Here is a 132450-nt window from a genome sequence, read left to right on the forward strand (position 1 = left end):
ACAATATAGTAGTAAAGAAGATGGAGGAACAATATAGTAGTAAAGAAGATGTAGGGACAAAATAGTAGTAAAGAAGATGTAGGAACAATATAGTAGTAAAGAAGATGTAGGGGCAATATAGTAGTAAAGAAGATGGAGGGACAAAATAGTAGTAGTAAAAGAAGATGTAGAACAATATAGTAGTAAAGAAGATGGAGGAACAATATAGTAGTAAAAGAAGATGTAGGGACAATATAGTAGTAAAAGAAGATGGAGGGACAAAATAGTAGTAAAAAAAGAAGATGTAGGGACAATATAGTAGTAAAGAAGATGTAGGGACAAAATAGTAGTAAAGAAGAGAGGGAGACAAAATAGTAGTAAAGAAAGATGTAGGGACAAAATAGTAGTAAAGAAGATGTAGGGGCAATATAGTAGTAAAGAAGATGTAGGGACAATATAGTAGTAAAGAAGATGTAGATGTAGGGACAAAATAGTAGTAAAAAAGAAGATGTAGGGACAATATAGTAGTAAAGAAGATGTAGGGACAAAATAGTAGTAAAGAAGATGTAGGGACAATATAGTAGTAAAGAAGATGGAGGGACAATATAGTAGTAAAGAAGATGGAGGAACAATATAGTAGTAAAGAAGATGTAGAGGCAATATAGTAGTAAAGAAGATGTAGGGACAATATAGTAGTAAAGAAGATGTAGGGACAAAATAGTAGTAAAGAAGATGGAGGAACAATATAGTAGTAAAGAAGATGTAGGGGCAATATAGTAGTAAAGAAGATGGAGGGACAAAATAGTAGTAAAGAAGATGTAGGGACAATATAGTAGTAAAGAAGATGTAGGGACAAAATAGTAGTAAAGAAGATGTAGGGACAAAATAGTAGTAAAGAAGATAAAGGGGCAATATAGTAATAAAGAAGATGTAGGGAAAATATAGTAGTAAAAAAAGAAGATGTAGAGGACAATATAGTAGTAAAGAAGATGTAGGGACAAAATAGTAGTAAAAGAAGATGTAGGGACAAAATAGTAGTAAAAGAAGATGTAGGGACAATATAGTAGTAAAAGAAGATGGAGGAACAATATAGTAGTAAAAGAAAATGTAGTAGAGCAATATAGTAGTAAAAGAAGATGTAGGGACAATATAGTAGTAGCAAAAATGAAGATGTAGGGACAAAATAGTAGTAAAAAAGAAGATGTAGGGACAAAATAGTAGTAAAAAGAAGATGTAGGGACAAAATAGTAGTAAAAAGAAGATAAGATGGAGGAACATAGTAGTAGTAAAGAAGATGTAGGGGCAATATAGTAGTAAAGAAGATGGAGGGACAATGTAGTAGTAAAGAAGATATAGGGGCAATATAGTAGTAAAGAAGATAGAGGAACAATATAGTAGTAAAGGAAATGGAGGGACAATATAGTAGTAAAGAAGATGGAGGAACAATATAGTAGTAAAGAAGATGTAGGGGCAATATAGTAGTAAAGAAGATGTAGGGACAATATAGTAGTAAAGAAGATGTAGGGACAAAATAGTAGTAAAGAAGATGGAGGAACAATATAGTAGTAAAGAAGATTGTAGGGGCAATATAGTAGTAAAGAAGATGGAGGGACAAAATAGTAGTAAAGAAGATGTAGGGACAAAATAGTAGTAAAGAAGATGTAGAGGCAATATAGTGGTAAAGAAGATGTAGGGACAATATAGTAGTAAAGAAGATGTAGGGACAAAATAGTAGTAAAAGAAGATGGAGGAACAATATAGTAGTAAAAGAAGATGTAGGGACAATATAGTAGTAAAAGAAGATGTAGGGACAATATAGTAGTAAAGAACACGTAGGGACAAAATAGTAGTAAAGAAGATGGAGGAACAATATAGTAGTAAAGAAGATGTAGGGGCAATATAGTAGTAAAGAAGATGTAGGGACAATATAGTAGTAAAGAATATGTAGGGACAATATAGTAGTAAAGAAGATGTAGGGGCAATATAGTAATAAAGAAGATGGAGGAACAATATAGTAGTAAAGAAGATGTAGGGGCAATATAGTAGTAAAGAAGATGGAGGGACAAAATAGTAGTAAAAGAAGATGTAGGGACAATATAGTAGTAAAGAAGATGGAGGAACAATATAGTAGTAAAGAAGATGTAGGGACAATATAGTAGTAAAGAAGATGGAGGAACAATATAGTAGTAAAGAAGATGTAGGGACAATATAGTAGTAAAGAAGATGGAGGAACAATATAGTAGTAAAGAAGATGTAGGGACAATATAGTAGTAAAGAATATGTAGGGGCAATATAGTAGTAAAGAAGATGTAGGGGCAATATAGTAATAAAGAAGATGGAGGAACAATATAGTAGTAAAGAAGATGTAGGGGCAATATAGTAGTAAAGAAGATGGAGGGACAAAATAGTAGTAAAGAAGATGTAGGGACAATATAGTAGTAAAGAAGATGGAGGAACAATATAGTAGTAAAGAAGATGTAGGGGCAATATAGTAGTAAAGAAGATGGAGGAACAATATAGTAGTAAAGAAGATGTAGGGACAATATAGTAGTAAAGAAGATGTAGGGACAAAATAGTAGTAAAGAAGATGTAGGGACAATATAGTAGTAAAGAAGATGGAGGAACAATATAGTAGTAAAGAAGATGTAGGGACAAAATAGTAGTAAAGAAGATGTAGGAACAATATAGTAGTAAAGAAGATGTAGGGGCAATATAGTAGTAAAAAAGATGGAGGAACAATATAGTAGTAAAGAAGATGTAGGGACAATATAGTAGTAAAGAAGATGTAGGGACAAAATAGTAGTAAAGAAGATGTAGGGACAAAATAGTAGTAAAGAAGATGGAGGAACAATATAGTAATAAAGAAGATGTAGGGACAAAATAGTAGTAAAGAAGATAAAAGGACAATATAGTAATAAAGAAGATAAAAGGACAATATAGTAGTAAATAAGGAATCAGATGAACACGGTATGGTAAGAACAGGAAATACTGGTTTAACAGAGAGCTATATCCGACGAGTGATAACTGCAGCTTAGATAGATCGGAACAAGAACATTTGGCTTTACGCGAAATTCAAAAAACAAACAAACAATAACATTTTCAAAGTTGGACAACCATGGCCACTTTTTAATCGCAAAATCAACTGTAAAGTAACAGTTATGAGTTATACGCAATAATAAGTTGGTTGTTGATTAATGACAAAGCAACACAACGAGATACCCGCGCTCTCTCTACCGATCACGGGTATGGAAACCCGATATTTTGCGTCACAAGCCTGCAGATTTATGGTTGAGCCACTAAAGAGCAGTAATAATAGGAGGCATTTGATTATTGCGAGATATTTAGAATTACGAACTAATAAGTAGTTGCAGTTCTGTCTGTTAGGGCTTATTGTAACCCTTTTCTCATTTTGGTAGAAAGTTTCACATTTTTTTTATTTTGTTTGCTCAATTTCGCTCAAAACTACTCGAAGGCCACTTTTGTTAACATTATTTCTAACTTAGAAGTGACAGACTAGAAGGAAGGCACTTAGTCATCATAACCTTCGGCTACTCTTTTTACCAACGAAAAGTGGGATTGGCCGTCACTTCATAACCTCTCCACTGCTGAATGGACGAGCGTGTTTGAAGAAGGGATTCGAAGCCGCGATGGGCAGGTTGGAATTTATTACGCTAACCGCCAGAAGACCATATCAGGCCTTTGTATTTACTGGTAGTTTAGGCTGAATATTGCACGACGTTTTTCGTTAAGATGTAGAAAACTTAATACTTTATAGATTGTGAAATCAGTTTTTGTAAGAAGTCAGTACCTGTAGTTCCCTAGAGAGAACTTCATCACTCATGAAAATTAAGTAACATTCAAAACTTCCTCGTTCCTTTCACAATGATCTCACTATTAAAGCATGGTATGTTGCACGAATACCAACAACATTATTGAAACACTTAAAATTTGTACATAAAACTTTATTACGTAGTTTAACAGATAGGTGGCGTTGTAAACCCCTTGTGTTCTCCATCTTATTTTTAATAATGATATGTTTGTTGTCAAGTAAAAAGCTACTCAATGAGCTGTCTATATTGTGTCTACTACGAGTATCTAAACGTGATTTTTAGCGCTCATGATTTTCAAAATGATCACTGCCTTCGGTCATGGGAACAATCAGTAGATGTACAGGATTATTATAACGTTTGTTGGCCTATTCTACCGTCCATAACTCTAACAGTTATAACCAGCGTGCTGTAATAGTTGTAGGGTAATATAACAAGTTGATGTAAGAGTCGATTCAAGTGTTAAAAATAACTTTTGTCAGGAGTCGCAGGTGGGGCTGTATAAAACTGTTAAACCATGTTAAGACTTGTTCTATCATTACAAATGGTCCTAAAACATGGTGATGACGATAGTATAACAGTAAAATTTTATATGCTGATAAAATCATGAGAATTAATGCGAGTTTATAAAAAAATTTGGAAAGTGTTCGTATTTTTTTAATTTCGCGCAAGGCTACACGAGGACTATCTGCGCTAGCCGTCCCTAATTTAGCAGTGTAAGACTAGAGGGAAGGCAGCTAGTCATCACCACCCACCACCAACTCTTAGGCTTCTCTTTTTACCAACGAATATTGGGATTGACCATCACATTTTAAAGCCCTCACGGCTGAAAGGGCGAGCATGTTTGGTGTGACAAGGATTCGAACCTGCGATCCTCGGATTGCGAGTCGAACGCCTTGACACACTTTGCCATGCCGGGCCAAAAATGTTATTATCCCATGTAATTCCGCTTTATTATATTTTTTTATTTAAAATTATTATATATTACAATATTATATATTATAATATTATATATTACAATATTATACATTACAATATTATACATTATAATATTATACATTACAATATTATATATTACAATAAATGTTTCCTGAATGTTAGGTAACGTTTATAATCAAAAAATCAGTTTCGTTGTTTCCAGCTTTCAGTTAAAAAAAAAAAAAAATCCTCCGATGGGGCAACGGTAATTTTACGGACTTATAACGTTAAAATCCGGGGGTTCGATTCTCATGGATGGACATAGTACACAGCCAGCCTAAGGCTACTTTACTCTAAAACAAACAAAAACAAAGAGATGCGTTTTACATTATCGGTGTATTATTGTTCACTTACGCATATATTTTGGGCAAAAGTGTATTGGAGTCATTAACACGACAGCGCATGCTCCTAGGTGTCACATCAAGTAGAAGGATTGATTTGGCTAACACAAATGACATTTCAAACTTTTGGAGATACCAGTGAGTTTGCACGTGAATGAGCCATGCGTATCGAAAACGTTGCACTTAGTATATTGCGAAACGTCTTGGTCCTTACTATTTAATCTGCAGAATCAGGAAGACATATTTGAGCTCGTTACGATACTACAAATTGAAAAACCTTCAAGCATGGAAGAAAGCACAATAATTTCCTTGTTATGAGGAAGTAAAACCCTCATTTCCATAAAAAATTCCACACAAAGCATGGTAGTGGCCGAACGTGTTGCACAATACAATATCTCGTTCCTCAGCTCTATAAAACCGTTTTCCCCGTGTTTTCATTACTTATGTCAATAGAAGTGGTTGAGGAAAGGCAATGCAAAGTGACTAATTATGGTACCTGTCTAAATATGAATATTTCTACTATTTAGTACCAAAGGAACACAGTTCGCCCAATTTCCTAAACATATCTATTGTGGAATACCATTGAGAGATGAGTTGTTTTGGCAGTAAATTGTAGTCTCTTGAGGTTAACACATCAAGCCTATAATCGGAGTACTTTTTTTAATGGCTTTAACTTGAATACCAATCTCCCGAATTCATTGTCATCAACTCACAGACTTGGTGTTACATAAAGAAGTCAGACTATTTTTGTATGGTTTATAAGTTTCCACAAATTTTCAACTGAGAAGATGCTCATACATTTAAAGACGAACCGATCACACGAGGGTAAACTTCAATTATTTTCTGAGATAAAGAGCTTTTTGACTCAGCTGTTTGTTCAGGAGAAGTGTGTTTATTTATTTGTTGTTAAGGATAAAGCTGACAATGGACTATTTGGACTCTTTCCATCAGGGTTATATAAATCCAATTTTTAGTTTTATAATTCAAACTTATCGCTGATCCGTCAGGGTGCAATTAGACAAAGAGACGGAGGAACACATTTTTGAACAACTGTCAGGACAAGACAGCAAAAGAAAAAAAAAGGCAGAACGGAGAATTATTTAGTAACGTATCACGTAATAAAACTAAGGCCCTTAACACCACAACAAACTTTGAAGTTTGCACTTATAACACTATACTATCAAAAGAAACACGAGAACCTAATATAACATTGTCGTTTTGGTAACAAAAATGTTTTGATCTAGATGTATAAAGACGTTTTTTCGTATTCAACCCCCCTAGCGACCTAGAAGTTAGATAACAACAAACTGCCTTCACATTACATAAAAACTCTCAAAATTTTGACACCAAATGGGCCTCTTACGTCTTGTTGGTTAAGGTGTTCGATTCACAATCTGAGGGTCCAAGGTTTTAATCCCGTAATTGAATATACTCGCCATTTCAGCCGTGGGGGCTTTATAATGAAACAATCAATCCCCTATTTCTTGGTAAAGAATACCCCACCAGCTGGCGATGGTGGTGGGGAGGTTGCCTTCTGTCTCGTCCATCACTTCATTCAAAATTAGGGTTTGGTTTGTTTTGAATTTTGTGCATAGCTACACGAAGGCTATCTGCGCTAGCCATCCCTAATTTAGCAGTGGAAGACTAAAGAGAAGGCAGTAGTCATCACCACCCAACGCCAACTCTTGGGCTACTCTTTTGCCAAAGAATAGTGGGATTGACCGTCACATTATAACGCCCCCACGACTGAAAGGGTGAGCATGTTTTGTGCGACGGGGATTCGAACCCGCGACCCTCGGATTACGAGTCGAGTGACTTAACCACCTGGCCATGCCAGGCCTCAAAATTAGGAACAGCTAGCGCAGATAGTCTCGAGTAGCTTTATAAAAACTTGATAACTCAGGAAACTTAGGCATGCTCGAGTTCGAGAGCTGTACTTACACACCAATATTTCTAGTATGAAGGAAATCAATAAAGATTTTAAATTTAGTGTCTGTTACATTTAAGTATGAAATGTAGTAAAACCCGTGATAAACATGCCTTCAGGCCCGGTATGACCAGGTGGGTTAAGACGTTCGACTCGTAATCTGAGGTCGTGGGTTCGAATCCCCGTCGCACCGAACATGCTCACTCTTTCAGCCGTGGGGGGACGTTATAATGTTCTGGTCAATCACACTATTTGTTGGTAAAAGAGTAGCCCAAGAGTTGGCGGTGGGTGGTGATAACTAACTGCTTTCCCTCTAGTCTTACACTGCTAAATTAGGGACGGCTAGTGCAGATAGCCCTTGTGTAGCTTTGCGCGAAATTCAAAAACAAACATACATGCCTTCATGTTTCACGGTTCGGTATTTCGATGAAATTTTTTACAGCTTTGTTCTTATGATTTATAAGTAACGTTCGCCAATCTGTTATTAATCATAAAAGAAATTATATACATTGACGATAGATAATCACCGATAAAAATACGAGTGTACATTTAAATTAATGAAAATATTTCGAATTGTCGTTTCTTCTTTTGTCTATCTTTATTCTTTACAGTTGTAACTCGTTCTCACAGTTTTGTTAAATAAATATTAATTTTTGTTTTTCCCCAGTTTTATTTATCATCCCTTATTTTGTATACATTGCATCAACACATGATGTCCTGTGTTTACTTTTCGCACAAAAACGATACTTAATGGTACAACAAAGCTACGAATAAAAACCCGTATCCCAGAAAGCAAACTTACAGTTGAACCATTTTACGTATTAAATACACGAAGACTTAAATAGAATACGTCAACATCATGATGTCTTATGTTTACTATTTGTGCCAAAACTAGGCCTAATGGTACAAAGATTTTAATAAAAAAAACACCAGTACCCTGAAAGACAGGCCAACGATGGAAAGACGACTTGTATCGGAAACATCCACACCCAAAATACTAATCTAAACACCTCTCTCACGGATGCGAGTGGAACGTTCTAGTCATAACTGAGAAAACATTGATAACGAGTTATTTGGTTTAGAGGCTGTACAACTTTAGTGTAACCAGAAAAAAAATTAGTCTTAAGTGGTAATGAACATTTTTGGAGTTTGTTTATAGAAAAGTTTTCAGTTATATTTAAATCTTACATTTTCGCCTTTTCTTTTCTTTTTTTTTTTAACCCAGTAAGTACTATATCGTTGTTATGAAAGCAAACTGATAGCAGATGTAACTTTTAAAGTATTATACTGGCGCAATGTACATGACGTCACTTATGACATCGAGGGTTAACATGGCAGTGATGTTGTCAGAAGGCGTAAATAAAGTGAAAGGCAAGCGTTTGGACAGTACTGACGTCACAAATGTGAACATCTTGGTTTTTAATTTTACTTTTCTTCAGTAATATCATTTATGACAAGTTGAAGAGAGTGGTAACAGACAGTTTATAATTAAACCTCCTAAAAAGGAGCGTGTCGCCGTTACCACTGAAGGCCTGTATAAGGGTTTATTAGGAAATCGCTTCTTGCAGAGAACTCTAAAACTGTTGTATCACTTGAAATTTAAAAACTAATTTTCCCATGGTGTTGTAAATCTCACTATACTTAACCACCCGTTACTGTTTGGCGTAACAAGTTTTCTGTAGGTGGTAAAGAGCTCTATAACACACAGTTATATTGTGTTACTTTTACAGGGTAACAGTTATATTGTGTTATTTTAATTAAAAAGTAACATAGTTATATTGTGTTATTTTAATTAAAAAGTAACATAGTTATATTGTGGCATTTTATAGAGAACATAGTTATATTGTGTTATTTTATAGAGTAATATAGTTATATTGTGTTATTTTAATTAAAGGGTAACATAGTTATATTGTGTTACTTTTACAGGGTAACAGTTATATTGTGTTATTTTATAGAGTAATATAGTTATATTGTGTTATTTTAATTAAAGGGTAACATAATTATATTGCGTTACTTTTACAGGGTAAAATGGTTTTATTGTGTTATTTTTACAGGGGAACATAGTTATATTGTGTTATTTTAATTAAAGGGTAACATAGTTATATTGTGTTGTGTTAAAGAGTAAAATAATTACATTGAGTTACTTTTACCGTGTAAAATAATTACATTGAGTTACTTTTACCGTGTAAAATAATTACATTGAGTTACTTTTACCGTGTAAAATAATTACATTGATTTACTTTTACCGTGTAAAATAATTACATTGAGTTACTTTTACCGTGTAATATAATTACATTGAGTTACTTTTACCGTGTAAAATAATTACATTGAGTTACTTTTACCGTGTAACAGTTACACCACTGATTTTGCTATGTTGTTTTAAAATAGTTCGTTTTACAACCACCAAACAAAACTTACTATTATTTTAGCATAGAGCCAAATACATTTACTTAGAAACTAGTAAATAAAAAGTTCCGTACAACCCGTTTCGGTATTTCACAATCTATGACGCAACTTTTTAAAGAAACATCGTCACACGGGCAGTAACCGATTATTTCTTATTTTGAATTTCATTCAGTAAAGAAACTAGACTATTACAAAAGACTTAAGCTATTTTCATTTCTAGATATGTCTTGAAGCTAGGAAGGTTGATTATAATCATTTTCGGTGAAGAAAAAAAAAACATTTGCGGACGTTACGAATAATTCGTGAGAATGAACCACAGTAAAGTTAAGCCTATTTTTGTCATGTTCATAGACGACAGGAATTCTATTTTTCGCTAAATTTTAGTGGTATTACTTAATTTCGTATATAAAACTTATGATGTGCGTCTTGACATCAGATCTACGTCCATTCTTATATCAAACAAAATTAAAAATAAAAAAAGGAAATCATCGCTTTAAACATCTTGAAGAAACAGACCAGTAACATTTTATAATTTATTTAAAATATTCCAGTGAATTCGGCCGTTTTTCAACTAAACACAGCTACTCTGTCTCTGTATAATATTATTTTCTACGCTATTTTTTTCTTTTTTATGGATAAGCGAACTAACTTGGGAATACAGGTTGACCTTGTGTTAAAGCTATTTGTGTTATTAGTTGTGCTTGAATTTCGTGCCCCCCGCTAGTACAGCGGTATGTCTACGGATTTACAACGCTAAAATCAGGGGTTCGATTTCCCTCGGTGGACTCAGCAGATAGCTTCATGTGGCTTTACTATAAGAAAACGCGCACACATAGCTCGTGAAAACCTGCTAACCCCTCGCAGGTCGATATCATGCTCAGATCCGACTCGCTGACCCTTCACAGGTCGATATCATGCTCAGATCCGACTCGCTAACCCTTCACAGGTCGATATCATGCTCAGGTCCGATAACAGAAAGCACATTTAATTGTTATCACTTAACTCGAAAGTTAACAAACAAGCGTGGGTTTTCTGTTTTAATAAATAAAAGAAAAACACTTTTATAACAAGTAAACTCTCGTAAGTACAAAACGTATGACACTTTTTTAACAAGTAAACCCTAGTAAATACAAAACGTATGACATCGTTTTATAACAAGAACTCTAGTAAGTACAAAACGTATAACACTTTTTTTTTAACAAGTAAATCCTAGTAAGTACAAAACGTATGACATCGTTTTTTAACAAGTAAACTCTAGTAAGTACAAAACGTATGACATCGTTTTTTAACAAGTAAACTCTAGTAAGTGCAAAACGTATGACATCGTTTTTTAACAAGTAAACTCTAGTAAGTACAAAACGTATGACATCTTCTAGTTATATTAAGACCTCAATTATTTATCCTTGTTTCCTCATTCTTTAAGAACATTAGGTTCCTTGTTTGTTTTTTATGTATATATTTCGGCGAACTAGTGTTTAGTAGTATTATAATTCGTAAATTTATGTTACACCAACTGAGATGTCCCCCGCTAGTACAGCGGTAAGTCTACGGATTTGTAATGCTAAAATAAAGGGTTCGATTTTCCTCGTTGTACTCAGCAGGTAACCCGATGTGGCTTTGCTATTAGGAAACACACACACACAAATGAGATATCTACGATTATTTACTACCGAGAAGGAATGAAAATGAGTAAAGACGGGTCTTTCTTAAAACCATCAAATTAAAAATTTCTTTTTTTACCGTTTACTACTAATGGACTCGTTGTTTGTTTTTGAATTTCGCGCAAAGCTATACGAGGGCTATATGCGTTAGCCGTCCCTAATTTAGCAGTTTAACACTAGAGGGAAAGCAGTCATCACCACCCACTGCCAACTCCAGGACTACCGTTTTACCGAGAAACAGTGGGATTGATACATTATAAAGCTCCCACGGGTGAAAGGGTGAGCATCTTTTGGTGTGACGGGGATTCGAACTCGGATTACGAGTCAAGTGCCTTAACCACCAGTGGACTCGCATATTATATCTTATCGTATACCTTTTATGGTTTTGATATTTAGAACACTGAATTTAAATATGATAAAAAAAACTCGATGAAACTATTCATCTTCAATATAAAATACATAGGGACTGTTGTTAAGCGAAAATTAGACCAAGAACCGACTGTGCTAATTTTTATCGTTACAAGCCCTTAGCCTTATTGCCGCTTAGCCATCAGAGGACTATACACAGTGAAACAGAACGGTAATAAGTTGGACTGGTTTAATTATTAACAATAGTTTTATTTACATTTCTTACGCTACTCCTATGTTTTAAGAACGTTTGTAACTTGCAGTTACGGATCCAGACAGTTTAAAATATGAATGAGTTATATAGATCCATGAAAAAGCATGCCTTCCATCAGTAATACTGATATTAAGGTATGAGACACCTTTTTGATCTTCAAAAACATTTACATATAATTGAGGAAAATGAATAACGATCATAGTTAATAAATATGAAATTAAGAAAGAAAAATTTAACGTGAATAAGTATTAGTAGTAGCCAGTAATTTGTTTAGGGATTTTGTTTCATAATATTTAAAAAACAGGAGCTTATTAACCCATCAAGTAGTCCCTTCCAGCTTCCACCTATAACCCCTATTTACTCCTTCTGTATGCATCGAACCTTTTCTTGAACTCGGTTAATTTTTTTGCCTTCACCACTCCTGAAGGCAACTCGTTCCAAAAGCCAAGCACCCTATTTGAAAAGTAATACTGTCTGAAGTACAGACGACTCCTACGCTCCCAAATTGTAAATTTATGTCCCCTTGTCCTATTGTTTTCACTGAAAAACACTAAAAAAAGTTTGATGGATCTATATAATCAATACCTTAATAACCTTAAACACATCAATAAATACCCTCTGACCTTTCTCTTCTTCAAAGGAAACAATGTTAGAGATTTTAATCTCTCCTCATAGGATAATTGCACCATCCAAGCTATCATCTTACTGGCTTTTCTCTAAACCTTCTATAATAATTCAATGTCCTTCTTGAAGAAGGGAGCCCAAAACTGTACACATTACTCTAAATGAGACCTTACAAGAGATCTATGCAGTGAAACAATAATATCCCTTGTCTTGTATTAAATACTTCTACAGGTGTAACATGAAATCCTATTAGCAGTATTGATGGCTACAATAACTCTTTAGATGACTTAGGTGATATTTCGATCCCAACATTAAGATATTTTTCCAACCACAGTATTTAATGTATTTCCATTTAAGTTGTAACAATAATTTGAGCTGTGAAAACCTGCATACTTTACCTTATATTTTTACAACTTCATCTTCATGTATTGGCCCAATGCATCAAATGATATAAATCTCACTGTAAGTCTACAGCATCTTTCATACAGTTAACCACCCCAAATATCTTAATGCCATCTGCAAACTTCAAAATTTTGTTAGTCATTCCAGTTAATAAAAATAACAAACAGTGGATGTTCCAGTACAGAATCTTGAGATACACCACTTGTAACTGCGATACAGTGAAGGTTCCAGTACAGAATCTTGAGATACACCACTTGTAACTGTGATACAGTGGAGGTTCCACTACAGAATTTTAAAATACGCCACTTGTAAACGTGATACAGTGGAGGTTCAAGTACAGAATCTTGAGATACACCACTTGTAACTGTGGTACAGTGGAGGTTCCAGTATAGAATCTTGAAACACACCACTTGTAACTGTGATACAGTGGAGGTTCAAGTACAGAATCTTGAGATACACCACTTGTAACTGTGGTACAGTGGAGGTTCAAGTACAGAATCTTGAGATATGCCACTTGTATCTGTGATACAGTGAAGGTTCCAGTACAGAATCTTGAGATACACCACTTGTAACTGTGATATAGTCAGATCTAACTCCATTTATCTCTGCTCTCTGCTTTGTACTCTCTAGCCAATGTTCTGTCCAGCTTAATAACATTTCCTCCATATATTTAATTTTCATAGTAACAAGTCTTTTGTAAGGCACCTTATCAAACACTTTCTGAAAAAGATAAACCAAATCTGCAGTATTTTGTTCATCAACTTTTGCTATAACATACTTAAAAAATATCAGAAGATTTCTTAAACAAAATTTTCTTCAGTGAAACCATGCTGGCTCTTTGACACTACATCAAACTACTTTAAGTTACTCTGCAATGTATCTTTAACCATACTATTCTAAACCTTTCCAACTACTGATAAAAGACTCAGTGGCCTGCAATTGCCTGGACAATGTTTATTACCTCATTTAAGTATAGGACTAACATCAGCCACCTTCCAATCTTCTAACACTCTTCCACTACTCAATGACCTGTTAATAAAATCTTCAGGTTCCTTTAAAACTCAAGGACAAAAGTTGTCTGGGCCAGGGGTTTATCAATTTTTAGGTTTCCAAACTTTTCTCTTTCAATTTCAAAACTTAAAATGATATATTTCACATCTATTTTTGTTAGACTTTAAGCACTGTAGTTGAGGTATAATGTTTGTATTTCCTTCTCCAAAACTGAAAAGAACATGTAACTGAATAAGTTTACCTTCCGAAATCAGTTCCCACTATCATTTTTAAGAGGCCAAATCCACATATAACATTTTGCTTACCCAGCATATACTTAAAAAATTCCTTGTTGTTTAACTCTCTCAGCAAATCATCTTTTGTATACAGTTTATTCCCTTTTAACTTTCTTCTTAACCAGCTCTTTGATTTCCTCCAGTCTTCATTATTATCAGTAGGTTTAACTTTCTTATGTTCAAAGTGTAGATTAAACTGGACCTCCGTTGAACTAAAGATTTTGAAATTAAACAATTTTCGGAAGACTATGTTTATTTATTTTAGTCATTCTGTTTCAGAGAGCGTGTCAGATATATTGGTTGTATCTTAAAAACTGGTAAACAACTTAAGAGTTCTAATGGAGGGATTGGAAACAGGAAAATGTGGCCATTAAAAAACAAAGAAGGAAACAACCATGGCCACTTTTAATCGCAAAATCAACTGTAAAGTAACAGTTATGAGTTATACGCAATAATAAGTTGGTTGTTGATTAATGACAAAGCAACACAACGAGATACCCGCGCTCTCTCTACCGATCACGGGTATGGAAACCCGATATTTTGCGTCACAAGCCTGCAGATTTATGGTTGAGCCACTAAAGAGCAGTAATAATAGGAGGCATTTGATTATTGCGAGATATTTAGAATTACGAACTAATAAGTAGTTGCAGTTCTGTCTGTTAGGGCTTATTGTAACCCTTTTCTCATTTTGGTAGAAAGTTTCACATTTTTTTATTTTGTTTGCTCAATTTCGCTCAAAACTACTCGAAGGCCACTTTTGTTAACATTATTTCTAACTTAGAAGTGACAGACTAGAAGGAAGGCACTTAGTCATCATAACCTTCGGCTACTCTTTTACCAACGAAAAGTGGGATTGGCCGTCACTTCATAACCTCTCCACTGCTGAATGGACGAGCGTGTTTGAAGAAGGGATTCGAAGCCGCGATGGGCAGGTTGGAATTTATTACGCTAACCGCCAGAAGACCATATCAGGCCTTTGTATTTACTGGTAGTTTAGGCTGAATATTGCACGACGTTTTTCGTTAAGATGTAGAAAACTTAATACTTTATAGATTGTGAAATCAGTTTTTTGTAAGAAGTCAGTACCTGTAGTTCCCTAGAGAGAACTTCATCACTCATGAAAATTAAGTAACATTCAAAACTTCCTCGTTCCTTTCACAATGATCTCACTATTAAAGCATGGTATGTTGCACGAATACCAACAACATTATTGAAACACTTAAAATTTGTACATAAAACTTTATTACGTAGTTTAACAGATAGGTGGCGTTGTAAACCCCTTGTGTTCTCCATCTTATTTTTAATAATGATATGTTTGTTGTCAAGTAAAAAGCTACTCAATGAGCTGTCTATATTGTGTCTACTACGAGTATCTAAACGTGATTTTTAGCGCTCATGATTTTCAAAATGATCACTGCCTTCGGTCATGGGAACAATCAGTAGATGTACAGGATTATTATAACGTTTGTTGGCCTATTATACCGTCCATAACTCTAACAGTTATAACCAGCGTGCTGTAATAGTTGTAGGGTAATATAACAAGTTGATGTAAGAGTCGATTCAAGTGTTAAAAATAACTTTTGTCAGGAGTCGCAGGTGGGGCTGTATAAAAACTGTTAAACCATGTTAAGACTTGTTCTATCATTACAAATGGTCCTAAAACATGGTGATGACGATAGTATAACAGTAAAATTTTATATGCTGATAAAATCATGAGAATTAATGCGAGTTTATAAAAAAATTTGGAAAGTGTTCGTATTTTTTTAATTTCGCGCAAGGCTACACGAGGACTATCTGCGCTAGCCGTCCCTAATTTAGCAGTGTAAGACTAGAGGGAAGGCAGCTAGTCATCACCACCCACCACCAACTCTTAGGCTTCTCTTTTTTACCAACGAATATTGGGATTGACCATCACATTTTAAAGCCCTCACGGCTGAAAGGGCGAGCATGTTTGGTGTGACAAGGATTCGAACCTGCGATCCTCGGATTGCGAGTCGAACGCCTTGACACACTTTGCCATGCCGGGCCAAAAATGTTATTATCCCATGTAATTCCGCTTTATTATATTTTTTTATTTAAAATTATTATATATTACAATATTATATATTATAATATTATATATTTCAATTATATATATTATAATATTATATATTACAATATTATACATTACAATATTATACATTATAATATTATACATTACAATATTATATATTACAATAAATGTTTCCTGAATGTTAGGTAACGTTTATAATCAAAAAATCAGTTTCGTTGTTTCCAGCTTTCAGTTAAAAAAAAAAAAATCCTCCGATGGGGCAACGGTAATTTTACGGACTTATAACGTTAAAATCCGGGGGTTCGATTCTCATGGATGGACATAGTACACAGCCAGCCTAAGGCTACTTTACTCTAAAACAAACAAAAACAAAGAGATGCGTTTTACATTATCGGTGTATTATTGTTCACTTACGCATATATTTTGGGCAAAAGTGTATTGGAGTCATTAACACGACAGCGCATGCTCCTAGGTGTCACATCAAGTAGAAGGATTGATTTGGCTAACACAAATGACATTTCAAACTTTTGGAGATACCAGTGAGTTTGCACGTGAATGAGCCATGCGTATCGAAAACGTTGCACTTAGTATATTGCGAAACGTCTTGGTCCTTACTATTTAATCTGCAGAATCAGGAAGACATATTTGAGCTCGTTACGATACTACAAATTGAAAACCTTCAAGCATGGAAGAAAGCACAATAATTTCCTTGTTATGAGGAAGTAAAACCCTCATTTCCATAAAAAATTCCACACAAAGCATGGTAGTGGCCGAACGTGTTGCACAATACAATATCTCGTTCCTCAGCTCTATAAAACCGTTTTCCCGTGTTTTCATTACTTATGTCAATAGAAGTGGTTGAGGAAAGGCAATGCAAAGTGACTAATTATGGTACCTGTCTAAATATGAATATTTCTACTATTTAGTACCAAAGGAACACAGTTCGCCCAATTTCCTAAACATATCTATTGTGGAATACCATTGAGAGATGAGTTGTTTTGGCAGTAAATTGTAGTCTCTTGAGGTTAACACATCAAGCCTATAATCGAGTACTTTTTTTAATGGCTTTAACTTGAATACCAATCTCCCGAATTCATTGTCATCAACTCACAGACTTGGTGTTACATAAAGAAGTCAGACTATTTTTGTATGGTTTATAAGTTTCCACAAATTTTCAACTGAGAAGATGCTCATACATTTAAAGACGAACCGATCACACGAGGGTAAACTTCAATTATTTTCTGAGATAAAGAGCTTTTTGACTCAGCTGTTTGTTCAGGAGAAGTGTGTTTATTTATTTGTTGTTAAGGATAAAGCTGACAATGGACTATTTGGACTCTTTCCATCAGGGTTATATAAATCCAATTTTTAGTTTTATAATTCAAACTTATCGCTGATCCGTCAGGGTGCAATTAGACAAAGAGACGGAGGAACACATTTTTGAACAACTGTCAGGACAAGACAGCAAAAGAAAAAAAAAGGCAGAACGGAGAATTATTTAGTAACGTATCACGTAATAAAACTAAGGCCCTTAACACCACAACAAACTTTGAAGTTTGCACTTATAACACTATACTATCAAAAGAAACACGAGAACCTAATATAACATTGTCGTTTTGGTAACAAAAATGTTTTGATCTAGATGTATAAAGACGTTTTTTCGTATTCAACCCCCCTAGCGACCTAGAAGTTAGATAACAACAAACTGCCTTCACATTACATAAAAACTCTCAAAATTTTGACACCAAATGGGCCTCTTACGTCTTGTTGGTTAAGGTGTTCGATTCACAATCTGAGGGTCCAAGGTTTTAATCCCGTAATTGAATATACTCGCCATTTCAGCCGTGGGGGCTTTATAATGAAACAATCAATCCCCTATTTCTTGGTAAAGAATACCCCACCAGCTGGCGATGGTGGTGGGGAGGTTGCCTTCTGTCTCGTCCATCACTTCATTCAAAATTAGGGTTTGGTTTGTTTTGAATTTTGTGCATAGCTATACGAAGGCTATCTGCGCTAGCCATCCCTAATTTAGCAGTGGAAGACTAAAGAGAAGGCAGCTAGTCATCACCACCCAACGCCAACTCTTGGGCTACTCTTTTGCCAAAGAATAGTGGGATTGACCGTCACATTATAACGCCCCCACGACTGAAAGGGTGAGCATGTTTTGTGCGACGGGGATTCGAACCCGCGACCCTCGGATTACGAGTCGAGTGACTTAACCACCTGGCCATGCCAGGCCTCAAAATTAGGAACAGCTAGCGCAGATAGTCTCGAGTAGCTTTATAAGAACTTGATAACTCAGGAAACTTAGGCATGCTCGAGTTCGAGAGCTGTACTTACACACCAATATTTCTAGTATGAAGGAAATCAATAAAGATTTTAAATTTAGTGTCTGTTACATTTAAGTATGAAATGTAGTAAAACCCGTGATAAACATGCCTTCAGGCCCGGTATGACCAGGTGGGTTAAGACGTTCGACTCGTAATCTGAGGTCGTGGGTTCGAATCCCCGTCGCACCGAACATGCTCACACTTTCAGCCGTGGGGGACGTTATAATGTTCTGGTCAATCCCACTATTCGTTGGTAAAAGAGTAGCCCAAGAGTTGGCGGTGGGTGGTGATAACTAACTGCTTTCCCTCTAGTCTTACACTGCTAAATTGGGGACGGCTAGTGCAGATAGCCCTTGTGTAGCTTTGCGCGAAATTCAAAAACAAACATACATGCCTTCATGTTTCACGGTTCGGTATTTCGATGAAATTTTTACAGCTTTGTTCTTATGATTTATAAGTAACGTTCGCCAATCTGTTATTAATCATAAAATAAATTATATACATTGACGATAGATAATCACCGATAAAAATACGAGTGTACATTTAAATTAATGAAAATATTTCGAATCGTCGTTTCTTCTTTTGTCTATCTTTATTCTTTACAGTTGTAACTCGTTCTCACAGTTTTGTTAAATAAATATTAATTTTTGTTTTTTCCCCAGTTTTATTTATCATCCCTTATTTTGTATACATTGCATCAACACATGATGTCCTGTGTTTACTTTTCGCACAAAAACGATACTTAATGGTACAACAAAGCTACGAATAAAAACCCGTATCCCAGAAAGCAAACTTACAGTTGAACCATTTTACGTATTAAATACACGAAGACTTAAATAGAATACGTCAACATCATGATGTCTTATGTTTACTATTTGTGCCAAAACTAGGCCTAATGGTACAAAGATTTTAATAAAAAAACACCAGTACCCTGAAAGATAGGCCTACGATGGAAAGACGACTTGTATCGGAAACATCCACACCCAAAATACTAATCTAAACACCTCTCACGGATGCGAGTGGAACGTTCTAGTCATAACTGAGAAAACATTGATAACGAGTTATTTGGTTTAGAGGCTGTACAACTTTAGTGTAACCAGAAAAAAATTAGTCTTAAGTGGTAATGAACATTTTTGGAGTTTGTTTATAGAAAAGTTTCCAGTTATATTTAAATCTTACATTTTCGCCTTTTCTTTTCTTTTTTTTTTTTAACCCAGTAAGTACTATATCGTTGTTATGAAAGCAAACTGATAGCAGATGTAACTTTTAAAGTATTATACTGGCGCAATGTACATGACGTCACTTATGACATCGAGGGTTAACATGGCAGTGATGTTGTCAGAAGGCGTAAATAAAGTGAAAGGCAAGCGTTTGGACAGTACTGACGTCACAAATGTGAACATCTTGGTTTTTAATTTTACTTTTCTTCAGTAATATCATTTATGACAAGTTGAAGAGAGTGGTAACAGACAGTTTATAATTAAACCTCCTAAAAAGGAGCGTGTCGCCGTTACCACTGAAGGCCTGTATAAGGGTTTATTAGGAAATCGCTTCTTGCAGAGAACTCTAAAACTGTTGTATCACTTGAAATTTAAAAACTAATTTTCCCATGGTGTTGTAAATCTCACTATACTTAACCACCCGTTACTGTTTGGCGTAACAAGTTTTCTGTAGGAGGTAAAGAGCTCTATAACACACAGTTATATTGTGTTATTTTAATTAAAAAGTAACATAGTTATATTGTGGTATTTTATAGAGTAACATAGTTATATTGTGTTACTTTTACAGGGTAACAGTTATATTGTGTTATTTTATAGAGTAATATAGTTATATTGTGTTATTTTAATTAAAGGGTAACATAATTATATTGTGTTACTTTTACAGGATAACAGTTATATTGTGTTATTTTATAGAGTAATATAGTTATATTGTGTTATTTTAATTAAAGGGTAACATAATTATATTGCGTTACTTTTAGTGAGTAAAATGGTTTTATTGTGTTATTTTTACAGGGGAACATAGTTATATTGTGTTATTTTTACAGGGGAACATAGTTATATTGTGTTATTTTAATTAAAGGGTAACATAGTTATATTGTGTTGTGTTAAAGAGTAAAATAATTACATTGAGTTACTTTTACCGTGTAATATAATTACATTGAGTTACTTTTACCGTGTAAAATAATTACATTGAGTTACTTTTACCGTGTAAAATAATTACATTGAGTTACTTTTACCGTGTAATATAATTACATTGAGTTACTTTTACCGTGTAAAATAATTACATTGAGTTACGTGTAAAATAATTACATTGAGTTACTTTTACCGTGTAATATAATTACATTGAGTTACTTTTACCGTGTAATATAATTACATTGAGTTACTTTTACCGTGTAACAGTTACACCACTGATTTTGCTATGTTGTTTTAAAATAGTTCGTTTTACAACCACCAAACAAAACTTACTATTATTTTAGCATAGAGCCAAATACATTTACTTAGAAACTAGTAAATAAAAAGTTCCGTACAACCCGTTTCGGTATTTCACAATCTATGATGCAACTTTTTAAAGAAACATCGTCACACGGGCAGTAACCGATTATTTCTTATTTTGAATTTCATTCAGTAAAGAAACTAGACTATTACAAAAGACTTAAGCTATTTTCATTTCTAGATATGTCTTGAAGCTAGGAAGGTGATTTATAATCATTTTCGGTGAAGAAAAAAAACATTTGCGGACGTTACGAATAATTCGTGAGAATGAACCACAGTAAAGTTAAGCCTATTTTTGTCATGTTCATAGACGACAGGAATTCTATTTTTCGCTAAATTTTAGTGGTATTACTTAATTTCGTATATAAAACTTATGATGTGCGTCTTGACATCAGATCTACGTCCATTCTTATATCAAACAAAATTAAAAATAAAAAAAGGAAATCATCGCTTTAAACATCTTGAAGAAACAGACCAGTAACATTTTATAATTTATTTAAAATATTCCAGTGAATTCGGCCGTTTTTCAACTAAACACAGCTACTCTGTCTCTGTATAATATTATTTTCTACGCTATTTTTTTCTTTTTTATGGATAAGCGAACTAACTTGGGAATACAGGTTGACCTTGTGTTAAAGCTATTTGTGTTATTAGTTGTGCTTGAATTTCGTGCCCCCCGCTAGTACAGCGGTATGTCTACGGATTTACAACGCTAAAATCAGGGGTTCGATTTCCCTCGGTGGACTCAGCAGATAGCTTCATGTGGCTTTACTATAAGAAAACGCGCACACATAGCTCGTGAAAACCTGCTAACCCCGCAGGTCGATATCAGGATCCGATATCATCGCTCTCAGATCCGACTCGCTAACCCTTCACAGGTCGATATCATGCTCAGGTCCGATAACAGAAAGCACATTTAATTGTTATCACTTAACTCGAAAGTTAACAAACAAGCGTGGGTTTTCTGTTTTAATAAATAAAAGAAAAACACTTTTATAACAAGTAAACTCTCGTAAGTACAAAACGTATGACACTTTTTTAACAAGTAAACCCTAGTAAATACAAAACGTATGACATCGTTTTATAACAAGAACTCTAGTAAGTACAAAACGTATAACACTTTTTTTAACAAGTAAATCCTAGTAAGTACAAAACGTATGACATCGTTTTTTAACAAGTAAACTCTAGTAAGTACAAAACGTATGACATCGTTTTTTAACAAGTAAACTCTAGTAAGTGCAAAACGTATGACATCGTTTTTTAACAAGTAAACTCTAGTAAGTACAAAACGTATGACATCTTCTAGTTATATTAAGACCTCAATTATTTATCCTTGTTTCCTCATTCTTTAAGAACATTAGGTTCCTTGTTTGTTTTTTATGTATATATTTCGGCGAACTAGTGTTTAGTAGTATTATAATTCGTAAATTTATGTTACACCAACTGAGATGTCCCCCGCTAGTACAGCGGTAAGTCTACGGATTTGTAATGCTAAAATAAAGGGTTCGATTTTCCTCGTTGTACTCAGCAGGTAACCCGATGTGGCTTTGCTATTAGGAAACACACACACACAAATGAGATATCTACGATTATTTACTACCGAGAAGGAATGAAAATGAGTAAAGACGGGTCTTTCTTAAAACCATCAAATTAAGAATTTCTTTTTTTACCGTTTACTACTAATGGACTCGTTGTTTGTTTTTGAATTTCGAGGGCTATATGCGTTAGCCGTCCCTAATTTAGCAGTTTAACACTAGAGGGAAAGCAGTCATCACCACCCACTGCCAACTCCAGGACTACCGTTTTACCGAGAAACAGTGGGATTGATACATTATAAAGCTCCCACGGGTGAAAGGGTGAGCATCTTTTGGTGTGACGGGGATTCGAACTCGGATTACGAGTCAAGTGCCTTAACCACCAGTGGACTCGCATATTATATCTTATCGTATACCTTTTATGGTTTTGATATTTAGAACACTGAATTTAAATATGATAAAAAAAACTCGATGAAACTATTCATCTTCAATATAAAATACATAGGGACTGTTGTTAAGCGAAAATTAGACCAAGAACCGACTGTGCTAATTTTTATCGTTATAAGCCCTTAGCCTTATTGCCGCTTAGCCATCAGAGGGCTATACACAGTGAAACAGAACGGTAATAAGTTGGACTGGTTTAATTATTAACAATAGTTTTATTTACATTTCTTACGCTACTCCTATGTTTTAAGAACGTTTGTAACTTGCAGTTACGGATCCAGACAGTTTAAAATATGAATGAGTTATATAGATCCATGAAAAAGCATGCCTTCCATCAGTAATACTGATATTAAGGTATGAGACACCTTTTTGATCGTGAAAAACATTTACATATAATTGAGGAAAATGAATAACGATCATAGTTAATAAATATGAAATTAAGAAAGAAAAATTTAACATGAATAAGTATTAGTAGTAGCCAGTAATTTGTTTAGGGATTTTGTTTCATAATATTTAAAAAACAGGAGCTTATTAACCCATCAAGTAGTCCCTTCCAGCTTCCACCTATAACCCCTATTTACTCCTTCTGTATGCATCGAACCTTTTCTTGAACTCGATTAATTTTTTTGCCTTCACCACTCCTGAAGGCAACTCGTTCCAAAAGCCAAGCACCCTATTTGAAAAGTAATACTGTCTGAAGTACAGACGACTCCTACGCTCCCAAATTGTAAATTTATGTCCCCTTGTCCTATTGTTTTCACTGAAAAACACTAAAAAAGTTTGATGGATCTATATAATCAATACCTTAATAACCTTAAACACATCAATAAATACCCTCTGACCTTTCTCTTCTTCAAAGGAAACAATGTTAGAGATTTTAATCTCTCCTCATAGGATAATTGCACCATCCAAGCTATCATCTTAGTGGCTTTTCTCTAAACCTTCTATAATAATTCAATGTCCTTCTTGAAGAAGGGAGCCCAAAACTGTACACATTACTCTAAATGAGACCTTACAAGAGATCTATGCAGTGAAACAATAATATCCCTTGTCTTGTATTAAATACTTCTACAGGTGTAACATGAAATCCTATTAGCAGTATTGATGGCTACAATAACTGTTTAGATGACTTAGGTGATATTTCGATCCCAACATTAAGATATTTTTCCAACCACAGTATTTAATGTATTTCCATTTAAGTTGTAACAATAATTTGAGCTGTGAAAACCTGCATACTTTACCTTATATTTTTTACAACTTCATCTTCATGTATTGGCCCAATGCATCAAATGATATAAATCTCACTGTAAGTCTACAGCATCTTTCATACAGTTAACCACCCCAAATATCTTAATGCCATCTGCAAACTTCAAAATTTTGTTAGTCATTCCAGTTAATAAAAATAACAAACAGTGGATGTTCCAGTACAGAATCTTGAGATACACCACTTGTAACTGCGATGCAGTGAAGGTTCCAGTACAGAATCTTGAGATACACCACTTGTAACTGTGATACAGTGGAGGTTCCACTACAGAATTTTAAAATACGCCACTTGTAAACGTGATACAGTGGAGGTTCAAGTACAGAATCTTGAGATACACCACTTGTAACTGTGGTACAGTGGAGGTTCCAGTATAGAATCTTGAAACACACCACTTGTAACTGTGATACAGTGGAGGTTCAAGTACAGAATCTTGAGATACACCACTTGTAACTGTGGTACAGTGGAGGTTCAAGTACAGAATCTTGAGATATGCCACTTGTATCTGTGATACAGTGAAGGTTCCAGTACAGAATCTTGAGATACACCACTTGTAACTGTGATATAGTCAGATCTAACTCCATTTATCTCTGCTCTCTGCTTTGTACTCTCTAGCCAATGTTCTGTCCAGCTTAATAACATTTCCTCCATATATTTAATTTTCATAGTAACAAGTCTTTTGTAAGGCACCTTATCAAACACTTTCTGAAAAAGATAAACCAAATCTGCAGTATTTTGTTCATCAACTTTTGCTATAACATACTTAAAAAATATCAGAAGATTTCTTAAACAAAATTTTCTTCAGTGAAACCATGCTGGCTCTTTGACACTACATCAAACTACTTTAAGTTACTCTGCAATGTATCTTTAACCATACTATTCTAAACCTTTCCAACTACTGATAAAAGACTCAGTGGCCTGCAATTGCCTGGACAATGTTTATTACCTCATTTAAGTATAGGACTAACATCAGCCACCTTCCAATCTTCTAACACTCTTCCACTACTCAATGACCTGTTAATAAAATCTTCAGGTTCCTTTAAACTCAAGGACAAAAGTTGTCTGGGCCAGGGGTTTATCAATTTTTAGGTTTCCAAACTTTTCTCTTTCAATTTCAAAACTTAAAATGATATATTTCACATCTATTTTTGTTAGACTTTAAGCACTGTAGTTGAGGTATAATGTTTGTATTTCCTTCTCCAAAACTGAAAAGAACATGTAACTGAATAAGTTTACCTTCCGAAATCAGTTCCCACTATCATTTTTAAGAGGCCAAATCCACATATAACATTTTGCTTACCCAGCATATACTTAAAAAATTCCTTGTTGTTTAACTCTCTCAGCAAATCATCTTTTGTATACAGTTTATTCCCTTTTAACTTTCTTCTTAACCAGCTCTTTGATTTCCTCCAGTCTTCATTATTATCAGTAGGTTTAACTTTCTTATGTTCGTCCGTAAAAAGGCCAGGTGGTTAGACGCTCAACTCGTAATCCGAGGATTGAGGGTTCGAATCTCCATCACACCAAACATGCTCACCCTTTCAGCAATGGGGGCATTATAATGTGACAGTCAATCTCACTATTCGTTGATAAAAAAGTAGCCCCAGAGTTGGCAGAGGGTGATGATGACTAGCTGCCTTCCCTCTAGTCTTACACTGCTAAATTAGAGATGGCTAGCACAGATAGCCCTTGTGTAGCTTTGCACTAAATTCAAAAACAAACAAAATTGTCCCCAATATGATCTCTTAAATGTTTACTAAACCATACTGGTCACTTTTTATCCTAACTGGTTCCCATATCTGTTCATGATCCCTTCCCAATTCTTTAGCCAAACCTAGACAAGTCAGATCATGTCTCATTCCATCAAAATTGGTTTTCCACAAATTTAGAATCAGGGTACAATTCTAGTTCAATCCTAAACCTAACACTGCAATGGCCACTTGTACTTGAATGCTGTACAACCAAAACTTTTGTCTATCACATTCAAATCAGATGCTAATATCAAATATAATATAGTTTCCTCTCTTGTAGATTCTATCACAGTTGGTGTATAAAAGTATCTTGAACAATTTTCAGAAATATACCCCCTGACAGACTAGAAATTTTCCCAATCAATACTCCTGAAATTAATCTATCTTACATTAACATCCTTTTCAGCTAACTTTCTGATCTCATATGCATTTTCTCAATACGTTCCACATTCTGACCTGGTGGTCTATAACAAATCCCAGTTACAAGAGTTTCTTCTTTATATCCATTAACACTAATCCAAATTAACTCAGACTCAGTGCTCTTTTCTTTAATATGCTCTCTCTCAACAGGACAAAATTCACTCCTCACATATAAAGCTACTCCCCCCCCCATTTTGAACACTCTATATCTGGTAAATAATCTGTAGTCTGGTATTTCAAAACAATTTCTCTCATCAAAACTGTTAATATCCAACAAAGTCTCAGTTATACCCATAATATAAAAATCCTCAATTTCCTCAACTGCTTTGAACTTATCAGTTTTATTTTTAACACTCCTAACATTACAAGAGAAACAATCATAGATATTAAAATATGTTTATGCTTTATATCTGTTTTTCATATTTTTTTGTCAATTATGTTTCCAAATATCATAGTCCTTACCTCTGGCTAGCCCTAGTTTAAATCAACCACTGAAACTGAGTCAATACTCTTACCAACAAGCTAATACCCACCTTGTCTAAATGGAAGTCATCCATTCCATTTCATAAATTAAGAGGTCGTACTGTTACACTAATAACACACTATGATATATACAGATATAGATACATGCATACATACATATATATATATATTTTTCAATGGCGGTGGGGATCTGCCACTAACATTATAAGGGTAAGATTCATATGCTGTGACTAACAATGTCACGTTTGCAAAATTTCACTGCTTACAGTCAGGGTTTAATTTCTAGAGAGAGAAAGGTACCAATCACATACCTGTTTGTAGTGGGTAAGTAAGTTTTGGAGGTTAACTATTTTAGAGCTATTAAAGCTACTACACATATTTGGAATAGGACTGAAAAAATGGAGCAGGTTTGAACAAGACTGTCAAATATCAGTTGACAGAGCAATCAAAATAGTCTTTAAATTAATTATAACTTTCCTGTCTTTATATAAAAACAGAAAAAAATTGTACCTTTTTTTTCTTGTTAAATCAAACACCACATTGTGAACACTTCTGCAATTAAAGATCAGTTTTTAACACTAATGAACTATAATTTAACTTTAGAAACACAAATAATATAACAGAATATTTTTTTTAATTATATTCAATCCAATCCCTCATTTTTATCTGAAACTTTTTTGACAATAAAAGGGTTTGCATTTGAGTTTTTTTTTAAGGGTTTATTATGACATAATACAAAACAAGCATACATGTTTGTGTTGAGGGCAGTTTCCAATATTTTATCAAGATGAGAAGTGGCAATAACAAAAGTTGACATTAACTTGGCCCATCTAAACATGGAATCAATTGTACTAGCTCTTGTAAATACTATTGTGGACTTATTCACAAGAAATAACCAGTGTTAAAACTTAAACTACGTTTTAAAGGCACAATATTATTGTTTCAAAATACGTGGTCACGATAGTGTTTATATTTATTCACTTGCATGGATTGCTAATCCCAGTTGGGTGATATAGTTTTAATTTCGTGGTTAAAAATACGGTTTCTGTTTTTATGCATTTTTGTTTTATTCAGTAAAATAATAATGTATAATTTCCATTTCTTCAACCACAAGTCTTAAAATTCATACAAGTTTAAAGTAACCAACAATAGGCTTAACTTTGTATATAAATATCTCAATTACTTAATTTTCTAGTAAGTACAATCCTTCTCGTATGCGTATCATTTCATTAAAAACATAACCTCCAAATATACCATAAAACAAGTTTTATATCATTCTTCTAGTTTCCTTAACTTTATACAAAAGAAAAATGTTTTTAAGATAGGTGCTCAAAACACGACGTTAAATCTCCCTCTAGCCAGTGGTAAGTATTCGGATTTACAACACTAAAATCACGAGTTCAATTCCTTTCAGTGGACACAGCAGATAGCCCATTGTGGCTTTGCTATAACACACAAACATGCCCTCTAGGTAAAACACAGTATAAATATCTAAATTTTAATACACACAAACATGCCCTCTAGGTAAAACACAGTATAAATATCTAAATTTTAATAAACAACGTTAATTATATGTCACGTTAATTACACGTAATTCCCAAACTAATTATATGATGTATTAAGACTAGTTTAGTTCCCATACAAAGTACCAGGAGGTTGTGATGAACTTTTTCCTATACCTTTATGGAACATTATTAGTGTTGTCAATAGCTAACACATTTTGTAGTGTTTATCTTCAGGTTGGGAAAAATATGTCAGTTCAAAACGCCATCAAAAACAAGGAAAAAATACAACTTAAAACCCAATCACATTTAAATAAGGTGGTAAACACTGCCCAAAAATCTCCCAAGATAAAAAGGTTTCATGAAAAAAAAATATTTTACAGATGTTTTAACCTTTCTTACCACTAGGTGACTATTAACATTATTTACAGAGGCTTAAATAGGCTAATTTGAAATGCTTGCAGGTTTATTTAGTGAAAAGTGATCAAATACTGCAGTTCTTCATATTTTGTTTTATTTACCAACAATTAACGCATCCATAAAGCACCATCACAGAGGGTGTTATACAATATGAAAGTATGACAAATTGTTGCACACACTACATTTGGCAAGAAGAATAAATGAATTTCCCACAGGTTGTACACACAAACACATACATGTATCTCTTCGAAGACTACACTGAATGCAATGTCGTTTTCACAAGGAAATAATAAATATTGTGACAAACTAAAGGAAGGTACCATTCTACAAATAGGTTATATATATATATATATACTTGGATAGTTCACAAAATCATTAAATATGTACATGTGATTAAAATGAGCACATACAATTTAAAAATCAAAAGTAAACATTATAAACAAGTAGCTTGTAACACATCTGTGTTCATTAGTCTGGTTTGAAAAACCTATGGTCCATGCTGTCCTATTAAATTAATATATAGTACTTTAACACATTTTAAATGTTTTGTACATGGTATAAGGTCATACATACACTAGAACATTTTGATATAACATTTATTCTTTTGCTTAAATTCCATAAAAATATATAGACTTTGAATAATATCCATGCTTATAAGCTCATTCCAGCTTTTAAAATGAAGTTTTATAAATTAACTTCTCATGAACAAATAAAAATATGGTTAAAAATCACTGATGGGTTTACCTAAATTGAAAGATTCAAGAAAAAGTAAAAACAGAAACAGTTACATAATCAGCACATTGACAAACATAATAATAATTAACATAAATACATTAAAGTAAGGAAATGCACTGTTTACAAATACATACAACTTCCCATAAACAGCCAGAACAAAGGTTGATTGATCATGTTTGGGGTAGGTACACAAGTAGCACTTGAATTCTCTTAATGATAGTCAACTGTAATAGTTTTCTTGTCAAGTACAAATCCCAAGACATTATGCACTAATAAATAAAACATTTTATTCCTGTATCATATGGATAAATAATATATCAAACATTTATACTTGTAACTACAAGATCTTACAATAAAGTTTACCTAAATATTAAACATTCTTCAAGATTGTATAAATTAACTATTGGGTTATTCCATGCTAACTCACCCAGGACTTCCCAGTTCATGTCATAGATTTCCTTGAAAAACCTAAGTTTCAATTATTTAGTCATGTAATACGACTTTAGTAGGATTTTGCATGGCTGAATAAAACAAAATGAATTTTTTCAAGAAAATCTAAGACAAACTGGGAAAAGTTCTTTTTCCCTGGGTGAGGTTGCATGGAATAGTCATATTTTACTTAAGGAATAATAAAACAATGTCAAGTGATAAATTACATATTAAACTGAGCTGTATATACTTGTTAACAGTTTGTACTAACAGTTTTTAGAGGGGCCACATCTGTTTGTTCTTAAGCAAAAAGCTGCACAACGGACTATCTATGCTACACCCAGTACAAAGATTGATCCCTCAATTTTAGCATTATAAGCTTTCAAGTTTACCAATGAACCATCCAACATGAGTGAGGCAAAAAAAACTGAACTTACCCATGCATAGAAATATTATAATCTAAGTAACTGTCACTTGCATTTAAATATTAACACATGAAATTTCAGTACTTTGTGGCCACTGCCACAGAGAACATCTTTTACCTGATATTTCCAGGTTTTCCCAAGTTTACTTTAAATACAAGTTAACTTTGATTTCTAAATTAATCAAATACATTAATTTTAAATAAACAAACCCTGTTGAAGTCTAGTTTGTATTGTGAGACACACAGTTTACAAACAAGCTTACTATATAATTACTACTTCACAATCTTACAATTTTATAAATGTGTATTTTACTCTGGAGATCTTCCATCTTCTCTTGCATGTTAGGCAGTGAATTCAATAGCTTATAAGTTTTATTAGCAGTTTGGTTAAAAAAATATATTGGCACATCTGTTACCCTCTCTAGTGCAACCAAACCATTAGCTTATCAGTTAACATTTACAGCCTTTTCACAGGTACTTATTTCTTCAAAATGTATTTTGTTCTAAACCAACCACCCAGAGAAGAAATGTTCAAATTAAAACCAAAACCTACTTTTCTGCTCCAAAGTACCACAAGAAAAGACAAAACTTCAAGTCAAAAACCAATTTTTTTCTTCTGCTCGTGGGTTTACAAAGGTTTTCACTTACATATTAACATATACTTTCATTCACTCAAAGGGAAAATATTGGTGAAAAGTTATATTATAAAAATAAATTAACAAGAAATGTTAATAAAAAATTATAAATTAACTAATGAATAGATAAACTATAAACAATTAGACATAACTGGGTTAAGATGACAGCTCTCAGTCTGTGGTCACAGACTTTCTTCAGTGGGGGGAAATGGATGCACATTTACAAAAAGTGGTCAAACAGTGTTAGATCTCATAGTGAAATGGCAAGATAAAATATGAAATTCAGATATGCCCTAAACAAAAAATTTTGAGAATTACCAATTTGTTTAAGTTTCACTCAGTTACTCAAGGACTATTTGCACTAACTATTCCTGATTTAGTAGTGATACACTAGAAAACTAATTAACACCCATCCACTACCAGTCTTTGGACAACTCTTTTTATCATTGTTAAAATTGGGATTACCTCTCACATTATAATGCTCTCCACAGCTGATAAAGGATGCACAATGAAGGGGATTCAAACCTGCAACCCACAGATAGTGAGCTGAGCACCCTAAAAGTCAAACAAACAGAGTTATATGGAGAAAAAAAAATGTTTAATAGAAATTATCCATTTTTATTATAAAACATAAGTGCTAGGCATTAATTAAACAGACAAAAGTTGATTCACATAATTACAAAGATTTATCAGTTGTAACACAAGTAGCTGTGTACATGCTGCAGTGTTTCTACAGGCACAGAAGAAACAACTTGTATGCTATAAAAGATATTTTAGTATCTCCAATCAATCTCAAAATTCAAATTTAATTTCTGAACAAATAATAACAAAAGGCTTACATAACTAAAACCTTTCAACAAAAATGTTTGCAAAACCTTTCACTTAAAAAAAAATTGTGTGTCAACTTTACAAAGGTATGCTGAGCCTTAATGAGTATATGAAACAATACCATTGCCTTACATAAATATATAACAGTGCATATATAAATAACACTCAGTGACAAACAGTATATCCACACCTTACACTACATTTAGTTAAAGTTTTCAAACACAAGTCCATTGTCTAAATAATATTTATGATTCAGATTATGCAATTAATTTATTTACATAAAATACTATGAAGGTTTATATTTCTTTCCACCAATAGAACAACACATCACGTTAATAACACAGTAGCAAAAAATCAAACATGGTGTATACAAGGGAGAATTTTTTATCCTTCTATCAACAGAAAAACTTCATACAGAATCATTTGCATTAAGTACATGTAGATAAAGCCTTACACAAAAAAATCAACCAATCTTGCTAGGTTAGGGCCCTCGTTTTTGAATCAATTGTTACAGTAAGGAAGTGACAAAAATGTTAACACTTTTGACAGGAGAGACAATAACCTGAGAAATATATATCTGTCCAACATTGTTAGAAAAAAATATCAGATAGTTGGTTGATTTTCTATATAAATTACGTAATAATAACCGAAGAATTTAAAGTGAAATGAATGTAATGTATTGGATAATTTTTTTACTTACTAAATACCAAAGTTTATCTTATTATTCATACATGACCATTGAATAATTTCAGATGTTAATGTTTCTTAAAGAGCTAAAATGAAATTAATCACTTAAAAAAAACATTAGAAAATCCAAACAGTTTTTACTGGGGTTAATTCTGTTCTAAATTTTTATTGTAAAATTAGTATATTACTAGTGACCTTGTAATGAAAGCTCTAGGGACTTAAAAGTATTTATGCATATAATTAGTTTAGAAAAATGTATTTAAAAAGCCAATAAGGTTCGTATGTTTCCACCAGTAATTAGAGTTAAACAGTAGCATTCAATAATAAAAGAATGTTTTTTCCTTTCTGTCAAAAACAACACAAAATGATCCAGACTTTCCTTCACAGTTCACTCACATGATAATATGCACAAATTAAAATCTCCAATGCCACATTATCAGATAGTTTAATGACCACAGCATTTCAAATGTCCTTCAACCAGTTTTTGTTTTTTTTAAATAATCAGATTTTATTATATTCTTCCAGTTCACATCAAATGACAAAAAAAACTACAAGAGAATATGCTTGAAAGCTTAGCTACGTATCAAACACTGACATGTCAGAAATAAACTATTACACTTTCAAAGGAAAACTCAAAACAGCTACAAATACAATGCATTTAGGTGAAAAACACCAATTAATGTAAGCAGCTGCAAGAACTGTGAACTTATCTCCTATATATTTTATTTGATGTTTAACCATGGTAAATTATGTGGTTCTGCCATAATACAGCTAATCAGGTAGAACAGACCAAAGTACACATTTAGCTTCTTCATCTGTTTCGGTAAAGTCTGAAGCCGTCCGTTACGAAACTGTTTTTCCAAGTCAAATGCAGCAGGAAGTGTGATCAGAGGAAGTAAGAACCATTTAGTGAAATGAAAACCTAGGACAGTAAATGCAATATAAGGCACAAACAACAAAAAAGCAAACAAAATATGAGAACAGGTGTAGCCTATAAGAATGGCGACCGTAACAGCACCTGCTCTGCTGTCACTCTCCACGTCACGGGTGTTGTTGCTGTGAAGAATGGCTTCCGTGTTAAGGGCTAATGGCATGGCATAAAAAAGTGTGTTCAAGTCCCAGGTTCCAGTCTGAGTCATGTACGAGAAAAGTACTGTAACAGGACCGAATATAACCAACACTAAAACATCACCAAGAGCAATGTATTTCAACCCAATGCCACCTGTATAGAGAAAAGAGCTGGACAATCCCCCGAAATACACTAATGCAAGATGCTCCATTGATGCTGGAGAGAGGAGAACTAATCCGATAAACCCCACGCATCCCAGAACGTAGAGAAGAACTCCTAAATGGGCAAGGTCGTCAGGAGTTAAAATCTTGTCAACAAGAATTCTGTCATCACTACGCTTGCTATCGATACCTTTCAGAAAATCAAAGTAAGTGTTTACGACGTTTCCAGCTGCATGCACTGAGAGAGCTGACAAGCAGGTCACAAGAAATATACTGAAGTCAAAGTGTCCAGTACTTTTGTAGGCAAGAGCAGCACCAAGTCCGACAGGAGCTAACGATGTACTGAAAGACCACGGACGAAGGGAGAGAAGATACGCAGAAAACCTCGATGGATACTGAACTAGTTTTCCAGACATTTTTGGCTGATTTTCTCGTTTATTGTCGTTCTCTGACGGAGACTGTGGAGTGGTTGTATGATTCATGTTTACTGTATCTGACGCTTTTCTTAGAAACATACAATCTGTGAAAAAAATGAATTTATTATGTACCAGTACTAAGAATACTAACATTCATTGGAAACAGACATGTATCAAATCTCTCTCTACTTTCTCAACACTCATTCCTCAATATGTATTAATGAATAAAAATATATTACACATACAAGAATACCCACATGTAAAGCTTTTCTTTTTCTTTTAATTTGTATAATTTTAAACATGTGCTTCATAATGTTAAATATTTATAAAAGAATCCTTAACCAAGAGCAACTAAAACATAATATAAAGGGTGACCTCTTTATTAGAATTATTAAATAGCAAACATTAAACTATCACTACTCTTGAAACTTAAGTATTTTACAGAAAAAACAAGCATGAGAAAGTTTGTTTATCAATATTTACGATTATGATAAGGATAGTTCTTCCAACCCTGAACAAGTCAAACAGAAGTATTTATAAGTTTTAAGAAAGTTAAAAAATAACAAGGTTAGAAAAAAAACATTTCTGGTATATAATCTTTTAAAATAAGGCAATACTTTCTGATGTAACCATTCAAAGCACAGAGAAGACACCTAGTGGGATTATGGTTAAATACCAATCTTCCCAGCATTCACTAGGGGAACATTAAGGATGTTCTCAATTTTTTTTGCTAATTAATTTAGTTGTTTGCCAATTATGAGCAACTGTACAAATAGACTTCTGTTAAGTAATTGTTTTAGTTAAATAAATTATCACAGTACTAAACAAGATTCTATAAAACTAATTATGGAAGTGTGCAGGAGTTAATTATTAAAAACCATTATAAATAAGACATGCAGCCATGTCTGCTATTCTCAAAGTGAATTACAACATGATTTACCAATAAACTCTTTACAGTGTAATATTACTTTATAATCAAAACAGAGTTGGTTTGTACTTGTCTTCAACCAAGAACAATCCAAAAGTGTCCTAAAATAAACTAGTTTTAAGTTTGTTGGAAAGAACAGAAACATGTCAGTTACATCTATGCCAGTAAACAATATTAGTCCTAGAAACAATTAATTTATTTTATCTAGAACTCAAACAATTTTTTCTAATGTTTTATTTGTTTGTTTTTTGTTTTTGAATTTCATGCAAAGCTACTGGAGGGCTATCTGCATCTAATGTTTTTTAACAGGTCATTAAATTCAGACATTTGACTACTTCTAGATGCAATTAAAACATTACTCACATGTCATGTTAAACTGGTTAAAAATAGTATACATTTTTTTGCCAGGTTATCCACTAAAATATATTATGATTATGAAGTCAAACACAACAGCATTACAAAAAATCACCATAATATAAATTACATACTTAGTATTTGGTATCTCTTACTAGTGCAAGATAACTAATCAACTTCCAATTTCAAGGACTACACTAATTCTTAAATTTTACATAGTTTTAAAATTTTATATAGTGATAACTAAAATATTTTAGTACTATTATATATTTAACATGCATCACTTGGAAACAGTGTGATATGTATCATCGGACAATCAAAGAAATGTCTAATAATAATTTTAAGAGCTTAAACCAATTGAAACTAAATTCTAAAACAACTTGTTGATATTGTGTCCTCTCTTATATGCCTAAAATTACATTCAGTCAATATTATTTAAAAAAAATTAATTTAAGAAAAATACTCTCCCCCCAAAAATCAAAATTTTGTACTATAATTACCATGAAACTAAATAGTTATGTAAATGTTACACTCAGCATCTCAAAAAAATAGTAAAATAAGAAACAAGCTGAATAAAATAAGCCTAAAAATGCTAAAGTTCTTTAACTTTTGTGTTTAAACTAATTCTTAAGAATACGTTAAATGTATCATCTACACGTGTAACTAGGGGATCAAGTGTACTACCCACATCAGCTAACAGAAGTCTCAGTGGTAGTAATACCAGTACCATGATAACGGACACACAGCAACAAACATTTTCAAAGACTCAGTAACTCCTAATCCATAAGTACAAGCTCGGCAAAACCTTACGACCAACCTACATTTTATTGAAGAAACAATAACTTGAATATGTAATTAAATTTGAATTAACATCCAATTACACATTCACGAAATCTAAAAAGTTAACTTTAAATCCTATTTATTTCAAAATAAAAATATCTTGGACAAACCTAAAGCAACGAGTTACCTGTTTAAATCCTTCAAATTTCATGAATAAACTCCAGTAACCGACTGAACGAATCTGACGTTTACGGTTAGGCCCTAACGCTCAAGACAATTAGGCTTATGACTAAACCTATATTGAATAATTATCGACAGTAGTAGTTTTGCGCTAGTACTTCTAACTAGTATTAATAAGTTAGGCCTAGTAGTACTAACACTTGTTATTAAAATCAGATAGCGTGACAGCCAGAAAGAAAACTAATATATTACTTTTTAAGCCTTTCTGCGCTTCACTGAACGTTTACAAGTGCCGAAAAATTTACTTCGGATCATAAATTGTTAATTGGCAAAATTAATGTTAATACCATAATTTTCACATGAAAAACACTATGCGAAAGTTATAATCAATTTCCTGTTTCAAATCTAAATTTTAACCAACCGAGAACGCGTAACCCAACATCTAACTTAATATATTTTCGAAAATACAGCGATGATAAATTTATAACTTAATGACCCACTCAAAAACTTATCTCAATAACCACCAGAGGACTGAAGTAAACTAATTTCTTTACTTTTTGTTTTAAATAATAAAAATCTAATATATGAAAATAAGATAAACAATATTGAAAATGACAGGAACAACAACACAGAGAAAGAAACGTGTTCTTATCATTTGGCATTTGATATTTTAAACATAAATGCAACTCATTTGACATCCATAAATGTGTGTATATTCTTTAAAATAAAGACATTGGGCCTTATTCTGTTAAGGCGTGCGACTCGTAATCTGAGGGTCGCGGGTTCGCATCCCCGTCGCGCCAAACATGCTCGCCCTTTCAGCCGTAAGGGCGTTATAATGTGACGGTCAATCCCACTACTCGTTGGTAAAAGAGTAGCCCAAGAGTTGGCGGTGAGTGGTGATGACTAGCTGCCTTCCCTCTAGTCTTACGCTACTAAATTAGGAACGGCTAGCACAGATAGCCCTCGAGTAGCTTTGTGCAAAATTCAAAACAACAACCTTATTCTGTATTCACCAAGAAAAATCGAACTCCTGATTATAGCGTTCTAAATTCGTAGACTAACGGCTGTCCCAGCAGGAGACCATAAGCAAATGAAAAGATGAAAGACATAATTACAAATCCAACTTTAATTTTGAACTTCTTACCTGAGGGTGAACAACTAGTGGCAAGCTCCGCCACCTACGTAGTTAATTTTAATGTAATAGTTCAATTAACGCTGATGTGCTTGTAACCAAAGAAACGTAAAATGTGTTGAGTTGCATATTGCAACTCGAACCTTGGACTTCTGATCAACTTTTAAGTATGATAATCACCAGGCCAAGCCCAAGCCTGCTTTCACTTTTCAGTTATCAAATAATAGATTGCTGTCAAATAAAGAATACAATAATTTAGCCTTTCTGTTCTTATATTATGTAATTATGTTTTTGTACAAATTATTTAAGATTTTATCTGATATAATTTTAATTATTTTATTGATATTTAACGAAATCAAAGCTTTCAAGAAGAAAATAACTATTTATATCCATAATGATTATTTCTGTTTGGGAAATTCTTCCATATTTTCAGGGTCTCAATGGTAAGTTTGAAGGCATATAACACTAAAAGTAGGATTTCGATACTCGTTGTGTCGAGTCTCGCTGCGTAGGTATTTGGGGTCAGGTACATTAGACCTCTTCCTCCTACTTGTTGTGGCCACAGCATAGAGTTTGTTTTGAATTTCGCGCAAAGCTACACGAGGGCTATCTGTGTTAGCAGTTTAAGACTAAAGGGAAGGCAGCTAGTCATCACCACCCACCGCCAAAGGGGTTGTGTAATTGAGTGTCGGAATGTACAGGGCGTGCTTAGATGTTTGAATATATAATTTTATATTATTTATTTTATTATTATTATTTATTATATTATTTTTAATATAGGTATAAAGGTGTTCCTTTGTATTGGTTTATTTTAGGCTTAAGTTGTTGTATAAGTAAGGCTTCTTTAATTTTGCGTTTCTTTATATTTGTTTCTTTATTTAGTATTTGAGTGTTTTCTATGGTTTTGTTGTGTTTATTTGACTTAATTACAATCTTGGTAAATACATAGCATAGGTATTCTCCAAATATGTAACATCAGCCAGCTCATTCATCAAAGATTCTTTTAATTTCAAGTTTAATCTTAATCAGCTTAATCATAATGCCTTAATGGCCAGTTTCGATGTTATATCCCTCTTTACAGAAGTTCCAACTGCTGAAGCCTTCAAGATATCCTTAGAACTCTATATCCGAGACCCTAACCCATCTGTAGACATTCCCAGTAACCAATTAGCAACCCTCATCGAATTCGCCACGATGAAGACAAACTTCATGTTCAACAACCACAACTATATACAAACAAATGGCCTAAGCATGGGCAACCCAGTATCACCAGTTCTAGCCAATATTTTTATGACACAAGTTGAAACTCAAGCAATTAACACAGCATTACATCCACCACTATACTGGTACAGATATGTAGATAACACGGTTGCGGGATTCACATCTACAGAACACACACTTAATTTTTTCAATCGCATTAACTCTATACATCCCAACATTAACTTCACATGTGAACAAGAAGAAAACAATCAAATATTATTTCTTAACCTCAAAATTACAAGAACCGATACATAATTTATAACAGAAATCCAGTGATGACTGGGTGCCTTTCCTCTAGTCCTACACTGCTGAATTAGGACGGCTAGCGCAGATAGCCCTCGAGTAGCTTTGCGCGAAATTAAAAAAAACCAAAAACCTTATCTTCTATGTATTAATCCTGTTCTTGGTTATTGTACTTCCTGTTCTTCCATTTGGAAATATTTTGGAACTCAATGATTTGTCTCTCTTTTCATTTTATAATGTCCTCCTGAGATTTCTCAGCCTTTAGTGAAATTTTAATTAAGACTATACGGTTTCCTTCTTACCCTTTTAAACCTCATTAAAAGGTTCATATTCATAATTTCCGTCGTAAAATATAGTGAACTTTTGGCTCTTCACTGCCAAGCAGTTCGACGCCGGTTTAAATTATTTTGCTGAGTTAAAGTTGTAGACCTATAGAATCTGCTGTTTTAAAATCAAATGACATAGGAATACTTCCAAATGGTTAGTTGGGAAAATTTCCGGTCTATCGTCCAATAAGGACACTGTTTTTTTTATGGTTTTGGAACATATTTTGACAGTTTCATTATGTGAAAAGGATTGCTGCTTGGTTCATGAAAACAGGTTTATTATTTTCCCATCTGAAAATTCTGGTGTATATGTTTCATGTTAATATATTTATATGAACAAGTCTTGTCTGAAAGATTGCTGAATTCTAATGACACTTAACTTCAAAAGGAGTGGAAAAGGACTCTTTTGATCCCAGAAATGATTCATTCACAATGATTGAACGTTTGGAAGTTTTCCATCAATATACACTGCACCAACATGTTTACTTTATATAAGCCATTTTTTATGGTAGCTGAATAGTAGGAATATACCCACCTTTTTGGAATTTTCCATTAATGTTATCTATATATAAAGTCCTAATCTTTGCCCTTGGTGTTCTATATTTTTTCCTGTACAGAATTATTAAGATATCCAAATATATGATTAATTACTCACTTTTTGGACCCAATGAATATGCTAACAGACTTTTTCCATCATCTCTTGCTTCTACTTTGGAAGGAGTACAATATATTCTTTAATTGCTTCCTAGTAATATATTTGTATTGCCTTAGCTGGAAAGGGAATTACAGCCGCTTTCTTTCTTGAATTTGAAGCAACATTTGGCACTGTTTGAATGTATAGTTTTCTTCAGGAATCGCACAACTTTGGACCATGCTAAAGTCTTCTACTGGTTGCATAGTTTCTTGAAAGACTAAAGTTATTGTATTAAATGTTCAGCTCTATACCTTCTACTCACCAAAAACCAGTGACCCTCAGATCCACTTTGATGTCATGATGTCTGATTTGTAACATTTTTTATCTCAGGTATTTGTTTATTTGTATGCAGTTAAGCATAAAGCTACACAATGAACTAGATGTGCTAAATACACCAAGGGTATTGAAACCCGGTTTTTTAAGGTTAGAAGTCTGTAGACTTACCGCTAAGCCACTTGGGTACTTCAAGGAAACCTAAAGTGATATTGCTAAATACAGCGTTTCATTTTAGCGATATGTAGAAAGCTGAAATTTTATTTCTAGCCAACTCCAAGACAGCCTCTTAGTCTTCGGTTGATGAAGTTTTGATTGGGGTTTTAAAATGCTATGGTCCAGAAGACTTCTGATAGACTTGCCGAATAGGTTTGTTTCTCTCATGGAATTGAAACCTGCTTTGTTTTTGGACTATGGTCACTCTACGTATCAACATTTTTAACTTTCTCATTTATAAGGCCCTTATCCAAAAGAAAGAAAATTGGATTTCGTGTTTTTTCTTCTTAGATTAAGCACTTGTAGCCTACACTTTCTTACATTCATTAAATCTTAAGTTACAAAATATCCAGATAACAGTTTAGGGAAAAATTTCTCGTGCTCTTAGATGCCCTAATATGACAGTTCAAGTTTAAACCTATTACATAGGCGATTGATCTCCGCAATAACCGGACATTCGAGGACCTACTTTATAGAATGACAAATGTTTAATGATTTGTAGTAGTAGAATGAAAAAGACAAGACTTGATCTGAAACTGAAACAAAAAATCAAAGCTTCATTTTTTAATAAAATAGAAGAAACGAGGATCGTGCAAGTGGAAATGAATATTGCTCGTTGATAGGTTTAGTTGGAAAATGAAGTTAAATCTATTTAACTATGAAGTTTTTTTTTTGTTTAGAATTAAGCACAAAGCTGCACAATGGGATATTTGTGTTCTGCCCACCACAGGTATCGAAACTCAGTCCGCAGACAATCTGCTGTTCCACCTGGGGGCAAGAGGAAGTAAAGACTACTTATACCATGAGCGAAGGTAACAAATCACATTTTAAAACACAAGCAAGACTTTAACATTTAATCTTGATTCATTTAAAACAGAAACGAATCTAATCTCTCTCTTTCTCAAAACAAAAATGAATCATCCAGAAAATATTCATCCTCAATATGCATTCTCTCGATCTGTCTGTATCTGACCAATCAGAAATTGGGATCAAAAGCAGTCAAAATGATCTTTAATTCACGTAACTGTAGTGGGTTCTGAGTATATTCCAAAGGAGAACTTACGAAAATGTTAATATATATATATAACATCACGGGATATTCAGGTATGTAAAATTCACACATTAAACTAACCATATTATTCAAGTCTTTATCTACAAGTTCTACACGATATGAAGTTTTACTTTTCCTCAAGTGCCACCTTAGCAACTAATGAACGTTTAAACTACAGCCAAGGTCATTGACTTCTTACTGTGTTGAATTTTTTTCGGGTTACGTGCCTTTCTCTCTAGCTTTTCTACTGTTTAATATGTGATTTATTTTACTACCTAAAATAATTCAAAATTCCAGTTTTCAAATTTTATCTCAGTTTTTTTTTTAAGTGTTGCTTTAATTTTGATGTTTAAGTTATCACACACCATTACCTACTTGCAATTATGAAACGGTTAACTTCGCAAAGACTTCTGTCCTTACCAGTATTTGGAGGTTACGTGAAAAACAGCTGACAAGCATCAAACAGAACAAAAAAGCGTAATATGTGGTAAATACTTTTCATTTTTGTTTATGACCCATTTAACGAAGGAGTGCACCTTTTGGTTTTATATGAATTAACCATATACCTTGTTTATGCGGATTATATGAACATTTATATATATGTGTGTGTGTGACAACAACAACAAAAAAGCAATCGCGGATTTTTTTATATTTTTCTAATGCTCGGAAATATATTTTTTAGTTTGTATCCAATAGATGGGGCGACATTACAAACTTTTGTTGGTGATGTTGAACGCAGACTTTGTTATTTGTTCAGGGTTAATGTGCTTTTACAGTTCTGTTTTATGGTTTGAAAACGACGTGTCTGTTATGACTCATGTTTATGGAAGAAACAAAAACTAAGGTCAAAAATACATTTGGGGAACAGTTAAATCAGTCGCGTTTCCTGACAAAAATATTTAAAGTATGAGTCGCAGTGTGACTTGTTACGCCATATGATTAATCTTTAGTGCTAGACTGTATTTGTACGACGAAACAGTACTCCTACTACTACACTGTTAGTGTTAACCTACTGAGTACTACTGCTGGCACTAGTGAAATAGAACGAACGAACGAACGATTTAAAACCCTGGCGAATGACTTAATTTAGACTTTTTAATATCAGCAAGTCGTTTGTAACACAAGGTAGGCTGTTTTTTTTTGTATATTCATATGGTCTAATAAGTTAATATTCGAAACCATTAAAAGTTGCTGTCTACATTTTTCTCGGTATTAAATAGCAGTGGATACCCTTGACTTAGAAGTTAAACTTACGGTCACGTAAAATTAAAATTGTTTAAATGTTGCATTTCACACTTATCAATTTATTTAATATGTTATTACGTATTTTGGTATCCACAATTTAAATAAATCGAAAGTATTTTTGAAAAATCGTTCGCGTATATTAGTTGTCTCATTTGTGCTTGATGAATAAAATTATAAAATATGATAAAAAAAGATTGATTTTATGTGATACCAGTATTGAGTGTAATATTAATGAATTTTTTCGAATTTTCAAAATAAAAGTATTCATAAGGCTGTGTAATTTACACCGATATATAAGCGAGTTATAAATTATAGGTTTAGGCCTGTATCATTTGAGATTTGCTTTGTTTAGTTTAGTACCCCGTTCTGAAAATATTACATTATTATTAACTCTAGTTAGAGTTTGGAGAAAAAATGGCAGATAAGACTTTGATAATTGCGTTTCTGCTACGTGGTAAAACTAAAACACTTGGATAGGTTTGTTATATAATACGTTATTAAATCTTACTACTACGTGCTGTTCAGTGCACGGAGAAAATGTGTGGACTTCGAATGCCTACTTCCCTCTATGTCACTTCCTGGGGACCTTAATGGTGCATGACAGTTTTGGTGACAATTGGTTCAGCGTTTCGTTAGTTATAAGCGAATACAAGTACAGGGAAGAAAGCAGGCTGTGCGGCGACATAGAGAGGGGTAAAAATGAACTCGTACTTCCTTCCATATTACTTAGTGAGAGGGCAAAAGATTAAAACTAGATTTGGTGACAATCAGCCCAGCGGTTTGCCGTTTATAAGCGGATATGCAAATAAATTTTTGTCAAATCACGGTTTAAACTCGGTAGTATCGGAATTATCCACGCGTATTTTAACTATGTGTTTATGATATATGTTTACCATCATTTTTAAAAAGAATTTTACCATTCAGATAATGTTAGAAGGAATTGAATAACTTATTAATAAATAAATAAAAAACAAAAAACAGTAACCGTTCAGTTTTCACATATCAGATCAACTCTGATGCTTTTTAACGTTTTCGTGAATATATATAAAAAATATACATGGAGGAAACTTCACTTATTAATCGAAATAGTCCGTATAATACTGTATTTAACTAGGTACCTAAATAGAATAGCTCATTGCGTACGCTTGGACCAAATAGTCATTAATATGATTGCATTTTCCCCGAAATTTAAACTACAAAACCACAAACTAAGTAGTCGTAGTAAAAAAGAAACGAGGAAGGAAACAGTCAATTTACGTCTGAAGTTCAGATCAAGCTAGGAAACTGACATGTAGAACTACATGTTGGATATTGGAGCTCGATACCTCCAGTTATTCCACTGTACAGCCTATAACAATCCATTAGTTATTATTCTACTCTACAGCCAATAGCAATCCATTAGTTATTATTACACCAGAATCATTTCATGTGTAAAAAGGGTGGAGTGTACAACTGAGACATCTAACATTACTTCCTTTCTTCCAGGATCAGTCGATGCAGAGATAACATATTGACTTTATTAATCTATTTTTGTGTATTGACCTTGTGACCCTAAAACTATAAATGGGGTTCATGACCTCGTCGGTTAAAAGAAAAAAAAAACACGTTTTTATTTGCCATATTGCTTATGAGATCATGAATTTATTAGAACGTAAGAGTCACTCAAATTTAAATAAGAATTACGCCAAGGTTTATTTAATGCCACTAATCATTGTTAGGGGGCAACTATGTATTTTAAATAGAAAACGAGTGAATCATCCAACTTTAGGTTTCCGTTATTTATACCGAGTGTCGTATTAGGCAAACATACGCACACCAAATTCATTGTGATAATACAGTATCTAGACCTTCACCGGTTGTGTACGATATAAAAATCGAGTCGAAAGTTTGAGCATTAATGACTTGTTTTGTTGTGTACCTACAGAACCATGTATGTCTACAAAAGTTAAAAATGTGAACTTGTGTTATTTTTTATCTTGAACCTGGAATTGTTCCAATTTTATATGTATTGTAGACGCCCTCAAGTGTCAGAATGTTTATATTCTTATCATTTGAAATTATTTAAATTTAATACGAATAAATTACGACCGATTTAATTATGATTCTTGTTGGAGCAACTTCTCCCCACGCGGCTGTCACAGAAAGATTAAATTACGGTAAACTTTGGGGCATTTTAAAGTGTCTCATGGATGTAGAGAAAACAAGAGTACCATATATGGCGTTTAGACGATTAATAATTACTTTGTACGTACGAAGCGCCATATTGGTTATGCGTTCTTTTCGTAACACTTGTTTGCTATGCATTTTGCTAAGACTAACTATAAGACACGCTTTACACTAAAATTTGGATCCATTAAATAGGTAATTTTTTAAAGATACAATTAATTAAACTGTAACAGGAAGCAGTAGCATATTTCGATTAGAAATTGTTTTTTAATTTCGCGCGAAGCTACACGAGAGTTATCTGCGCTAGCCGTCCCTAATTTAGTAGTGTAAGACTAGAGGAAAGGCAGCTAGTCATCACCACCCACCGCCAACTCTTGGGTTACTCTTTTACCAACAACAGTGGGACTGATCACAACATATAACGCCCCCACGGCTGAAAGGGCGAGCATGTTTGGTGCGACCGGGATTCGAACAAATAATCTTTGTTAACCTGCAGATGACCTATGAAGGTCGGAACGTTGTTCTTTTCTTATCAATAAGTGTTAATACCCATAACAGCCGTTCTGAGATACACAGATATTGAAACTTTGACATGTGCTTTGGATGTACAACTTTAATGATATAAAGAAAATTCGCTTGTTAGGAGATAATGCTGCATTACCTTACAACGAAAGGCTGATTTAATGCGAAGCACTTTTTTTTTTTCTTCCCTCATATGAATTTCCAGTAAGAAGAGTATATATAATTAGTGTGATATGCCGTTGTCAACGAGACCTTTCGCTTAATACCAAGACTAATTAGGCTAGTTCGTCTACAACATACTATCTTAACCGAAACGTTGTATGCGTAAAAAGTTCCGAAGTCATTGATTGGTATATGGGACTATTTGTAAAATAAAACGCGAGTCTTGTGACGTATTGGCAAAATAGTTTTGAGGATGTATGGTCGGCCGGCATGGCCAGGTGGTTAAGGCGCTCGGCTCGTAATCTCAGGGTCGCGAGTTCGAAAACCCGTCACACCAAACGTGCTCTCCCTTTCAGCCGTGGGGGCGTTACATGTGGTGATCAGTCCCACTGTTGTTGGTAAAAGAGTAACCCAAGAGTTGGCGGTGGGTGGTGATGACTAGCTGCCTTCCCTCTAGTCTTACACTGCTAAATTAGGGACGGCTAGCACAGATAGCCCTCGTGTAGCTTTGCGCAAAATTGAAAAAAACAAACAACAAACAGGACATGAGGTAAGCATCCCCCCCCACCCAAATAATGGTTTGAACTTAAAAAAAAATGTCACTTGGTACTTTGGATATTTTTTCCCATCAGAGTTCCATCTGGAACACTGCTACTTTTATTACGCTGTTACACTTTTCCTGTTTCTCCTTGAGAGTGATGGTAATGAGTGACGGACGTTTACAGTTCTGCGAGTCTTCCAGTTCATAATTTCAAAGTGTGCGTGTGTTCATGTAGTGAGTTTATAACGATTTCATCGTCAAGTTATAAACGAACGCTCCAGTAATATAATCGTTCAACGTTCACTCGTGGTAATAAAAGATGGTCGTTCTTTCATCTACTTGTCAAAATTCCCCCTCCACCCCATCTTTTCACCCATCAGGTTGTAAACTCCCTCTATCCTGTGTGTACCGTACGCATTTTGCTTTATCATATTTGTTTGATTTATTGTTTGTCAAGGAACCATCCGTTCGTCGCGTTTACTGTCGACTCGAACTTGAGTTGTCAAAAATGTCTGTGTTATGGTTGACACGTTTCCTTGTCTTTCTGTTTCTGTCGTTATCAGTCGTACGTCACGATTAACGTTATTGGCGTCGAATACCGTACAGACTTATGGTATCAAAAAATTTAATTCGAGTGTGGACAAAAGGTTAAAATATGCTTTATCCCAGTAAAGGTTCGAGAGAAAAAAGGTTTATGGATTTCATTTTTCGTGTCGAACTCGGATTTACCAAATACTGTACATCTTACATCTGTTTGTCTTTCTCGCTGTTTCAATAAGCATGCGTGAAATTTTGTTCTTTCCACTTTGTTTTACCGGATTGGTTTGTTTTAAATTTCGCGCAAAGCCACACGAGGACTATTTGCGCTAGCCATTCCTAACTTAGCATTATAGGACAAGAGGGAAGGCAGCTAGTCATCACCACCCACCGCCAACTCTTGGGCTACCTTTTCACCAACGAATAGTGGGATTGACCGTACTTTATAACGCCCCCACGGCTGAAAGGGTGAGCATGTTTGGTGAGATTCCATTTTATCGGAATAAAACTTCAATTTTTTTTTTGTTTCAACTTAATAAACCGAAACTCTAGCTTTGCAGCATATACAAGTAAGTTTCTGTTTATAATATTTCTTGTTTAACTGGTACCACCTAACTGTTAGGTTCTGTGTGTGTACAAGCATATGATGGGGGTATTTAAACATCTCGCATAATCTGAATCTTTGACATAATGGGCCAATTGGAGCAAGTCTTGTACTTTTTCTTTAAGTCTCTGTGCAACAGTTACCTGTTTTGGGGGCTCGTGCTATCCAGATGCTCAAAAATCACGCGATTTCTTTATGAACAAAAACTCGCAACCCAACGAACAAACTTTTGTAAAATAAAAGCGTTACGTCATAAAATATGCATGTTATCAGTACCGCACTAGCGATGATAAAAGTGACTGGATATGCAGTGATATTTTAGTGACATGGTGCTGGTACATTGTGAAAGCTGGCAGAAATGAAAGCGCCTCCATGCTATAAGTTTGAAAAATAAGACTTAGTTATACAAAATTAGAAAAAAATCTGTCTTCAGTACCCGATGAAAGGTTTTGAAGTTTAAAATAATGTTTTTGTGTTTGTCACTTAATAGATCATAATGATAAATGTGTGCAACTTAAAAACTGCTTTAGTATGTTTTAATAAATATAAGATATAGTACATGGTTTGTTGATTAAATACCTGTGGTAATCCAGTGTTTTTTATATCATTGGCTCGGATATCGAACCCAAAACCTCTTGCTCACCAGGTGAATGTTGTACCAACTGATTTGCGGAGTTTAAACTGTACTTAGGGTTATCATATAATAAGGTTTATTTGAAAATCTCCCGGATGGACAACATGGAGATGTATCCGTCGGATCTGTATAATCAAAATTAAGACATGTTGTGGCCCATTCGTGGAAGGTCCGGCATGGCCAGATGGTTAAGGCACTCGATTCGTAATCTGAGAGTCATGGGTTGGAGTTCCCGACACATCTAACATGCTCGCCCCTTTCAGCCGTGGGAGCGTTATAAGGTTACAATCAATCCCATTATTCGTTGGTAAAAGAGTAACTCAAGGGTTGGCGGTGGGTGTGATGACTAGTTGCCTTCCCTCTAGTCTTACACTGTTAAATTAGGGACGGCTGGCGCAGATAGCCCTCGTGTAGCTTTGCGCGAAATTCAAACAAACCATTCGTGGAAAGCCTCTCAGCTATCTAGAATCATGAGTGTGGAATCGTCTTTGGCACTTACATGTACTATTCCATTTTTAGGAGCTTAATATTGTTATTAATAGTTGTCTGTTATTTACCTAAACCTTACTTTGTTGAATATTTAAACGGCTCGTTTAGGTTGAGAAAATATTTTACACAGAAGAGCGAACAACGTTTCGACCTTCTTCGGTCATCGTCAGGTTTACAAAGAAAGAGGTAACTGACCGGAAGCTGACCACATGTTTGAAAGGGGTTGTGTAACTGAGTGTCGGAATGTAAAGGACAGTGTTAGATGTTTGAATATAATTTTATTTAATATAGGTATAAAGGGGTTCCTTTATATTGGTTTATTGCATATATATTTCTCTACAAGTGGGTTTTCTCGACATCACTGTTTGTTGAATATTTATTATTTGTACGTAGGATGTTTCGTTTTGAAACTAAGAGTGTAGTTTCGTTTTGTGTTTACTTAGTAGTAATAAATAGTATTTTATTACACGTTACATATTTTATAATCAGGAAAATGTTTCTACATCACTAAGGTATAAATAAAATCAGACAATCTCACAGTAAACAAATACACCTCTCTCTCTGTTAACAAATACACCTCTCTCTCACAGTTAACAAATACACCTCTCTCTCACAGTTAACAAATACACCTCTCTCTCAATTACTTCCTCTGATTTAATGCAAATATTTCGTAATTTCTAAACTTTCATATTTATTCATATTTTTCTGTTCAGCCATAAATAAATAATCTATCGATTGACGCAGATTAATATGAATGTATATAATTAATAACTTTTAATTTTTAAATGTAAATACACCACTGGATTGTTGAATGTTGATTTGAATACTAAAATCTTCACTGTTAAAACTTAGTGTAGTTGAGAATTGTCACAATTCAAACACTCGAACCGAGTCTGTGATGAGTTAAATAAACAAAGCGTTCTTTAATACCAGACAACTTGACCCCAGTTATAGAACGAGTGGTATTTAATACTTCTAAAATCTCGAAAATAATTTTTTAAGTTTAATAGCAACGAAACCTGTCTTTAGTTTTGTCGTTATATTTTTTATTCATCTGAGCACGTGACTGATAACTGGTAAATATGAAATATTTTTGTTGTTTTTGAAGATATTTGTTGATCCAAATGTTTTACCTTTTTCAGTGTTGTTATTTGATGTTTATCAGTGACTGCCACAATACACAATATTTTATTTGTTGTTGTTTGGTTGAACTTAAAGTATGTCTGAGGCAGGCGTTTCGTGTACCTCAAGTTCCCTCCAGATCGTATTTGCAGTGAGGCAGACGTTTCGTTTACGTCATTATTTAATTGATCACAGAAGCCGTCTACAGCGAGGAAGTTTGATTTGAATTTCGAGGGCTATCTTGGCTGTCTGTCTCTAATTTACTAGTGTAAGACTAGAGGGAAGGCAGCCAGTCATCTCCACCCGCCGCCAAATCTTGAGCTGCATATTATAACGCCCCAACGACGGAAAGGGCGAGCATGTTTGATGTGACGGGGATTCGAACCCGTGACCCTCAGATTGTTAGCCGAGCACCCTAACCAGTTGGCCATGCCGGGCCTCGTTTTGGCCCTCGAAATAGTTGAACTAGTATGATTCCTGTTGCAATTTCAAATCTATTTTAAAACTGAATTGTACATACACACAGGCAGTCTGTATCTTGACCTCTTTGGTTTGTACCACTTACCCTTTGGAGATCTGTATATATAGGGTTTTTTTTTCTTATTTGCCTTGTAGCTTCCTCAGTTTTCTCTCTTAACACAAATTATAATAACAACGTATTATATCAGTCATATCGACGTTTTGATACGCTGTATGTAAGTTAAACATAAACACGTGTAGATACGTCGATACTCTTGTGTACAGTACTTGTATCTAAACTTTATTTGATAAATTTTTGACTTATCATTTGGAGTTTCTGGCGACGTTTTAGGCGGTGCATGCAAATGGTTGTGTCGCACTTTGTGCGTGAACAGTTGCGTGTAATGGATCCAGTTCAGTGATGGCGTCTTCGTGGTGCGGGAGTGCCGAGTCGCGAACTTTACTATAAGAAAAAAACAACAACAAAAAAACAAGTGATGTGTTCTGTGTATATGTATTCATACACACTCGTGTTTTCTGTCTAGACTAACATTCTGTGTACTGGCTCTATTAATTTTCAATAAATTTTCTCCATCTCTTCTCGGCTAATTGGCGTCATAATGAATCTCCTACGTAGTAGTGTTTCATCTGGTTTACCATTTGGTATAACCTATTTAATTAACGTCCACTTGTCTTATAAAGTTTTGAACTTTCTATTCTTTGAATGCCTTTTGTCTATTGTTAAAAACGAACCCGCTCAATGGGTTATCTGTGCTGTGCAAACCGTGAGTTTAAAATATGAATTTTTGTATTATAAATCCTCAAGATTACCTCTGAGCCGTCGAAGAATTATTAATATTTGTTGACGATCCTTAAGTGCCAGTCCTACGATGGGACGTTTTTACTCCTGATCAAAGTATCAAAATAATATGTGCACGGATTCATTCTGAACCAAAATGTTTGGGAGTACTGAAGAGAGGATGAGAAAGAAAATACATCCTGAACACGAGACGAATTACTGAAAACTGGTTCCATATACATCTTAAATAGGTGTTGAGCTACAGAAGATTGAATCTGTATTCATTCCGTAAGACTAGTTGAACTACAAGAGATTGATTCTGTATACATCCGAAAAATGAGGTGAGCCGTAAAAGATCGGTTCTGGATACGTCCTTAGTAAGAGGTGAGCCACAAACGATCGGTTCTCGATACGTCCTAAGTACGAGGTGAACCACAAAAGAATTGGGTCTCGATACATTCTAAATAAGAGGTGAGCCACAAAAGAATTGGGTCTCGATACATTCTAAATACGAGGTGAGCCACAAAAGATTAATTCGGAAGTAGAATACAATACTTTTTATAAGAATCAAGGGCCTTTTGTTTACATTAATTTTTATTAACTTACATTTTCTTGTGTTCTTCATGTCCAGTTACCAAACTCGTTGTTCTGTTCACCACAATATGGTGTTTTGTTGGACAAATTATAAACTTATTAAAATGTATTGGCGATGTTGATTCTCCCACCATCAGTTCCAACTCCAGTTTGTGAAATTCCTGTCCGAATGAGATTCTGTTTTAGTAAACTGTTAAAAACATTCAATTCTACTAACATTCTTGTGAATCTATACTATCTATGAACATCTGAACTGTTCCAGATGTGTGTATGTACGTACATCGTAAATGTGTTTTGTTTTTTTTATACGTGCAAACTATATATTTCATGTGATTATATATACACTTGTTTTAAAAGGATATAATTGGGTATATTATTTGAAATGTTATTTTCCCAGTAGTAAATGACCCTTAGAATATTGGAAACCATGTTCGGGATTATTTTTAACAGGCTAGGTGGTTAAGGTACTCGACTCGTAATTTGAGGGTCGCAGGTTTGAATCTTCATCACACAAAAACATGCTCGCCCCTTTCAGCCGTGGGGGCGTTATAATGTTACGATCAATCCCGCTATTCGTTGGTAAAAGAGTAACTCAAGGGTTGGCGGTGGGCTGTGATGACTAGCTGCCTTCCTTCTAGTCTTACACTGCTAAATTAGGGATCAAGCGTAGAGAGCCCTCTTGTAGCTTTGCGCGAAGTTCAAAAAACAAACAAACAATTAGTTTTAAACAACATAGTAATAATTCGTTTTTCATCCAATTCTTATTAAAGTAGATTATTGTAATATGTAGGAGTCTATCTGGTATGGTTGGTATGTTTGAGTATTTGTGAATGAACGGAGATGATATAATTCTTGGAACTCTGTATGCAGTTGTGAGGAGTGTGTTTTGGATTGTTTTTAGTTTGGTTTTAATTATTTTATTGCTTACAGTTATCCATGCTGGAGCTGCATAATCTATTACAGGTTTAATATATGTTTTATAGATTTTTAGTATGTTATCTGTAGGTGCTCCACTGTTTTTACCAATAAGACTCCTAGTATAGTTAGTTCTTCGTCAGACTTTATTTTTAATTTCGTTCACATGATTGATCCAAGTTAGTTTTGAATCATAGGTCAGACCTAAAAATTTTGCCAATGGGGCCATCTGGAGTAATGTGCCATTCAGATATATAATTATGGCTGTTGTTTTTTATGTTTTGTCAATTTCGTAAAGACTACGAGTTTTGTTTTTGCTGTGTTTATTTTTATTCTATATTTTTGACAGTATTCACTTGTTCTATTTAGTTGTATGTTAGTGGCTGCTATTGTTGATGTTGTGGCACTTTTCCAGACTGCCACATCATTTGCAAACTGTGAAGAGAATCCATGATTTGAATCCTTCAGTGGCATATTGTTTACATACATGATGAAGAGTATAGGGCTAACCACCCCTCCCTGAGGGACACCAGCTTCTGGAATAAAGTACTCACAAAGGTACCCTCTACATTCACTCTACACTTTGTTTTCCAAAATGTTAGATAGCCAGCGAATAATTCCTCGCGGTAGTTCCATTTCATTCATTCGGAACCTCAGACCATCGTGCCATACAGTGTCGAATGCTTTCTCGATATCAAGGAAACAAGCGACAGTACATTCTTTTTTATTGAAACTATCTATTATAGTTTCGGTTAATCTGATTAGGTGGTCTGTCGTTTGTCTAAATTTCCTGAATCCATTTTGTTCTTCTGGTAATTTTGATGTTATCTCCAAGAATGTGGAGAGTCTGTTACTGATTATTCTTTCAAGTATTTTGCCTACACAGCTGGTCAGGCTGATTGGTCGGTAGCTATTAGGTTTATTTGCTGGCTTTCCTTCCTTATGGAACATTAATATATTAGCAAGCTTCCAAGAAACTGAGATGTATCCTGAGGATAGAGATAGGTTAAAAAGTGTTTTTAGGTGGTCAAACAATTTCGGAGTGCCCTTTTTTAGAAGGATAGCTTGTATTTCATCTTCACCTTCAATTACTATGCGAACTAGACAGGTACCTCATACATGATGAAGCTAGTCCTAAATATCTCTCCCCAATTAACTTATATTTTAAATATAAAAATAAATAAAGAATATATATATTAAACAATAACAAAAATGCCACCAACAAAGTTGGCATTCTGCTGATAGAATAAAATAATCACTATATACGAGCCACAATACATGAACATTGCCCTGAAAAGAATCAAAATAATATTCAGTTCTACAATTATAAATACCAGTTCCTCAAGAGCATAAGTACGGGGAGGAGGAAGAGGTCATAGAGAACCTGACCCTCCAGGGTATGAACTTTTCTTACCCAAACACCGACAGAGATTCACATTCATTTAAACAACAATGCCCTTGTTCTATTGTTCTATCTGTTGGAAGGAAGACACCGTTTAATTATTATTAATTAATTAAATACTATCTTAATTGGCTTATAAATCTAATGAGAAAGCGAAAACTGAAATTTGTTTTAATCGGCCATTAGTTTATCAACACTTCATAGTTTAAGAATGGCCTAGCGGTTATGGTCTAACAATCTGTGGACTGTGGGTTTGAACTTCATCGCCGAACATGCTTGTCCGTTCAACAGTCAACCTTTATAATGTTATAATCCTATTTTGGATTAGGCTAGTCTATAAGTTTGTAGTTGTAATTTCTATTACTGTTTAATTATAAACGACTAACGCAGATAGCGGTCGTGTAGCTTTGAATGAAATTCAATGAACAAACCCTTCTAACTTACAAGTAGACGTAAAGAAAATAGAAAATTATTTTAACATATGAATAATAAAAAAACTAATGCTCAAAATAAAGAAAGAACATACTCAAAATCTATAAAATACACATTCAGTTCACCGATTGGTGTCTGCTCTGAATAGTTAAGAGTAGTAGTAACGCATATCTTAAGTACTGTCGATTTAAAACACGATAATCACTGGTGTCGAGAGTTCCAGGAACCACGAACACAAATTCTTACACTATTACGCAAACATCCTTATGTTGTCAGACGAATTCCTAGATAGATCGAGATAATAGATTACGAGAAAAAAAAAAACACCAGAAAGTTTTATCCCACTCGATGAACATAGATTTAAATACTTCTCACTATTGAACGTAATTAACTCGCTGTGTATGTATTGCGAATTTATTACCAGGCAAACCAACACTCAGTAGTTATATACACAGGCATTTGTATGTACAAACTATTAAACTGTGTGTGAGAAAAATACTTTGCATTCGAGCAGATAAAATTGTACAGTGAAGTACCAACAAGGGAAACATCTGCTTTTCTTAATGCACGGTTGGCCTGGCATGGCCAAGCGCGTAAGGCGTGCGACTCGTAATCCGAGGGTCGCGCTAAACATGCTCGCCCTCCCAGTCGTGGGGGCGTATAAAGTGACGGTCAATCCCACTATTCGTTGGTAAAAGAATAGCCCAAGAGTTGCGGTGGGTGGTGATGACTAGCTGCCTTCCCTCTAGTCTTGCACTGCAAAATTAGGGACGGCTAGCACAGATAGCTCTCGAGTAGCTTTGTGCGAAATTCCAAAAACAAACAAACTTAATGCACGGACATGGTGAGAAAAAAGGTAACTACAAATATTCGTACTGCGCATGTGCTGGCTGCAAGAATCCGAAACGGTGACAAAAACAAAACAGTATTTTAGTAACAGTGTTCTTGAACGTCTTTAAACCATGCCAAGGAGAAAAGAATAGGTCCAGTGAGCACTTGACCCTCCCAGGTTTATTGACCTTTTCACGACCACGATCGAATGGTTCAAGATTTACAAATCAAAGTCCAGTGATCAGAATGTTGGTAGACTAATAGTAAAGAGACTGGTTACTTAACTCTCTGTGCGGTTCTAGTCTCATGTCAGACTAAACTTTAGAATGAGGCCTCTTTTTAAATGCCTTAGTTCTCGTAACGTTCAAAATTTTAGTTCGTAGGATTCGTATCTGCTACAAAGTTGAGGTTGTTGACAGCCTTTGAAACGTGAAATTGCACGTGCGTTTTCAGAGGGCATTGTCTATTTTTAGATACATGATTCGTATCTCATCAGTACTAGTGTACTAATTCTACAACTACCCCCCCTCTCCCCAAAAAAAAAGTAAAAATATGGTCGTCTTAGACTATCGGTATTCGACTTATCTAGCTGTATAATACATATAAATACGTATTAGTTGGTAATACGTAATGTGTATAATTTCATTTAATTACTTAGACGTCTATGATTAATTCATAAAGCACGTACTTGTATATTATTCTTCATCGTATATGGTAATAAGTTAACACAGTATTACACTATTAATAATATCTTTGTAATTTTAAGGTTTCCTTTCGAATCGGTTTAAAAACAAAGTTTAAAAGAGAAACCGTAACAAACGTTTCTGTTCTATGAACCTCCAAGTTATTTTGCCTTAGAACACTTCTGTGTGTTGGTTCAGCAGTAAATATGAGAAGTTATGACGCTAAACAGTGGGTTACAAGACCTGCGGGTGTACACCATAGAGCCCGTTGTGCAGTTCTTCAATTGTAATAAAAGCATCTCTTATTATGTACATTCACACACGTCTGTTAATGCCAATCGTTTTTTTAAAAAAACCCATAAAAAAACAGATTTTATCTTATTGCATTTAATATTTTCTGTATTTTACCTATAAATGGCCGAGCATGGCCAGATAGTTGGGGCACTCGACTGGTAATCCGAGGGTCGCGTGTTCGAATCCCCACAACAAACATGCTCACATTCTCAGCTGTGGATGCGTTATAAAGTTACGGTCAATCCCACTATTAGCTGGTAAAATAGTATCCCAAGAGTTGGCGGTGGGTGGTGATGACTAGCTGCCTTCCCTCTAGTGTTATACTGCTAAATTAGGGATGATTGGTGCAGATAGACCTTGTGTAGTTTTGAGCGAAAATTAAAGACAAATATCTATAAATACAACTATATGAGTATTCATAAAAAGATAGTCAGTATTGTAATGTTTATATAAGGAAGTTTTTTTGTTTTTCTTTCCATCTTTCACTAAGCTGATAAAACTTAATTTCTTCAAAGAAGACGTGCGAGAAATAAATGTGGTGCTCTCTTCAGGAAAAACAACCCAACATTGGACGATACGACATTTCTGAAAATGTGTGGTAAAATGCACATGAAATTAGCACTTCCAGTAGGGACAAAAGAAATACAATAATTAGATTTGTAAGTGTGGCAAATTGTATGACTGGGAAAAACAAACAAACTTACACGGTTAGATCATGTGACGTGTATTGTATGGCTTGTGTGATCTCAGTTTTCATTTTATCATAAAAAGTAATGTTATGTCCCAACGTTTAACCTACTTGTATCTTTTTTTTTTTATCAGTGACGTCACTAACATACGTATATATATCGTATTCAATCTTAAGTGTTAGTTCATTTAGTCAGTGACGTCACTAACACGTCTTATTTATATCGTTTAGTGTTAGTTCACATAGTAGGGTCATTATTGACAGGATTTTGAATGTGGTTAAATGTACGTAAATTACCATAAAACCATTAAAACGTTACCAGACCAATTGTTTGAGTCATATTTATGGAATGGTCATTATTTATAGAGGTGGTGTTTGGGTGGTGCAAATAAGGGTGGGCCATGATTGTACATATATTGTATTTCGGAGGTGGGAAAACTTTTATTTCTAATTTGATGAACGGTACTTTTAAAAAAATTTTTTTTTACGTTTTATAGTGGAAGAAATTTTTTGGTTAACTTCTTTCGTTGTAAAAAAAACAAACTTCCATTTTTACCTCCGTACTGTACACCAGATCCCTGATACTCGTTCCTTGGCTATTGCGCCATCATGATGCATCAGTACTCCTCGCTGCAAGCATCGTCTTACATACCACGCATGCGCGTTTGCGTTGCCTCGCTGATCTTAGTAGTGTTTCCGTTAGCGAACACTTAAAATATCTGTAATTATGATTGGCTATCAGCAAACAAGTTACGTAATTATATTTGACCTTGTCTTGCAACTATAACTCAATACCCCTTACACGGCTCCTCTCCCCGGTGGTTTAAAGATTAGTTTTCAGACTTAGTGCTAAAAATCCGGGGGTCGATTCATTGTTCAACTACCAATTAAAGTATTTCTTGTGTAAGTATCGACTATTGATTTATGGTCCAAGTGGTTAGAGCACGTGCCTCGAAATCTGAGGCTCGTGGATTCAAATCCTCGTTACCCAAAATATTCTTGCCCTTTCAGCCGTGGGGTGCGTTATACTGTTTCAGTCAATCCCACTATCCATTGGTAACAGAGTGACCCCAAGTCTTTCACTGCTGGATTTGGGACGGCTAGTGCAGATAAGCGTCGTGTAGCTTTACGCGAAATTCAAACTAAACCATTTATTTACTTAGCGAGGAATTTGCAATACACACACAGATGACTTTGTTTCGCGAAAAATCACAATCTGGTTAATCGAACAATACTGAAATATTTCACCGAAAATGATCTGTTTGGGATTATGAAGTGCTAATCAAACAGAGTTGAAATGCACAGAAAAGACTTTGGGATTCTGGTAAATGCTTGGTTTTTCTTAGAAAACAAAATAAGAAAACCCTCAAATAGTTTCCGTGTGCCTCTCAGTGCTGACGTCATCGATGATTCAGATCGGTGACGTCATTTTTCACATGCTAACAATAGTGTACATAGCGATTAGTCTACCGTTTCGTAAGCACGAACTGGCCTGAATGATGATTTTCAAATAAGGGCGAAATGGGATTTAAGCTCTTAACTTCACAATTATCTTAAACTTTGTCAGTTTTCGTTAATTAAACATAACTTCTGATTCAGTTTCACTGTTTTCAATAGACTTGTTCTTAACTAACATAAGGAAGTAATCTGTAGTTTTTAAAACTGTCATATAGTATCTACAAAATTTAAAAGCATTTTGGGTATTTTTTTACAGTGTACACTTTTCTCTCACGCGTCCAGTTATGAAATCCAGTGGCTCTCAAATTTTTTAGGTCAGGGATCACTTCGCCAGGGAATATCTGGAATATTTATTTATTTTTGTGCTCTGTCCGCAGCATTCCTGTTTATTTTTGTGGTCAGAGTTGGGACTGTTGGCTGTATCGTTTTTGGTTAATCGTGTAATTCATTGTCGAAAATAATTTGTCTGACTTTTTCCCCTTCAAACTTCAGTTTCAGAACCGCAAGTCTAAACTTGAGAACTTGTGTATCCAGCTAGGTTTTAAATTGATTATTTAATGCTTGTATTGGAATCACTAAAATTGTAAACTTGCAGTTACATATTAGCTCAGCGAAGCCTAAACCAGACCGTTAAAAAAAAATTGTTTAATATAGCAACTCGTCGAATTAGTCCAGTGACACAGATAACGTGTTTATTTCACCAAAAGATGCACGTTCACTGATTTATCAGTTTTACAAAATTACAAGAATCTACGGAGCAATGGAAGGGACAATTAGGAGAAAAATATTTGTTCGTGTATACAGCTTGCAGTATGTTATTATCTTGTACTTTTTTTCTTTTACATAACAAATCGCGCGCTTAATATGAGATATTTTCCCCTTCGTTATCCCATCTGGGCTCCAGAAAAAATCACCGTTTAACTGTAAACTTACTTCATCAATTTAAAATCCCAATTTGTGGATGATTGAATTAAAATCTGTGACTTTCTTAAGTTCATAAAAGGGTAGAGATATGAATGGAAAATAAGTCAAAAGCTTATGTGGATTTTTTGCAAAATGAAAATCCACCGTATAATCTAGAAGGGTAAAAGTTATGTACTTTATTATTGGGGAAAAGAAAAAAAGATAGTTATAACTTTATACAGGTAATAATTTGATTTTTTAAACATACTCTGTTTAGTGGACGATTGATTTGCAATTTGCATTTCACGGGATCGAAACCCATTAATGAACATGCTTGGTCTTTCAGCCTTTGGGACGAGAGCGTTATTTATATGCAAAAACGGCTCGTTTGTGTTGAGAAAATATTTTACATAGAAGAGCGAACAACGTTTCGACCTTCTTCGGTCATCGTCAGGTTCACAAAGAAAAAGGTAACTGACCGGAAGCCGACAACATGTTTGAAAGGGGTTGTGTAACTGAGTGTCGGAATGTAGAGGGCGGTGTTAGATGTTTGAATATAATTTTATTTATTTTATTATATTAATATAGGTATAAGGGCGTTCCTTTATATTGGTTTATTTTGGGTTTAAGTTGTTGTATAAGTAAGGCTTCTTTAATTTTGCGTTTGTTTATGTTTGTTTCTTTATTTAGTATTTGAGTGTTTTCTATGGTTATGTTGTGTTTATTTGACTTGCAGTGTTCGAAAACGTGTGAAGGTGACTTTTTATGTTCTTTGAATCTGGTTTCCATTTTTCTACTTGTTTCTCCAATATAGAAGTCGTGGCAGTTATCACATTGTATTTTATAAATAATGTTGGTGTGGTGTTTGTCAGTGTAGTTTTTACATAGTATAGACCTCAGTTTTGTGCCTGGTTTTTGAATAAATTTGGTATTAACTGGAATGTCATATTTTGTTACTAGTTTTTGCCAAATGTTGGTTATTTGTTTGCTGATGTCAGGAATATATGGTATACAGCAGTATATGGTTTCGTGGTTTTTTGATTCGTGAGCTGTATTTACTTTAGTTGGTTGATTTTGCTTTCTGTCTAGGTGTGTGCGTATGTTTTTTACGGTTTGTGGAGGAAACTTATTGATGTTGATGAAGTATTGTTTTATTTTGTCTAATTCATCGTTAATTTTATCTGGTGAGCATAGTTTTATGGCTGTGTTTATTTGGTTTCTTAGTATGTTGAGTTTTTGTTTTGTTTCATGTGCTGAGTCCCAAGGAATGTATAGTCCAGTATGGGTGATTTTTCGGTGGATTTCTGTTTTGAATTGTGTGTCAGTTCTTGTAATTTTGAGGTTAAGAAATGATATTTGATTGCTTTCTTCCTGTTCACATGTGTAGCTGTCTTCCCTCTAGTCTTTCAATTCAGAATTGGGGATAGCTAGCTTGGACAGCATTTTGAGAATTATCTTTAGCCTATTAGTTACTCTGTCCGTGACATCTTAAGGTGCTTTCCGGCCATTTTTTGTTCAAATACATAAGAACTTTGTTGGCCACTTTCTACTAGTATGCAATACTGGGAAATCCTTTTTAAGCCAAATCATGAATATCTAACATTATCAAATATACGGTTATGAAACAACCTGAAAAATAATGGGTTTGATGTGAGTTAGCTGGTATTCCAGCACCTCCTACATGTATACTTGAACACTAACATAAAATTCCTAGAACTGGTGGAAGTTTTGAACTGACCGATAATACAGTATTTGTGTATAATGTAATATTATTGTTAGTACATTTGTTTTATTTATTTATTTTACGTAGTACTTGTTAATATGCTAGGGGGCGGAAGGACTTGAATGGTACACCTTTAACTTTACGTTTGTAAGTTATTATTGTTATATGTATTTTAAAGACAATAATTACAGTAAAATAAAATTATTATATTACTGTGAGGCTTTTGAAAAGTAAAAACGTAACGTTATTTTATGACATCAATAACTTCGCGAATCTGCCATGACCAGGGGCGTAGATTTTTTACACCCGATTGGGGAGGGGGGATTATTTTTGCTACCACTTATGTGGACTGTTCAATTTGCAAATTGGTAATCTCTGATTACATGAACCTGAAAGCTGTAAATATGCAGTCACAGAGTAATCTTGTTGCCACGATACTTGCATATATACTTAGGCCTACTAACTGATACTTGCGAACTATCGCTTAGATCGAAAAGCTTAGAAGCACGCCTATATTAAAGATGCACATTTCGGCTACTGAAAAAGCCTACATCTAGGCCTAATTATGTAATTCGATTGATAAGAACACGAGAATCACAAGAACAAACACACAATTAGTAGATCTGTGATGCAATAAAACAATTCAACAAACCAAACTGTAGGGGGGTATGATTGTATGCACCTAAAATGAAGGGAGGTATGTATACCCCATCTCCCCCAGGATCTATGCCCCTGGCCATGACCTTCGTGACTCCTGCTTAAAATTAACAAGAAACAAACTTTGGAAGGCTTAATTTAGAAGCATGCTTTAGTAAAAGGTGAGATCACTTTATTAATTGAATTAGTAAGTCATACAGAAAGTGGGGGGGGTCTTGAATTTTACCAGGAGTACTTTTGAAGAGAGGGCTGGGGTATTATGTGTATATATAAAGAAAAGTTAAAACTTATATGGGGAAATGCCATTTTTAAGACAAGCATTTTATCATTTTGAACATTACTGTGATTAAAACTTCCTGCTTTTAATCTTAGTCACAGGATGTGCTTCCTGTGTATATATTATGGAGGTAACTTGTTTGTTCAATAGTATATACTAGGTGGAAAACTCGCATACGGAACTTTTTCGTATTTGCTTTGGCTCTGGCATTTTAATGCAAAAAGTTCATATGTTGTAAATGTTCTGCTTTGTATTTGAGGTAATTAAAACGGTTAACTGACCTGCCTAAACTACCAATATGTAAGTGTTGGGTAGGTAGAGCTCTGAATGAATCTGATGACAGTGTGGTGCATTTCAGTGTTCGGGAGGTTGCACCTAAGTAGGTTAAACCTATTCAATAACACCATGATACTCACCAAACACTTCTAGCACAAAAGGCACTTTCAAAACTTGGTAATCAAGTGAGAGAGGGAATCATTACAACTGAACACTTTGGTAATGGAACAGTGCTGCAAGTGTCTCTAAACAAATGAAAAGAGTAGCACGTGAAACCTTAACATAAACATTGTCTGAGATGGGACTCTGAGAGATGTATTCATTCCCCAAATAGTTCTCTCTTTGCAATAGGTAGCACTATTTATAATCACACCTTCCTTAGGCATACTGTGCTATCAACTGTATTTCTCTATAACACACTTTAAGAAGAATATGTCAATGATATTAAAATGTGCCTTTTGATTTTCCCATAACTTTTCCTTTTTCCATGCTTTAAGTGGGATACTCACTGTAAAACTCTCTTTTCAGTATGTAATGTCAACGATGAGGCTAACTTGTGTTCCTGTGTGAAAACTTGTTTTAAATATGTATTGATACGTGTCTGATAATGATTTAGTTATCTGTGAACGGATTATATTGTTTTATGTGTAAACATTAACATGTATCTACAATAGGTGCAAAGATATGCACTTCAACTAGTTGATAAACTGATGTTTGTAAGATGTTAGCACTGAAAATTCAGTATATCGGTGTGAACCTTCAGTCATCAGCACTGTTAATAAGTATGAGGTTAAACTTAACATACTTCCTCAATCCAAGACCACAATGTCTTTGTGCCAACTCAGTCCAAGGCCAGGGTATCTGGGTGCTACTCTGGGATAGATATTGAAGCTAGGTTTTTCCAAGTGCAGGGTCTTGTAATATTATCTACTAAATATTTTCAATGCATATGAAACATAAATCAACATTTTAGTATAAAAGAAATAATATTTGTCAACAAATGCTCAATAAACATCACATTTAAACTTAACACCCTTTGCACATTAAAACAATACAGTGTAGCTTACCACATGCACACTAGCAGCATTCTGGCACTTTGTAAAATTACCAGTAGAAATGAGAGGCATAGTTTGAGGAGCCTTTGAATCTCATTTATAGCATTGTTTCAAATAACAATTTTAATGTAAATGTAACCTCCATATTTTATAGTTGACTATTAAAAAACAACAAAAACATTTCAGAGGTTATTAAAGTGAAAAATAAGGATTGTAAACATTGTTTGTGTAACAATTATAAGCTAGTGTGTGTGTGAAACATCATGATATTTTTATTTACATAACCAATATTATTGATGTATGTGAAGTGAAATGTACACATTTTTTATTTCCTTTTTTTTGCTTTGGATAATAAAATAACTTAGATATATGAGTGTATTTATGTATTATCTATTGTAGTTTCACAAAAAGAAGAGAAAAATTCTTGGGTTTTATTAATATATTCTAATGCATTTTTCTTTATTTTTGACTTAAGTTTTTAAAACTACTAGTGTTGTTTTCTTCCATTAATGCTGTAATTGCTTGACCTGCTTTGGTAGTAATGAGACTTTAAATGGTTTAACAGATCATCTAAGTGATGAATAAAACTTCATTCAGTTAAAAAAATAAATAATAATAAATGTGTTTAAAACAATGGTATTGTGGTATTAATCTTTTCTTTAATTCTGATTTGTAAATGGCTCATTAAAACTGAGAAAGGTTAAACTTCACCAGCTTAATTTAGTTCACATCTTAATAGCTAGTAGTTGTTAAGTTGGATAATATAAATAGCATTTTGGTTAGAGCTTAGTGATTAGAAGTATTTGCCAATTGATTAATCAGTAGTCATCAAGTGCCATGTTTTGTAGCATAGGTGATAGTGACCCTTATTCTTTCCTGGACCTAGGATTACACCAATTATGTTTTCTTTGTATAACCAAATTGTTAAACTGTTCAAGTTCTTCTCTCACTACTGTCTACCTTGACACCCCCATACACACATTTCCCAATGGAAACTAAGTGTTTTATCCTACTTCTCTTCATCATGACCAAAGTTTTGTTATCAGAGTTCTTGTTTCTGCTTGTTGTAAACTTTTTCATTTTCTGGTCTTTGTAGAAAACCTTAGGCATTCTACACAGGAACCATATTTCGGTTGCATTGATTTTTTTCCATTTGGTTATTTTGTGCACAATTTGCAACTGCACATCAAGATCGGTTCGATGAAGCATTTTAGAACTCTTTTTTTTTTTTTCCTTTTTTGCACATTTCTCAATGCTATTAAACAATAGCCCAATTAATTAGTTACATTTGGTTAAATGATTACCATTGTTTGAAAATTACTGTATTATAAACAAGCAGTTAAAAAAATGTCACTGGCAGATGCTACCAGCCAGTTGCCTTTCTTATAGTCAGTGTTTCAAGAAGTTTAAAAATGAATGAAAAAAAAAACTCGGAAGAGTTGGTGCCAGCAAGAAAGACAGGGTGAGCAAGTTCAGTTGTAAAGAGAGTTGAATCATCAAAACTGAACAAACTTGAAGAATAAAAAAAAAAACACTTGCAAAACTAAAATGAGCAGATCACAGTTTGCCCAATATGCAACACAAAACTCAAATGGGCAGATCGCAGTTTGCCCAGTATGCAACTTTATGTTTAATGTCAAATATAATAGCAATGTTTTGATTATGTGGATAATTAAAAACTGAAAACATTTTCTTATTATTTGTCTGTTTTCTTGACATTTGATATAATTTAAAATATGATTAGTGGATTATTGTAATGATTGGAAATACTAATTTTGATTAATCGGTTTAATTGTAATTGTCATTAATAGGTTGGTTTACAAGACATCAATTAATGTAATTGATGTTAATAGATAATTATATCAAGTAACTAATTAAATCACCTAGCTATGTAGTTTGAATCACTGTTGTCTTTTATATCTAAGCTATCTTGGTGAATTGAAGTATTGGGTGAAGGGCCTCATCTGTAGTGAGTAGATCAGATATTCACTGTTTGACATATATCACATTATTTTGTTTCACCCATTAATTCTTTTAATTTTTATTCTTTATTGAGTTGTTTTATGCAACATTAAGATTATTGACTAGAATTAGGCATGCAGAATTGTTGTAGCATGACATGACTGAAACTAGACATGTTGGGTGTAGGCAGCATGGAATGAGAATGCTATCACATTGCAAAGAAACACAATTAAAATAAAGATAAATCAATAAAGTAATCAGAATAAGAAATATAAGATGCATTCCATAGTATCATGTTATTGCCATGTTTTTAGTTCTGTGAATAGTCATGCAGTGCACAACTTGCATGCCAGTGTTCAAGACATTAGGTAAACATGGTTTAGTACAGGTTTATACTAAAGCTTTAGGGAGTGCAGTTTTGGCTTGAAGGTAATCATTTTGTGTGGTTTACTTTAAACAAATATTTAATTATATTTAACCTATGGTGATTTCTGCATATTTTATGTTTATCAGGTAGGAAATGTTTACAATATTATGTTTTCTTACAAAATTATTGAAGATAAATGTCTTGCCAGTACGAAATTAAAATTGTGAATGTATTGTTAAACAATATTTCATATAACAATAATACATACACATGTAGTTATTGGTTGTCATTTGCATTTTGTGTAGTAGAAACGTTTTAAGTCGATAAGTCATAGAAGTTGTTGATCCCAGTATTAACTGAAGTTGGCTAAACCCCAGTGACTTCTTATGATTTCATCCTCTGAGAGGCTTTTATAATTACATAATGTCCTTATGGGTTTTTTTAAATAGAAAAATGCTGCCAAAGTCTAAGGAAGACGTTGACAGAATGTTTGCCATCTTTTCCAAAACAAATATCAATACTGTTACGAGTCCGTCATCCTCTCCTGACAGGGTGATTTCTGTTGACAGTGTTGATATTAAGAAAGAAATTGGGATGGGTGTATTTGGTGTTGTTAAACAAGGAGTTTGGACAAATGAGCATGATGTTAAGGTAAGTTTTTTTATCCTAAATTTGTACTTTGTGTCATAGCTAATTCATACAAACTAACTGGTACACCTCATTCTACATTTCGAGTTTGGTAAAATTACTTACATTGTTTTCCACAGTTTTCCAAATTATTTTTATGTTGATTACAACTTAAAATTTATAATTAGAAGTGGGGTCTAGAGCTTTACTATTAATTCAATTAATTGATGCAATGAATTACCTATTGTAGTTAATTACATCAATTGCTGCCACATAAAGTAACTTGATTAATCAAAATTATGTCCATGAATTTTTGTAGCTTTAATAAATTTAATGAAATGTATTGTTTCCAGTTACTGATAGTTTTAATTATATTTTGGTTATGGTCATCATTACATTTGATTTAATAGTAATTTTATTTAATCAGTTATGTTATTTAAGACTGTTTTGTGTAATTGATGCTCGTAAGTAATTGATTATATCCGTTAATTGCCAAGCTCTATTCACTTCTGCAACTATTTCCAAACATATTACTATTGCATGTATTGGTACCAGTTCACTAATGATGCTCTTACTAAACATTTTTCAGTTATATATGTAAAAATGGCTGGTATGGATAGAGAAAGCACTACGTAGAGGAGCAAACAACATTTTGACCTTCTTCAGTGCTTTCTCTACTCATACCAGCTGTTTGTACGTATATAGTTTTCTCTACAAGTGGGTTTTTTCATTGTCACGAGTTACACACAGTGATATCAGTCCACAAGTTAACTTCTAACAAAGTGTCATGGATCAAAATATTACATTCTTATGTTCCCGAGAAATTGAAGTTTGAGGAATTGCATCTTTTCCCAGTTGGTAATGCATGGTTCATGTCTTTCCTTACTTAAGACCAATGAAAGTGAACATATTGCATTAATGTACTCAAAACCAATTTACATCAGGGAGTGTAATCTTGTTCATAGCTTTACCTTGGATGAATGTAATTTTATTTCACTGTATGTATTCTTAGGTGTAATACAGTTACTCACGGTAATATTAGTTCGGAAATGAGAAATTGCAATATTTCGATTACTCAGTTTGCTGGAATAATTGAAAACTGTACATATTGGAAACATTACTTTTGATAAGTTAATTGTTTTTTCATGACATTAACTGATTTAAACATAATTAAAATTAACTGATTATTTAATGTGACAATTTAAATTGATATTAATAAGTAAATGTTTAAGTGTTAATCACACAGTTCTATATCCAGGTAATTAAAATATTGGCATTGGGCATTCTTGTTATTATTTTTGGTTAATTTAAGGTTGTTAAGCAACTTGTTTTTTTGGTTTTATAATTTACTTACACTGAATGGTGTAACAGACAAAACTACAGAAGTGAGTATTCAGTGTTATGCAGTATCTGTACCCTACCAATATAAGAAGTCTAATTTGAGTAGTAATAAAGCTTTAAGAAATTTACTTGTATCTCCACTGTTTAGATACAGATACTTGTAACATTTAAACATTAATATTTACTTAAGGATCATTTAATTTCATTGAGGTTTACTCTTGTTTTGGGTATATATGTTTATTAAAACTTTTAAAATTAGTATTAAAATCTCATCAGATGTACTTGTTAGCTGTCCACCTGGTAGGTCAGTCTCAAAAGAAAAAAAACAATCTACCCCATTCACTTGATCAAAAATTGTGACAATTGTTATTATTTCATTAAATGTAAATGATGTAAATATTAATTACATTTCTGTTAAAATATTTGGTTCATTGTTATATATTTAACAAGCTTATAAGTAAGGTTGAAATTTTAATACCATCAAGAATTGCTGGAATTCATTATTTTATTTTATTTTTCCTTCTACTTTTTCTAATTTAATTTTATCTTGATTTTTTTTTCCCCTCCTCGTTAATAGCTTTAGTTATTCATTCAAAATGAAATGTACCAGTTTGTTACATGTGGTGCATTTAGATGTTAAACTGCAGTGGGAAAGTTCATACATGCTTTGTTTTCTGTCATCAGGTTCAAGTTGCTGTCAAATGTCTGAACAAGGAAGTGATTCCCAATAGCTCTACAGACTTTCTTAAAGAAATAAACGTTCAGTATTCTCTGAATAACGAACATATTGTGCGTTTGTATGGTGTAATCATTGACACTCACTCCTTAATGATGGTAAGGAAAGTATTGTCTCCTTGTCCCATTTCTTTGTGTTACTTCAATATTGTAATAGTGTTATTTCATTTACTTTAAGCTGGTGTGTTTTGAGAATTGCTTTGTTAATTTTGTAACTATTAAACATATCTGTGTGGGGGCTGCATTTGTTTATGTAGACTATTTATACAGTTGAAACTTGGCACTATGGATGTTCAGTTACCTGATGCAGGGATACAATTATACAAGTTCTAATATAGATAACTAGTAGGTATGTATGTCTGTGTGTACATTAACCTCAGAAGGATTAAACTTCCAATTCATATTTAAGTTTTCACCAAATGGCTGTTATTCTTAAGAGGTTTATGAGAAGTATTTTTTTTAGGCACTTTATTTTTATCCAGCTGTTGACATTTGTTCAGCTGTACACGTAACTTGTTTATTTATCTGTAGAATTAAAACACCAAATCTGACTCTTTAGGTTATTGAAACTTCTACATCAAATAGTTGGTTAACAGTTACCATAAAATACTGATTATATCAAATTTATTTTTAATAATAAATGGGATCGTTAGGGTTTTGGAAATGGAACAGAGAAAGGACTTGTATGAATTACAAACATATCCTTCTTATAAGGTAGAAAGAACCCTTATTCTATAATGTGTAATATTCATATTACAACAGTAGTCACATAAAGCTGTTTGGTCATTGAGGGCCTTATGGCTTTTTACAATCCTAATTTCAGAAAATGTAAATGTGCATACGAAAGATTGTTCTTATTATATTCTCTGCACATGCCTTGGGTTTCTACTTTGATGTCCAAACCTTGTAAACTTTGTTTGTCCCAGAATGAACTCTCCACTTCAAGGTGTTAATGTTAGTATTATATTATGGCTGTATGATTGGATAAAGTAAACTGGTTGTTATAGAATTTATGTAAGCTGTCCACTTGCACAAATTAAAGAACATTTTAAAATGAATGAAGGTTATTAGTCTGGCATTTAGCTGCATTTCAATAACATACATGATCAGACAGCTAATAATACAGACTTCAGTGTTCTCTGCCCAATGTAGAATGAAATGCATTTTCAGAGAAAGTGTAAGTTCTCGAGTGTCAGGATAATTGGATCATGTAGTCCATCAAGAGATTGTATGCTAGTGTTTGTGGTAGGTTAGACAAGTGGTAGAGAAATTGGATCATGTAGTCTATGAAAAGGTTGTATATTAGTGTTTGTGGTAAGTTAGACAAATGACAGGAAAATTGGATCATATAGTCCACCAAGAGGTTGTATGCTGGTGATTTTTGTGAGAGCAGTTTTTATTCTTGAGATTAAGGAACTAAAGGTTCTTATAAGAATTTCTTACACTTTTGTGAACAGAATTTCACATATTTTGTGAATTAAAATATATTTTGATGCAATTTTTAATGCAATTAAGAAAGACCCAAACAGTCGCTTGTCCTGAACTTAGGACCAGTATTGCTCAGCTGATATTTACATAGTTCACTCCAAGTGTAGATAATATAATTAAACTAGTTGACAGGCTCATGTATACAAAAACAAAACACATTGGTATTATTTTTTTCAAGTGAACTCCCAGCAGTTTAAAAAGTGGTAAATGATAAAAGAAATGTTACAATGTACAACATTTGAAATATATTGACACACACACTTAACAGCATGCACGTGTACATCTCAAACCACGTATTTCATTTTTATTGATGTTTGTTTTGTTGATTGTAAATACTGGCTCGCACCAGGTTTTTCAAGGTGATACATAAAGTAAATATGACCACATGAAAGAGAAACTCTTTATTAATCATGACTCTGTCTTATCTCATTGTTAAATGAAACTCTATTAATCATGACTCTGACTTATCTCATTGCTAACTTGTAGACACCAATAGTAATTTCTCTCCTCTGTCTTTCATTTGAGTATTTTCTTTTTGAAGATACATCATTCTGATAACATACCATTGGAAGTTGAGATAGCAGTTGTGATTGATACGTAATATTTATTAGATATAATAATAATAATAAAAACTGATTACAAGTGTAAATGAACAAAGATCAACTTTTGTTCAGCTGTAATTACCCATAAATCAAAGTATTCTAATGAACGTTTAAGTGCTGTGAAATGTTGCTAGAGAAACGTAATACATTATATCCTGTGAAATGTTGCTAGAGAAACGTAATACATTATGTCCTGTGAAATGTTGCTAGAGAAACGTAATACATTATGTCCTGTGAAATGTTGCTAGAGAAACGTAATACATTATGTCCTGTGAAATGTTGCTAGAGAAACGTAATACATTATATCCTGTGAAATGTTGCTAGAGAAACGTAATACATTATATCCTGTGAAATGTTGCTAGAGAAACGTAATACATTATATCCTGTGAAATGTTGCTAGAGAAACGTAATACATTATATCCTGTGAAATGTTGCTAGAGAAACGTAATACATTATATCCTGTGAAATGTTGCTAGAGAAACGTAATACATTATATCCTGTGAAATGTTGCTAGAGAAACGTAATACATTATATCCTGTGAAATGTTGCTAGAGAAACGTAATACATTATATCCTGTGAAATGTTGCTAGAGAAACGTAATACATTATATCCTGTGAAATGTTGCTAGAGAAACGTAATACATTATATCCTGTGAAATGTTGCTAGAGAAACGTAATACATTATATCCTGTGAAATGTTGCTAGAGAAACGTAATACATTATATCCTGTGAAATGTTGCTAGAGAAACGTAATACATTATATCCTGTGAAATGTTGCTAGAGAAACGTAATACATTATATCCTGTGAAATGTTGCTAGAGAAACGTAATACATTATATCCTGTGAAATGTTGCTAGAGAAACGTAATACATTATATCCTGTGAAATGTTGCTAGAGAAACGGAGTACTGTGTAGCCTTGTTACAAGACAGACTACAGCTCCTGCACAGCTATCTCTGATAAACACATAAGGACAAAATGCTGGCTGAAATAAATAAAGTTTTTTATTATTATCTATGGAATAAAGGTGATGTTCTTCTAACTTTATTAAAAAAAATTAAATGGAAGTGTATGTATGTATGTATCTGTTAATGTGTGTTTTCTTATTGCAAAGCCACATCAGGCAATCTACTGAGTGAACCGAGGGGAATCAAACCCCTGCTTTTAGCATTTCAAATTCGTAGACTTACAACTCTACCAGCAGGAGATTATATGGGTTAATAACCTTACACACTTGTGGAGGTGCTTAAACATCCTCTGAATATAAATTTTATTTATATTCATAATGACTAAATAAAAAATGTGATGGTTTTAATATTTGGCTTTTCTGCATTATTCTTGACTATCCAGTGGGAATATTTCAAAGAACAGACTACCAGATAACATTTCCATATCCTGATTGAAAGAATTGTTGGGTTCCCCAGTGGCACAGCAGTATGTCTGCAGACTCGTACTACCCCAAAAAACAGGGTTTCAATACTCGTGGAATGCAGAGCACAGATAGCCCATCATGTAACATTGTGCTTTACTTACTAACAATTAAAATTTTCTTCACCACTTTATAAAGACAGAATGACTAAGTTTCAAATTTTTACCTACATTTTTCAGTATACCTAAGAATTAAGGTTTTAATTTTGCAACAAAATACAAAACCCTATAACACAAGTTGAACCTTCTCAATCAGGAACGAATAGGGCAAAACCTGGCAAAGTATGATTTTGTTTTTTTCTTCAGTTCTGACCTCAAGTGTTCTCCTAACATCAAGTCAGTTTATTTTGTGTTTTTACCAAATTAATATTCTTAATGTTTAATTTAAATGGACATCTCTGACAAGAAGAAGAGAAATTATAGAGACAAATCTTTCTACATACAGTAGTCTCAAACACAAATATATTACCCATAAATCTAGCTGCTAATGATAATCGTTAAATGATAACATGTAAACAAGTAATTTTATTCTGTACTGCTAATTGAGACAGCTTGCATAAACTATCTCGAGAAAAGTGTATTTTATTAATGTAGCTGCTTTTGTGACTATCACGTCATTCATAAACTGAATTATTGTATTTAGAATAGAGGTGGTTATTAAGAAAAATGTTTATTTATTATTTAATTGCAAATAAGAAAGAACAAGCTTGGTATTAACACACATTTTAACTTTTTAAACTTATTTTGTGGTGAGATTGTCTTTACTTGTAGAATGGCATGATCATAATTTATCGTACTTATGATAAGATGCTAACCTTAGGCCTGTTATATTTTTTAACAGTGCATTATTTATTTGTCCTTTTGAGTTCTTCAAGAATAAAAAAAAAAAAGAATGTTCCAGTATTTCAAGCTTACAGTATGTCATATTCATCGTTGACGACATAGTGTGGTTCAGACACTGCTATATATCATTATTGTTCTTTAAATATCACAAGGAACTCCATAAAGTATGTAGTGTTAGAAATACAATGGATCTACTACTAAGGCATTATTACAACTATATTCAAATTTTAACTTTCATATAATTGTTACCATTTTGTTTCAATAGGTTATGGAGTTAGCTCCACAAAGGTCACTACTAGAGTGTTTGAGAGAACCAGTTTTCCAGCGGAGTTTTTCTGTTCCCACTTTATGCTACTTCAGTCAACAGATCTGTGACGCGATGAAATACTTGGAAAGTAGAAATCTCGTACACCAAGAATTAGCTGCTCGAAATGTGTTGGTATTTGGAAAAAACAAGGTATGTGATGCAGCTCAGAAGTTTAATTGTTTGCTTACTGAACTGTGCTGTATTTAAGAGGACAACACCAAGAATGCGATACTTAAAATATATGGTTTAAGTTGAAACCTGGTTTCTCTAGAAGTGTAAGATAAGTTGTGCCCTGTAAAAATAGCAGATTCGTACAAAACGTGAGGGGTTTGTTCTACAGTTGATATTTAAACTAAGGGCTGCTGAGATTACATGGAAAAATATTGTGTTTATTCTTCTGTTGTATCATTTACACCTACTTAACCGTAGTAGTAATGTCAAGAAACAGGCAGAAGCTTCTATAGACAAGTAACAGATTAATATATTCTAAACCTATTTTTTCGAAGAAACATTTTTGTCAGAAACATGAAATATGTTATACAAATATAAAACAACCGAATCTTCAATTAACCCTTTTGTGACAGTTTGCGAGTCAAAGGCTGTCTTTATGTTTGTTGACTTGCATTCAAAATGTTATTAACTACTGTTTTATGAATTTATGTCAAGTCTTGTATTAAATTGTAAATTAAATTTTCAAACTTTAATATTATATGTGCATTAATGTTTTAATATAAAAGTAAATATTAAAAGAACACATCTAAATATAGATTTTAGTGAGTCATGGTATGTTGAATGCAGCACTGTTTAAAATTAGATGTTTGTTACATCAAAATAATAAATCTGTAGTTTCTACAAATTAGGAACTCAAATATAGAATATAAAATAATAACCTCGTATCTTTTTATTTTGCTGAGATATGGCGTATGTACTGAATCATACATGGTGGCCCTATTCACTTTTAAATTTTGGAAACACTTCCTTGTATATACTTAATAACCAATCAACAACTTAGAATGTTCCCCTAGTGGTTTTCTCAGCCATTTTAATCTGTGAAAAGGCTATTGCATTCTTTTGAAGAAGATTTCAAGCTAGGTTGTGTCTTTAGTCTGCATGAAGTTTTGTATTTAATGTATGCATAACAAAAAGGTTAAGAGCAATTACTCTCAAAAGTTTGATTGTAGTTTAGCAGCATAGAAAGTGTTTAAATGATTTATGTATATAACAACTGATTACAAGTAAACAGTATAAGTTATCCATTTAGCAGTGTAAACTTTCTTTCTTTCTTTTTTAATGTGTGTTTGTAATTAGATCATAAGACAAAGTGTTTTGTTCAATTTTGTTGTTAACCTCATCTAAACATGATTTTTCTATTATTATGTAACTGGTAATATAGATTTATTTTTCACAAAATGTGCTGTCATTTCATAAGTCATTTCTAAATCATCACTACAGGTGAAAGTCAGTGATTTTGGGTTATCTCGAGCCATGGGAATCGACAAAGACTTTTTCACAGCAACCAGTAATGGAAACTATAAACAACGTATTCCATGGTTAGTTGGATTTTTTTTTTTTTTTTTGAACTGGACATACACAGGTTTGAGTCTCAAATTTAGGGATGTATGTGTCAGCTTCTGTCCATCAGTGACAGGATGTACATACACACTGTCCATGATAACAAAAGAAACACAATCACTGACAGATTAGTTGTATTTTTTAATTGATTAGTCCCTGGTTGGTACCAGTACATTCAGTTAGTTGATTAGTTTCTCAAATCATGGTATCTGTAAGCAAAAAAAATGAGTGCTACCAACGAGTTGCATGCCCTCTAGTGAGCAATTCAAAATTAATGACAGATAAGCTTAGTAGCTTTGTCCTAAATAACAATAAAAGAAAGGCTGAGCAAGTTTAGTGGCAATATTTTGATAACTTGGATAGCTGAAATAATTAACTGTAATAATTGGAAGCCCTAATTCTGATTAATTGGTTATTTTCATGACAATCAGTTTAATCCTAGTTTCAATTAATTGTTTGATGGAATAATAAAAAACAGTAATATATGTGGATGTTTATTTCACTTAATATAATTAGTTTTGATTAATCAATTAATTTACATTGCATCATTCAATAAAAGTAATTGATTATACCAATTAAGTCACCCAGCACTAGTCTTTAAGATACCAAAGTCAATACAAATTAAATATAAAATGTTAGAATAACACATAAAACTGTACCGTTTACTTACCCAGCTGTTATAAGTTGAAAGTACAAACGTAAAGAAGACGTTACCCTTCAGAAAATTCAATTCTGTCTGTTGTCCTTTTACACCACTGTTTTTTTTTTTTTGGTGCATGTTAAAAGTGTAACATTAACTTTTTTTAATCAGCAGTTGTTTTTATACTGCAGTGAATTACTGAAAAAAAATATACTTTTGATGCTAGTAGTTTATGCATTCTAGAATGATATGTCCAATTACTTAAGTTTAATAGCTACATTAGTTTCAGTTTGTTTCCACCCCCCATCCCAGTGGCACAGCAATATGTCTGCAGACTCACCCCCACAGTAAACCAGAATTTTATACCCTGAGTGAGCAAAGCACAGACAGCTCATTGTGTAACTCTGTAAACAAACGGTTTCAGTTTCAGAACAATTAATGTAATGTATTGACAGCAAAGGGTCCTTTAAAACCGTCATATCCACCCATAAGAAAAGTAAACATTTAAACATATAGATTGTTTAGGCAGAGTATTCATGATGAAACTTTGTAGAATGGACAGCAGTGGAGACACAAGTGTAGAGGACATTTCAAAAGTTTTCCACTTTTCTTCAGAAAACATTAGTCTGAAGATGAAAGGTGGAAGACTTTCAAAACGTCATCCTTTACACGTGTTGCCGTCCATTCTACAAAGTTTTGTGATATTCATAATTCTTCAGGAATTCATTTATTTCCATCTTAAACTCCTCATAAGGTACCAGCCAATGACAACTCATTCTGGTTGAGGAAAGTAGCACATAACTTGAGCGTAGCTTCCAGATCTTGAGAATACAGTACAAAGAAATTGGGAAGTTTTTGTCCTGTCATTAATCCAGACAGTCTTGTAAAGTTTTATCCTTCTCTTCTCAAGTGAACATAGAATAAGAGATCTCAACCTTTATTCACATGATGAGTTCTGTCTTCAGAATCACCTTGGCAGCTTTCCTGTGAACCATTTCCAGTTAGTATTCTTTATTAAAGAAAGATAACAAAATTGTGCACAGTAGTTTAAGTGAGATCCAATAGTGACTTACATAAAGATATAATTTAGTCAGTGTGTATGTAAATATATCCTAATGCTATACAAGTTACTTCTTTGATGGCTTCAGTGATATCCACCACTGTGTCAAGATCCTTATTTTCCATCACAATATTATTTGGGTTTCTATCTATATTAACCGTCCGATCGAAGTTATGGTAACAAGTAACATCCTTGAGAAGCATAACACATTTCTTTTTGGTGAATCTACCCTGATATTTAACTCTGGTATCACGTTTTGCTAAGTTACTTTGTAAAGATTTTTTATTAGCTTCTGAAGTTTTTTCCACTACAAAAATAAGACTAACTAGCTTCTAGTTATTAGAGCAACTCTTAGCATGTTAGGCCTATACAAAACTAACAAACAAGTAAACATTTGCAAAACAATTTCACTTAATTCTGTGAAAGAATCCTTACATACCTACGAGAAGTGAATTGTGAGATATGTAAACATTTAAGTACAATCTCTTTGTTTGTTTGTTTTTTTTAATTTCGCGCAAAGCTACTCGATACTCGAGGGCTATCTGTGCTAGCCGTCCCTAATTTAGCAGTGTAAGACCAGAGGGAAGGCAGCTAGTCATCACCACCCACTGCCAATTCTTGGGCTACTCTTTTACCAACTAATAGTAGGATTGACCATCACTTTATAATGACCCCATGGCTGAAAGGGCAAGCATGTTTGGTGCAACTGGGATTTGAACCCACGACCCTCAGATTATGAGTCAAATGCCTTAACCCACCTGGCTGTGCTGGGCCATTTAAGTGCAAAGAATAATGCAATGATAGTGTTCCCCCCACCCCTTGTGGCAGAATATAGGGTTCAGGTGTGAATGATGTACATAGCAGATATTGCAATCTGGCTTTGCTGTAAAATAAACGAACACAAGAATAAATGAAAATATATTACTTTATACAAAAATGTGAATTTTTTTTTTTCTGTTTATTAAGAAATGTAAGTGTTATTGTAAATGATTTGTTTCACTTCCCATTTTTGTGAAAGGTACCCTCCTGAAGCTGTGAAATCATGGATATTTGATTCAGCATGTGATGTGTGGGCTTTTGGTGTTACACTGTGGGAAATGTTTAGTTATGGAGAAGAACCGTGGCCAGGTTTTACATGGGACCAGGTAATATTGTCTAATAGCAGCTTTAAGATAGGATGTTGTTTAATTAATCTATGAATACAAGTTTGAGAATTAATAAATTCATTAGGAGGGAAAATTTAAAACAGTTTTCACATGAGAGTTATTATTTAATAAATGTTGCACATTCGGTATTGATTCATGTTTTATTTATTGGTAACTGCGTTTTTGTTCTTTTCATGATATAAATAGATAAAAATGATTTTTATTTTATAGATATATTTTGTATCGGCTACTTTAAGAACCCTTACTTCATTTTTATTGTTAAGTTAAATAATAGTTTTGAATGATGATTTTCAAAGATGCGTGCTTCATTTGATAGTTTCTAAGAGCTTTAGATTTGTTTTATGGATAATGTTACAACATCTTTACTTGGTCGACCAATTTATCAAAAAGTTCTATGTTTGGAATTGTTTTACTTAGTGACTGACCAGAGGTGGAGGTTTCAAATAAATTTTAGAACTAAAATTATTTAAAAATGCATCAAACAAGTAAATATTAACATGGTTCAATAAAACTGTCAATGAAAATAATCAAGTTTAGGGCATGTTTTTTGAATTCAAATTAATAATTTATATGTTAGATACTTGATTCCATTGATGCACCTAAGTACGAGCGACTAGAGCAGCCAAGCCACTGCCCTAAGACTTACTTCTCACTCATGCTAAAGTGCTGGGAACACGAACCTGCTGACAGACCATCTTTTGCTGATTTGTATCAACTTATATTAAAAGTAGGTACATGTAAATTAATACTGTTAAAGGAATTAATTATTCTTTCTAAATGTTTGTTCAAAGCTACAGAAATGGGTATCTATCTGTGCACATGTTCGAATGTCCAATAAAAAGTGCACTTTCAAATGCAGTAACTGGTAATTATATGTTTTTGTTGTTTTTAAATACTGTGATCTATATAAATGGACTAGATGATGAAAGTATTGCTGAATAGTTGTGGCAGTTTTTGTTCTCATTTTCTGTTCTTTAAAACTGAGAACAGAGTGTATAAAGTATTAGGTTTAAAAACACAAGAATGTAGTTACACTAATGTTCTCTCATAAACAAAACAAAAATAATTTTAATAACATTTCTAATAGGTCTACCACAAATATTTTTGTAAACCCATTTTGTCAGGTTGGGCTCTATGAGCTATAGTAAAATATTATTATATTTGATTGAGAACAGTTTTTTAGATATAAAACAGCAGTGAACGTAATAGCAGCTGTTAACAGAATAAGTTAGCCTTAGACATACCAAAACATATATTGTTCAGATGTTTAATTTTTATATTCCAAGTCAAAAATGGAGCAAGTGAGAGTTGTAAGAGGACCCACTGAACCAGAGTCAGGCAAGACTTCGAAAGCTTGGTTGAAATACAAGTTAGAAGACGTCATTACCATTTTAGACAGGAGGTTAGCAATCTATTAACTAGATATTTTTTAAATATAGTTTAAGATAAAATAAGTATATAACTTGAAAGTAATTAGAGACTTATTTGATGTAATAGCTCTATTGTTTTAGGTTTTAATATCTCTTCACCAATGGTCATTGTGTACAATCATCAGGCTAACATTAATCAACCAGTTTTTTCTTTTTTATTTATTATAAAAGTGGGCACTTACTCTTATTAAAGTTTTGTATGTAGGTTATCAGAGACAGTAAGTTAACTGTGTAAATAATTTGAACTTTGACATGATTTAGTTAAATGTCTTTCAGCATTTCCTCTGAATTCATTCTGGTAAATTTAGAAATGATTCTGTCTCAGAATTGGTTCATCTTCAGGGAAGTGGATAGAAGGAATGACTAGTGTTTATCATTTATGAGATGTTACATTCTGCTTTGATGAATGAGTTTTCATTGTCATTTGTATTTATGTTCTTTTAATATGTTGATTAAAGTAAAATAATCAGCACTGCATAATTTGTGCTTCACCACACTACATGAGGTTCAAAAGATCCATTGTTAAATTGCTTGTATCAATATCTACTTCTACTTGTTTTGTATTTTTATTAAACTTCTGTCAGTGTAGACCTGGTAATAAAAACATGTTTTATGTACAGCATATGTTCATTAGTTTCTGTTTGGCAGTTCAAGAGTGCTGTTGTCTTTTTCATCAAAGGTTAGATTGAAAATATAATCTTTGATGTAGAAGCCGAATCCATTCTTTGATTGGCTGTACCCTGTGCTGAGGACTGCAGTTTCAACTGTTTAAGGTTCATATGCACAGCTTGGGTCAGTAAACCAAGGAAATGCAGCTTGGCATCTTGTAGTCTATTTGTTTATCAAAGAGTTATGAAGTTACTTATTGCTTTTTAATTCACTGTACATAACTCTAGATGAGTAAAAAAATTGCAGCCACAATACAAACATCAGGACACATTTTATAAGATGAGTCACGATCTAATGTGCCCTCGTAGTGTTGGAAGTGTGTATTGTGGTTGGAATTTGTTGTTGTTTTTTTCTCATGAATTTACATTTAAGTGTACTTCATCTAAGGTTTGTATATATTGGATAAGATTCTTCTATCCTCCTTATAATGTATTCTTTCCTTTTAATTTTTAGCTGTTACATGTTATAGATTTCTTTTTCGCCTAAGTTAAAACCAAAAGTTACTATCACATGTTCAAATTTACATTTTCATGTGCAGTAAATACAATTTTTACATCCATTTGTTTATTTAACTGTGTTGTTAAATGCCTTGTGTGTATGTCATTACAGGCCATTACCAAATTGTTACAATGTATGCAAAGGTGTATTGAGTAATGGAGAGGTGGGTCTCTTTCATCCAGATGATACAGTTCCTTTCGATGGCCAAACTACATCTCCACGTAGCTTCAATAGTAGTGATGGCAAAAATGGAGTGAGACGCAGGTAATAATAAGGAATAGAAGTAGAGAATGAATCGGAAAATTACATTTGATTGGAAGGTTTTGTTTACTTCGTAAAAAAAAGACCTGTTTTTATCACTGCTTACCACTGAATCATCATCATTGTTGATTATTAGGGCAGTTTGACCTAGTGGTTAGTATGTTAGACTTTCAATCAAAGGGTCCAGAGCACTAAACATAATACAACACTCGGACCTTTCAGACGTGGACATGACATAAAAGTGACATTTACCCCTGTTATTTGACTCAAAGAACCAGGCAATGCCTTTTTAGCTATTAGTACCTTTCACATGGCTACTAGCTTGAAATTGAGGATGGGTGTATCTGAATTTGAGTGCACTTTGACCTGGCTGCCTGTTACATGTGGACATAATGTACCATTCATACATAGTATTGCAATTCTTTAATTATTATTTTTAACTTACCAGTTGAAACCTGCTACTATAGCTAATATTAAACTCAATCATACATCTGAGAGAGGTTTCCTTTATGGATGGAAACACAAGTTACCTAGATAAATTCTAAAACACAATAACTGTAACTTTTACAGTAGACATACGCTGATTTTAATAATTAGTGTTTTGACCTATGTAGCATTGAGGCCTCCTCTAGTAAGATTTACGTCTCTCTTGTGTAGTATTAAAGGTGCCATTATTGCATTTTTCAATCAAGTATTCAATTCATTGTGTCTCTCAGAAATTAAATATTAATTCAGTTTGTAGATAATTACAAGAGATTACCTTGTATCTTTTTTGTTCTTTGTTTACAGGTATCAGCACAAAATGTTTTCATGCTTAACAAAAAAAACCATCGACATACGTTATTTACAACTTATCTTTTTATCATACTGTTCAAGTTTTGCCCTCATTCATTCCTTTTGCATTTCTTCCATGTTCTAATATTTCCCAGCCAAGTCTTGCAATAAATAATTTTGTTTTCCTTAAGTTCATTTAATCTCCACTTACACTGTCTTCTTCTTTGAACATCTTCTAGCCCTGTGTGTACAAGAAGCTAACACATTTGTGTTTGGTAAAGTAGGCTTAACTGCTGAATCATGAGGAATACGGTTGAACTGGGATGTATCAAAGTTTTGTGCTTCTGACAGCTTTATTTTTAAGTTGCATATTGCTTAACGTCTAAGAGACCAAACAAAATGGTAAATTTATAAATTGCAGAGTATTTTTAATTAATTAAAGTCCTTTTTAAGTTTTACGTGATTGCAGACTTAATATATGATGCAGGGCTGAACAGGATTAATTATATTCTGGAGACGACACAGCTAATTACAGAGATGCCAACTATTTCAAATGACTGAGCGTAATGATTGTAAACGGAGCCCTTTTATAGTTTTAGTCCTTTTAGAATTGCCAGAAACAAGACAATCTGGTGAATGAGGCCTCTTTTTTTCCGTCTTGTGAACGATCACATTGGTGTTTCTATGCCGCTTATAAAACGAGAAATACCCATCTATGTGAGCACTGATTGGCTGACAAGCACTGATGACATAACTATGGATTCCCCCGCGTACCCAGTATGGAGAAGCACCGCACTCAAACTGTTGGTAGATGTTGGAGATACAAATATTTTTTTATTATTTCAAGCACAAACATGATTATTCCCAGTAGCCATTTGGACTATGTCTTTTATTTATCATCAAAATTTATTTGTATCTTGCTAGAAATTTTCTTTTCACCCCTTTCAAGCCCTGGGGGAACAATATATCACTATTGTATAGGCCTATATAATATATAATAATTTGGGAGTTGCAACAAGTCGTAATATTTGTCTGTATGAGGGTATAGTCGTAATGATTACGCTCAAATTGTAATGTTTAAATAGAAGAAAACCTCGGTGAAACACAACCACGACTTAAGAAAAATTGTAGTTAGGATGAAACAGAAATATTCTGATGATTTGCAGTTTACATTGTCCTGTACATTTAATTTACTTATTAAGAATACAAATAACTGGTGAATCTGTTCTTAACAAAGTAATGAATACAGCATTCTAATGCTCAAACTCCCATCTTTATGGATTCAAGTACCATTTTCTGGAATTCAGAAAGACGCACCAGTGAATCAACATTCATTATCATTGCTGTCTTATTTACCTAAACTATTTTTACACAGATTTTATTGTAATTGTACATGTCATAAAACTTTTATACACAAGTCATCCATACAAAGTTAATACCTGGCTGCTAACATTGAGAAATATAAAGTTTCAAACAATAATAACTCCATAGATCCAAAAGATTACTTTTCAGTGTGTGATAAAAGGAAAAATAAAGAATCCCTTGTTATTCTAGAAAATATAGTTTTATTTAAATCAAATGTTCTTGAAGTTTATATAAAATATTTCAGAGTAACTTGAGTTCTCATAATAAGGTGGACTTCACGTGAGAATGTGTAAACATAATTGTTGTGAAATTGAAAGTTAATATAAGAACACATGAAATACGTTGCACTAATTAAGTATGAACAGTAGTAATTAAAATATATGATATAATATTTAATGATAGTTAATCAGTTTGTTATAAATGGAATAAATAATAATTTTATTCTAATATTTTACATGTTAATTTTGCTACAGATATGAACACTTGATGGATTCATTATTATGATGGGTTAGGTGTATTTGTATCAAAAACAAGTTTATTATATTGCACAATGAAAATGATTTATTTTGCATTCAGATTAACTCCAGATATGATTTCACGACCTCAAGGGGATCTTAAACACACTGTTCATGTTGGAGTGGATGGCACGTTTTTTGGAGACATTTCATTTCTTGGAAACAAGTACAGTCAGCTTCCGAAACGAATGTCAAAATATCGTGAGTACATCTGAAACTTCAAATGCAGTACGATAACTACTTTAATCTGTACACACTTTCAAGAGCCGGAAATATTAGAAGCTTCTTCTAATTAATAAGAATAGTTATTTTTTTAATTTAGAGATTCCAAATTAGTAGTGAAAAAGAGTTGCTTTTTTAAACTTTGATTAGGTATAGCTGGTATTTAGTATGCTGAATTATAAAATTAAAGGCCATGCTTTGTGTTTCCTTTTGCTACAATATTGTGTTCCACACTTTATCATGAGTACGTTATGAGAATTATTGTCATATCTCGCTATTTGATTAACTTTTTTATGACAGCCCCAGTATAACATACACAAGTTTGTCTACACGTTTGCACACATTAAGTATTTGAACTATAACTTTTGACACACCATGTATTTCTTCACAAAATTTGGTAGACGTTTAGTAAAGATAGCAAGTATTTTGTACACAAAAAATTATATATTTACTGAAATATTTTTATTAAAGATTTGTTTGAAAATGTTAAGCCTGTTTCGTTGCCAGTCTCAATGCAAAGTGATGTGCTATGATTAAAAAAAAACTTTGTCCCAAAAGTCTAAAATATTTGTGTACTCTCTAAAACCTCTTAAACACATTTCAAACATTTGTTTTCAGTAAGACTACATTTTGTACAATTTTCTGTACTCTAACTATGTGTGGATTTCTGTTCCTCAACCAACTTTATAACTCTTATAAAAAAAGAAATAAATAATATTATTTTCATGCTAGAATGACTACATATTATAACATGAAAATATAAATGTTTAGTTTAAGTAACTTAAGTCTCATAACTCTGTATTTATTTTTTGTTCTATTGATCTTTCTAGCTAGCATTACATAACATGTATTAACGTGATGCATGTGCACTCATTGCGTATCCAATATTATAGAACTGATCTTTGGTCTTTACAAAGTGACCCTGTCTTGATTGTGTTATAGTGGACTAGTATTTTGTAATATACAATAACATTTCAATTATTGTACATTATATATGTATTTAAGTTATTACTATTTAGAAATAAATTATTAAACTTATTTTCATTAAAATATAGAAAAGTAAACCACGCGGTTCTCTTCCAGCTACCATCTTTGAACTCGGTTACTGCTTGATGATAGGTTGCTGCTCCTTTTAAAATTCCACACATGAAGGATATGACATTAATTTTTTTAAGGTTTTCTATATACATATATATACACGTGCGCGCGCACCCCCCCCAAAAAAAAAAAAAAAAAAAAACAAAACAAAAACACCACCAACAACAAACAAACAAACAAGAAAAAAACAACCAACCAAAGAAGTCCACTGAACAGTCTTAAGCTTGGTAACTAAAGTGTACGTAGATTTTAATACATGACACTTGGAGCAGCATGAAGACACAACCTATCATCATGAAAACATGGTTCAAAAGATCATGGTACCCTTGTCATAGACTAAAATGGCTGAGAAACAACTAGGGGAACATACTAGAACAATCTAGAACATGTAGATTGATTATTAATATGTCATATATTGAAGTAAGTGTATATAAAGGACCATTTTCTAAACTGGAAAGAGGTGAACAGTGTGTGATTCAGCACATAGACCATATCTCAGCAAAATATTTATGTCAAAATACTAATTTTAAACATTGCTGCATTCAACATACCACATGACTCACTAAAATCTATATTTAGATGTGTTTTTTTAATATTTACTGTTAAATTAAAACCTTAATGCACCTATATTGTTAAAGTTTGAATTATAATCTACAATTTAATACAAGACATATATTCATAAAACAATAGTTAATAAAATTTTGAATGCAAGTCAACAAACACCCTTTTGTGACCTGTCTCCTCCAAAGGGTTAGTATAACTGAAGAATTGGTGTGATTGTGGGTGCTGTTGATTGTCTGTTTCTTCAAGTTTATTAGTTTAAAATTAGGGACAGCTTTGCACAAGTATATGAAACAAGGAAAAAAAAAGTTATTTAACAATAATATCACAAACAATACCCTGTTACATGTTGTTTTTCACAAATGTTATGCAAGTTAAACGTGTTATGAGTGGTACTATTTTTTGGCAAGAAACTACCTAAACCAAAATGTAATAAAGAAAATTGTTAAGCAAATGATAATTGGCTTGTCATAGTTTCAAAAGATAAGCCCTAGGATATGAAATAATCAACTTACAACAATGAACATAGCTTGTATGTCAGTGTTGATGGATACAACCAAAACTCCTGTACCCTTTAGTGAATGAAACCAGAAACAAACATTTATTAAAATTTTTAAGCTTTGGATATTTAAGATTCAGACAATTACAAAAATAACTGTGGTATGTACTAAAACTGTTTCTTTATAATATAGAACCTAATTTTAAATAAAAGTACTCATTTCATAACAAGAACACAACTTTCACTAGGATTATACATGAGGGTTTCATTCTGTCTTTATTGATTTCATTCTTAAATGAATAGGAATTTTGTGAAAAATAAATAATAATAAAAACATTATTTTATTCAAATAAACAGGACCACTTTCAATGTGTAAAATTATTACAGTTTATGACTGTAACAGTTACGAAAATTAAGAGCTCTGCACATTCAATTATGTCCACGCTGTCTTACCGAGGTAGATATTTCAGGTTAAATTAGTCGATCAGAAAAATTTGATGCACAAGTATGAACTTCATCTATCCTTTAGGCTTAATAGATAAAGTGATCTCTTAATCAGTAATTTTTTTTAAGAATGTTTCGAAATATGATGTGGTTAGGTGATCAGCCATCTATATAGTTTAGAATTCATGCCAAAGCAGTCACAAAATCAATATTTTTAGTGTTTTATATATGTAAAAATGGCTCGTTTGGGTTGAGAAAATATTTTACATAGAGGAGCGAAGAAGATCAAAACGTTGTTTCTCGACATCGCTGATTTAGTGTTTTATTGCACAATTCTTTCCTTTCTCGACCACTGATTTAGTGTTTTATTGCATAATTCTTTCCTAAGCGTAGTTTTTCCAAAGAGGTGTTAAATATCTTGAAGTTGGTATCTTTTGAACTTTCTGACAAGAATAATCAAAACTGACGTGAGGGACGTTTTATTAAAATGTCCAGATTTGTTTCTTTTATAAATTACAATTTTCTAAGTCTGGTAAAAAGGTAGAGTTAAAAAAAAACATTGAAACAGCTGTTATAAACTGTTATATTTTTGGTAAACACTTGTGAAACCTGAGATAGATAAAGTATTAAATTTGAAATTATAAGAATAGTTTGAGATTTTAAAAAAGAAGTATTCTTTCATTTTTCCTTTTAACTGTCAGATGCTACTGTTATAGTTGACTTTCTCTCTTCTTTTAAATATCTGTACATATGTATGTTGCTTTTATGAGTAATTTTGTCTGTCTTTTTCCTTTTAAAGTATCTGTGTAGTGCTATTATGATTACTGTATCTTTCCTTTTATCTGTGATTACATTTTACTTTTGATGAAAATTTAGAGAGTTCTAAAGCAGATGAAGTTGATGGTGAATCATCTCCAAAGAAAAGTCAGCTGAATGAGTCATCCACTGAAAACCCCAGTAAGTACTGTGGGTGTTTTTGTTTGCCACTTGTCTGGTTGATGATGCATTCAAGGAACAGTCACAGCATAACTGTAGCACATCTTGTGCTTTGTGACTCCTTTTAAAAATAATTAATTAAGAACAATATTTTAATTTGTGCTTTAAAATAAAGAATAAATACAAGATAAGGAAATTAGAAAAGTGAATAAATTTACTTTTATAAAAACTTCTGATGAACAAGATTAAAACGTAATGATTGCAAAGATCAAATCTTGACTTTATACTTTGTGGTTTGTGCTGATGTTTGAACTGAAAAATAACTCTTGTCAAATATTGAAATCCTGTGTGGCAAAAGACTTTAAAACACAGTACTTCTGTTTGTAATAAACTCCTAAACCTTAGTTTTCTGATAATAAACTAATTCATCTCACATGGTAATTTGGAAGCAATGATCAATGTCCTATTTTTAACAGTATTTTAGTGTTAACAGACAAACTTAACTAGTTAAAATATGTTATGTAACAACCATCACAGTCTTCAGAAAATAAGAAAGTTTAAGGTATCATAAGCATTAAGCTGTAATTACATTCCAAATTTAAAAATGTGGTGGTAACCAAGGGGTAAAAATGGCAGTGGTACTGTAGGATTAAAAATACTCGTTTAACATTAGATATTTTATCAAGATTCAGTGCAATTATCTGGTAATAAGTAGGCACTAAACATCTTTAATGTTCTGATGGTCTGGTAAACATCAGTTATCTGGTTATAGATAGACACTGAATGTCTCAATGTGCTGGTGGTCTGGTAAACATCAGTTATATGGTGGCAGGTAGGCACTGGGTGTCTCAGGAATGTTCTGATGGTCTGGTAAACATCAGTTATATGGTGGCAGGTAGGCACTGGGTGTCTCAGGAATGTTCTGATGGTTTTGGTAAACATCAGTTATATGGTGGCAGGTAGGCATGGTCTGGTAAACATGTTATATGGTGTAGGCACTGGGTGTCTCAGGAATGTTCTGATGGTCTGGTAAACATCAGTTATATGGTGGCAGGTAGGCACTGGGTGTCTCAGGAATGTTCTGATGGTCTGGTAAACATCAGTTATATGGTGGCAGGTAGGCACTGGGTGTCTCAGGAATGTTCTGATGTTCTGGGTCTGGTTACATCAGTTATATGGTGGCAGGTAGGCACTGGGTGTCTCAGGAATGTTCTGATGGTCTGGTAAACATCAGTTATATGGTGGCAGGTAGGCACTGGGTGTCTCAGGAATGTTCTGATGTCTGGTAAACATGGTGGCAGGTAGGCACTGGGTGTCTCAGGAATGTTCTGATGGTCTGGTAAACATCAGTTATATGGTGGCAGGTAGGCACTGGGTGTCTCAGGAATGTTCTGATGGTCTGGTTAGCATCAGTTATTTGGTGATAGATATGCACTGAATGTCTCAGGACTGTGCTGGTAGTCTGGTAAATATAACTTATTTGATGTGTTGGTCATGTAGTAGTAAGTAGTTACTAAATGTATGTCGCATATGCTAGCAATCCAGTAAATACAGTGGTTGTCTGGTGAAGTAGTTATTAAATGTCTGAGACATGTGCTGGTGGTCTGGTAAATATCAAGAGCCATACAAGAAAACATTGAGTATTCCAGATTGAGTAGCTAGGAAGTGCCTGTCTCTGTCCTCTGGTGGTAGTTAGGGAATAGTCATTTATCAATGACCAGGTGAATTTGTACATTTGATTTTAAAAAGCTCTTATGTTCAAAATATTCATCATTTAAAAACTAGTATAAATGTAAGGTGTTCAGCCTTACCATAAGTTTACATGTAGTTTTTAACAGAAGTTTAACTCTACTAGAAGTAAATAATGTAGATCAATGGTCTAATATCATTCATGTCACCTGGAGTGTAATTCTTACATATAGCAAATGCTACTTTTACGTTTATTTAAGTAGATGTAAATTCTTAAATGACTTGATTGCTTTTAGTTATCAGTACAATATCAAGATGAGTGAAAAATATTTGTTTTATTATTGTACTGAGTCAAGTCCCTAAATTGTCTATGAATGAGGGCTATAGGCACCGAATGTCTCAATGTGTTGGTGGTCTGATAAACATCAGTTATTTGAAATGTGTATTGGAGTCTTTTTGAACTAATAATTTTATAACCTGATCAGTTAACTTGATTTCATATGGTTTTATAAGTTAGTGAATGTTTTGAAAGTTATTGCTTTAATTTTAGTACAGTTGTCACACATTTATCTCAGATTTTGTGTTTAGTTTTATCGTCCCATCTGAACTTCTTGCTCAGATCTTTGTCAAGTGCTAGTTGCTTGAAAACCCTTCATACTCTCATTATGGATGCATGAAGTTCGTTGAATAATCAATCATAAGTAGTGAAATTTTATTGATTGAAAACATCAGTATATATTGAGGGCTAGTTTTCTCTTTACTGTTGTTTGTTCAGTTTCCTGATATGTGACTGACTTTATGATCGTATATGAACACACTTGTTGAACATCTAATGAATGACAGATTCTTCCAGCATGTTAAAACATTCCTGATTCTCTGTGAGAATGTTTGTAGGTAAAGGTCTTGTTATTAGCTGTGCTAGTGATTTGATATCATATTGTAAAGACCTTCTGGTGAAATTGGCAACACAATTTTCTTATTTTCAGTTAAGTCACATAAAAACTTTCTGGGAAGTGATTCGATTGAAGCATTAATTGTTGGTTTTTGAAATGTTAGTTCTAGTTATAAGTCATGTTTAGGTTAAAGCATTTTGTGTAGAATGTTTTTAAAGTTATTGCTTTAATTTTAGTACAGTTGTTACACATTTGTCTCAGGTTTTTTTGCTCAGTTTTATCGTTCCATCTGAGTTTGATTGATATAAGACAACGAGCATTGGTTTTTATAGGAGATGAAAATCTTTTCTTATGTATCTCTGCTCGTTCTAATCACCTGCTTGCACTAAATTTATTGGTGATGAATGTTGTATTTCTCATTTTCCAGTAGTTCTTGTCCTGATGTTTTCCAGGCAATGGCTAATGCCTTGGTTCTCACTTTCATTTCCCACCAGTTCTGAGAAGATAAATTATAATGTTTTTGATTTTCAGTATGTGTCAGCCCATAGTTTAAACACTTGATAATTGTTTCAGGTCTCACTGGGCTAGCTGAAAGTCCAAGTAAAGATAAGGAAATCAGTGACGTCTCTTCCCTTGATGAAAATTTCGATTTTGAAGTGAGTTTTGGTTTTGTTAATATTTGAGTTTTTTTTAAGTTGTTTTTTATTATAGTAATAATGAGATTTCACATTTTTATTAGTAACATTAATATTTTTATATACCTTACTAGACAGAATTTTAATTACCATAGCAAACCTAAGATAGTTCTTTAAAAATTACAACAGTATATTGTTTAATATATGCTTTAGACCTGTTGAATAGGTTTACACATACTTGTTACTATTAGTTTAAATTGTGATAGTTTGAATTAGACACAGTTAACACTTGCCCATAATTTTTCTATTAAATGAAAACTAAAAGAATTCAAGGGGTAATTTTGAAATTGGAAGAGCTCTTTAGATATAAAATGGTATACAAGACTTTTTTCAACCCCCAAATTTGTTCTCGTATACAATATAAAAATGTGTGTGTGTATGTGTGTATCTCTTAGAAAGCAGTAAATAAAAATTCTGTTGATTATTTTTGACACTCTTTGATGTAATTTATGTTCATGGGAAGAAATCAATTATGTTGATTATTCAGCTTTTCTGGAGGTGTATGTTAGTCGATGGCCCAACTTATGTTGTGCTAGTCTGTTTGTCTTGCATATATTATTAAGGAGATAAACTATTCGGTATCACGTACGCTCTTGGTTGAAACGGTGGTATTCAGAAGCGAGCTTGGCTTATCATGGCAGTAAAAGTAATGCAGCTGTCTCATGTTTTGAACATCATTGACTTGTTCAAATAAACAACATAATTACAAGTTATGCCTTATCTATGCAGATAACGGTTTATTTTTTTAGTCCAGATCTAAACAACCTAAAAAAGTTTGTTGGTTGACCTTTGACAGTAACAAAATAGATAATTTGAAATTTACTCTATATGTTTTTATATTCATATTAGCAAGCTTTTGATAGGTGTATTGGAGCCTTTTTGAACTAATAATTTATAACCTGATCAGTTAACTTGATTTCATATGGTTTTATAAATTAGTGAATCTATAATTTACTCATTTCATTTATTGTTATAAAGATTTATGTATCAATGAATCTATTATTTGTATTGTGTTTTCATGTTCACTTTTTTGTGTTTAATCTGGCTTTCACTGCTGACTTAAATGGAAGAGTGGAGCATTGCCATATTTAAAAACACAATACATACTTCCACTGTAGCAGTTTTCAAACTTTAGGTACATTGCCTAGAAATGCTTAAACCATAGATTAGTAACACCTGCTCACTTTAATTTGACAAAAGATAATCTTAACAACTGATACATTTCACATTAATTTTGTGCAGTGAAAAGTTTTTATCTAACAGTTAGGATTTGTAAGCTCTTTCTTCCTGTACTGCCTAAACCAGAGTCTACAGCTAACTATTCATTGTTTTCTAGAAATTTTCATTATGTACAAAGTATTACAGATTGTTATTTTCTACATTGTGTTTCTTTATAATTTCGTGGTCAAAACAAGCCTTGAGTAGAATACAAATGATGCTTATATTAAAAGAACTCTAGAGTAAAGGCTGTAATGTGGGATATTAGAAGTGCCTGTAGTAGTAGAACCCATGTTGCAGTGGGGATACACTATCGATCTTAACCTCTGTTTTAATACATGCAGCATTTTTGTTGTACTTGTTGAGGTTTATTTTGATAAATAAAACTTTTTTTTATCCATCTTGGGTTTGGTCTTGCTGTTTTTAAGTCTTCCTTTTCATGTTAATATTTACTTAACTGTTAAAATAATGTTTTATATACAATTCTCATAAACAGTAATATAAAAGTTATAAGCTTTCTTATTTCTCAACATTTATCTTGCTTTTCTGGAGTATTCAGTTCTGTCCTTCCTGTTTATAATGGAATATTTTTTGCAGTAAACTTGTGTTGGTTTTTGTCAAAAAACATATCTAATCTAAATTTATTATGTACTTTTCACCCTTAGATTTAATTAAAAATTGTGATAAACTCTAATAAGCTCATTTACGTAGTGCTTTAATAGGCAGACCACTGGTAAAGATATTGTGCTCGTACGTGAAGACCCAATGAGAGGTCAGTTGAAACCATACACCAGTCATGCTTTTGTAATATAACATCTCGTAATAAATATTATCTTTAGTAATAAAGAATCACTAATTGATGTGTAATATATTAAACTCCCAATTTCATTTCAAATATATTCATTCTGAATCAGATAAGAATAGATATAGATTGTCCACTGCACAGATCTCTGATCAAGTTTTGTGCCTTAAGTATAGACATATGCCTTTACAGGATAGCTGTTTTTATTTGTTTACCAAATGTAATTGATTAGAAGCATTTAGGTCTGATAATGTTTTACTGCACACGTGCATTATACTTGGCTTATCAGCAGACTTGTACTCAAGTTGATAATTTTGCCTGGGAGAGAAAAACAAACAAACTTTAACCTTTTCTTGTTATTGAGACGCTACAAAATTGTATGTTGTTGCTAAAGGTAATTCACATGTTGTAAGCCCCCTTGTCTGTTATAAAGCATGCTTTTACAATGCCTCGAGTAGGTAGAAGTTTGAAAAGTAATTTCAAAGATTTGAAATTATCTTGGTTAACTCGTTTCTGGTTGAATAAGAAAGTAAGTCATATTCTTCATAGATGTGCAACTAGTGCACTTTAATTCTGTTCCTAGTGTATTATTTATTTATTATTGGAATTAGTTTTATTTATTGATTTAAAGAGAGAAAAAGGTGGATGAAAACTTTATTCAGAAATTCTGTCTGTGTTTCAATTAAACCACTCTAGTTACATGAACATTGTAGTTCCAACTTTTACCCAGTGAAACATGTTTTTTCTCTGAATTTTGTTAAAAGGTCAGAGTGCATACGATTGAAGCAAGAGCTGTATTTTTAACTTTCATAACATTAGCAAACCTTTTGATGCCTGAAAAGCGTTTGAATTACTGTTATATCCAGGCTTAACTGTAGCATTTTTAAAACTTTAGGTACATTGCCTTCAAATACTTAAACCATAGATAGTAATGGCTATTCACTTTAATTTGAAACCTCACCATACATACATGCACTGCTAGATACCTGTTAATAGGAATAGCATGTCTTATTACTCTTACATTATTATTTGTATGTGTGTGTGTATATATATATATGTGTGTGTGTGTGTGTGTGTGTGTGTACAGTGCAGGATTTGTTAAGTAATACATTTTCTCCCAACTTCTCAACTAATGTCTTTTGAACAGATGTTGAAACAAGAACATTATATAATTTTAAGAAGTTAATTACAAATGTTTTGTAATTTAATAGGAATAGCATGTGTCATTACATTATTATTTGTATGTGTCCATCTATATATACATAGGTAATTTATATACAGTATTAAAAATGTTCTTTGTAAATCTAGGTTCCAGATTTAGGCCCATCATTGATGGATGAATTTCTGAAGGCTCTAGGCTGTACAAATTCTGAAGAACTTTTTTACTGTAATGTGGATGGTGCAGCAGGACGTGAGAATATTTTTGAGAGCTTGGATGAAACTGGTCAAAATTCAAATGTGGATGTTTTATCTTCAGATATAGAGGTAATGGAGTTGCCTAAAGCTGCAAATGGAAACAAAATTAATGATAGTATGTTTGGAAGAGAAAGCAAGAGGAGTATTTCCTTGAAGAAACAGGAAAGTACAAAAAAGGAACCAAAACTCAAAACTATTTCAGCTTCAGATGCAGAGTCTTTAGAATCGGCCATAGCCATGGCCAAGAAGCTAGCTGAAGAAAGTACATTTGGCATTCATTCTGGCCCTCAAGATCCTGTTAGTCAAGAGAGTCCCAAATCTCCAACCTCACCTGTGAAAAAAAAGTTTTCTTTTAGGTTTAAAATTAGTCCTAAAGCTGAAAAAAGAAATTTCAGTTCTGAAACTGAATCCATTCAAGATTTAAAACTAAGTGATGAAGCTCAGGATGTATACCATTCTGTTGTTGATAATGGACAAGGGATAAAGTCCAGTGGATCTACTTCATCCAGTCCCATCCTTGAGCCAGTTACAACCCAGCCACAAGTATCTGCCATTTGTCATCAGTCTACTGTAACCATTCAAGATAATAATCACCATTATCAGTCCAGGAACAAAGACAATCAATTGGCATCAAGACTCTCCAAGAATAAAGATGTGTCAAATTTGGAAGAAACACCCGAGTCCAACCCCCTAAGAATGCTTCGAAAAGGAGGCCTCGTCCAGCCAAAAGTGCGTGGCAATAAACACCAAAGTACTCCCATTTCATCCAAAGGAGCGACATCGCGTACATTTGTGGGTTCCAGGTCTGTGGCTGGTGCACACGATGAGCACTCTAGTGTATTATCAGTTTCCCCTCCTCTTCCTCCTGTGAGATCCGCAGTATCATCATCACCAGCATCTAGTACATTACCAAAGCCACAGAGACACAATTCCTCTTTGGATGAACAAAGAGAAAGCAAAGCCAATAGCTCTCCTGTTAGCAGTTACTCAGAAAAAAAACCAAAGTTTCCATCCAATGAGGGTCCACCATTACCCCTTCCAAGATCAGGAGTCAGTATTTCGTCCCTTTCTAGACAGCATCAGCGCAAGCATCCCCTTATTGTCAACGAGGAAAATGAAATGAAACCATTGACCTCCTTATCTAAACAGCAATCACTTACAGAAGTTTCCAGATCAAGAAATGACAATTTTTCATATGGCAAACCTAATAAAGATGGCGATAGGAACTTTAACACAGTGACTGAAAATGCATTAGCTGATCCTAAAGATGAATCTACCCCTACCACACCAGAACCTCTGAAGACTTCAATAACCTATAGGTTTGTTGAACTAAAGGAAATTCAGAGATTTGATTAGTTTATTTTTGCTTATTTTGTTTTTTCTAATTAATAATTCAACATTTGAATCACATTGAAAAGCAAATCCAAGGCATCAGACTAATTTGAATGAATGGGGAAAGATGTTGGTGTCAAAAGCTCACATAAAGGCTATGCCTCTTTACTTTATTTTGTTAGATTTTTTTTTTTAAAGAAAGTTTTCAGGTATTCTCAGATTAACTACAGACAATTATCATGTTAAAGGTTTTTTTCTTCCAAGTATAACATTTGAAGTTTTGTTTTAAGGGTACAATGTTTTTGCTAGATACCTGTTTTGTTTTTATCATCAACCATCAATCACAATAATCATAAGAAAATGGAGAGAGAGAGAGAGAATATTAGGAATTATTAAGTATATTTTATGATGGTAAGTTTTTATTTAAGCCTTCAAACATAGGTTTTATTTTTCTGTTATTCTGTGTATCTAGTATAGTTAGAGTTTGAAATATTTAGAGCTCTTGCAAGACTTAGATTAAACCATATGCTTTGTATTGAACGTAAATGTACTCATTTTTTTTCTATTTTCTTATGTGTAAAAAGTTGTTTGTCTCGAAGATCCTTTATATTGTGGTGTTTCTCTTTTGGCCTATTGCTTTAATGAATGATGAGGATCAGATGTTGCTCTGTTAGATCTATATGTAATAAGTCAGTGTCTGTAGTTAATTACAATTTTAAAATATAAGTATGGCTGTTGATGAATTTTACGCAAATAGCTTTGTGTAAAATTCATCAAGAGGGCTTCCTGTATTAGTCCTCTTTAATTTTGAAATGATAGACTACAGGGAAGTATAGTATTGAATGCCATCCACCACCAACTCCTAGGCTGCTGGTACTAAACATTGGTCATTACGTTTTAATGGTCCTGCAGGTGAAAAGGATAGCATGTTTGGTGGAAAGTTTTAGTCATGTGAATTGAGCACTCTAAACCACTAAGCCTTAAAATATAAGTTAGGTTGTATATATATACTATTTTTAATAGGTTAAAATGCAAAATTTTAACTCCTATTTATATATTTCTAGGGATAATCTGAGCAAAAAATTTTTGTAAGCAAAATATAAGAAATGGAGAAAATTAACAAAACCGTGTGGTTCTTAACCTTATCCCAGTGTACAGAGAATTACCTGCATGTGAGATGGTGTATCTTATCACGTTGAATGGGAGCATATCTTATTGTATTGGATAGTAATATATCTTATCACATTGAATGTGAGCATACCTTTTCATCATAGAAAAATGGAAACACTTTGTTGTCATCATACTAGGTTAAAAACTCAGCTAATCGTTGTCATATCATGGGAGTTAATTTTCTTGGGGAGGTGAGAACTTACATCATTTTCATGATGTAAAATAAAATGAGAATACACCCTGTCATTGTGGTAGGGTAATACCATACCTAATCATCTGGTCAGTGGAGGAACAATACTCCTGATAAACAAGATGTGGTGAAATAAAGTTTTTGAAGTGGAACCTCCCTGATTCTTAATGATGCTTCCACATTAGTAGGATATGACAGGATAATATTGCATTGTAAACTTTAAATTCCTTGGCAGCAGAGCTTGAGATAGATAGATAGATATATACAGTAATATTTAATGGATATTATTTTGATATTAGATCCATCTTTTAAGTTAACATTTGGTTTTCCGTATGCAAGATTTTATTTATAGTTGCATAAATCAAGTAATGCAACTATTTGTTGCACCTAAACAGGTGTATGTTCTTATTCTTTGGTAAATATGTTTACAGGTGTATGTTCTTATTCTTTGGTAAATATGTGTACAGGTGTATGTTCTTATTCTTTGGTAAATATGTGTACAGGTGTATGTTCTTATTCTTTGGTAAATATGTTTACAGGTGTATGTTCTTATTCTTTGGTAAATATGTTTACAGGTGTATGTTCTTATTCTTTGGTAAATATGTTTACAGGTGTATGTTCTTATTCTTTGGTAAATATGTTTACAGGTGTATGTTCTTATTCTTTGGTAAATATGTTTACAGGTGTATGTTCTTATTCTTTGGTAAATATGTTTTTCCAAGAGCTTACATAAAAATTAAGTTCAGCTCTTGTTTTTTAATCATCAAAGAAATGACCAAATGCATAATAATGTTTATAGATATAATGTTTTTAAAAATGCTATTTTTGCTTATTTAGCAGACCTAATAATCAAATATCTCTTGTAAATGATTGAATGAACCACAGAACATAGTGTAAAATAAATTATAATGTTGTTGTTTTTCTTAACCTTTGTTTTTCACTTGCTTCTTTCAAAAACCTTTTGATGTTGTAATTCCACTTGTAGTTTAAGTTGTTCAAGCAGCTTTATATTTTATTTGGTGTGAATAATAGCACCTCGGACAGTCTATCAAATACATCGGGAGACTCTTCACCAGTAGAAATCCAAAGGACAGACAAGCATGTGAGCTGTGAAGATTTGATGGAATTTGCTCTCGACAAACCAAATGCTAAGAGGTGAGTATCCTGTGAATGATTTCCTGCACGTGCATGCAGGTGTGAGAAGATGTTGACTATTGATTGAAAAGGCTATGATCTCCCACTTAAGGATGCCAAGTCATTTACTAATTTACAGGTGCTGTGTGATGTTAAAATCTCAACACCTCTGCTGAGCTCTTTCCAACTTGCATCAGAGTACTCTTAAGGCCAGAATTTTATTGTATAGTGAATTTTTTTACACCCTACTTGCGACACATGAATAAAAATTTGAGATAATGAAAAAAATTCCCTTTTTAAGTGTGCCAGTGCTGTTGAAAGAACAAAATTGACAAGTTTATAAGTTAAAGATAAGCCAACTTCTGCAGGTTCGAAGTCAGTTGCTTACAGAAGGCTTACTTTTAACATGGTTTGTAATGTGCACTAATAGTTTGTATGTGAGCTCTTTTCATTGTTTAAAGAATGAAGCTGTAGTTAGAGTTTCTAGAGTTCTTCAATGTTTGCCTTATGTGATAGGGCAAGTCATATAGTTGTCTATCAATGCATATCTTGTATACAATACATCACTTCTGATATTTATATACTTGCACACAGAGTAATGGAAATAATTATTGGAGGATGCACACACAGGAGCTACAATCTGTAATGACAGATAGATTCTTAATTTATGAATGGTACTAAAACAATATCATGAATAACAAGTAAGTTTCACAACACTAGTATTTTATATATGTGTTGCAATACATGGATTATTACAACTTATTTTCTTGCTACCGTACAGTTTGTCAACATATACTGGTGGAATATTGTTCCACGTGTGCTTTATAAGTCCACAGAATTTGGCCAAGCTATTCAGTAGATAATTAACATTCTCCATTTTTACATGAATTTCAAGAATGTTCTTACTTAGGCTTTATGCAAGTTAAATGTGGTTGTAATTATTCCATTACTCACTACACTAAAGATATTGCTATACATGTTATTTCCTTGGGATAATTGGATTTCTGAAAAATTAATCTCCACTCAATAACAGAAAGGCATGATGGATCATACCTTTCCTCCTGTACTCTCACCAATCACAGTGCCTTCAGTTTTGTGTGGGTAGCTCTTACTTTCAGCTGATGTGTGGTTCCAAGCTTGTATTGACCTCCCACAATGCTTCACTGTAGACATTGCTCATTTACCATGATTCTTTACCATTGAGAAAACCTTAACGTGAACTTTGTCTGAAGAGCACGTATCTTCAACTTTGTTCATCTGACAGTCAGGGTTCATTACCCATTTCAACCTGTTAGTTTGGTTACCTGTTTTCAGCAACAGTTCATTTTCATGAGCTACACAACCATTGAGACTACTTCGTGTAATGTGTTGTTGATGTAACATCCACTCCTGTATTTACAACAAGATCCATACTTTACAATTGCTTATCTTGTGTAAAGCATACCCTAAAATCCACAACACATCACTTTTAAAAAATTCTGATTTTCTACCTATTATTAAGAAAACCAATTTCACATATTCTCATCAGAGTTTAAGGTACAGCTTCTAATGAATTAGTAATTTTGCTTGAATTTTTCACATGGAATACCTTTGCCTAATCAGAACTTTTTACTTCTACGTACTTATGTGGAATTTTAGGTACAACTGGACTCGCATCATTACTGTTTGGTATGGTGTGATTATCTATACTTTTAATATGCTTTATACTGGTGAGGCACTTTCTAATTGGTTGAAGATAACCACTCAGTTCAAACTCAATTTTTGGTTTTAGTTTTTGTAGTTATTTTAACTTTCTAAACAGGTGAAACTTCCACAGTATTTGCCTTTTATGCCCCCTTTTGCTTGTCATTTCCATAATTATTTCCAACAATGTTATAAACATTATATAAGCTATTTTTAAAGCAACAAACGGCTTGCTTAGGGTTGTTAGTAAAATTAGGCTTAACTCTAATCTCTCGCTAACATGAGAATAAAAAGGATTCTTCACTTTTCAACACAATATCATATGTGACGATCAGCAATTTAGAAATGTAGGCTTTTCTTTCTGTTACATATAAATGTATTTTAAACTCCCTGTATTGAAGTTTAAACATTAAAAAAGCTTAAATTTGTAACTATGATGATGAAACTGACAAAGAAAAGAATCTAGACAAAAAATGAAATTCAAATACTTCTAGGTAAAGATTTCAGAGAACATTATTATTTGCTGATAATTGTAAATGGCCTGAATGTTTTGTTATTCATCCAATACACGGACTGAACTGTGGTTCTTTGTTTATTATTATTTTGTAGAACACAAGGACGAGCCAGAGGATCTGATTCAGATGAAGTGCACATTATGCAGAAGGTTTTAAAGGACAAAGTATGTTGACTAGTTTCTTTCTTTGTTCATAAACAGATGTGTAATTTTTGTAATAGTTCTTAAGTTTTTTAAACATTTCTTAAATTTGTGGGAAAATAAAAAGTATCCAGACAGACAAAATAATGTGGTTCGTAAACATTTTTTTTCCTCTTATCTTGAACACATTTGTCCTTTTATTGAGTGTGTTTCTATTATAATTTTAAACCTTTAACCAAAGAGATGAGTAGTAAATGGATGAACAATGATTTATGAACATAGTGGTGTGTTTTTTTTATTTTTGGAGAACACACTGAAGAAAACCACTTTATTATGCACATAAATGGTTTGTCAATTTATTGTTGTGTTAGCATAATGTGCTTCTGTATATAGGTAAGGAGGTAAGTGTTTTAATTTATTTTTCAGATATTGACACTTTAAATAACTATAGTTTATAACCCTTCAAAAATGTTGCACGTAAAGTGCTTGCATTACATGATGTTAACTTCAGGTGAAGGGTTTAACACTGATTTTACAGTACATTTAACACTGGTTTTACAGTACATTTAACACTGGTTTTTACAGTACGTTTTTTACTATCTCAGAATGTGACACCTGAAGAGTGTGTTGTTGCTCTCGACGAGACTGAATGGGATGTACATAAGGCTGTGAAGTTGGTACAGCTGAAGTGGGCCGTTAACATTCGCACCCTTAAAGTAGAAGACCTTAAACAAACCCTTGCTCGTCACAACTGGAATGTTCGAAAAGCAGCGGATTACTTGCGGGCCCAGTACGTGACTGAAGAAGAAACGCCACTACACTTTTGAGCCACGTCAGTCGAAGCAACACGATCACGTATTGAATATCATGACATTAAAAAGTCAGTTTCACAGAATTGGCAAATTTTTATCATTAAGTTTCAGGAGGTGACAAAAGAAATGTATATGTTTTTATTGTTAAGACAAGAAGTTAAACAGGTGCTTTTTTTAATTATTTGAGAAAAAATCTTGGTGTTTTTTTTAATGCATTTCTATGTGTGTGGTGTGTATTTTCACTATATAGAAGTTACATTGTATGATTTACCTCGATGTTCCCTAAAACTTCCATCATTTGTATTACTAAAATTCATTATTTTTATATATATATATATGTATGTATATTACAATGTACGTATCAAGCTTAAGATACTGTAGTTTTGAAAAAGAATTAGCTTTCCTATCAGTAATTAGACATACGTTCATTTTGCATCTTGATGTTGTATAAGCATTGTTTAATTTGTATTTGAACATTAAAACAGGATGTCTTATGGCATGTGAAAAGCTATTTAGATTGAAATTTTAGGGTTTTCTTATCCATGTAAGACTGTTGAAATTGAAGGATAGATACAGTCTTGCATAACAACCTATTCTCAAAAGTGAATTAAAGAAACCAGCTTGAAATATATATTTTTGTAACTACAGTTAAGTGCCTGAGTGGTCCAATACAGTATTTTCCAGTACATCAAAGTTAAGTAGCCTCAACTTGTGATGGCCGAGGTTGTCACGTCTCACTGTTATTCATATTAAACAGCTTAAGGAGGGCAAGTGTTGATAACAGTGATTGCTTTTTGAAAAATTTATTGGAAAAACAAGTAAATATTTCACTAAGTCACACAAGTGCCAATCCACATATGAAAAATTTTTCACGTACTATTTTATGACTAGTGACGTTTTCTATACATGTTTGCATGTGTTTGTGTGTGTGTATAACACTTATAACTGTTCTCACTTTTTTTTTTTACTAGTTTTGGTAACTTTTCAAATTATATGTTAAGGTCATAAGAAAAAGTGTTATAATTAGAAAATTATTGTAAGATGCTGTGATTCATTAAGATAGTTTTAATGTAACAACGTGCAATAACTGAAGTCTTACTTAAAACACAGATTTTTCTAAAGAAAAAGTTCTGCAAATTTGTGGGTAATTTTCAAAAGTTATTGTATTACAAAAAGATAATTTTCAACATTTAGCTACAGCTAACAAATAAAACTTTTGGTCGTTCTAGTCAGAGTATTAGATTTGTAGTAAAATACACAAAAATGATTTTGATTGAGATATTTTTTTTCATATTATATTCAATTTTAGTCAATAATTATGAACCAGTGCCAAATGGAATTCTTTTTTAAATGCTGTCTGTAGTCTACATCAATAAACCTGTACATTGTTTGATGACACAATGAAACTGTTATTTTTGGATATACATTTACTGGATAAACAGTTAACATTTAATATTACTACCAGCTGTATGGTATTAACATATATTTGCAAAGCATTGCCTTAGTTTAAACCATAGTGTGAAACTGATAATGCTTATATAAACATTTTAAAATACTTATATTTTGTACTGTCTATAAAACATTTGTAGTGCATGTTCAAGGGTTTTCAACATTTTAGAATTAGTTGGAAAATAGCAACTTTTACTCTCCAGGTTTGGCTAAAATATAATATATATATAATCATGAGAACAGAGGTATTTTTTTCTGACTTTATTGCCAAAATACCAAAAAAAAAAAAAAACTTATTTTCAAAGATATTTTGATAAGTTTTGTACTTCAAAGGGTTTATTCTAGTCTTTAAAATTTCATGTTCCAGAGTTTTCTGTTGCAGGTTTCCATGAGCCAAAATTAAGTAGGTTGTCCAAAGGTTATCGTTAGTTTTATAAGTCCTAAAAACAAGCTGAAAGTTGTAGATGCCAACCATTGGTCAATAAAGTTTTAAATGTTTGGAAAGTTTGTTCCTCCAAGTTTTTGGTTCAGCCAAATGCAAAAAGACTTTGCATCAAACCTAAGACTCCTCACCTCAGTCGGTATTTATTCACGTATGACACAGTTTATATAATTAATTATTTTTGTGCTTGGATAAGAATTGCATTAATAGATTTTTTTTTTTCAGTTTGCTCATTTGTAACCTTTGTAGTGTAGGTGAAAAAACGAATGTAGAAACTACATTTTTTTATACAAATGATGACTTAAAGCCCATTCAGCTTGTTTAATGTTTTCTCAAACATTAGTCAATACAGCTAATATCACAGGCGTGAAGTGATGCAAGTTTCCATTCACTAGTTTCCATTCACTAGTGTCTATAAACTTTTAACTGTTTTAAAGTATTAGTATGCAGTAGTGACCTCTGACATTACATTAACAAGAATGTTGTAATACATTTAGAATGCCTGTATGTAATTCAGAAAATCTATCTGACTGTATCTTATTAATTGTATGTTCTAATGTGCTTATAAAAACGGGTAATTCACCACTATTTCAACCGTTACGCTGTCATATCATTACTATTCCTGTACCAATCCTATTGGATATTTACTAATACATAAATCACTGTATTGTCATTCTACTTGTCATGTATCACTTTTTTTTTTCTGTTCTGGTACACTAATCAATCTTTCGTATTTGGGGTACCCTAACAGTAATGTATGGAGAATATTAAAAGACCAAGGGTTAATTAACATAAAGGGCACTTTTATAGAGTGTGTGTAATAGGAGAGCCAATGGGGAGTGTTAATTATCTCTGGTATACAAGCTGTGAAAAGCAAACAAACCTTTTATTCCTAACTAGTTATCTTATAAACACTAAAATCTGAAATTAAATAACAGATTCTTTCTAATTAAAATTTAAGAGCATATAATTATTTCACACTAATCCCTCTGCACCATTCACTTTCACACACTTTTTTTACTGTGAAGTCGGGACACATTCTGCAATAGTTGTTGACATTTTGTTTTATGACCGAGAAAAAGGATACTTTTGGGGCAGAGGCTTCACCCAGCCACCGTACCCTCCACCCCACCTACTTTGTGCATCATAGTATCCTTAGATGTGGTTAGTGAGGTTTAACGTGATGAATTTGAGTCGAATGGTTGGTAGCTACCAGTTATATAAACAAGTGTAGAAGACTATGGTGACTATAAGAACTATACACAATGTTTTTTTTTTTTTTTTCACTAGTAAAATTCCAAGGTTATTTCCTTTTTTTTTTTTTTTCTATAAAGTGTAATAAGAATGATATATAAAACTAGTACATATTAAGGCTCAATAATTTTGTTTATAAGTATTAAACAGTAGTGAAAAGCTACAAGAACATTTGGAAACGTTTCAACTTTTGATTCTTCAAACCAGCGGGGACTGGCATGGCCAAGCGCGTAAGGCGTGCGACTCGTAATACGAGGGTCGCGGGTTCAAGCCCGCATCGCGCTAAACATACTCGCCCTCCCAGCCGTGGGGACGTATAATGTGACGGTCGTTGGTAAAAGAGTTGGCGGTGGGTGGTGATGACTAACTGCCTTCCCTCTAGTCTTACACTGCTAAATTAGGGACGGCTAGCACAGATAGCCCTCGAGTAGCTTTGTGCGAAATTCCAAAACAAACAAACAATCTAACCAGCGGAGTGGCTAAAATAATTGGATAGTTCATTTACTTTGTTTACGAAATGAAAAAAAAAACACACCACCAAAAATAACTTTAGTTTCATAGCCAAGTATTAGTTAAATTTTATTAATTTTAATTTTGGAACAAAGAGAGAAAAACATGGTAGTATAGCGTACATAATTATAATATGAAAGAGGACATTTAAATATTTCTTTGTTCAAATGTGAATGACCATGTGGTTAAGGTACTCGACTCGTAATAAGAGGGTTGTTGGTTTGGTGGGTGGTGATGATTGGCTGTTTTCCTTCCAGTCTTAAACTGCTAAATTATGGACGGCTAGCGCAGATAGCTCTCGTATAGCTTTGCGCAAAATTCAGAAAAGAAACAAATTATTTACTAAATAAGAAGTAAATAGAAGGGTCAGAATAATTCATTAACACATTCTTTTGGATACTTTCCATAATTAATTTGCAAACAATTTCAACGTTGATAGAAGTGTCATAATAACTATGTATAAAAGGTAAAGCTCTTAGTTTCCTGTTGGTTTAACTGATTATTATTTCATCATAATATCTAATAGTGTATGGAACGTTTTAGTCTTCTGTCAGGATATGAATATGCGTCAAAACTATTACACAAGCCTATGATAATTTAATTGCTGTACGCTGAAACCGAAAATTGTATCTATTTTTCTCCATCACGTACACATTTTTCACGAAAGATTATATGTATTTTTACATAAGTAAATAATTTTCATTTAAATCGGGTCACATTTTGTTATGTTTAAAATGTTGACAATCATTGGCTATATATTTTTTCCAGACAAATCGAAACTTCGGAGTCTTATCGATAGTTCAAGAATACACCGCTAGTGTATACATGGTTAACAATCCACAATGCGTGTCATTTCTGGATAGAATTTATTAGTGCGTACATTTTGTCATTATGTTTTACTTTTCAATATTATTTATTCATCACTATGGCAACAAGAAGTTGTATTAATAACATATTCTGTTTTATTTATGGTAATTTTTATTAGGCCTCAGATTAGGAAATTGACCTTCGAAAAGTTGAACAGCGAAGCGTGTATTTCCTTCAGAGATGTTATTGATTCGTTTCTGGCCCAGCATGACCAGGTGGTTAAGGCATTCGACTCGTAATCTGAGGGGCACAGGTTCGAATCCCCGTTTTATCAAACATGCTCGCCCTTTCAGACGTGGAGGCGTTATAATGTTCGGTAAATCCCATTATTCGTTGGTAAAATAGTAGCCCAAGAGTTGGCAGTGGGTGGTGATGACTAGCTGCCTTCCCTTACACTGTCTTACGCTGCTAAATTATGAACAGCTGGTGCAGATAGCCCTCGTGTAGCCTTGCGCTAAATTCAAAAACAAACAAACAGACTCATTTTTAGGAAACAATAAGGACCCAAATTGTGAAAATGACATGCTCGATATATTCAAAGTGTTAGGTTGTAATATGAGCTTGAAATTTCATTTCTTACACTGACATATTGACTATTTTCCCCCAAAACTCGGTGATGTCGGCGAAGAATAAGGGGAAAGATTTCATCAAGACATCAGGTAGCATGGAAAGTTGAACATTAGTATGATGGTTGATTACTGCAGGTCATTCAAACGAGATACTCCAGACGCAAAACATAAAAGAAAGAGCCCCTAAACATTCCGCTGTGTCACTGATGGGGGGGGGACACCACTATATGAAGCCAAGTATTATTTAGTTGATTTGGAGTTGTGGAGGGACACTGATGAGAAGGGGAAATTCATAACAGCAATACTGACAAATCACAAATTTGACCTCATTTCTTAGGCCTCTTTCTTAACCTGAACATGACCTACAAAGTCAAAACGCTGTTCTTTCCTTATCAGTAAAAGTGTTATTACCCATACCAACCGTTCTGAGATATACCTCACATTTACTTTAAAAAAAACAACAAAAGTAATTCTTATCACACAGATGACAGTATGTGGAAAGGACATTCACCTGCTGTATTTCTATTAGTTTTATTATTCAGTTCCAATTACCCTTGACGTAAGTTATCGATAATGTTTATTTTTTAAATTCTCTTTAAAGTCGTTTAACGTAAATGACCCAGAATTCCAAATGGAAGCGCATCCAATATCGCTGTTGTCGTATTTATGTTTGTATGACGTTTTTCCGGTTCCGGAACATGATCTGGAGCAATGCTATACCTAGTACGTAGGTACTGACGAGAATTTTACCTTAAGTTTTTAGTAATTTTTTTATTATAACTTACATGACGTTGGAAATTCACGTGAACATATGTAGAGAAATATTATTTAGTAAATAATTTTTTTTTTGCATAGTTGTTGCGCTACTATCACTTCGTACGCTTTTTTTATTTTACTGTTAACAAGCCTGATTTAGTGATCGTCCTAACTACGCAACGTTACTTTTTACCGAGTGAACATTTAACTTCAAGGATTGAAGGCCCAATCATCGAATTTTAATCAAGTTTTCTTAGGTAAACATTGAATTTGACGACATCAACGCGCAAGTAACGAAAATATAAGTGTAACTGTAAATTAGAATAAAGTGGTTGAGCATTAATTTAAAACTTCCAATAAAAGTAAAATGGGTGGGTTGCCTAGCTAAACGTCACGTTATTACTATTATCGTTTGTTTGTTGTTTTTAAAAACTCCTTTACTGTCTACTTGTAATAACTTTAGTGTAATGATTTGTTGTTTAAACTAAAGGCGAAGTTAAACTTTAAAGAAAAGGTTAAAAATAATGCATGAATTGTGAGTTTAGTGAAGTTTATATAAATAACATTAAGTTTATGGTTTGTTGCCTGTAAAAGTTATATATTGTATACCGAGTAATCTGCCTTTAATTATTACCTCATTACAATGGTTGTTTTATTTTTTATTATTAAGTGCAGATTGAAATTTTTGACTAAGAAAATGACCGAATCTGAAAACTGAAATTAGTTAAAAGTCCAATTATTGAATACTAATGTAATGCTTAGTTAATAATATAATTTTCACAGTATCTTCACTAGCAGGGAACAAAGCTTGTTTTTAATGGTCTTAGTTTTGATTATTATTATTTCAATACAAGTGTTATTTACTTGTCTTTAATGGTTTAAAACTATTCTCTAAGAAATGAGATGAACTAGAGGTTTTACTTAATGGGTATCTTTTATTAAGTATACAAGTAAAGCTATTTGTGAGAATCACAGAAAGATTAAGGCAAACATTTGCTTGAAAAATGCTATTATAGAGGACGTTGACACTGATCACTGCTCTCAAGGGACATATTTTGGTGGTGGATATACGTGGGACAGTTTTCAGCCTCTTGGAACTTTAAAAGAGTTTCCCTGATCCACCTTAACAACACTCCCTCCCACCTCCTCTGCAAGAATGACTGAATGTCTTCCAAAGGTAGAAAGCTAAATGTACCATACCTTTAAAGTCTTGACATGTTTGCAAACAGTCTCAATTAAACCTATTTCAGTTGACATTTACATACACAAAGGTAGGTACTAAAGAAAATTGATTGGCTGGTGAAAACAAGATAATTGAAGGTGGTTGGTTAGTCAGACATTTGAGGTGATCACAATAGCAACACTTAAAGATAATTTAAACTTGTAGTAGGAGGGAACTTGGGGAAGGTCTAAGTATATCTATTAAAGATAATTTAAACTTGTAGTAGTGAGGGAACTTGGGGAAGGTCTAAGTATATACATTAAAGATAATTTAAACTTGTAGTAGTGAGGGAACTTAGGGAAGGTCTAAGTATATACATTAAAGATAATTTAAACTTGTAGTGGTGAGGGAACTTAGGGAAGGTCTAAGTATATACATTAAAGATAATTTAAACTTGTAGGTAGTGGGGGAACTTAGGAAGGTCTAAGTATATACATTAAAGATAATTTAAACTTGTAGTAGTGAGGGAACTTAGGGAAGGTCTAAGTATATACATTAAAGATAATTTAAACTTGTAGTAGTGAGGGAACTTAGGGAAGGTCTAAGTGTATACATTAAAGATAATTTAAACTTGTAGTAGGAGGGAACTTAGGGAAGGTCTAAGTATATACATTAAAGATTATTTAAACTTGTAGTAGTGAGGGAACTTGGGGAAGGTCTAAGTATATCTATTAAAGATAATTTAAACTTGAGGTAGTGAGGGAACTTGGGGAAGGGCTAAGTATATACATTAAAGATAATTTAAACTTGTAGTAGTGAGGGAACTTGGGGAAGGTCTAAGTATATACATTAAAGATAATTTAAACTTGTAGTAGTGAGGGAACTTAGGGAAGGGCTAAGTATATCTATTAAAGATAATTTAAACTTGTAGTAGTGAGGGAACTTGGGGAAGGTCTAAGTATATAAATTAAAGATAATTTAAACTTGTAGTAGTGAGGGAACTTGGGAAGGTCTAAGTATATACATTAAATATTATTTAAACTTGTAGTGGTGAGAGAACTTGGGGAAAGGTCAAAGTATATACATTAAAGATAATTTAAACTTGTAGTAGTGAGGGAACTTGGGGAAGGTCTAAGTATATCTATTAAAGATAATTTAAACTTGTAGTAGTGAGGGAACTTGGGGAAGGTCTAAGTATATACATTAAAGATAATTTAAACTTGTAGTAGTGAGGGAACTTGGGGAAGGTCTAAGTATATACATTAAAGATAATTTAAACTTGTAGTAGTGAGGGAACTTGGGGAAGGTCTAAGTATATCTATTAAAGATAATTTAAACTTGTAGTAGGAGGGAACTTGGGGAAGGGCTAAGTATATCTATTAAAAATAATTTAAACTTGTAGTAGTGAGGGAACTTGGGAAAGGTCTAAGTATATCTATTAAAGATAATTTAAACTTGTAGTAGTGAGGGAACTTGGGGAAGGTCTAAGTATATACATTAAAGATTATTTAAACTTGTAGTGGTGAGGGAACTTGGGGAAAGGTCAAAGTATATACATTAAAGATAATTTAAACTTGTAGTAGTGAGGGAACTTGGGGAAGGTCTAAGTATATCTATTAAAGATAATTTAAACTTGTAGTAGGAGGGAACTTGGGGAAGGGCTAAGTATATCTATTAAAAATAATTTAAACTTGTAGTAGTGAGGGAACTTGGAGAAGGTCTAAGTATATACATTAAAGATAATTTAAACTTGTAGTAGTGAGGGAACTTGGGGAAAGGTCAAAGTATATACATTAAAGATAATTTAAACTTGTAGTAGTGAGGGAACTTGGGGAAGGTCTAAGTATATACATTAAAGATAATTTAAACTTGTAGTAGTGAGGGAACTTGGGGAAGGTCTAATTATATACATTAAAGATAATTTAAACTTGTAGTAGTGAGGGAACTTGGGGAAGGTCTAAATATATCTATTAAAGATAATTTAAACTTGTAGTAGGAGGGAACTTGGGGAAGGGCTAAGTATATCTATTAAAGATAATTTAAACTTGTAGTAGTGAGGGAACTTGGGAAGGTCTAAGTATATACATTAAATATTATTTAAACTTGTAGTGGTGAGAGAACTTGGGGAAAGGTCAAAGTATATACATTAAAGATAATTTAAACTTGTAGTAGTGAGGGAACTTGGGGAAGGTCTAAGTATATACATTAAAGATTATTTAAACTTGTAGTGGTGAGGGAACTTGGGGAAAGGTCAAAGTATATACATTAAAGATAATTTAAACTTGAGGTAGTGAGGGAACTTGGGGAAGGTCTAAGTATATCTATTAAAGATAATTTAAACTTGTAGTAGTGAGGGAACTTGGGGAAGGTCTAAGTATATAAATTAAAGATAATTTAAACTTGTAGTAGTGAGGGAACTTGGGGAAGGGCTATGTATATCTATTAAAGATAATTTAAACTTGTAGTAGTGAGGGAACTTGGGGAAGGTCTAAGTATATAAATTAAAGATAATTTAAACTTGTAGTAGTGAGGGAACTTGGGGAAGGTCTAAGTATATCTATTAAAGATAATTTAAACTTGTAGTAGGAGGGAACTTGGGGAAGGTCTAAGTATATACATTAAAGATAATTTAAACTTGTAGTAGTGAGGGAACTTGGGGAAGGTCTAAGTATATACATTAAAGATAATTTAAACTGGTAGTAGTGAGGGAACTTGGGGAAGGTCTAAGTATATACATTAAAGATAATTTAAACTTGTAGTAGTGAGGGAACTTGGGGAAGGTCTAAGTATATCTATTAAAGATAATTTAAACTTGTAGTAGGAGGGAACTTGGGGAAGGTCTAAGTATATCTATTAAAGATAATTTAAACTTGTAGTAGTGAGGGAACTTGGGGAAGGCCTAAGTATATACATTAAAGATAATTTAAACTGGTAGTAGTGAGGGAACTTGGGGAAGGTCTAAGTATATACATTAAAGATAATTTACACTTGTAGTAGTGAGGGAACTTGGGAAGGTCTAAGTATATCTATTAAAGATAATTTAAACTTGTAGTAGGAGGGAACTTGGGGAAGGTCTAAGTATATCTATTAAAGATAATTTAAACTTGTAGTAGTGAGGGAACTTGGGGAAGGCCTAAGTGTATACATTAAAGATAATTTAAACTTGTAGTAGTGAGGGAACTTGGGGAAGGTCTAAGTATATCTATTAAAGATAATTTAAACTTGTAGTAGTGAGGGAACTTGGGGAAGGTCTAAGTATATACATTAAAGATAATTTAAACTTGTAGTGGTGAGAGAACTTGGGGAAGGTCTAAGTATATCTATTAAAGCTAATTTAAACTTGTAGTAGTGAGGGAACTTGGGGAAGGTCTAAGTATATACATTGAAGATAATTTAAACTTGTAGTAGTGAGGGAACTTGGGGAAGGTCTAAGTATATACATTAAAGATAATTTAAACTTGTAGTAGTGAGGGAACTTGGGGAAGGTCTAAGTATATACATTAAAGATAATTTACACTTGTAGTGGTGAGGGAACTTGGGGAATTTGGGATAAGGAGGTTGGTAAAGCACCTGGGGTGATGCGGAGTTTGGAAATGGGAAACTTATAATAAGTTAACTAACTGTCTTAAAGATAGTTATTAAATATAAAGATACACACTGGAGGATAGAGGTACTGTTATTCTAATGTTGGAGTGTTAGTTTTTAAATAGCAATTGTTGTAACTGTTTGATTAAACAGAAGTGTTGGGCAGTGGGATAATATGTAATGATAAGTTATGGCTCATCAGGTGAAGTAAGGTATTGCAGGGAAATCTTTAATTGTGACCAAGTATTTTATAGTATAATGATAAGTTATGGCTCATCAGGTGAAGTAAGGCATTGCAGGGAAATCTTTAATTGTGACCAAGTATTTTATAGTATAATGATAAGTTGTGGCTCATCAGGTGAAGTAAGGTATTGCAGGGAAATCTTTAATTGTGACCAAGTATTTTATAGTATAATGATAAGTTATGGCTCATCAGGTGAAGTAAGGCATTGCAGGGAAATCTTTAATTGTGACCAAGTATTTTATAGTATAATGATAAGTTATGGCTCATCAGGTGAAGTAAGGCATTGCAGGGAAATCTTTAATTGTGACCAAGTATTTTATAGTATAATGATAAGTTATGGCTCATCAGGTGAAGTAAGGCATTGCAGGGAAATCTTTAATTGTGACCAAGTATTTTATAGTATAATGATAAGTTGTGGCTCATCAGGTGAAGTAAGGTATTGCAGGGAAATCTTTAATTGTGACCAAGTATTTTTGCATAAAGAAATGGGAAGCGCTTTGAAACGTATAACACTAAATGTATCAGAATGACCATTTGTCCTTCTGATTGTAGCAATTCATTGGCAAGCTGTAAATTCACTAAAGACGAAATGAGTGATGTGCCCTGCAGAATAAGAAATTGTGTGTGTGTGACGTACACGTTGATTTCACATTGCTGAAAATTTAGTCACGTATGGTACCATTTGTCTTGCTTGTCAAGACCACTAGCTGCCACCTGATACTGAGGATTGGTTTACCAGTAATAAGATTAGCAATGCAATAATTAAGAGAGACTTAAATTTTAGACAAGTCATTTAGTATTGTATAGAGTTAAATACCATGGGAGAGAGATTTGTTGAAATGATTCTGAATGGTGTTCTGTACCTAATGGTCAAAGAGCCATCCTGGAGGCAGGAGGTGCTTTTTAGGTCTTGTGTGAACCACTAATGATGATATGGTTATAAACATTGAAGTGAAAGGGGAAATATTTAGGGAAAGGTGATCAATACATAATTAGGTTTGGTATTTTATTTCCTAATTTTCCTATTCTGTGGCCAAGACATGGCTTATCATCAGTGAATTGGAACAATGAGTAAAAGGTGAATTGAAACTGATTTGAAAATTCTTCAAAATAAATACTTGCTAATTCAAAATAGGCATCTACTTTCTAGGAGGAGAGGGTATAAAGAAATGTCAAATCTACATAACCTCAAGGAGGAGAGGGTATAAAGAAATGCCTGACCTCAAAGAGGAGAGGGTATAAAGAAATGTCAATCCTATCTGACCTCAAGGAGGAGAGGGTATAAAGAAATGTCAAATGTACCTAATCTCAAGGAGGAGAGGGTATAAAGAAATGTCAAATCTACCTAACCTTAAAGAGGAGAGGGTATAAAGAAATGTCAAACCTATCTAACCTCAAGGAGGAGAGGGTATAAAGAAATGCCAAAATCTACATAACCTCAAAGAGGAGAGGGTATAAAGAAATGTCAAATCTACCTAACCTTAAGGAGGAGAGGGTATAAAGAAATGTCTGACCTAATTGATTTATTTAACATGTAAAGAAGAACTTCATGGATAAAGTTAAGATGGACTGGTTGGTAGATCTATGGAACCATAGGAAGGTTTGGGATTTTTTAAAGAAATCAATTTAAGAAATCCAAAGGACCTTTGAGGAACAATTACCAGATAATTTGAAACTAATGGCAAGGATCTTTAAAAGTATGTGTTAACTCTGTCTGGACCAGAGAGTGCATTTCAGTTGTCAAGTGCTCATCTGTATATCAGGTTTCAAAAGAAAAGTAATAATTTGTAAATTTTGGTATTTTAACAATTTATAATAATTTATAAATGATATTTTGACATAAGTTTATTTTTTCAATTTTAGCACATTCACAAAGAAAAATAAAAAAACTAATTTATATTTTGGAGGAATATTTCCTGTAAACAGCACAGTTATCAATTTTTTTTATTTTTCTGTCCATCCCAGAGCATAGATTTTACATGCTAAGAAACGATTATCTTATATAAGAATACAACCAGAATTGTTTCTCTTATAATTTTTCCTTCTCTGGAGTTTCATTGTTCCAGTCCCTTTTATGAACCACAAAATATAGTCTAAACATCTATTAAAAAATTCTAGATGACAGGAAAATGCATTTGAAGTAAATATACATATATAGTAGAAATGGCTGATATGGGTATTAAAACTTTTATTGAAATACAATGTTTCAACCTCGTAACCTGATAATGACCTAACATCATTACTTGCTTTGTGTTTGGTAAATGAAGGCATTTTTTAATGCCCATATCAGTCATCTGTTAAAAAAAAACAAAGCTTTGAAAGTTGCTGAAGGAAAAATTTAAATATAACTGGATGGAGCATATTGCAAACTGTTTATATGAATGTAGTATCAAAGTGGTATGGAAAGTGTGTAACTTGTGGATCCATGATTAAGTGTAACTCCTGCCCAGAAGAACAGTGGACTTTTAGTGGGATGTTTAGAAGACTTAGGAACTAACCATAGACGTGTGGATTCCTTTACAGTTTTTAAACATTATTTTCTTTCCTAAAACTATTGTTATGCTGAATTATGTTTGTTTGAAAGATAAGAAAATGTTCTTATTTGATAAGGCATCAGATATTTATAATAATATTTAGGGAGTGTTATAAGTGACATTACAATATGCTAATGAATCAAAACCGTATTTATTGAATATTATTGATAGGTTTATTGTATATAAAAACAAATAGACAATAGAAAAACTTATTTTTTGGAGAAAAAGTTTACCTGTTATGTATAAATTGATCCAGTAATAGTGTTGGTAGAAACGTCTTCTGGCCTAATCTTGTGTTATTGTTACAAGTGGGGTTCTAGGATTGGTAAATCTGTCAGTGTTTTCCAATTTTTATTCAACTTTTAGCTAATATTGATGATTACTTTCAGTTGGAAGAATAAATGTAACAAGAGGAATACGAGTGAAATTAAAGTGAGTTTTATATGCAAAATGGAATTACCTGATTAACACTTAAACTGAAATTCTAAAATGAAACAAAGTATTGTTAAGCCTTTTTTTTTTCAGAATATTTCTCAACAAAAACTTGAAACATTTACAATAAAAATTATGGAAAAATCAAATCACATTGTTTTCTTTAGCTATAGATATTATAAGGCAGGTGGTAATATTGTCTTTGTAAGGATAACACGAATTGTTCATTGAAATGGTATTTTCTATATCTCTTCAACAGGTCTTCACAACACTATAACAGTTTCCTTTTATAACAATATCTATACAATGACTGAGTCACAAGTTCTGTAAATGTCTATAAATAACATTGTAATAACTTTGAACTTCCTGCTATTTTTATTAGGTAATAACTGATAAATCAAAACAATGGTATCAACCAATAACACTGTGGCAACATAGTTTCAAATGAAGTATCTGATTAGTAACCAGTAGTAATTTTTAAAACAATAATAACTTGTGTAAACAATGTTATAATTACCTGTAGAAGTTAGTTTTTTTACATAAATTTAGCATTTCTTTAAAAAGCTTAGGTAAAGGGTGAAACAGGACACACCAGCTAATAATAGATAAACAATAAATATAGTTGAAACCTAACTATTTATAACGATTGTAAATACAACCTTATTACATGTACTGAAACACTGCATTAAAAAAAACAGGAAACAGATATGAAGTAAAACTTGTAACAAAAATAAAGGAAGCAGGTGTATGATGGCTAATATCAGTCATTAAAAACAATGTAAACAAGATAGTAAGGATGGCATTTGTATCATTCCTACAAAATGGTACAGACAAGAATTAACACACAATAATATATACAAGTGTTTAGTTACAATTGAGTTTTATTATACTATTTTTGTCTGTAACTTTCTCTTACACTGTGTACCTGTACTACAATGTAAGGATGATACAAGTGACATCCCTAACATCTTGTTTACATCATTGTTTCTGAAGGAATGATATTAGTTATACCTATGTTTACTTTCTTTTTTGACAAGTATTTTTTACTTGTTTAGTAATGTTTTAATAAGGTTCACTTTGATTTGTTTAACTGTTTACACCATGAGAAGGAAAAAAATTTAAATATGAATGACATCTGAAAATGTTATAACAAGAATTGGATCAGTGAAAGGGGTTGATGCAAATGCTCTCTTATTTGCAGTATTCTTGACTGTGAGTATTGTATGTGAAAAATGTTGGAACTGACCTGATTCATATAAATATTAATCCTTATTGGTTAGCTTTAAAAAGAGAAATTAAAAAAATAAGCACCAGGGTTAGACAAGGTTTTAAAGGGTGTTCAAATCTTTTTTAGTTTTGGTGTGTTAATAGACAAGGATTGGAGTGTTGCTTATATTACCCTTACAAGTGGTAATGTGGTTGCTAGGACAGTTCTAGGAATGGTAATCTTTTTGGGGTCAATTAAGATCTCTGATTTTCTCTTGATAAAAAGAAAGTTGCAAATGATGTAATTGAAACTTGCAAGATTATCAAGGGAATTGGTAGGATATAACCGTGATTTATTTGTGCCATATTGTGAAGATAACAGAGTTAAAGGACATGAGTTTTAAGGTTTGCAGAAGACGGATGACGATCAAATTTAATCAGTTTATGTTTTATAACGGAATGGGTTGATTTATGGATCAAGATGCCATCATTGGTTGTGGCAGTTAGGACTTTACAGAAACTTATGAGAGCAATTGGACATTTTCCCAATAAATATAGGCTGGGGTTACATTGTTACCTTTCTCAAGAGTGGAAGTGCAAGGACAGCTTTGAAGAACCAGATAGTCCCTTGTTGTCCATATGTTTAATAGGTATTAGTTTTGAGAATAACACTTGATACCTGTATTGGTGAAGAAGTCCCAGATTCAGTCCTCGGTCAAGGCAACTGTCTTATTGTTCTTGTTTAACATAATACACAGTCAACAGAGTACCATTAAGCTCTTCAAGTCTGTTTCTGCACACTTTGTCTTGACAAAAAAGAAAAAAAAAAAAGTTAAACTAACCTTGTGTATCATAGTTCTAAATGCTTGTGAGATGTCAGCCTCCACAGTTACCAATGTAATTCATTCCATAATGAAATCAGTGTTAGAAAAATGCAACTGTCTTAACTGGACTCTAGTCCATCTTTTCCAAATCTTAAGCTCAAGTCTTCTTCTTCCAGTTTTTCCAGAATTGATTTCAAAATCAGGAGGTCCTCTGGATATTCTTATAACTTCAGTAAGATCGCCGTTCAACCTTCTTTTTTGTTTTCAGAGAAAAGACGAGATCTTAAGATACCACAATACATATTTATTTATTTGTATATTAGAGTTTTTTTATCTCAGTATTTCTGTTGCAGAAACTGCAAAAATGATGGCCCCTACAACAACAATTGAAACGGTGACAGTGGTTAGACCACTAAAGGTATGATTTGTACTAGTCATCTGTAATAGTATTGTGAATCATATATTGAAGCATTTTTTTACAGTTTTGTCTGTTGAATGTATAAAATGATAAAAAAAATGTCTACTCTTACATGTATAGTTATCAGAAGTAGATTGAAGTAAGAGATGGCATAATTGTATAGGAGGTAGCCAGCCCACAATGCACAAAGCATAAATGCCTGTCATTAAGAAATTGTGAAACGTTGTGAGACAACACAAGTGCATGAAATGTTATAAAGATGTGGGTTATTTTATTACTTATTTAATTTGTAATGTCCCTTCACTTGACTGCATATATTCCCTTCGTCCTTCTCATCACTGTTATTTGAAGTGAGGACATCGTCACTATTTTCAAAATTAGAAACCTACAATTATCAATACTGCTAGAAGGTAGCCACTCCAGGCCTGTTTGGTCCAACTGAACTTACTTTAGAAGGACCTTGTGGTTTTGTGAATATTTATAAAATTCTTAGATTAGAACTCAAAAATTTATTTTCCAAGGCTGTTGAACTCAAGTACAACTGTTTTATAAAACATTGTTTTTAAATCCAAATAAAATGTGAATGGGAAAAAGATGGACCTATGTTTTATGCTTTTTTAAGGCTTAGGATACCTAAAGGTTTATCCAGAGTTTAAAGGGTAGCTTTGAACTACATGTATGTTTTTTTATCTGAATAGTTCTGACTAGAGTGGGTGGTTAATGAAACCTGATAATATTTTAATTATTGAGATTATTAATATATTTAGTTGATTCTTCTCTCAATATAATTAAGAAAAGTTGAATAATAAAAGAGAAAATGGTATTTATAACAATAGAAATTAGGTTTTATTACTTGCAGTGGTCTGAGCACAGCCCATTAACCCTTAAATAGTGGTAATGTTGTAGAGAGCAGCATCAATCGATGATGTGTGCTGTTTAAGGATCAACAAGCTCTGTGCTTACAACAATCATGTATAATGTCAACATTTAGGTTACGTATTAGTTGCTGTAATCAAAAATTACGTTAACCCTAATTTTGATTAATTGGGAGTTGAGACATTAATTTTTTGAATTGAAAAACTTGAATTAACTAAAAGTAATGAAAAATCACAATAGTATATTGATGACTGGATAGTTGGTTATCTCAGAATATTAATCAGTTTAATTGTAATTTCTGTGTTTGAATAGTTAAAGTAATTATAAACATCAATTTAATAATAATTATTAATTATTGGAAATATATGTGATAATTGGAATCATGTGATTAATTATGATTGATTATATCAATTAATTTCTGAGTTTTAGTATGATCCTAGTATCTTAAACTAATAGCCAGGTTTAAGAAAAAAGGACCTTACATGAAGCCAGTAACTTTCATTTGAAATAATTCTTTCCTGAGCCATCAACTCTAAACGATTTGTTTTCATTAGTTCTTGAGTAGCTATGATAGGTGTGTGTAGTTTTATGGAAGTTATTTCTTAACTGATTGTTTAAAAGAATGTGTTCATTATTATTTGGTTTCTTTTGATTTTGAATATCTCTCGAAGTTCCTTGTAAAAAATCGATAATGTATGTTTTCTAGCATGTAACTAAATATATTACCTTTTTATTTGTAAGACTGCAGGACAAGGATGCGTGTAGTTTGAGGGATTGTTGTGTAAGGGTGCCATTCTTATTTCTTATCTTTATTTGTTGTTTGACATTCTCGATAACAGTTTAACATGCTGTTACTACAGAGTAAACCAATCAGTGAAGTGCACAGTAAAGATTTAAGTTTTCATAGAATCTCCATGAAAAATAAATAAATTACTGTCGTCAACCTGTGTGTTATTTGAAAGGGCTAATGCAATAGAATATGAAAACAAAACTATGATTTTTTTATCATACTGTGAAACTGCTTAATTAATAATAGAATAAGAAATTAAAATTATTTTTGTTATTGAAAACTGAATCCTATATACTGACATACCTGTTGTTTCATACAAACCTTTTATTTTCCTTTTGGAAAATTAATATTAATATTTTTTTTTTGTATTTGTATTGTATCACAATGTGATTGGTACCTTTCCTTCGCTTAGTTTGGAACATCTTGTGAATATTAAGGCAAAACTGGCTGTATTTTATTTTAAACAAGGCAATAATGTAAACGTTATTCAACAGATGGCAGCACATTTTACATTCAAAGGTTCTTAATTGTACTATGTAAATTATAAAAAGGAAAAAACAAAATTGTTTTTTTCATCAATCCAAAGATTTTCTTTTGTAAAACTGCAGTCATTTATAACAATTGTTACACCTGATTAAAGTAATGTATGGGGTAGTTTATAGGAAAAGAAATAAGCATCAGTGCTTTTTGCTCTGTTTATGAAGAGTTTAAATTGTCTTTCATTGAATGTCCACTCATGGATTTAGAATACTCACTGAAACCTTTAACTCCATGATAGTACCACTTCTCATGAACACGATGATATTTATTTCACATCCTTTGATACAAAAGAAACATTATTATTGTTAGGCACTGTTGTTCATGTGAAGCACAGTGGTAAGTGTTTAAAATTGGGTTTTCAGTGATGACGAGAAAACCCATTTGTAGAGAAAAATATATATGTAAAAACGGCTGGTTTGGGTTGAGAAAAGGTTGAAACGTTGTTGGCTCCCCCGCATAAAAAATTTTCTCAAACCAATCGTTTTTACATATATAAATTTGGGTTTTGATTTCCACAGTAGGAAAATCACAGATAGCCCATTATGTAGTTCACAATAAATAAACAGACAATTATCTGATAGTACAATTAGAGGGCAAGAAGAGGAGATATGTATTTTAATAGCATCAAGAGTATTTAATTATTTTAAACCATAATTAGTAGTCATAATTGTAATGTTATACCTTTGGTGTCAATTTAAAGAAATTATAGCCAAAAAAAAAAAAGACCTTTATATATTTACTGGAATAAATTGGATCACCATAGCTTCCTAAATTTGTAAAGATATTTGTAATTTTTTTATTATCTTATTATTATAAATGATAGAGAGTATACATAAAAACATGACACAGATTGGTTGTATAAACTTGTAGGGAGTTACTTGTACAGATCATATTTCAAAAGAAATATGTTTAATTTTTGTTGTATGTTTGTAATTACCACCACTGATGAAGATCATGAAACGTTAAAGGAACCTAATGTTCTACTTGTAAGTTAAGATGTTACTTTACTTCATTAACTTTGGATAATATGCATTTATAGCTGGTGCAACAACATCTAATTTGTGCAACAGTTTCTGAGAACCACAACATGGCTGTAAAGCGTGGATCCATGTTAATATTAAAATAAGTCTTCTTTAATTATTAAAAACCATTTTATGAAGTGATATTATGGATGGTTAAGTTACTTGATAATTATTTGCAACCAGAATTGGGAATTTCATGACACTTTTTTTTTTTCTGCTGCTAAATGTTTATGTATGAAACGATGATTAACATGTACAACAACAAAGACTGAGATGAAACATACACTTGGCTCCAAAATGTGTAAAATAAAGAAAGAGATATTATGTGATATATATGTCACTTTGTGTTAATGTATATTCTGTAACACAGTTGGTGAATTAAACAAGTTACCTGTATATTATGTTACATTTTATGGATGTCAAACACGTTACGTCTTACAATATATTTGTAATATTAAACAAGTTACTTACATATCTTACAATATATTTGTAATATTAACCTGTTCAGTGTCGTAAACTAGATAACTCGTCCAAGCAGATCGGTAACACAGTGCCACCGACGAGTTACTTCGTTCTCAGTAATACCTAACTTTAATGCTAGATGTCAGAACTATACATGCATTTGACCTACTTACAAATTGTTTCACTTTCGATCCAAAATGGCTTCATGATAAAGGTTACAAAATGAAGAAGCATTAGAGCTGTATTATAGAAGCTGAAATACTTGGTAGTCAACAGGTTAACAAGTTACTTACATATCTTACAATGTATTTGTAATATTAAAATACATAGTATCTTATGATACACTTGTAATATTAAACAAAGTACATACATATCATATGATACACTTGTAATATTAAACAAAGTACATACATATCATATGATACACTTGTAATATTAAACAAAGTATATACATATCTTTAGATACACTTGTAATATTAAACAAAGTACATACATATCTTTAGATACACTTGTAATATTAAACAAAGTACATACATATCATATGATACACTTGTAATATTAAACAAAGTACATACATATCATATGATACACTTGTAATATTAAACAAAGTACATACATATCATATGATACACTTGTAATATTAAACAAATTACATACATATTATATGATATGCTTGTTATATTAAACAAGTTATGTATCCTGTTAACCATTCTAGAAGCAAAGTTATTTTGGGGTTCAAACGTCAGAACTGCAGAGTCCAGACATTGTTTCCGTTTAACAATAATTGTTATAAACCTTATTTAACTTTCAAACAGCAGGAATGTTGTAGGTAGTGGCATTGATTGATGATGGCTGTTGTGTAAGGGTTAAGATGTTAGGATCATGTTATCAATATGGCCTTAAAATATTACAGTACAAGTTGGGTAACATGATTCATAAACCTTCTTTTGTAGCTCTCTTGTTGCTGATTTTGTAATTATTATACTATTTTCTTTAGTTTGTCATATAAATACTTACAAGTGTTGCTGTCACCAAGAAAAAAACTAATCTCTGACTTATTTCTGCACGAGTTCATTTTGGAGGAAAATAATTGAAAAATACAATTTGTTTAAGAAATGTAGTGTGTTATTAACTGAAGTTTTAGTTCTGAATAAGTACAGACATTTGTCTGAGATTAGAAACGTATTGATTACACAAAAATACTTGAAGATTGTTTGTGTCAGAAACTTATTATCATTGTTGCTACTACGTATGCATAAGCGTGTTTTCAATGTCAGGAAACTGTGGATCATACAAAGTATTTAAATACTGTATTAGTTTGTAAGAATACTATGGATCATGCAAAGTATTTAAATAATGTATTAGTTGGTAAGAATACTATGGATCATGCAAAGTATTTAAATAATGTATTAGTTGGTAAGAATACTATGGATCATATGAAGTATTTAAATAATGTATTAGTTTGTAAGAATACTATGGATCATGCAAAGTATTTAAATAATGTATTAGTTGGTAAGAATACTATGGATCATGCAAAGTATTTAAATAATGTATTAGTTGGTAAGAATACTATGGATCATGCAAAGTATTTAAATAATGTATTAGTTGGTAAGAATACTATGGATCATACAAAGAATTTAAATAATGTATTAGTTGGTAAGAATACTGTGGATCATACAAAGTATTTAAATAATATACTAATTGGGCAGAATACTATAGATCATACGAAGTATTTAAAAACTGTATTAGTTGGTCAATTCCTGTTATTTGAGAAGAATATGGCATGGATTGGATTCTCTTGTGACTCAAGTTTTAACTGTGTAGTAGAAAGTTTTGCAGGTCACCACATCATATCTCACGAATGATGTGGCCCAGGAAGGTGGATTGCTAAGGGTGTGTCAGTTATGTATGTGAAAAAACTCAGAAGTATTAAAGAAATTTATTTTCCAAATTCTACAGTCATCACATGCTGCCTCAGGTGTTTATTTACAGTGACTGTTTAAAATATGCTATTCTGTTGTCTTAGTTGCATTGCCTTGGCCACTGCACATCTCATCTGGTGTGTTGTCCACTTACTATACAAATACATTTTTGAGGTCTGTTATTAAATGAAATTTTTCATGGTACATTTGTGACTTCAGGTATTTTTACAACCAGAAATAAATCAGCTGGTGTTAGGTCTGGTGAACATTGGATATCTCCCAAACCAGAAGGTGGCTGATGTTAGGTGTTGTGAACAAGGTGGCCATTCACTAAAAAGTGGCATGAAATGATTTTGTCCTGAAAGTGCTTCTACAAGACATCTCTTCCCTGGTTACCAATGTGTAAAGAGGCAACATTGTACATATAATCCATTGAATCCCACTGCTGCAATATGGGAATTGCATTAGTTGGGAACATTGCATTGCACCATGCAGCACTAGCTATGCAGGTTTGCAGTTCATGACCTGATGTTTATTCATAAAGGTTTGGTCCAATGACAAAGTCAGTTGTGGAACCATACCACACAATTACTGTAGTATCATGGAGTTGTGTAGAAAATGTTTCATAGTGATTAGTTTCTGACCATTTAATTCAGTTGTGCACATTAAAACTTCAAGGATGAAGTATCCTTTATTGTCCCCCTCGGTGTGGATTCCTGTACGTGGTGAGGGGACCTCCCAGGGAAGGTTCTGTTCTATCTGGTTACCTTCTATGGGATCTAAACATCCACCCACATGTTTGCAGTGCGTGGTGACCCGTGAAGGGGAGGAGAGGATCCTGGTGGTTGAGGGGTCCAACCCTAACACACCACTTTGACCTCGAATTCCTGTAGACGGGTGGCTTTGGGTGGCCCCTTGGGTCAATCGGCTGGTCCACTTGGGCTAGAGTCAACCAAGTACCAGTGTTGGAAGTTCTCAATGGGTGTTGTGGACATTGTGCCTGATGCTGGTGTTTGGGTATAGTGCTCACAAACCCTGGCGTTGCTGCATTGTCCTTGCATGACTTTGTAGTGCGTCCCCTTGTAGGGCTCCATGGTGGGTGGGGTCAGTGGGTACCGAACTTTTTCCTTTTTCCTATGGATCCTCCAAAAAATTTAAATAAAATTGTAAAAAAAACAGTCAATGGGTAGCGACCACGTCTTGAATACTCAGAACAGCAATCTTCAACATCAGTAACACACGCATCTCATTTTCTTATATTACATTCTCTTTCGAAAACCTTTAGGGCAAATGTCCCCTTTTGTATTCAAAAGGGACTAGAGGGACTTGCTGGCTCTCAAAGTCAGTAAAGAAACTTCGATCTGGTGACATATTGGTTGAAACATTCACATCCCAACACAGTGAACTCCTCTTGAATTCAAAGGCAATTGGGGATATACCTGTTGAGGTTACACCCCATGCTACATTGAATTCTTCACGAGGAGTTATTGTTGAAAGGATTTGAAGAACGTTCCAGTCAGAGATTCTTGCTGGTCTTTCCACTCAAGGAGTTTCTGCAGTGAGCATCTCCACTGCAAAGATGGAGTTACACTGCCAACAAATACCCTCGTTTTAACATTTACTTCACCACGTGCACCTGCCACCATCAAGGCAGGTTATCTCATTTGCAGGGTTCGCCATACATACCAAACCCTCTTCGATGTTTCCAATGTCAGAGATTCGCCACTCAAAGACATCTTGTCGTGGTTCCCTGACATGTGCTCGTTGTGGAGGCAAGGACCACGATGCCTATGACTGTGACATGAACCCACATTGCGTAAACTGCAATGGTTCTCACCCCTCTTACTTTCATTCTTGCCCAAAATGGTTGGAGGAAAAAGAGGTGCAGCATTTGAAAACGACACATAACATTAGTTATCCTGAGGCTCGGAAATTGCTGTCCACAACTCCATCTCGGACATATGCTGCTGCACTTCATTCCACAACTACAGTGGGAGTGCAGACAGATCTCTCTGTGCCTCCAAGAGAATCGTTTTCAAAACAAATGAAAAGCGTTTTGACCTCCGTGGTTAAAAAGGTTGATGAATCGACTTCCACACCCATCTCTGTTCCTCCCATACCTTCCAACAAACCTCAAGATCCACGTCCTTCAGTTTCCTCCGGCTAAAGACAGTAAAGAAAAAAGACGTGGTCGTAAACCGAAGGGTTCTCCAGCCACTTCACCTACCCGTTCTTAAAAATGGCCACCTTGATACAATGGAACTGTCGAGGTTTACGTTCTAATCTGGATGATATCAAAACGCTGATTGCTTCCTACCATCCTGTTTGTCTTTCTTTACAAGAAACATTTCTCAAAACTGCTGATACTGTTTTCATTCGGCAGTTTTCTCTGTACAGAAATGACAGGTTGTGTGATGGTCGAGTACATGGAGGGGTGGCACTGTTGGTTGATCAACACGTGCCCACCCTGTCTTTGTCACTCAACACACCCTTGGAGGCTGTAGCCATCCGTGTTTCCTTGGGTCATACCATCACTGTTTGTTCTCTGTACCTGTCCCCTGGAGAGACATATGATCAATCAGATCTTGATGCTCTTGTTGAACAGTTGCCATCTCCATTTCTAATCCTAGGGGATTTTAATGGACATCATCCACTCTGGGGAAGTGCTATTATTGATGGGAGGGGCCGATCTGTAGAGCGGATGCTCTCTGATCACAATCCTTCTCTTTTCAATACTGGTTCTTCCACTTACTTTCATGCACCTAGTCAGTCCTTTACTGCTATTGATCTCTCAGTTTGCTCCCCTTCATTATTCTCCCATTTTTCATAGAGGGTTGACAGTAATCCACTAGGCAGTGATCATTTTCCGATCCTTTTGAGAGAGACTGGCCGTGGTCGATGCCACTCTACCCGAGTGCCCCGGTGGAAGCTGGATCAGGCAGACTGATCCACTTTCACTGCTCTCGCAGAACTTGATCCTGCCATCGTAAATCAGCCATCAATAGACGACTGTGTAGCAGCGGTAACTGACTGTATTACACATGCAGCTGCTCAGTGTATTCCTAAAACCTCCACACGTTTTCCACGATATCCTCGTCCGTGGTGGAATCCTGCTTGTCACTTAGCATGGAAGGCTCAAAAGCGGGCCTGGGATACTTTTCATAGATATCCCACACTTTCAAACCGGGTTGCTTTCCAATGGGCCCGTGCACATGCTAGGTGGGTAAGACATCAAAGCCAGAAGGAATCTTGGATTAAGTTCACAACCAGCATATCTTCTACCACCAGTTCTAAGATCATATGGGACAGGATTGAAAGGTTAATGGGCACTACAATTCTGTCCCCTTCTCGATCTTACTCTCTGATGGTCAGGAGGTGACTGATGTTGAACATCGCCAACACTCTAGGTGAAAGCTTTTGCCGGTATCTAGCACTTCTGCTTGTTCCTCCACCTTCCTGGCCATCAAGACTCAGGCAGAGCGATCCTCTTTCCTTCGAACTGACTGTTTCTTTGACTATAATTGTCCCTTTACCCTGGTGGAACTAAAAATGGCTCTTCATCGGTCTGCCAGTACGTCTGTTGGACCTGATGATATTCATTATGACATGCTGCACCATCTATCTCCTACTTCTCTTGATGTCCTTCTGATTGTTTTCAACCGGATCTGGCAGGAGAATGTTTTCCTGATGCCTGGTGCCAGGCTATTATTTTACCTTTCTCTAAGCCAGGGAAAGATCCCAAGATTCCTTCAAACTACCGTCCAATTGCTTTGGCGAGCTGTCTTTGTAAGACATTAGAAAGGATGGTTAATGCTCGTCTTGTTTGGTTCCTTGAATCAAACAACCTCCTCTTGTCCACCCAGTGTGGGTTCCGTCGACAGCACTCCACCACAGACCACCTAATTCGTCTTGAAACATCTATCAGAGAAGCATTTCTCAACCGCCAACATCTTGTATCAATATTCTTTGACATAGAGAAGGCTTACAACACAATGTGGAGGTATGGCGTGTTGCAAGACCTCCATACATATGGGTTACGTGGCCATCTACCCATGTTTATTAAAAAAATTTTAATGGACAGGAGATTCCAAGTTCGTGTGGGTTCGACACTTTCCCATTCTTTTGTACAGGAACTTGGAGTCCCTCAAGGCTGAGTGGTACACTCTTCAGTATAAAGATAAATGCCATCACTAAACAACTCCCTCTCACTGTTGCGAATGGGCTGTATGTCGACGACTTTCACATCTCATGTCAGTCGTCAAACATGAGATATATTGAGCAGCAACTACAAACCGCCCTCAAGTGTACGGAAGTGGACTCTGGCGAACGGCTTTAATTTCTCTCTCTCCAAATCTGTATGCATGCACTTTTGCCGTCGACGGGGTATTCACCCTGATCCTAAACTTTATATCGGTGAAGTTTTGCTGCCAGTGGTCCCGGAGACCAAGTTCTTGGGGCTTATCTTTGATCGTAAACTGACCTTTATACCACACTTAAAGCAGCTTCGGGTCAAATGCACAAGAGCACTGAACATCCTCCGTGTTCTCTCTTTTACCAGTTAGGGGGCAGATCGCTGTTCAATGTTAAAGGTATATCGTGCTCTTATTAGATCGAAACTCGATTATGGATCAATGGTCTATGGCTCTGTCAGACCCTCGCCTTAAAGATGCTGGACCCCATTCATCACCAAGGACTTGACTTTGCACTGGGGCTTTCCGTACCTCTCCAGTTCAAAGTATATACATTGAATCTCATGAACCTTCTCTACACCTTCGCCGTTTGCAACTATCTTTACAATATACTTGAAACTTCATTCCTTACCAAAGCATCCCACCTGGAAATGTGTTTTCCTTCCTCGGTGGGCAGTACTTTTCAGAACAGACGATCTGTCATTGCTCAGTTTGGCCTTCGCATCCGAGCAATTGGATGAATTGGGTCTGTCCTGGATAACATTGCAGATTCCACAGGTCGGCCCATTCCACCATGGCTTATTACGCCCCCAAATGTGACCTTTCTTTCAGTCACCTAAAAAAGGCAGATACTCCAGATTGGAAGTACCGTCTTTTATTCAATGAATATCTTTCAAACAATCATTCAGTTCCCATTTATACAGATGGTTCCAAATCAGGTAATTCAGTGGGCTCTGCTATGGTTTGCTATGGGTCAGTAGTTGCGCCGCAGAATCCCTTCTACAGCTTCTGTGTTCACTGCTGAACTGTATGCCATATCTCTTGCCCTGGATCATATTGCAGCTGAGCAGCACCCAACTGCACTATTTATACTGATTCGCTAGTTCTATACTTGCCTTGGAATCGCTACACATTAGCTCACATCCTATTCTCGCTGATATTCAAACCGACTGGCCCATTTCTCATTAGCAGCTACTTCAATCCAGTTTTTCTGGGTACCAGGCCATGTTGGTATTGGGGGAACGAGCTTGCAGACATGGCAGCTAAATATGTCTGCTTCAGCACCATCACTCTTATGCCTATTCCGTGCATGGACTATGGTGTTTGTCTTCAAGGCTCGGCTCCATGCCAGCTGGCAGTCCACTTGGAGTGAGCAATGCGACAACAAACTTTTCAAATCAAACCCAAATTTGGACTTTGGCATCTAGCTTCCGTAAAGTTCGGAAGGAGGAAGTTGTTCTCACTAGGCTACGCATTGGTCACAGTTTTTTAACTCATCATTTTCTTTTATCTGGAACTGATGCACCAATGTGTAGTTTGTGTAACACTCAAATCACTATCAGCCATGTTTTACTTTCTTGCCATCATTACAATTCTCAACGATGGCAATATTTTAAACATATTTTTCCCCAGGGTCAGTCTGTAACATTGGACAGAGTTATTGGTGATGGTGACTCTGTCCACCTTGATAATGTTTTTAGTTTTTTAATGGCCATTAATCTTTTTAATCTCATTTAAGTGTTGCATATTTATTCATTACATCTTTTTAATTGTGGTTCCTTTTTTACAGTTTTAATCTCTCTTATTCAATTTGACATTGGACAATGGCCAAAACATTAAATAACTCGACAACAGGACTGGAAAGGCCAACTTCAGGTGACTAACGCTACTGTTTGAACTACTCGTTAGTCATCCTGACGAGTTGTTATTATACTTTGCTGCATATCATTTCACACTTTTACTACTTTACTTTTAGTACTGGCCATATTGACTCATAACCCGAACCAGGACTGGAAAGACCAACTTCAGGTGACTGACGGTGGTTTTATACTTACCTGTTAGTCTTCCTGGCGGGTTATGATCATTACCATTCTGCTACAGGTAGTCCTTTACAACTTTGTTGACTGGATGTCAACATTGGTTTTTACGCCATTTTCTGTTTTAATTGCCGTTTTGCTTTTATCTTTAATTACATTTACAAATTTTACTCCATTTACTTGACTTTATCTTTTTACTGGACATTTGGCTACTCATTGTTACAATTTTGCTATGTATCTTTTAAAACTTCCATTCCTTTACATTTTGATACTGGTTGCTATGACACATAACCTGGAACCAGGACTGGAAAGGCCAACTTCAGGTGACTGACGGTGGTTCTTGAACTTACCTGTTAGTCTTCCTGGTGGGTTATGATCATTACCTTTTGCTAGAGTAAATACCTTACAACTTCTTATACTCTACCTTTTATCTTAACATTGTAGACTAGGTGTCAACATTGGTTTTATACTTTTTTGTTTTACCTTCATTTCCATTTATGTCTATTACTACATTTATTTATTTATTTATTTTTTATTTTTATTTTTTTTTACATTTTTACCGAATATCTGGCGCAGATAAACTCGCTGCTTTGTGCCATAAAACACTAAATCAATGAATCAATCAATCAACCTTTATTGTCGATAAGATATTTGCAGGCCATCAGTCATCGGCATACAAAGAGCGTCATAAAAAAATCAACACCAATTAAATTCATCTTCAGTGCTTGAACATGATGATGTTTGCAACGAAACATCCACAAATTTTTCTGAAGAACGTAACAAGTAATTTAAATTGACAGTTCCAGGAACCTTGGTGCCATTATGTGCACTACAGCACTCATATGCTGACTTATTATACTATGGCATGGTTCACCTTAGCAATAGTTTTAGTAGGTGTTGATGGTCTCTTTCCATGTGGCTTATCACAAGGGCAACTTGTGTCCTCAAATTATTTAATCAACTTGCACACAAGAACAAGCCCATGAATATTTCTAGAGTATTTCTTTAGAGCTGCTTTGGTGTTGCATACTTTAATGGCATTTCAATAATTTTTCTATCTATGTACTTTCCATTTGATGTTGATTGGATGAGCTGCATTGCTCTCAGCGAGTTCATTTATGTTGATGGAAAATTATCAGGAGAAAACTCATTGGTAACCCTGCTGATAATGTGTGACAAACGTAACATTTGAATCTTCATAATGCTGTTAATATACTTCCTGTGTAATTTCACCTTCTATCTTTGTATGTTGTACTGTTTGTGAGATATGATGAATTAAACTTTCTTTATAGTCGTTCTGTATTATTGGTAGCAGTTTTGTGTAACACACATGGTACTTTATTTTAAAAATTAAGAACTTGAAGAAGAAGAAATTTAATTATTTTACTGAGATAAACACATATTCAGGGACACTTTGTAACAGCTTGTTTAGACACATTCAGGGACACTTTGTAACAGTTTGTTTAGACACATTCAGGGACACTTTGTAACAGTTTGTTTAGACACATTCAGGGACACTTTGTAACAGTTTGTTTAGACACATTCAGGGACACTTTGTAACAGTTTGTTTAGACACATTCAGGGACACTTTGTGACAGTTTGTTTAGATACATATTCAGGGACACTTTGTAACAGTTTGTTTAGAGGCATTATTCAGTGACACTTTGTAACAGTTTGTTTAGACACATTCAGGGACACTTTGTGACAGTTTGTTTAGATACATATTCAGGGACACTTTGTAACAGTTTGTTTAGAGACGTATTCAGTGACACTTTGTAACAGTTTGTTTAGACACATTCAGGGACACTTTGTGACAGTTTGTTTAGATACATATTCAGGGACACTTTGTAACAGTTTGTTTAGAGACGTATTCAGTGACACTTTGTAACAGTTTGTTTAGAGACGTATTCAGGGACACTTTGTAACAGTTTGTTTAGAGACGTATTCAGGGACACTTTGTAACAGTTTGTTTAGACACATATTCAGGGACACTTTGTAACAGTTTGTTTAGAGACGTATTCAGGGACACTTTGTAACAGTTTGTTTAGAGACGTATTCAGGGACACTTTGTAACAGTTTGTTTAGACACATATTCAGGGACACTTTGTAACAGTTTGTTTGATCTTTGAAAAGTGTGATACCATCGACACATGAGATGAAAATCAAAACCACCACAAAGAAAAGTATAACGTTTTAGTCCAAGGCTTTATTACTCTCAAGTTATAAGTAACAAAATATTGAAACATTTTCATTGTGTACCTTAAGACCATCACAGGGTAAGTTGTTTATCATTAAGCATGACAATGAAAGACTTTAAGGAAAGCTGGATAGAAAACAAACTAACAATGTTTTTAGTAAGTTTGTTTTTTTCATCATGTTCTTAAGACATGAGATTTTTTGTGCTCTTTAGGTTTTCTTTTTGCTGCATTCAGCTTTCCCCACTATTATGTGTTCAGTTTTTCTAAGTATTGCATTTGGATTGGAAGGAGTTTAAATACAAATTATTACACTTTTTTTTTTACTAGTAAGCCTCTCTCTCAGTGGCTCATCATTGCTAAAAAAGCTAGGTGTTGATACTTTTGATGGATTTAGCACAGATAGCCTGTTATATTGATTCATGCTGAAATACAACAACAGTATTTTACTAGTGATTACTTGTTGTTACAAGCTCAGCCCTCTGGATAACTGCTAATAGCTGAATCTGCTATATTTTTTGATACTGGGTTCATTATCATTACAGCCCTCTCAAGGCCTAGAATTTTTATGACTAAACGGTGTTAGTTCAGATATTATTTGTGCAGGACCTTGGCAGTAATTATTGGCATTAATTACAGTATATATATTTACCTTCATTTTATGGTTCGTGTGTCGTTATAGATGACCCTGTAATAACCAGAGAAATTCATGGACCCATAAGCAGTTTTGTAGACACGTGATTTATAAAAAATGTTTAAAAGGATTTGCTAAATGTTGAAATCTGCAGCATACATGTAGATCACAAAGTTTCAAATTTATATAATGCCAAAGAATAACATATTTTCTTACATTTAACATCTGTTTTAATGAACTTATGTTTTCAGTTCATTAATTATAGCATACTAATAGATTTTTCACATTAATATATCTTCTCATGGATGTTTTTGCTCTTGTATGTCTTTTATATGCAAGAATAAGTTTGATTTTAAAGCTCGACCATGTATGTATTAATTAGAAGCTCTGACAGAAAGTTTAGTTGATTGTAGTTTGTTTTATAAATTATGTCCTGAAATAAATTAATCATATTCTGTACTTTGTTGAACAACAAAGGCTTTCCAAACAAAGAAGCTAATTTTATCACCTCTAAATTATAACAACGTATTTAGTAGTGTTCCGAACCTGCCTCACTTAACTAACATTTGTTTAATTCCTTTGTGTAATTTTATCTGCTGCATAATTAAGAAAATTTCAGACACACGTTAGTTCCTTGACTACAAGGAATCTGTTTTGATTATCAGTATTGTCAGAAAGTTGCAGGTATTTTATACACATGTAAAATAAAATGAGAAATATATTTGAGTTAATCTATTACTGTAATGATAATATGGATTAATGGATGCCAGAGTGTAAAATTATTTTTCTTTGGAGTTTTAAAATGCTAATGAAAAAGTAACAAATGCAACAAGCTCTTGAAAGACAAGGAGGAAACTAAAGGAACAATTTTGGAACATTCTTGTTTCTTCTAGTCTAGTTTTTTTTAATGTTACACTTAACATTGTGTTCTTTTATTGCTACAAAACTGCTATGAATGAAAGTGGTTAATTAGAATATCTTTGTGACTTAGGACTTTTAAAAAAGTTTTCTGAGTTCACCACTGTCATCTCAAGATTCATCAAATTGAAAAACACTGTTTGTGTGTCTTGTTGAAACAGTCCTCTCCTATTACCTATAGATGTTCACTGGATTCTTCAATCTAGATTTAACCAAAACATAAATGATTTGTGAAGACTAGATGTTCACTGGATTCTTCAGTCTAGATTTAACCAAAACATAAATGATTTGTGAAGACTAGATGTTCACTGGATTCTTCATTCTAGATTTAACCAAAACATAAATGATTTGTGAAGACTAGATGTTCACTGGATCCTTCAGTCTAGATTTAACCAAAACATAAATGATTTGTGAAGACTAGATGTTCACTGGATCCTTCAGTCTAGATTTAACCAAAAAATAAATGATTTGTGAAGACTA

The 132450-nt window shown here is 33.5% G+C and overlaps 2 protein-coding genes and 1 long non-coding RNA gene across 11 annotated transcripts; 2 read left to right on the forward strand and 1 right to left on the reverse strand.

Annotated features, from left to right (window-relative positions):
- Positions 1-28828: 28828 nt before the first annotated feature.
- Positions 28829-57335, reverse strand: LOC143254218 (ubiA prenyltransferase domain-containing protein 1 homolog). 5 transcript variants are annotated; one of them, XM_076509011.1, is made up of 3 exons: positions 57244-57335; positions 51455-51603; positions 30925-34232 (listed from the first exon to the last, which is right to left on the reverse strand). In XM_076509011.1, exons 2-3 carry the CDS (start codon positions 51471-51473, stop codon positions 33205-33207), a joined length of 1047 nt encoding a protein of 348 aa, XP_076365126.1. In that variant the 5' UTR covers positions 51474-51603; positions 57244-57335; the 3' UTR covers positions 30925-33204. The 5 variants fall into 5 exon arrangements, 3 of the variants coding, with proteins under 3 accessions (XP_076365126.1, XP_076365128.1, XP_076365127.1); XR_013030108.1 differs by lacking the exons at positions 51455-51603; positions 57244-57335 and adding an exon at positions 36378-36886 and having other exon boundaries at positions 28829-31522; XR_013030109.1 differs by lacking the exons at positions 51455-51603; positions 57244-57335 and adding an exon at positions 36361-36886 and having other exon boundaries at positions 28829-31522.
- On the forward strand, positions 42035-102086 carry LOC143254217 (uncharacterized). 5 transcript variants are annotated; one of them, XM_076509008.1, is made up of 16 exons: positions 42035-42055; positions 65815-66016; positions 68018-68167; positions 72693-72884; positions 74187-74284; positions 77025-77151; positions 77750-77899; positions 78459-78574; positions 79881-80033; positions 82746-82885; positions 86385-86465; positions 89600-89682; positions 93050-94476; positions 96882-97004; positions 99276-99345; positions 99927-102086. In XM_076509008.1, the coding sequence occupies exons 2-16, from the start codon at positions 65819-65821 to the stop codon at positions 100146-100148; spliced, it is 3330 nt and encodes a 1109-aa protein (XP_076365123.1). In that variant the 5' UTR covers positions 42035-42055; positions 65815-65818; the 3' UTR covers positions 100149-102086. The 5 variants fall into 5 exon arrangements, with proteins under 5 accessions (XP_076365123.1, XP_076365121.1, XP_076365124.1 ...); XM_076509006.1 differs by lacking the exon at positions 42035-42055 and adding an exon at positions 42272-42693; XM_076509007.1 differs by lacking the exon at positions 42035-42055 and adding an exon at positions 52732-52915.
- A 3813-nt stretch (positions 102087-105899) lies between these two features.
- On the forward strand, positions 105900-117848 carry LOC143254222 (uncharacterized). Its single transcript, XR_013030110.1, has 3 exons — positions 105900-106237; positions 116321-116385; positions 117245-117848. It is a non-coding gene; the product is annotated as an uncharacterized LOC143254222 (long non-coding RNA).
- Positions 117849-132450: the final 14602 nt, after the last annotated feature.

The sequence above is a fragment of the Tachypleus tridentatus genome, chromosome 6, assembly GCF_004210375.1.
Source record: "Tachypleus tridentatus isolate NWPU-2018 chromosome 6, ASM421037v1, whole genome shotgun sequence".
NCBI classification, from domain to species: domain Eukaryota; kingdom Metazoa; phylum Arthropoda; class Merostomata; order Xiphosura; family Limulidae; genus Tachypleus; species Tachypleus tridentatus.

Coding starts and splice junctions, on each gene's coding strand:
- LOC143254217 (XM_076509008.1), top strand. CDS start 65,819: ATGCTGCCAAAGTCTAAGGAAGACGTTGACAGAATGTTTGCCATCTTT. Junction 68,168..72,692: donor ACACTCACTCCTTAATGATG/GTAAGGAAAGTA, acceptor TTGTTTCAATAG/GTTATGGAGTTAGCTCCACA. Junction 94,477..96,881: donor AAGACTTCAATAACCTATAG/GTTTGTTGAACT, acceptor TGTGAATAATAG/CACCTCGGACAGTCTATCAA.